Below are 144,179 nucleotides of genomic sequence, written 5' to 3'. Positions count from 1 at the left end.
GTGTTGTACACTTGGTTTTTGCTATTAATTCAAATATCTGAAAGCATAGACCAGGGATGGGCAACCTTTTTCTACGTAAGGGCCGCATTTCAAAACTTTTGAAGTGACGCGGGCCGCACACAAGAGAAAAGAGGGGGGAACTGTCGGTAAATCACAATTCTTTATTCATATATAATTATAAATTAGCATAGGTATACTTAATATAGCTTCTGGCACCGATCTAAACGTAATATATCGGAAATATTTGGTTAAATATCAGTCACTGCTAGTTTTAAATTAGTTTCGATGTGTCTGTTAGCCGGTTTCTTGTTTTAATTTTTACTAAATTCATTGCGAAAAAACTTTTCACAAATATAAGTTGTAGAAAATAACGTTTGAATTTTTGTCGAATATCTCATTAAGCTGGGAAATTGATATATTTATTCATACTTTATGCCACGCGGGCCGCAAAAAATATTACTGCGGGCCGCATGCGGGCCGCGGGTTGCTCATCCCTGGCATAGACCGTAGTTCAGAAATTTCAGTATATGCTTCGTAGATTGGTTCTATGTTAGTCAAGACTAATATTTTTATGGGAAATCGAGATATGTTCTAAGTTTTTGATACGAAATGAACAAAAATGAAATTTTATTCTTTATCTTTGCTTGTGAAGTCATAGTGCAAAATAGATATTTCCATCTTGTTGAGTGCTTAAGATGAAAGTAGCAGCATGATAATATCAAAATAACTCATATAAGTCTAAACATTAATTTTAGCAATAAAAATACTTAATTTTAAATAAAATACAGAATATTTTAAAATACCATGCAGAATTGAAACAGTGCCTTAAAACAAAATTTTGTCACATTTTTCTAACTATGTTAAATTGAATTTATGCAATCCAAATACAATGTAAATCAAGGGCTCTTATATCATGAGTCAATAATGTTAATTTTTTTTTAGAGAGCGACATGTCTTCCTCCAATATTCTTGTTTGTAATTGACACATGTACTGATGATGATGAGTTAAATGCATTAAAGGTTAGTAAATTGTCTTGATATTAATATTTATTTTATTAAAATATCTAATATTTAAAGAAATAGTAGTTGTGATATTAATTAATAATAAAATTTTTCAGTAAAAAAGTGAAAAATTATATTTTAGGAATCTCTCCAAATGTCTCTCTCATTATTGCCACCAAATGCATTAATTGGATTAATTACATTTGGAAGGATGGTTCAAGTTCATGAACTAGGATGCGAAGGTTGTTCAAAAAGTTATGTTTTTAGAGGCACCAAAGATCTAACAGCTAAACAGATTCAGGTATTTTTTAATTGATATATTTTATCATAAATAACTATACAAAAAATTTATTTCAGGAGTTCAAAATTCTTATCTTAGGAAACATTTTTAGTTACATTCTCACCATCTTCATGTTTACTAAACTTAAAAAATACACCTAAAGTTTTGTGAAATGTTATGTTCTTGGTTAATTGTTGCATTAAGTGTGAAATTATACATAAAATAAAGCAGAGATAATGATAATGTAAGAAAAGAATATGAATGTTATGAAATATTGCATATATTGAATGCGATGCTAAATGGAAGCTTTAAAATATTAAAGTGTAGAGAGACAAAAAATGCCAAAATGCATATCCTTTCTATATGAAAGAATACATATTGAGTAAATCCCAAGAAAAACTATTACATAAGTTTTAGTAAACATACACAAGAAGAGAAAAAGGAAGTAATGAAAAAACAGTCATCTTTAGCTTGCTTAGTTTATAAATAAAGAGATTGAGTAATTTACTAGAAAAGAGGTTCTTTTTTAGAATAAACATTTTTAGGTTAATAATTCAAATAACATTTATTGGCATATTGGACTAATTCTTAAAGTAAAATAAATTACCGTATTTACTCACATATAAGACGACCTCGCATATAGGATGAAGTGTGACTTTAAAGATCAAAATAAAGAAAATTAGATTTATTAATATAATTCTAATTTTATTTTGTTTAATCACAGGTAAAATATCAAATGAATGTAAATTCACACATTGTCCTGCAAAAATTACTAGCATTTTAAATTTCAAGGAAAGATCTTGTAAAATCAACATAATTTGTTCATGTAAAACTTTTTTTGCCAATTTTTAACAGTTGAATCCACTCTCTGTCAATTACACTTATGAGTTTCTCTGAATTCTGATTTCCAAATAATCATCTGTTTTCACATGGGAATGGATTAAAACTTATATTGGGCTCCCATGTGATTTTGGAATTTCAATCTGGAATTCAATTCAAAAGCTTTGCTTTTCCTGTTTCTATTCATCTTTACTCCTGACAGTATACAAGAACAATTCAAATGACCCAGATAAAATACTGTGTTTAAATACAAGAAGGTAAGCATCTGGTAAAAAATGCAAATACAAGGTTCATAAAAATTATTTGCAAAAATGCAAAGAATCTTTTGCTTGTGCATATGAGATGATTTAGGAATTTGAAGCTGTAATAAATGAATCAAAACCTCATCTTATATCCTATAAATACGGTACAGTTTGAAATAATACAGTCTTATAAGTCTTAATAACAACTAATTATTATTATTATACATGAAATAACATTTAGGTTAACATACTTAAATTTATTACTAACTCAAGAAATGAAGTAAAATCAAATTAGAGTGAACAACATTTTACAAGGTGTTTATGTATATTTTTACTATAGGTAACTTTCAGTTGAACTTTTCTAAGAAAACAGTTTTTTCTCATAATGTATCATAAATTTTTATTATAAATTTCTTTTAATTTATCTGCATAAACAAGCCAAATTTTGAGGTGACTTTTCTGTAATGAAGGTACATGAAAAACGAAAGGACTTTAGCAGACTGTTGCCAGTCACTCAAATTAAAGATGATTGATATGTATGCGGTGCCCTTCTATACAATATCACAGAGTATAAAATTTTTGAAGATGTGGGGAGGCTTTGGATTTGCTTCACCTAAGGGAATGTTGTTAGGAATCTTTATGTCCATTACCAGCACTTCAGAAAACTTATCATACTTCTTATCATTTTCTGGCAACTTCAGTGACTTAATTATTTTTAAAAAACTTCAATTTGTATTTATTTAATCAGTTTTTCACATTACACAAGTGACTTGATCAGCTTTTTTTAAAAGTTTTTTTCTTGATGTAATGGGCATAATATAAGGCCTAAGTACTTAACGGACACTTTTTGTGAACTAAAAGTGTACCATTCGCTTCTGTAGTTGTAAATAGAAGCAAATATAACATTTTAAGTTACTGTTTGTTTTCATCCCATGGGTGTAGAGCTGAGAAGAAACATCAAGTAAGAAGAGAAAGTGAGGAATTTGGTTACTTCATTGTTAAGGAGTTTAAGATTAATGATATGGCCTCATAAGCTGTGTTAAAAAATTAATGTTATTGGCATTATATAATCATTTATACAGAGAGCTGTTCCTGTTTGTTTCAAATTATGGTAACTGACTAATAACATTAACTGGAGTAAGTATAAAACTACAGTTGGAGGAAGTTTATTGTCTATAAGATTAAAAAGCCATTATAAAACAAAAAAAAAATGTATGAATTGAAGATTTCTTGATTATAATTATTAATTTATAATTCATCCAGTATTGTTTGTCTATGACCAACTTTAATAAAAACTACCATAATGCCAATTAAATTGTATTACAAGCAAATAACAATTAGAATGATTAACATTAAAAGTACTTGTTAAAATTGATAGTAAGCAATAATTATCAGTTATTGTTATCAGCCACATTTTTCCAGCATGAAAAGCAAGCTTAATAAAATTTATTTACATAAAGCTAACCATAACCAAATTCTGATTACAAAAAGCATACTTTTTTGACATGAATACATCTTTAAATTTGCTTCTGTAGTGGGAAGCAATTCAGAAAACTGATAACAAAATCAGGGGATACAGTTTGGCATTGCAGCTACATATCTATTACCTACATCCAAAATTTAATTATACCACTCGATAGTTAAAGGATCAAAGAATTCATTATGTTGAGTGGGGACTGTGACGCATTGTGCACAGTGGAGGAGGAAGCTCCGCCATTTTGGGGTCGTTTCACTGCGTCGCATACTTTCCGTTTAGTATACATTTTGACTTGGAGAAGCTATGACGCTCGTTTGAGTTTCCATTTTACAGCTCTTATCAATATTTATCGATTGCGTACACAAAACATTAGTGTGGAATAGTTATGGTGAATATATATGGTGTTAAAGTTAAAAATTAAGAAAACTTAATACAATGTTGGCCTATACTCATTGAAAAGCCAAATCAAAATATAGAAATCAGTATACGATTGGAAAGGGCTTTTCAAGAACAATCCAGTGATGCCCATAAAACACCATATGCTAGAGTGAAGCAGTGCCGGGAACATAAAACCATCATTAAGATTACCGTATTTTATGGACTATAAGACGCACTTTTTTCTTCGAAAAATTGCCTCCAAAATTCAGCTGCGTCTTATAGTCCGTAGCGTCTTATAGGTATTTTTTTTAAAAAATTGCTTTAAAATTAAGGTGCATCTTATAGTCCATAAAATACGGTATACCCGAATACAAACCAGATCTCACTACACCCATCATGATCGCCGGAGACTTTAATGTTAATGTCTCACAAGATCGCTTATTGCCCGACTTCATGCTCGGCGAGTTTAATTTGTCTTATATTGAAACTCCTCCAACAATGCTAGGCAATACCTGCATTGATTTAATGTTCACCAGAAATCTTGATGTATCCTGTATGCCATTTGTATTGTACTTTTCGTATCACAGACCTATCATTAATAAAATTATAACACACTAATTATTTGTTTACTTGATTTCTTTCCTGAACCCGACGAAAGGAAAATGTTGCCATCATAAATAAAACGTGGAGATCCGAAGGACTTCTTACTGTTAAGGAATGATTGTGGCTACACACCATATTTCCAATATATATTTTGTATAAATTTATATTACTTTAAAATTGTATATTCCCTGTTTCCCTTCTTTCGTTCCTATTTGTCTATTCTTCCTGGAATGTTCTTGTTTAACCCTCTTTCGTTGGTATGTGGATGACTAATCCTTTAGAACAAAAGAGTGGAATGCAACCCCGAGGGCGAGAAGTCAGACACGTGGCTCATTCTGGAGCGGGAACCCGAGGAGGTTAGATGATGAAATTTGGTCTCTCTAGTGTGTTTCAGCTTCATATGTTAGAGACGAGAACTTTGGAAAGAGAGAAAAGAATTGATTGTGAAGAATAGAAAATGTTATCAGCCCTTCAAACTGATTTTAAGAGAGTGATAGAAGTGAAACCATTCGTCGGCCCAGTAAGAAATCTCATTCCACGATATCATTGCAACTAGAACTTTGCACCAGGTTGTGGGTAATCTCTTTTCTGTCCCCTACTCTTATTCTTCAATTTTTCTAATTAATCTTCTTAGTTTACTAGTTATAATTAGTCATAAGCACCTAGCTGTAAGTTATGTATAATTTTTAAACGATTAGACAATTAATTCAGGTAGAGGTCGTTGTACGGAATTTTTGTTGGAAATCGATCTTGTACCATTTTTCATGTGATTACGTGTACATATTATTTGGTGGGAGAGGCGTTAGTTGGCATCCTCAAAGAATCCTGTATTGCATAGAGCGAAATAATAAATTTTATTTTATCTTTATTCCTTTGTTTACGTATCGCACTCATTCTCTTCACAACATATATATAATATGCTCAAAGAAGATATTACTCGTTAACCTACACGTATTCACGTAAAACACACGGCTGTGTCGGGGACACAGCCACACCCCATTTTTTTGTAGTGTATTTTAGCTTGTTTTTTGGGATCTGCTAACTTTGACAACATTATTTCTGATTACAATAAGCAGAGTCTATTGTATAAAGTAAATAGTAATGAATTACTTTTTAGGAAATGTTGGGAATTGGAAAATATCACCATCAGCAACCAATTCAGCAACAGCCACGTGGACCTGGAGGACAACCCGTGCCACCTGCTAATAGGTAAATTTGTTTTTTTTTTGTTCGTTTACATTTTTCTTCTGAAATTTTTAAAATTTATATGTAAATTCATTAGGTTTTTGCAACCTGTTCATAAATGTGATATGAGTTTGACAGATTTGCTTGGAGAATTACAGAGAGATCCTTGGCCTGTAGCATCTGGTAAACGTCCACTGAGATCAACAGGTGTAGCACTATCAATTGCTGTTGGATTGCTAGAGGTTAGCAAAATTAATATTTAATATAATATTACATAATGAAATTTTTATTATTTATAATAAATATAATTTTAGTGTACCTATCCAAATACTGGAGCACGAATTATGTTATTCGTTGGTGGACCATGTACTCAAGGACCAGGAATGGTTGTTGGAGATGAGCTAAAACAAACAATTCGTTCTCATCATGATATTGAAAAGGATAATTGTAAATTTATGAAAAAAGCCATTAAAGTAAATTTTATTATATTACAAAATTAAATATTATAAAGTTTTTTTTTTATGTGAAAAATGTTTAATATTCTTATTTAGCATTTTGAAAGTCTTGCTAGCAGAGCTTCTTCTTCAGGACATATTATTGATATCTATTCTTGTGCTCTTGATCAAACTGGTTTGCATGAAATGAAGTTTTGTCCAAACTTTACTGGGTAAGATTCAAAATAAAATTAAACATTTAGGCTTTTAGACTATATAATATTTTCAGAATATATCAATAATAGTACATACATATATATATATATTATATATATATGTGTGTATGTGCTATGTAGAATTTTCACAGTCAAAATCATCTAGTAATTACTAAAAATATGCTCGTAAGCAAGTTTTTAAACTTTATAGAAAAGTTTTATAATAATATTGATATATTTAAGTAATACACTCAAACCTGTTTTTGTGCGGTCTGTTTTTGTGCGATTTGTTTTGTGTGATTTTTTGTGCGCGGTATGTGAATTTCAATCAAATTGGTAAACTGCACAAAAATAATTGCACAAAACATGTTGCACATATAAAAAATCGCACCAAAAAAGACCGCTCAAAAACAGGTTTGAGTGTAACTTATGTAGTTAATCATTTCTAGAAGTTTTATATAATTGTTTTTTTTTTTTTTTAATTGTTTGAAAATGTATTTCAAATGTTTTTTAAAATTTGTAAAAGCTTTACTAATACATTTGAAATTAATTGGTGTTCAGGAACTCTTATCAACTTGTTAATTATTTTAATTGACAAATTGATTTAATAAAAATAAACAGAATGCCAAGGTTTTGAGGAAATAATTTAAAAAGAGAAACTTTTTTCAGAATTATATAACAAATTAAATTGAATAATATATTTCTGGATGAAAAATAAATTAAATAATAGTGACATAAATTTTAGAAAAATTAAAATATCCTTTATTTCTTTTAACTATTTTACAGTGGTCATATTGTGATGGGTGATTCATTTAATTCGACGTTGTTTAAACAAACATTTCAACGTGTTTTTGCAACAGATTTGAAAGGAGAATTTAAAATGGCTTTTAATGCAATTTTGGAAGTAAAGGTATTTTTTTTTAGTTATTTATATTATAAATATTTTACAGATAAAAGTAATCTTTCACTTTGTAATAATAATTTTATAAAATTATCATTTCAAAACAGACATCTCGTGAACTAAAAGTTTCTGGAGCAATTGGTTCTTGTATATCAATGAATGTAAAGAGCAACAGTGTATCTGATACAGAACTGGGTGTAGGTGGAACATGTCAATGGAAATTCTGTGGTATTAATCCCAGCACGACATTAGCTCTTTTCTTTGAAGTTGTTAATCAGGTATCTATTAACTTAATTGTAATATATTTTCATAGCATTTTCATAGTATACATAATTTTAAAGATATTTTTGAGGCATTCACCTGTCAATCTTGTTTTACAATTAGAATAGAACATGATAAAAACTTTTTCATAAAATCATAAAATCTTTTATTTGATTTTTAATATTCAACTCTTTCAATGCCTAATACAATTTCTCTGTAGTTAACTTGATAAAAAAAAAAATTAAATTTTAAATAGCAACAATTAATTGTATGACATCTAATAAAAATTTTTAATTATTATTTATTCAATAAAACTTACTAGAATCACTCAATTAAATTTGTAAAGCCTCAGTCACTCAGCCAGAATCTTAACTAATTTAATACTATTAGTAAATTTTTAGAGGTAAGACATGAAATATTTCTTAACTGTTCTAAAGTTATTTAACAACTTTTAACACTTAACTGTGCTGGTCCAGTTGACCTAGTTCCTTACCTGTGTGCTGACTGATTTAAGCAATTTTACAGTATATTCTACTGAAAATAAAAAACGATTGATTAAAGCTAGGTAAAAAGTAAAAGCAGTTTCTGATATTGGAAACATTTAACTGTACAATACTCAATTTTGATGCGTGTGGGCTTTATTTTTATGTATTATGTTTAATGTTATTTGGACTTGCTTTGGAGATAAAGATACAATGAAAAAAAAATTATAAACTGCAGTATAGCTTTAAAATTCGTATTTTTATGTATGAAATATATAGTATATTGATGAAGTTATTCATAATAATGATGTACTGTATCAATATTATTATTAGACTTTTTTCTGACTGTAGCTGTTTTTTGTAATTGAGTTGGTTTGGCAAATGTACAGTACATGAGATGGCATTAGCACTATCAGAAATATAGGAATTCAACTTTTGTATTGATAATATCTAAAAAGTATATAAATTATGTAATATCATATAAACTATACAGATTTAAAATAACAACAAAATTACGTGGCTTATTTGTATTTTGTTTCAATCTCAGTTAGGCCTAAATCACAATCATGACATTTTCGTCAGATAAATCAATATAATTGGCACTATGTTTGTTGATTTTTTTTTTATTAATAAATTCAAACAATTATTAGTTAGAACACTAATTCCCCATATCTAAACTTAACTCATATAAAAAAAATAAAACGACTCGATATTTGCTTGCAAAATATGGCAACGAAATTCCGAATCAGACGATGATTGTGGTTGGACAAAATTGCTTATATTTTAAATTTCTGAGTAAATAGTACCCACTATTTATTCAGAAATCTTCAAAAACAGACACCCTAAAATACACAAAGAAATCGTATTTTTATTGTTTAAAATGTAATGTTATGTTTTGAAGCTAGAAATAACGGATATAGCGAGAAATGTAATATTACATTTTTCATTTTTTGCGAAGGAATGCGGAAAATGTAATATTAGGTTTCTAGCACGGTAAATGTTAAAACACCACCTTCAATAAATTATATTTTTTAATGGCAATGCAAAACCATTGGTGATATTGAAAATGTGGGCTAGATACATATTTAGCTATTTGAATTTTGGCAAACCAACTTGGTTCTATTATATCCAAAACCTCATCTATTTCATGAAAAGCATTAGTTTCTTAGTGAAATAGATGAGATTTTGGATGTAATAGAACCAAGTCGGTTTGCCAAGATTCAAGATGTCAAGAATATTTTGACAAATTGCTAAATGTCTATCTAGCCCAAATGTTAAACTTTTTGCATGGAGAGGAGTTAGATGACCATACTTAAAACATGTTTTATTAAATACAATGTAAAAAATGTAAGAAGGAGCTTCTTAATAATTAAATTGATATTTAAATTTACTACACTCAAACCTGTTTTTATGCAGTGAATAGGGACCACATAAAAAAAGTCTCATGTAGAAAATAACTCAAAACCGTACAAAATAACTAGGAATTGCTTTTTTAACTCCTTGGGCCTTTTTCTGCAATCCCTAATGGGGGAAAAAATCCTCTAAGAATTTTATTTTTTATATTAATTAATTATTTCCACTTAAATATGTATCTAACATTAAAAAAATTTGCTGGGAAATAATTCCCACGAAATAAACACCCTCCCAAAAAGTGGTTTTACAGAAGTGGTTTTATTTGATAAATATAGCTGCAGGAAGTGTTATTCTTTCATTTAACAAGGCGTAAAATTTCACACCTGCAGTCTACCATAATATTTCTGATTTTTATGCTATTAAAATACGAGGGGACCAAAAAAAAGGTATGAGAAAAAAATTTTACTGAATAAAAAATGAAAAAACCTGCTGATGTCATAGAAAAAATCAAATAGAGTTTTAAAAAATTTTACAGAAGTCAATTATGTTTCAATTTGATTGAAATTTTCATATACCGCAGAAAAACAAATCGCACAAAAACAGGTTTGAGTGTATAATTATTATTCATTCAACATTTATACAGTTATCACACAGGCATTAATTATGTATAAATACCACTATATTTGCAAGTGCTTTTGATGTGCTATATATATACAGTAGACCCCCCCTATAACACTGGTTCATATAACACAGATTTGTATAACATGACGAAAAAATTGCAATTGTGTTTGTATAATACACTAAAAGAGACTCATATAACACTGTAAAACATCATCGCTGACTCGTGTCCCAACAGGATTGGTCGAATCTGGACCAATAGCGGATATTGTACAAACCGTTGAGTTTAAACGAGCACTGGACCTACTAAAAAACATTTATTATTCAATGGCCATAAAAATTATATTTTTATTAATGATGTCTCCAAAGTTAAGTTATTTTTCTACGAAAAACTTGCTGATCAGGAAACACGCGCCCACCGTTCGATGAGCTGCTCCGCAACGAAAACAAGCTCAAGCAATGGCGTCGTCGAACGGTGCACACTCGGTAAGTAGTCCTACAATTTTTTGTTTATAGCATAGTTTATATGGATTATTCCCAAAAAATTATGCATGATTTGGAAATGTTGAGTCAAATTAGTCTAGAATTGATTAATTTTATGGAAGAAAACCTTTCAAACAGCCATAGCCCTTAAACTGCACACGTGCTGGGCTGTGATTGGCTCATGTATTTAAGTGACTCATACAACATGGAATTTATATAACACGGAACATATCTACCGTGTTATGGGGGGTCTACTGTAAATTGCTGTCCCCAGACAGACACAATTGCAAATAAAATTTTTCAAACAAAAGATTTTGAATTATAACTAATGGCATTAGTCCTTTATAACAAACTAAACTTAGAACAACTAAACGTAAAGAATTTAAATTGACACGTGTGGTGACAATGCGCATGCGCCATAATGTGTTGAATAGGTGCCGAGAAGGAGCTAGAGACAATGTTTTAATCTTTTATAGAAGCTGACCCACGTAGCAGGCAACTCAAGCATAGGGGAGTTGCACAGATTTAGTAAAATGGTAAGGAGAGATTCCCAAACATACACCAGGCTCCTCTGATCGCGATATCTGAGCATAATGACATGATCCCACCGCAGGGTGTGTTGGTGTTGTAACACCATCCTTGTTAGTTCAGTGTCACACCTGCCTGCCCCAATGGAATGTTGGTGTTCGGAGATGCAGCAAGATAACATTCTGGTTGTCGCTCCTATGTAGTGGGTGTGAATACCAGATGTCATGTTTTCCAATGAGATAGAGTATATCCCAGACTTCTCTAGTATAGAAGTAGCATCCCTGTCATTGCATAGTAGCCTTCTGAGATTTGGTCACGGAGTGACCAGCAGAAATAGTGTGTGTTGTCTAAAAATACAGCAAATGTGGGCATTTATACAATTATAATTATTATATTTCAGAGTAGATAACTAATTGCAGTAATTGTAAATAAGTGAAAAATGAGCTTAAAATGGGATAATTTTAGTGAATTTTGCTATGAATTTATCCACTTAAGTCCATTGTCCCAGAGGGCAGTATTACCCACTCTGAAAGCAAGATTGGTCTCCCATCATTAATTTAATTATATAGTAATAGCTATTTTTTGAAGAATAAATTTAGCATGAATGTGTAAACAGTACCATTTTTCTTCTTTAGAATTCTACATTTTTGCCTATTCTGCATATCAGTATTCACAAATAAGTTTTTTTGTAATCTAAAATATTAATATTTTGTCAAACTCTATTCATAATTATATAAACAAAATTTTAAGAAATTCATAATCATTATCATATGAAAAATATTATATAGTATTTGAAGGAACTTCTGAATGCACAGAATAAATAACAATTGTTAACTTTTAAAACTCAATTTATTTTCTTTCATTGATAAGATAAAATCGTTTTTCTTCCATTTTCTTTCATTCTACAGGATAAAAATTTTATAGTTTGAATATTTTATCTTAAAATTCACTGCTCATTCAAAGAAAGAAAAATCCTAGAATGAAATATCATGTATTTCTCTTCAGGAATTTTTTACAAAGATTATATATTCATTTATAGACTACAGTGGAACCTCGCTTAATGAGCACCTCACACAACGAGTATTTCGCATAACAAGCAAAACAAATTGTAAAAATTTGCCTCGCTTAACGAGTGATGAGAGATGAAGTCCCGAATTATGCACATGTGGCATGCTCCATCAGTCTGTGTTTAGCACGCCTTCTGCTAGCATCTTAGTGTCGCTTATGATCACATATTTTTCCAAACTTGTGTTCACACATATTACTTATAAACATCAACAACCATAGCCCGTTATATAATAAATACGCCAAACGATATGCCAAATTCTTGGTCGTTAAATTTAATGACCGATTCCAAATTAAATTTTAGAAATGTCTGAATTAAAAATGAACTATTTATAATCATTAAATTTAATACGAGATGGAAACATAGCTTCCTACGGCTAGTCAAATTAATTAATTTCTAATATTTAATTATAGCATTTACATGACCCAAGAATTTGGCATATCATTTGGAGTGTTTATAAAACATATTAGCTGTGATTTTTTTTAGATAAACACTTACTCGAAAACCTTTTAAACGTGCAGCCAAATTTATTAACTACAAACATTTTCAGTCTTGTTAAAAGACCTTTCTCAAGAAAAATATTGCAAAATTCGAAGACTTAGTACGAATACGAAAATGAAAAAGCTTTAGAACGTTTTTGAATGATATTCTGTTGCAAAATTAATTGCGTCATCTTAATAAATAGCTAATATTACAATATGCGCGCAAAATAGAGAAAAAAAAAATAAAGAAAAGAAAGAAAAAATAAGAATAAAAAATAAAAATAATGGTAAACATCGGAATTAGAGTGAAAAAATATACAAAACAAAGATTCTTGAAATATAACGTATAACCAAGTGAAGGCCTATATAAAGTAATAAGGTTAAAAGCCTTTGCGCTGTCTGTTTTAAAGAAGATTGTATTCTGTACTTTCGGTTTCTTCCATTTACATGGGTTTAAATTAAGCTTGAACGCCAAGCCTCAGAAACTTTAGTGGACTCCCGGAAGTTGATGGAGAGACCTTTATGGTTTGCTGTACAGATCTGCCATGCCTCTGCATAGTGGTGGTGCCTAATGTCCCAAACTACTTGTAAAAGCCTGGCTTGGTTCCATTCTGCTTTGACCTCTTGGGGGTCGGCCAACACGTAGGTGGCCAGCACTGTTCATGGTTGTTCACTTCTTACGTTTCTTTGGTGTTCTGCTATCCTGTCCTTGATAGATCTTCCTGTGGCTCCAATTTATTTTGTCACTGTGTGTCCGTAATGGGGATTTCATAGACCCTAGTGTTTCTGTCAGCCTTGTCTTTATCAGATCTTAAGAGCTGGTAGATGGTAGGGTTCCTTTTAAATACGATTCTTTTGTTTGTGGCTTTTCCGATACGTCTAAAGATGTTACACGGTGATGCCCTATATTCCATTGCCTTAAACCCCTCAGTAACGGGTGGAATACTTTTTGTGCGGATTGTCTTGCTTTGGCGGATAATTGCGTTAATATTAACCCTGTAATTCTTGGCTAATTTTTATATATAATTCAGCTCATCTATTCTGTCCTTGGTGGTGTTACAATGCAAATAGGCTCTTTTGATGAGTGCACGGAAGGCTGCGAGTTTATATGCAGGGGGGTCGTGGAAGATCCAGGGAATAAATATAGGGTTGTAGGTGGGTTTCCTATACACCTTAGTACAGAAGTGTCCTTGGTTGTCAATTTGTATGGATAGGTCCAAGAAATGTATCATCTTATCATTTTCTTGCTCGAGTTCTATTTCTAGGCCGAATCTGTTATCATTTATGTCCTTAATAAAGTGCTGTATGTTGGGTATAGCTTTCCAGAATATAACTATGTCGTCCATGTATTGAGCGTACGTTAGCATTTGCTTTTTGTATTTAGGCAACACTGCATTCTCTAGTGTTGTTAGTAGCATCTCACATAGTGAACCAGCAAGTGGGCTGCCTATGGCTACTTCTTTTTGTTGCATGTAAGTAATGCCTTTGAAGTTAAATATCGATGAAAAAACAGTGAGGTGTGCTAAACTCTAAGATATGTTTTCTTTTCTTTTCTGGGGACTTGATCTTGCTAAATAGGATATCCGTTAGATGACAGAAGCATGGCTCCAGTTTAACGGACAGGTATAGCGCTTTCAAGTCTAACACCATCATATATTTAACTTCATGAGTGAAAACATTTGAAGTTAATAAATTTGGCTGCACGTTTAAAAGGTTTTCGAGTAAGTGTTTATCTATTGAGTAATATGCAGTCTCGGAAGAATTGTGAGTTTTTTTTGTTTCTGCAAATCGAATTCTCATTCCAGGATGGTTCATTCACGCTAGAAGAAAAGATGATGATGATTCAAACTCCTTAACAGTGTATATTATACAATTTTTTTAAATAAACGTTATACATAAAGCATTTGAGCATTTTTTTGGCATAGAACACATTATCATATTTTACATTAATTTCTATGGGAAAAATTGTTTTGCTTAACGAGTGTTTTGCATTACGAGTAAGGCTCTGGAACAAATTATGCTCGTTAAGCGAGATTCCACTGTATTAATGTTCAAAAAGTTAATCTAGCCAAAAACTAAAAATTGCTAGTTATTTAATTTCAAGCTTTTATTCTTTGTTTTGTCTTAAATTAATATATTTAAATAGCATACCTAGATATAAAAAAAAATTCTGGAATATTACTATCAATCTTAGTAAGACAAGATGCAAAAATGTAGAAACCAACTTTAAATTACTGGAAATTAGACTTAATATGAAAATTATCACCTTTAATTGTCCAGCACAAATGTTTTAACAAAAATAAAAACGTTTTCGATCGTTTTCAACGGTCATCTTCAGTTACAACTCAAATTAAAAAAAAACGATAAAATAGAATTAAATACGAAAATAATAAAATGCGCATGCGCAACTATAAATATATCGCGTATGATGCCTAATATACAGAATAAATGAATAAAATTATGTAAGCAAAAATACGTGGCCGCATCTCTTGTATGTTGTTATTGTTTATCTTTATAAAACGATTTCCATGCGGTTGATAAAGAATCCGCGTCTCTATGATTGATACATCCTGTTTTTTCTTGGGCTTTATATATTTCTAGCTTTTCTAGATGTTTGATTGTATGTCTATTGTTCGTCGGCTTGATGACGGAAGCTTGGTCCCACAATACCTCAATATCTTGTTGCTTGGCGTATGAAGCTAGAACCGTACTGTCCAGATTCTTATTAATCGAGTACTGGTGTTCTTTGATTCTTTGCTCTAAGTGCCGTAAAGTAGCTCCCACATAAACAATATCCAAATTAAATCGTTGGTCCTTTATTGGTATGGAGTAAACCCCTGTTAAAGAGTTCCGATCTTCTCTCTTCTTGTCATTCCTTAACAATTTGTAAACTGTCGGATTACGTCGGTAAACGATACGTATATTATTGGCCCTAGCAATTTCGTTTATCATCTTGTTCAAGAAGGGATAATAATTGATTACCATCTTCTGTTTACCGTTATCTGCGGGAGAGTGATTACTTCGATTCTGGAACGTTGTGATAAGTTTTTCTACTATATTTCTCTGGTAACCTTGTTGTGTTGCTATTTCGAGTATGTAATCCTATCTTTAACACATATGTTGTGTGCTATATTGAGGATTACATACTCGAAATAGCAACACAACAAGGTTACCAGAGAAATATAGTAGAAAAACTTATCACAACGTTCCAGAATCGAAGTACAGTCAAACCTGTTTTTATGCGGGGGATAGGGACCGCATTAAAAAAAACGCATAAAAAAAAATCTCACGAAACTTCATGAATGGCTGTAAATAATAGTTTTCGCGACACAATTAAAAAATATTTTTTTTATGCGGTCAACAGGGACCGCATAAAAAAAGTCTCACATAGAAAATAACTCAAAACCGTACGAAATAGAATTTATTGACAAAAGATGTCAGCACTTGACTGCATCGTCTGGTCTATCGTCTGTTTTACATATTTTTGTCCAGGTGGTGTTTTGTTGACTTAAAAAGTAAATTATTTCATTTTTCGCATATTCATGCAATAATATTACTATAATATGTGCATTTATGCTATAATAAGTTTATTTAGCTATAATAAGTCAACGTAAGACATGACGAATCGCACGAGACTAGTCGCCAACTATACCGCACAAATTAAAAATTCGCATTAAAAAAATCGCACAAATAAAAATCGCAGATAAAAAGAGCGCATAAAAACAGGTTTGAATCTAGTAATCACTCTCCCGCAGATAACGGTAAACAGAAGATGGTAATCAATTATTATCCCTTCTTGAACAAGATGATAAACGAAATTGCTAGGGCCAATAATATACGTATCGTTTACCGACGTAATCCGACAGTTTACAAATTGTTAAGGAATGACAAGAAGAGAGAAGATCGGAACTCTTTAACAGGGGTTTACTCCATACCAATAAAGGACCAACGATTTAATTTGGATATTGTTTATGTGGGAGCTACTTTACGGCACTTAGAGCAAAGAATCAAAGAACACCAGTACTCGATTAATAAGAATCTGGACAGTACGGTTCTAGCTTCATACGCCAAGCAACAAGATATTGAGGTATTGTGGGACCAAGCTTCCGTCATCAAGCCGACGAACAATAGACATACAATCAAACATCTAGAAAAGCTAGAAATATATAAAGCCCAAGAAAAAACAGGATGTATCAATCATAGAGACGCGGATTCTTTATCAACCGCATGGAAATCGTTTTATAAAGATAAACAATAACAACATACAAGAGATGCGGCCACGTATTTTTGCTTACATAATTTTATTCATTTATTCTGTATATTAGGCATCATACGCGATATATTTATAGTTGCGCATGCGCATTTTATTATTTTCGTATTTAATTCTATTTTATCGTTTTTTTTTAATTTGAGTTGTAACTGAAGATGACCGTTGAAAACGATCGAAAACGTTTTTATTTTTGTTAAAACATTTGTGCTGGACAATTAAAGGTGATAATTTTCATATTAAGATGCAAAAATGTCTATTTTGTAGTATAATTGTTATTGAAATAATTAAATTTGAAAATTTTCAAAACATATTAAATACTAGGATGAAAAAATTACTGAAATCGACATTAAATATGCGTTTCATCGCACATACTTTCGAAGAACCTATAGTCGTCGTCGTCAGGTGAATACGGAAATTTGATAAGAACAAACAGAAATATTCTGACAAAGAAACAGAATGCAAATAATTCAAATTAAAACTTTTGACAACACCGTTAAGAACAAGCAACAAATATTCAAATGTGTTTGAAATTGAACGAGCAGTAAGTTACATAATATGCAAAGCGGCACATGCGTGAATCTAGGCACACATTATGAGTGTAACGGAGGATAACGTTAGTTGTTTAACCGCTTATACAGCGTGATCCATATACTGGGCAGGATGAGGGTAGGGGTGTTGCATGCATCTAAGGTTGTTGTAAGAAGGGACTCCCATATAAAAACAAGTTTTCGATTTTTGCAGCTCTTGAGCATACTTGTTTGTGACCATAGTGGGTTGTAACCCTGCTCAAGAACCTTTTTTGTAAGTTCTGTAGTGTGCCTTTCCTTAACAATATCCTCTTAGTGTTCCACAAGGTGGCTAGCTAGCATTCTTGTTGTGTCCCCAATGTACTTTGTGTTTACTCCCATTGCAAGACTCTCCAGTGGTACAGCATAGACCCTCCGACTTGTCAAAAGTAGAGAACTTGTCCTGATCATTGCAAATGAGCTTGCATAGATCTGGAAGTGGGATAGTGGCAGGACAAGGTAACCTTGTGACCTTGTGCACTATCCCACTATCTACAGCAAATTTGTATAGAAAGGGGTCCAAGGTATGGCAATGATGTTTGGACCACAGAAATTTCCTTCTTATTGTATAGCATGGTGCTTGGAAATAGGAATTTTTTTTACCATAGTAAGCATATGCGTGAATTTAGCATGTGAAAAACCAGCAGTGCATACTGCCAAACTAATGTTATCTAATTCAATATTAACTTGCATTTGTGGTGATGATAGTAAGAAGGCTTTTTTGATGAGGGTGGCAATGGCATCATTTACATATCGTGAAGGCTGGAAAGCCTCTGCTGGGTTAATATGTGGTGCCATATTAGATTTGTAGTGAACCAAGAACTGTGGTCTTTCAGGAGATTTGTATATGTACAAATCTAAGAATGTTATTGCTGCATCATTTTCTTTCTCCCAAGTAAAGTTGATGGAAGGATATATACTTGAGAGTTGCTGCATGAAGGTAAAAAATGTTTCATCTATCTTCCCAAGCTATAGATATCATCAATGTAACGCAAATACAGCCGCGGGTAGTGGATGGAAGTGGGGAATTGAACATTCTGTACTCAGTTTCTCTCATAATCTATTTACAAAAGCAGGGAGTCCCTATTTCCCCCTTTATCTGCTATATTAGTGGAATTCATTTTCTGATTGAATTGGAAATAATTATGCTCAGTGACAAAGGTCAGCACATCACGTATATCAAGTACTTGTTGGATATTAAAGCTTTTTTTTTAGAAGCAGAGAATTGGCAAGCATTACAGCTTCAAACAGCACTGAAGAATATAATGATATTACATTTAGTTTGTAGAAGGTGTAGGAGTCTGGCTGTGAGGCACCAATGCTTGAAGAGATGGTGGATTTAGCAATTACAGACAAGGGAGTAACATAGGGAGAATCTGGAATTAATGCGCATAGGAATTTAGCAAGCGCTTTTTCTAAAGAGTGAGTAGGATGAGATCTTTTTTTTACAAGAGGATGTGATAGCCAGTTTGTCTTATGCATTTTTGGTTCAAAGAACAACCTAGGACATGCAACATTGGAGAGAGGCTCAAGGAAACACCTGGTAGTGCTATGATTCTCCTTGCTTTCCGTACGATCATTGGTGTAGGGTCTTCACTCATCATCGAGGAATGCAATTGCACAAGAAACTCATTGGCCCTGAGGAGAAAATCATTTTCTCTGCACAGTACAGACTTCTTGTCTTTGTTGGAGACTAAAAGCCTCAAGTTGGCCCTGGTGAGAAAGTGCATTACTGTCCGGTAGTCCACATGACCATTGGGCTTGCCAGATTGTTGTTTTGCTGTAAGCTTTATGATTACTGACAGTTCCATTTGCAGATATGTAGTGGATGCCTGGCAAGATTTGAGTGCTACTAATGTGGCCAAAATCAACTGGGAAAGGTTGGTGTTAGTAGGTGGAATATACTTAGGTCCCTGTTGCAGGATTTTATGCACTGTGGCATGCGCATTTTCATCCATATACAGTAAAGCGTCGATAACTGGAACCAATTGAGGACTGGGGTCGTTCCAAGTAGTGATTTTTTCCAATTTCCGATTATGTACGAAAAAATATATTAACCTGTCCGATGTTCAAATTTTTCTTTGTTGCGTATCGCTTCCTGTTAAATTTTTCTCCGTTGCGTGTCGCTTCGTGTTGAATTTTCGTCGATTTTAAGCCTAACAAAAATTTTTATAATAATCATCGAGGCTATCGTATCGTTAAAAATTATTTCTTTATTTTGTACAAACAAAATAAATATATTGAAGAATATAAAAAACATGAAAATTATACTTTAGAAGTAAATTTAGTATCAAAAACGTTCGATTCATCACGACACAGTCCGACTGAAAATCGTTCCAGTTTCCGGCCATTTCAATTACCGACGTTCCACTTTTCGACGCTCTACTGTAATTACAATATGGGATATTCACCTCTACCTTGCTCTGTTTACACAACAAATGTACTAACCACTGGAGCTTGCTGTTCAATTTCTTTTGTAGAACCTGGGTAGAACTGGATGCTATGGTCTGTATTTTACCCAACTGTTCATAGAGTAAAGTTGAATCACAAAGTGTAAACTGAAGATGCATTGTATAGAGCTTGAGTTCTGCCTCTGCAAGGTACTTTGGTTTGTTCCTAATCAGCTTTGCAAGGAGAGATTTTTCCACATTCGGAAGAAACCTTTGTAGACACGGTGAAAAGGCCTTATACTTAAGAGAAATACTCTTAGGTATAACCTTTTGCATTCTGCAACTTAACAGAAAATGCAGTTGAGCAAGTAGTTTCTGCCACTGTTTCTTTAGTTTCAGCATGCTGAAACGATCAGAACAAGTTCTCTACTTTTGAGAAGTTGGGGGGGGTCTATGCTGTACCACTGGAGAGTCTTGCAATGGGAGTAAACACAAAGTACATTGGGGACACAACAAGAATGCTAGCTAGCCACCTTGTGGAACACTAAGAGGATATTGTGAAGGGAAGGCACAATACAGAACTTACAAAAAAGGTTCTTGAGCAGGGTTACAACCCACTATGGTCACAAACAAGTATGCTCAAGAGCTGCAAAAATCGAAAACTTGTTTTTATATGGGAGTCCCTTCTTACTACAACCTTAGATGCATGCAACACCCCTACCCTCAACCTGCCCAGCATATGGGTCACACTGTATAAGCGGTTAAACAACTAACGTTATCCTCCGTTACACTCATAATGTGTGCCTAGATCCACGCATGTGCCGCTTTGCATATTATGTAACTTACTGCTCATTCAATTTCGAACACATTTGAATATTTGTTGCTTGTTCTTAACGGTGTTGTCAAAAGTTTTAATTTGAATTATTTGCATTCTGTTTTTTCGTCAGAATATTTCTGTTTGTTCTTATTAAATTTCCGTATTTGCCTGACGACGACGACTATAGGTTCGTCGGAAGTACTTGCAATAAAAAATGCATATTTAACGCCAATGTCAGTGATTTCTTTGTCCTACTATACAGTATTTGGCATGAATATCAACCCATTGAATGTGTTAAATATTTTTAGAAGTATTAATTTGAAAATATTTCTTTAATTATTGACTTATTAATTAACTAATAAAATTAGTAGGAACAACTTTATAAGTACTTTTAATAAATTATGAATATTTTCTGATTGCAAAAGTTTCATTTAAGTGCTAAGTTTATCTATAATAATAATGTCAAATTGCTTAAACATTCTGTTTGATTTTTCTAATTTTATATTATTAATAATTATTTTTATTTAATTATTAGCATAATGCACCAATTCCTCAAGGAGGCAGAGGATGTATTCAATTCATAACACAGTATCAACATCCAAGTGGACAAAAAAGAGTAAGAGTTACAACATTATCCAGAAAGTAAGTTATTCTTAAATGAAAATTTTGAAATAAAATTTGGAATAGGCCTTTAATTGTATTTAAATCAAATACATTTTATTATAGCTGGGCAGATGCTACTGCTAATTTGCACCAAATAGCTGCTAGTTTTGATCAAGAAGCCGGTGCCGTTTTAATGGCACGTTTAGCATGCTTTCGTGCCGAATCTGAAGACGGAGTAGATATATTACGTTGGCTCGATCGTATGCTCATTAGATTGGTAAGTAATTTTGTCAAATACATTATTTTATAATTTAATTTTATAATAACTTTATTATTTTGTGAAATAAAAATACATAATTTTTTCAATCTAGTGTCAGAGATTTGGTGATTATAATAAAGATGATCCAAACTCATTCAGATTTTCTGAGAACTTTTCACTCTATCCACAGTTTATGTTTCATCTCAGACGATCACAGTTTTTACAGGTCTTTAATAATAGTCCTGATGAAACATCTTATTACAGGTATTAAAATTTCATAAAATTTGATATTTATTTTTTATATTTTTCATAAATTTATTAATGAAAGACTAGTTGATATTGGCTAATTTCACTGTAAATTTTGTTAATAAAATTAGAATAACTTAAAAACAAAAAAAATTATACTTTAAATATTTTTCAATATATTCATTTTGTTTGTACAAAATAAAGAAATAATTCCTAATGATACAATAGCCACGATTATTATCATAAAAATTTTCGTTAGACTTAAAATTGTTGAAAATTCAACGCGAAATAATTACAATAATGTTGGCAAAATTTAAATAATTCAATTTTTCCTTAATAAAATTAGATTATGTAGAAAATTTTATAGTGATACTTGATAATTTAAAATAAGTTTAATTCAAAAGAGATGAAATCTTATTATGTATAGTTTGTTTATTTTAGTTTATTATGATTGTTATTATGTATATTAGTATGTTATTTTGACAAAAAACTGGAACAAAATTTAAAATTTGTCAACAATTAGTTATATAAAAATTGAACAAAAATAGTCATTACAGTTGTTAAAATAGCTTTTTAACGCTTGTGATTTAATAAACAAAAATAAATATGTGTGATTGAACAAAAGCATTTAAACAAATACAGTAAAGCATCAATTATCCGTACGCCGATCGACCAAAACGTCGGTTAACCGAAAGCGTTCCATTCGGACCGTGTCGGGACGTGTGTCGTGCCAAACGAACTGTTTTTGATACTAGATTAATTTCTAAAGTATCATTTTTTTTGTTTTTATATTTTTCAATATATTTATTTTGTACAAAATAAAGAAATAATTTCTAACGATACAATAGCACGATTATTATTATAGAAATTTTCATTAGGCTTAACATTGACGAAAATTTGATGCAAAGCGACTTGCGACGGAAAAAAATTTCAACACGGGATATATTAATATACTATTATTGGGATATGTATGGGATATACATTATTAATATAGTACATACTAATATACTATATTAATAATGTATTTTTTGCACATAATCGATTTTCCGAACAACCCCAGTCCCCAATTGATTCGGATAATCGATGCTCTACTGCAGTGATTCTCAAAGTGGGGGTCGCAACCCCCAAGGGGGTCGTGAAAAATATTTGGGGGGGTCGCTGAAAAATTGATGCAGATCAATTTTTTTCAAATATTTTATAAATTTACTATGGATTCATGTTTAGAAATAATAGAAATAAAAAGTATATAAAATAATTTTTACTTAATAAATTGCACATATAAATAATAAAAACAATATAAATATTTAAATACGAGCCTAACCCCCTCCCTCCGGGATGTTTTTCGACACATACTCATTCTTCGGGGTCCTTTGAAATTTTAAGTGCAGAAGGGGGGTCGCGGTCCAAAAAGTTTGAGAAACACTGCTCTACTGTACTTAAATACTTTATTAATTTCATAGAATTAAAATGAATTTTTTTGATATGTATATATTATATTTATTGTATGACAGACTAATATGGTTGATTATACTAGTTCTTGAGTCAGTTCACTTATCATATCCTGTGAAAACAAATTACTAAGAACAGCAAAATTAGAAGGAAAAAAAATCAGTTGGAAGATAACTTTTAAGAAGAATTTTTAAAACTGTAGAAAAACAGTTCTTAGAAAGAGGCATCAAAATTTACTAAACTGGTAAATGACCACATAATACAAATTTGAAATTTTTTTCTATAGATTACATGTGAATAATTGCACTTGAACAAAAAGAAATGAGAGAACAAACTTAACTATTTTTAATATTTGTATATTAAAAATAGTTAAGTTTGTTTTAGTTTAGTGTAAATAAAATTTTAAATTGTAGCTAATGATATAATTTAACTTTATATTCACATTTGATTTGATAATATCAATATTTGAATATTCAATTCTAAAACAATCAAAATTAGATATTTTACAAAATTTAGAACATATAACATGTTTGTGCCTCTGGTGATGGGCTTGTCAGCCTGAAAGTACTTGGGTTTGAAATTTGTGTGATCAAGCAGTAAAGGTCTCATTTGTAGATTGATATTTTAGTTTTTTTTATTTTTCAGTTTATATCAATTTGTAAAATTAGAGAGAAGTATAACTGATTTATAAGTATTTCATTAATTGTATTCCACTATAAACATTGGATATAATGAAGTTCTGAAAGAAGTTTTAAAATGAAAATATTTTTTACTGTCTGCAACTAAAGAAATTATACATTTTAAAATAAAGATATTTTTAACTAAACAGCTGTATAGCATACTGCAAAACCACAAGAGCTTGCTTCTCCAAGCTCTTGCGTATCAGGTTACAAATAATTATCAAGTTGTAAATAATATCAAATTTTGTGTTAAGTTCTTGTTATGTTTTTACTGTAAACAGATTTAAATTTTGCATAATTTTTTAAAGTAAATTTTTATTTAAATAAAATAAGTTTTGTAAAATTACTAATTATAAATATTTTCATTTTTTAATTGAAATATATATTTAATTTAGACATCTTTTAATGAGGGAAGATTTAACACAATCTCTGATTATGATTCAACCAATTTTGTATGCATATTCTTTTAATGGACCTCCAGAAGTAAGTTAATTTATAGTTTAAATAAACAGCATATTTTAAAGATAAATATATTTATTTAAAATAAAAATTGTATGATGTATTACTTTCTTTTAGCCTGTTTTGCTAGACACTAGTAGCATACAACCTGATCGTATTTTATTGATGGATACATTCTTTCATATTGTTATTTTTCATGGTGAAGTAAGTATACAAAAATAAATGTTATTTATTTAATTACATAGTTCTTATTAGCTTGTTTTATATAATTTTTTTTAATTATACATAATTTTTTTTATTAATGTATAAAATTTTGTATTTTATTATTTTACATTATTTAACTAAAAGTATGACTTTACATATCCATCTTGGGAATTAAATCCATCTTGAAGATGGAATTGTAGATTCTGAAAATGTTAATCCAGTATAAAGGCTTTTTCTGATTCCCATAAATGTGTAAAGTGATACTTTTAGTTAGTTGTAAACTGTGGAGTTTATATACAATTTAATTGAATTGAATTTTATTTGTAAATGATTTTACTTTTTAAAAAATATATTATATTATATTTTCTTGTGTATTTATTATAAATTTTCAAAAAGCTGTTTTTTGTGGTAAAAGAAATTAATTTTATTTTAAATTTTTAAATTATCAGCCACTCAATTATTCACATTAATTCTGAGAAAGATGTTTTCAGAATGTTCTAAAATGTTGATATTTTTCATTATGACCAAAAATATATTTGTCAAACTTTTTTTAATTCAGAAGCAAATTGAAACCTTTGAGCTTAAGTCATAGCCACAGAAGTTACTTTTAATGCATATTTGGAAAAATAAGACATTTTTAATTTTTAATTAAATAACAGAGTATAGCTAGCCAGTATTTTAATGAGAGCACAGAGCGTTATGCTAGTTTCTTACAGACTGACTGCTGTTTTCCATTTATGTATAATGTAGTGACAAGTCATGGTGTTGACTTAAATAAATCTTCTGATAATCTATTCCTTTCTCTGTATATTTTTAACATAAAAATATCAAAAAGTATTTATTATACAAATAAGAAGTATCAAACATTGAACATATTTTCAAATCAAAATTTCACAAATTTGATTATTATGTTGTTGAGAACAAAAGTTGACTGTCAGTTAATGTACAGGAGAATACTAACAACAATGACACAAACTATCTATTAAGGCACAAAAAACTACTCAAACACCTTGTAAACATGCAGCCAAATTTATTAACTTTGAACGTTTTCGGTCTCTCCGTCAACTTTTTGGAATCTACCAGAGCAGTGTTTCCCAAAGTGTGGTACGCGTACCCCAGGGGTACGGGAAGAGTTTAGTGGGGGTACACGCTGCACCGTGCTTCGGCTGTTCCTGGTGCAACAAGCAGTTTACTTTTTTTCGATTACGAACATAGAAAAATAATAAAAAACTTCGTTACTTCTTAGCGGTTTCGCCGGGTGCTGTGATTCTGTGTATTTCTCCACCTTATGGCCAAGACAACAGTGTCACACAAAAACCTCCAGTATCTACACATTGAATTGTTACAATGTGCGCGTGTGTATTTTTAGCTTTTGTGCGATTTTTCTAACAGGAAAGGTTTGTTATGTGCTTTAGTATTAATAAAAAGCTAAAATTGCCGAATAAACCAATTTTTCTGTAGCTAGTTACTACAACTAACAATTCTTAGCAGAGACTTACTTTGACAGTGCTTCTAGAAAGACGAAAATAAGACCTAAAGTTCATATCACTATATCTAGGAACAATATTTTCCACATAGTCTTCTATTTTGGCTTTTTCGATTTTTCAATTGCAGCAGCATATAGAAATGGAATATCCTCGTTATCTTTGGTTTTTGATTTAAAGTATATGCAATTTTTTTGACGAGGGGTACTCGGCATTAAGAAAATTATACAAAGGGTACACAGATGTCAAAAGTTTGGGAAACACTGTACTAGAGTATCTGCAGCATGGCGTTCGAGCTTAATTTAAACCCCAATGAACGGAAGAAACGGAAACTACAGAATACGCTCCTCGTTAATACTACTCAAAGGCTATTACTATATATGCCTCTTAACTCCTCTGTAGTATTTGCAGATTTTTTCTCACACTGTTCACAATGTTGTATTGTTATTTTTATTTCTGTTGTAGTTTTATGTTTTTTGTTTTATTGTTGCGCTCATATTTTATTTTTCATTTTTCCGCTCATATTTTAATCTTTTCATCCGCACGTAATTCTGCAACCGAACACCGTTCAAAAACGTTCGAAAAGCCTATTTGTTTATGCTTTCATACTAAGTGTTCGAATTTCACAGTGTTGTTCTCGAGAAAGATCGTTCAACATAACCGAAAACATTTGAAGCTAATAAATTTGGCTGCATGTTTACAAGGTGCTTGAGTAGTTTTTTGTGTTTTGAACATTATGCAGTCTCGGAAGAATTATCTATTAAGGTTTGGCAAGATGTGGCCTGCAGGCTGCCAGTTGAACAACCCCGACTAAAACTATTGAGATAACTTTTATCTTTTATCCAAAATAATGCTATACACATTTTAATTTATAATGTCATATGTTAAATTGTATTTTAATATACATAAATTTTAATAATATTCATTATGATATTTCTGAAGACAAAAAACAATTGTAAAGGAGATGAGAAAGCAGCTTGATCAGAATAAATCAAATTCCTATTGTATTCAGATCATTTCCAGCTTAGAATTAATATCAACCAGACCCCAACTTTCTATTTTATTTAATCAGAATTACTTAGAAAATGATTCTTTTATACTTTATAGAGTAAAATAGTTTATTCCAAAATTTCTATTTTCACTTTAATTATTATTTTGTTAATTGTAATCTGAGCATTTGATGAAGTTTAGTTAAACATTTGATAGCAAAAACAAATTTTAAAAAGATGATAGAAAGTTGATTATTTATTAATAAATTGAATTCACTGATATACAACCTATAGTATGTTATGAAATAAAAAAAAATCAAGGAAAATTCAGTACATATTAAATAATAATCTGATTTACTTAATATTCTTTAAATAATATGTTGGAAAATACTTTATAGATGTAATATTTATTATTTGTTGTCAATGTCTAAGAGATTAAATTGTGCAGTTGCCAGGTTTGAAATATCATACAGTTTGTAAAATTTCATAAGAGTTAGTTGAATTGAAGAATACTACATTAACATATTAATGTATTTTTTATAATAATAAACTGAATGAAATTCAAATTATGAAGTCAAGAAAGTCATTATACTAATTATGTTTATCACAGCATCCATGTTTCAATGTAGTAAAGATGCTCTAATTCAAAAAATTTCATATATTTACTAAAACAGTAACATTATCATAATTCAATAATATTTGCACAATAAGTGTTAAATAATTACTCTACATTAACCAATTTAAGTGTTTTTAAACTAATAAATAATAGACCTATTTTTTTAATGTTAACTATTCCTTTTTCAAAGAACTAATTAACACTTATCCAGAAAATGTAAAAAAACTAAATGATGATAATATTTTATAAATATATGATGTTTTCTATTGAAATTTTTTTAAATTAGTATATTGAATGTTGATTTATACTATTTTTCCACCGTTAGAATATAGCTCAGTGGAGAAAAATGGGATATCACAATTCTCCCGAACACGAAAATTTCCGCCAACTTCTTCAAGCACCGGTAAGCGACGCACAAGAAATCTTACAAAGCCGTTTTCCAATGCCAAGATATATCGATTGCGATCAGGGAGGTTCACAGGTAATTTAGCCTTTTTATATTTTTTTTCCAATTTCATTTTTGTTTGTTTATCGATACTCGTATTAATATCAAATCATGTTATTTTAGGCTCGTTTTCTGTTATCGAAAGTAAATCCATCTATTACTCATAATAATATGTATAATTGGGCTCAGGTAAGACCTTTTGTTTCTATATTTGTAATATTTATTACTCATCAGAGTTTAAATTAGAAAAAAAAATGTAATATATAGGCATATTTAATGAGTCAATTTTATCTTATCAGATTTATTTATATTTTAATATTTGATTAAAAAATTAGATATAATGTTGCTCTTGTTTGTTTTTAGTATTATTAATATACTGTATACTGCTATAAATTAAAGATCTAATTGACTCATAAATCTATATCAAGTTTACATTTTAAATTAAAAAAAAAAAGCTTATTTTTAGACTAGGATTTTTTTATCTGTATCTAGTTTTTATTTTCTGCATAATTAATATGTATAATTGATTTTCATTATATCTAATTAAAATTATCAATAAAATAGTGAAGGGAAAATAGTGATATGGAAGAATTTTTTGATTTTAAATATAATCATAGTTTATATATATATATTCTCCCCTGTGGGCACTAAGAGGATTTTTTTCAGGTCCACCATGGATTCAACCAGACCCACAATGAGGTGGCTGGGTGGTGTAGGATGAGACCCGACATATCTGGAACAGACCATTCTCCGAAAAATTCATAAGGTCTCCCAGAGTCGGACGACTCCTTAACCACTTCGGCCATTTAGCCCACTGTAGTATATTTTAGAGCACATTAGTTTAAAATAGTTTAAAGTATACAGGTATATTCACTAAATACATATTAAATATTATAATTAGTAAATATTGAATATTATTGTATCTTATATTTCAGTATAAGATGAATATTATAAATTTGGATAACTTATGAATATATCAGTTTATTTAAGTTTTGTTGCACTAATTATTTATTTTTCTAGCAGATTTCCAAACTGTAATATTTTAACTTAATGTGTGTTAATGCCTCATATCATGCTTTTCAACTGTAAAGATCAAAATTATTTTTAAATAGTAGAAGACTTGATAAAATTTTTATTAAAACTAACAAAAATAAATGTGTCTAAAACCACAAAATTAAATTTGGTAGATGTGGGAAAATTTCAGATTAAGTGTATATTTTTATCAGGATTAATCTTTTTATATTAATTAATTTTTTTGCTAATTTACTTTTAATATATACATCATAACTAAAAATAGACAAATTTTTCATTTATTCAATAACAGTTTTAATATATTCAATCTATTCAATAGTATATATTAAAATTAATAGATACCAAGAGGAATTTTTAAAATAAATCAGCAATGATTATTAAGATCAAAAATAAATTGTTTTATACACTAAAACTGAAACAGACATTTTTCTTTTATATCTGTTTACATAAATCAGCACTTTCTAACATACATCTAAAATTATTTTAGTAAGATGATGAAGGAACTGTAAATAAAAGGATATAGTATGGTAACATAATACCTTCAAGTAATAACAGTTTATGGATAGTCTTGAAAATAGAAAATTTACAAATGTATTTATAGTAATACGATATTAAGTACAAACATTATCGAGCACTATTAATATTTTGAAACTACGGATATATTTACGGGCCGTAAAAATTCTTTCGCCGTCGGCATTCGTATAGTCCGACACATAAACCGTCGATTTACGTAAAAGTCGTATTCGTTCGTTCTCGTGCAAAATTCCAAAAATTTGTAAAACGAACATTTTATAAAATTCGAGTTCCTCGAATAAAGATATAAGATATACTTTTAGCAATTTAAATTTCAAAAGGAGTATTTTCTTAGGATGTTCATTAATCTCTTGCTAACCCAAAGGTACTTAGAGGAGATGAGGCATCTAATGGAATCTACTTTAAACTTGTTTCAGATCTTAATTCTTAAATGAGGCATGATACACTTCTGTTCTCCAAATAACAGCATTATAATTAATTTAGTTTTAAAATATATCATTTAATTTTTTTTAAATATCTTGCTTTATTATTATTTTCATATATTAACAAGATTTTGTAAAGATTTTTTAATAATAATTTTTAGTTATCAATTTTTTTAAATGAATACATCCAATGGATTTAACTGTTATTTTATAGAAATGATTTTTTTCCCATTAAAATATTTTGTTCAATGTTGTTTCTTTTTTGTTTTTTTCATTCTTCCCTAAACTTTATATACTGGAATGGCATATCAGCAAGTACAGCCTAATCCAACGGTATTTATTATTTGTTTTGTTAGCATTGGTGATGGGAAAGGGGACTACCTACGAAAACTTTCGACTTTAATTTAAAAATATTTATTTATGATCAAAGTTAATTATTTATAGTAAGTTAGCATTTATACCAGTTTTGTTACTTAAGGAAAATTGTTTGTTTCAGGAGGGTGCTTGCGCTCCGGTTTTAACGGACGACGTAAGTCTTCAAGTATTTATGGATCATCTGAAAAAGTTAGCAGTTTCGAGTTCCGCTTAGAAAATAATTTGCGACAAACGATTACCGCATTTCGTATTTCCGCGACCGTCGTCGTCGTCGGAATCTTTTATTCCCGCACCGACTCCCAAGTATATATAATACTAAATAATTACTTCGAGTAATTATTTCGACGGGTCCTAGATTTAAGAAAAAAAAATGCATTTGACCTCGTTGCATTCATTTTAATTATCGAGAAATATATTTTCATTTGTATAATCTTTATAAATATTGTGAAGTACTGTTAAAGCAGAGGGTATAGCTAATTATAATAATAAAGTTTGTTTTAAATAAATTGTACATTTTTCAATATAGTTCACTGGAAAATAATTAATTTTAATCTACTAGTTATATTAGAAAGAATTATGAAGAATGTTAAGAAAAAATATAAATTGTATAATACAGATTTTAACACATGAAATATCTCTAATATATATATATTAGTCTCAATATTGAGAAGCCTTTCTAAATAAATTTATAATTTTATTATTAAAAATATTAAGAAATATTTGATTATTTAAGACTATTTTTTTGTGTATTGTAGTTTATTTATCAAAAAAATATAGATATTTAAATTTTAAATATTTTTCTTTATTAATGGCTTTACAAGAAAGTATTTTTAATACATTTTAAAAAATAACAACAATAAATATACTTGTTTGACATTGTTTAATGATAATTTTATAGCATCTCTCTATTAATGGATTAATTTATAATGAGTTAGAATAAATAAATTTATTGTGTCGTTGGGGATGTTTATGATTTGAAGGCAGAACATTGAAAATATAATGAATTAACAAGAGCAAATGGCAATGAAAGAACACTCATTTCCTCGCAGATGGTGTTCTGTCGAGAGAGATAATCGCTATCAAAAGATTTCACTTCAAAGAAAGTAACTTTATACCAGCATTTTGTTATCAATTCGCTCATTATAAATCTCAATATGTACAGATATTAGAACTATTGAGTAATGACGCATGTTGTTTCCCCGCTTTGTATGAATAATTAATCTTTCGGTTCGATTTCAATTTGTATCAAGGTTTGTTGTTATAAAAATCTGCACCATTCTGTTTCGATTGAACGAATTCACGTTTTTGACATGTGGGCAATCGAATGACGCAATGTCTTCGTCACTTCCGTTTCCGTCTTTCCAATCTGCTAACTTCCGGCCGCCAGATACGTTTCCGAAGCGGAAGCAGTGGTTTTTTTTAGACGTTTGTAAAGAGGAAAGAATACAACTGATGAGATTCAGTCAAACGAGACTTGGATAACAAATGATACACGGAATTTTATTGCCTTCTGGCGTCAGTGTCAAGTGAACGTTTATTAAAGACTTGGATAGAGTTAAAGTTCCGCCGCCCCTTTATTTTTTACTCGTTACTTTGTCCCTCTCGCATGTTACAACTATAAATTTTATTAAGAATACGTGTAGCAGAATAAAAAACAAGAAGACAAAAGATCCTTTTATTGTCAGCGAGATGAAATAATTTTTTTCTGCCGTCCGAAAATCACGGACGTTCGCATTTAAGTTTTACGATGCTAGTCACGTGTCAGTCACACGACAACTCGAGACTGACGTCACTTCACGTAACAGGACCGCATCTAACAAAAGCCGGGAAACTTATTGGCTATAAATTTCGTTTTAAGTGATCTTTATTGTCGTTGCAAATGTAATCGGTTGTAATTTTAGCAACTACAATTAAATCATCTTCAATAAACTGGCTAGTCACGTGACCGGCCAGAGGAAAGGAAATTCGCTATATGTTCGATTTATGGAAATGTCCCTATCTTTTTTCGCTCCCTTTTTCTAGCTTTAGAGCATGAAGATGTAAAATTATAGGTTTGCTTCCGTCAGATTGTCACAGCCACTCGATATGGTTAACGGATAGAGAACAATACTTAATAAGGGGATAATTACGCTAATTACTTCGTGCAACAACCAGATAGATACGGAAGTAGAAGGTGACGCTGTCGGCATGCTCGTTAGGTGATGATACCCACGTGTGTCTCATTATTATTTTTAATAATGAAACTTCGGTATCAACAGCCGCCCCACTAAACTCCAGTTAACCTGTCCAAATCAATTCATTACTAATTGCAGTCCATTTATACCTTATTAAGTATAAATTAACTGTTGGACTACTTTTTAAATTAAGCCATTAAATCATTTCTAAATAATACATAGAGATTTTACTTCAAAATGCCTCTACTAATTATAATTGACAGAAATCTTAAGAACTGTGACGTAACGCGGTATACCACTATTACGTAAGCGGCTCTTGGGTGACGTTTATTGAAAATTACACATTGCATTTCAACGGCTCGTTTTCTTAACGCCGATAATTACAATTAATCGATTTTGAAAGCGATCTCGAGATCAAAATAAGGACGTCTCTTCTGTACTTAATTGAGAATGGCCAACCCGATCCGGCTCGTGCAGATTACCGACTCGAAAGGATCACGGTTTTATTTTTCATTTCCGAGAACGTAACATTAGTTTGATTTTAAATAAATAAGCTAATTTATTATCGAATTAATTTTATGCGTTTGATGTAAAAAGTATACGCGTAAACTACAGGAAAAAAATTATTTTACCCATTTATGAAGATTATTTTTCCGTCGCATTCTTCTACGTAAAATCCATCATTTGAAAGAGAAAAAAGTCATTAAGTTTAGCGACGCGTCCCAATGGCACCCTTTCTGGCATCCATTTAGAGGCACAGATTAATATCAGTTTATTTCATATTCAAAAGATGCTATTTGTATCGCGTATTGTTATCTTAAGAAACACAATTCCTTCCTATTAGCATAAGGTTTCCATCAGAGTGACACATTAGCATTAGGAGGGGAGAAAAAATAGCGGAAATCTTTTTTACCGATGGAATTTTTTTATCCCGTTTCCGACACGGACACCTCTTAATGATCTACGTTCATTATTACAAAACTAGGTGGCGCTTTTCTCCGTCGGTGGCCGCCATTAGAGGCAGACGACTTCCGACTCTGTTAATTTATGGAAATAGCAAAATATTATTTACTTACGCATGAGGCACTAATGACTAGAGACTGGTCTGTCTTCCTGTAGTGTTAAATGGAGCATCCTTCCTGACGCTCACTTTTAACCCTTCCATTGAAATCATTCGTCAAACGGGCATTTGCTTCCGTTACCATAGGAACAATGAGAAATGCAGGAAGCCACTTTTAATCTTTGTTCTCTGCACACGACTATTAATGGCTGACGTCACGACTCTTAAGAAATTCAGACCCGCTGTTTTATTATTTTCTACTTTTTCTTATTGTAATAACGTCGTTTATACGGCGAAACTTATTTATATATAAATGGAGTTGGACGACAAAAATCTTTATTGTACCGAAATATATCGATATTTATTAATAACGATAAAAGTTCGGATCCATTGTTTCCGTAAGTTTTTATAGAAATAAAATTTTTCAACGTTGTTTTTTTAATACTGTAATAACATTTTAGTAAATTGTGGAAATCTATACCGAAACAGTTTAGGCACCAGTCTACCGCTCCGGAAGATCCGGGATCGAAAGGCGATGAGCAACTCCGAGAATTTACACGTATATCGGGTCCCGGTCTCTCACTGTTTTGGGCCCGGCCTCTTCTACCGTGGGTCTGCAATAGAAGTCCTCTTAGGGCTCGGGACAGAACGAACAGAACAAATATAGTAAAACCTCCAATTTGCACCGGCAAAAGTGCTCATTACGAGGGGTGTCTGCGTTGGAGGAGTGGTCTTTCATAGGAGTTGTACCGTATATAATAAATTAAAAAGAAATTATTCAAAGAGTAATAATTTTCTATTTGATAAATGAATGATGCTATTTTTATGTTTTGAATAAAACAAAACTTCAGTCCACTTTTTATCGGAAGCTTTGTTATATAAAATAATGTAAACATTTGTCGAAATACTGTACTTTGTACATAAGGATTACTTTAGTTCAAAATTAAAATCAAATTTTATCGCTTCCTGTTTCTTTCAAAACTAAGAAAATATCTTAAACAGCTTCTAGTCCACTTATTATTAAATCGTTGTTTTACCCGTTATTAAACTGCAATACCGGTGGCGCATAATTTCTAAGGGCAAAGAGGACAATTGCCCGAAGTCCCCCCCTAATTCAAGTTTGTCTAGGCCCCGCGAAGCTATTTGTGTAATACTGAGGAGTAATAAACAGTAAAACAAGAAAAATTATATTATTTAAAGAAACTTTTATTCCGATAATATATAAATATTCAGAAGCCGAAATACTGTATTATTATTTAGATTAATATAATTAAATAACTTAAATTTGTAAGAGGTGGTTTAAGTTCAAAATTGCCTTCTGTTTAACGGAACGTTCCGAGGAAGGGTTACAACAATAGTGACCCCGTAACGCATAAACATTTTGTACCCTACACGATACTTTAATAGTAAATAAAAAGACCCGGTTTAATTGCAGTCTTAAGTCTCCACCCGTTTGAATATCGGAATAAAAAACACTAAAATTTGTAATCCGGGAAATCGGTGTTTTATTTATTATTATTATTTCCGATCCTTCGTATTATTTAGATTGTTTTCGCGTGTTATCAATATTACCAAGTCACGCGGTCCATCCGAATTTTACCAATAACGAGAGCGAAATATAACTTGAATTATCAAAAATGTATTTCGAGTATTTTCTTTTGTTTTTCGACGGATTACGTCCGAATTTTCGAAGCAAAAAAGGCACTCGTAATCGAAGCCGAGTAAACAACGTTCTGAAGTCTTCTTTCGCGTGACAATGTTTTGTAGATAAAGTAAATTAGAATGCTTTAGGCAGATTTTCCATTTAACAGACGATTTACCCGATTATTACGGATCTCGTTCGAAGTTACGGCGGAAGATTAATAACGGAAATGATGTCAGATAATGACATCACACGCTTCCATTGAAGAATTAGCGCCTCGGTAGCTACGGTCTACAATTTAAAAATTCGACACAGTCGTAATTAGTGTCAAAACTTTTGATAATTGAGTTATCAACCCTTTCGAATTTGTATCGGGCACGGCTCAAATTTCAAAGCGAATGTACGCGGCAGCTGTCGAGAGTTCGGCGCACCAATTAAAATATCGGTCAAAGATTGAAAAAATTTATTTATAATATAAATTTTAAACAAAATAAGAATGCGGCGAATACAAAAAAGGTTAGAATTACAAAAAACGTATGTACAAAAAATAGAAAAAAGGTACAAAATAACTAATATATCACGTTAGTAGCTTTGACTACAAAAACATCGATATCACAACGTGGTACGAGATCAATAGTGAAATATATAATATATAATTGTATATTTTTTCCATCGTTTCCGGATGCAAAAATTCGCTTATGTACAAATACGTCTTCAAAAAGAAAACAAAAATACTGAATTCCTTTATATAAATACTAGCTTGCTCCGAGTTGGCGTAAATATTGTTTCGTCTCTCAATATTATATAATAATCGACTAGGTAAGAGAAGAGCAATACTGTCACATCAATTTTCAAGCGTGAGGTAATTGGGTGTGACTTTATCTCTATTGGTTGAGCAAAAGTCCAACAGGAAATTTCTTTGGCATGCTACTTGGCTACTCCCGGGGGTCACGTGTCACTCTGCGAGTAAGATCGCGAACGTCGCGATCTAGTTTGGAAGAGAAGCTGTAAAAGAAAAACAGAATGGTTAGATATTTAAACGAAAACGGGGGTTTGCGAAGTAAACACGGAACGAGAGTTTTGTTTCCGCCCTCCCGACCACCTGGTCCTTAGGGACAGGTGCGGGAAAACCGTGGGAACAGATGATACAATAACCCCTCCCCACGCTAACACCTGATCTTAAAGCGTTTATACATACATACACACGTACGCGTAGAGATAACAGTAGTTTTTAAAGTCTGCCACCGTCTGTAATTAAAAGACCACCTCGCGATACTTACACTTAATCCCGAAGCCGATCTCATCGATCTTTCGAAGTCGTTGCTAAGTCTTCTCAGTCTCCGACCAACTTCTACTATATTAGACGTATCCAAGCTACCGACAGGAAGAGATACAGAAGCCGATCTTGCACGTTCCACGTGACCAGACCTACTGCCATTGTGTTGCACAACATCTGGTAATGGAGCACGGACGGGCGCTAACCTGGGTTCGTCATCGACTGAAAGAAAAAGGAGGAAAAATAAACAAATAAAGATAAACCGTCAAATACGGCCTATTTATTTCGTTAGGATGCAAATAAAGTCAAAATGCAGACAAACGCATTTGTTTTCGCATTAACCTTTCCCAGCTGCAGGCGCTAGATGACCCCGCCGACCTCCAAAGGAACATTACCCATCAGCCCCGGTTGTGTCCTTGAAAATATATCAACGACAGATTTATCAAAACAGAAAGGCCCGAACAAAAACTAATACCTGCCACTCGGACCGTGCAGGTGAAGACTAGCGTTTTGCGCATCGTTTAATAAACAAAAAACAATTACGAAGAGCGACAAAATGTAGGTCAAGTACTTTCGTAAAATGGCGCAGTCTAAATTTCCGGGGTTAATACTGGCGACAGCTGGAACACACGACTGGCAAAGTACAAAATCTGGATGAGTCAGACATCTTGACTTGATCTTTTTGGCAAACTTCCAGCTTACGGCGTGTTTCGTCTACCTGGCATGGCCATCGTCTGCCGTTTTAATAACCCCTAGCGACTCGGACTGAATTTTAATGAACCGCGGAGTGCAGATGTCGAATCGAACGTGCTCCGAATAATTTCCGACGGCCGAGACTCGACAGGTGAACGGTACCCACTTGTTACGCCGGAGAGTAATAACAGGGACCGACTCGACAGATTTGTCATTGTCGTCGCGTGTTTTTAAGTGTCCAGACCAAACCTCTTACCTGTGTCCCGATCTCGGTCGGGGCATGTTTGTGTAGAAACGTGTCTCATAACCCTAACCAGTCCGGTGTTTAAAATCTGCGGGCAGGATAATCTTCTAAACGGCGAATGAGTTATAGAATATCCTAATCTGGGTGTAGAGTTACTCAGAAGCATCTGTCGACCTGGAAACGGTATGGGTATGGGCGAACTGGTCGAGTGCCCTGTGATGCGGCTTCGAAAATCCTCATCACTGTCGTCTTCGGAGGGAGAATGAAGATTAAACATGTCATCGGGTTCACTACAACTGTCCTCTTCTTCGAAGTTAAACATGGAATTTGGCCCGGAGGTACTCGACGGCGACGGTTCGTATCCACTATCGGCTTCGTTCGGAGGTGCCGAAGTTGTCGAAGTGCTGGGAAACGGGTCCAAACCGCAGTATTCCATCATCTGTCGGCGATAAAGACTTTATTAATAACGCGCGGAGATTATTACGGCTAAAAATAATCACTACCGTTCGAGTCACGTGTCCGGACTAACCGCGATTACAGCGAATATTTCGAAAAAATTCAATTATAGAAGAGAAATATAAATATAGATGTATAAACAGTAAAAGTCGAAGACACCAGCAGCAGATAAAAGGCAAAAGTTGACTGGTGTATGATGCAACAGCTTAAACGGGTCACGGTCGAAACTGATTGATATCGCCGAGATTACTACAAAACCAGATTAAATAACAACCGTTTAACGTTAACAATAGCTAATTAGCTGTATTATTATTACGCAAAATCATTCCCTAAACGACACTTACAACAGCGATATCCGTCTTAATGACATCCGATATAAACAATACGCCACCTATAACGAAAGCGACTGGAAAATAATTATTTTTAAAAAATTTAAAAATTTAAATTAAAACGATCGGTAAACACCCAACACGTTTTTATTTATTATTATTGATAATAATATTATATTATAAACAAACGAGAATTCTTTCCGCGAATATTAACACCGTTCCAACTACATCCTCTCCTTAGAAGTGTGACGTCAGGGATTATATCCTGTTTTTTTTGCGCATTTATTTTCGAATAAATTTAAGATAAGGATAAAACGTTTGGTGGTTAAATAAAACAACGAAAATCGCTATCTGACAGCTCTGTGTGTGTGTGTAAGACGATAGATCTGCATCGTACCAGCAGCACAGTTATAGGTCCATTGTAAATAGGGGGTCATTGACAAGACGCATCCAGGCCCGGATAGGGGTGGCCTTGGAGAGCGGCGTCGTCGCCTGCAGGCAAGTAAGACCCTGCAGAATAATCACCTCGCTTCTTGTAAGACAAGTTCTGCTAGAAACTTTTACTTTTAATTTATTCCTTCGCTAGAAAATACTTCGCTAAACGCTAGCATTAAAAAATGGACGTGTCGAAACACGTTGGACGGCGAACGGCGTTAATTATACAATTACAAGGTGTTTACGGCGTTTTAAAGGATGGAGTAAAGCGGAAGCGACTTACCGATCAGTGACTAGTCGAACGTCTTGTCGAGAAGAGTTGGAGGATGTATTTGGTCATCCGAACTGTAGAATCACTTTGCCGCCACACCACAAGTCTGTATAAGCATGGGTTTGTTGTCATCGGTGACGTGGCGCCGTCTACCAATCCAGGCGTAGTTTTTGATGACGTCTGTTTAGAAAACCAATAAGACGGTCAATTACCGTGACGCCACTAAAATAGACTAATGGAACGTCTCGAAAGACGACACTTTCACTTCTGACCAATCGGAATTGGGTTAGGGGGAAAGAAATCATGTACGAACTTGTTTGCTGCAGATAAGCACGATTTTGTGCGAATTGTTAAAAAATACAACAAATTTCATATCGTTCGATTTTAACTTTTTATATATTTAATATGATTTTCACAGTATTATTATTATTAGTATTAGTATTTAAATTCGTCAATTTAAATCGAGTTTAAAATACCGATTATATAATGTTTAATTAATAATGAATCCGTTTACGTATAAAACAGGAAGATTTACTTTTTGACGTGGATAAAATTCTCATTTAGTTTTGTTTTGTACGTGAATAAAGCTTATTTTAAACAATAAAAACAACTTTTTTTCCTTTGTTTACGCGAATTTAGAATTGTAAAAAATGATAAATATTAACCGTAAACTCATTAAATATCACCCAGAAACCACCTATAAATCGTTTCTCGAGTTTTTATAAATGGAAAACAAGTTGGTTAATGATAAGTTATGTTACTGTCAGTAGTTAGTAGAAGGCCTGTTTATAGTAGACTATTCTGATGTTTTACTTGGATAAGGCCAAAATTTCACGGCAACACCACAGATTTTTACTAAACATATTATATTTTAACAGTTATATACAAATGGCTAGAAAGGCTGGTTATAAGGTGGCATGTTCAGGTATCGTATATAAAAATGTTTCATTTAAATGGCAGTAATGCGCATTCCGTTGGCTTTTAGATGACAAATTTCTTTAAAGCAGAGTCCGTTGGGCGAGTATCTACTCATAGATCATCTCTCAATAGAACTAATGTCTCTTTTCTGTAAAATGCTGTTTAAAAGCATCGACTTGATTTATGTTTTGAGAGGAAGTGAAACGGGGAGATTTGATCCATTAAAGTCAAACAGGAGTCTCTATAAATTTATGGATTGTTGAAAGCCATCTCTGAATTTTTAATAATTCGGTTTCGATGAAAATACTAACAACAGAGAAAGATTGTTTTGATGCATTAATGTGTCCACAGTAACCGAATAAATTACCAATGACAGTTTGATTGCCAACTATTCTTTCTTTTATCTGTCGACGATATGTCGTGGACAGGCATTCCTAGAGTTATTACGTGTTTCGGTAACAGATATTATTACTTGTTAAGGACATTAGTAGTTTTATTATATATAAATTCCAATAAATTGTATAGCGGTTGGGAATTTTATAGTCGGAGTATTTCTATAGCTTAATTGCTCTTCGGATCCGAACCGAGAGTTGTAAAAGTAGCTTATTAAGATATATTAAACAGATTGGTTTCGATACAGTTCTAAGTAATTATTATAAGCATTTTTAGGAATGATATATTAATTATAAACAAAGTTGACGCATTTTTTATTAGGAAAATTAAAATTTGAGGAAAATATTATATAATTTTCGCAGCTTTATGGGTAATATTATATATATAGAGAGAGAAGAATAAAATCTTAATGCGTTTATTTGCATAGATAAATGTTGGCAATTGAGAAACTATAGACAGTTTAAGCCATAATAGCTACCGTTCCATATGTATTAGGAAACAAAATACAACGAATGACAAATTACGAGTGAACTTTCCCTATCGACTTTTTACAATAGATACGAGTGCAGAACACGACTCTCCACTTTAATAGCTAGGAAAACGTTGCATCACCGTGACACGTCTTTTCCCTTAACGTCGTCGACTACGGAACTTTATAACCAATTGATTCTTGTAAACGCCTCCAACTGGTTTTGATAGATCCGAAGCTAAAGGACGTTCGAGTATGACTCACTAAATCACCTGGACACACCTGACACGATAAAATGATGAAAAGAAACTGAATTGTCCGCCCCACTTAACAGAGATGTAACTGTCAGAGGAACCGGTGAAAAATCACCAAATGTTCATTCTGTTTTTATTTAAAGTGGTTGTTCTATTTGGTTTCTGAAGAGAACTCATTTATCTGCTACGAGCTGAAGTGAATAGAGTTCAGTCGGACGAACATCTGACAAATATCTTGCAATTTCGGTTCTACCATGCAATTTCGTATAGTATATTCGGCAATTTGCAAACGGAATATCGGCTATTTTGTGATTGTTAATCGGTTTACTTTTAAGCTAAAATGATAATTGACCGCGGATTTACAATAGAATTATTATCCGCTCATCGTTATGTAAAGAAAAAAGTCCAAAGTTTGCTCTCGTTTTCCCTCTTAATTATATCTTTTAAATAAGTGATTCGATCGCATTAATTTTGACATTATAATAACACTTATCGTCTTCTCTATATCTTTTTCCTTTTTCTCTTTCTTTTCATACAATGCCCGTAAATCCCTATTAGTAGGCCCGTGTTTGTTTATTTTCTCGGCCCATTAACTTCATATTAAGAGATTTAAAAGTAATCTATTGATAACAAATCATTAATACCTACTTGAAATAATTTATAGAATTATATAAACGAGAAACCTCCCTCTATAAACACGAAGACGGTTAAAATAAAACGTTAGGCCACAGACTATTTTTCTGTCGTAAATCTCTGTTTAATTTATCTTAATTCTACGACAGTTGTTGAATTCGTGTCGTATCTTCTCGTCTATTAAAATGAACGATAGCATAATATTAATATATACCAATGTAGAATGCAAACTTTAGTCGTGCTTCAACTATATTTTAGCAAATATACAATAATTTAGACTTATCTTCAGATAATATACTCCAATAAATAACCGATTATCTCCATTAAGAATCGACCTTAAGTCTATTATTTATTAGTCTGATCCTAAGACAAACAAGTAATGACTTAGTTAAATTAGTCTAATCTAAAATTTTGATATAATTGCTCGTTATTCCTCTATTCGATAATTGCGTTTTAAATCTACAAATAATAATTTTGCTGAAATTTATTATTATCTGTTGCTTCCAGCTATTTATCGATCCCCTTAACAGATGTTAATGCCGTACGGGCTAATTTCGGGTATAATTTAAAATTTATTATTATTTTTTTTTACGTCTAATTTCAATGATTAGAAACGAAATGCAATATTTCCATTTAATTAACATCAATTTTTGCTACACGCCCCATTTATAATTGAAAAAAGTATTGTTTACACGATCAAAGTAAACATCCTGAATATGCAAATTTCGAGTCTACTTTAAAGCTCTAACTCTTTGTTTCCTAGGCGAATGCAATTTTAAAACGTAGGATAGACTTTTATTCCACCCTGAAGTTTGTTCGAGAGAACATAGTTATATATCATTATATTCAATATTTTGACATTGTTATCTGCATTAATTAAATTAAAACCGATAAAATACGAGCCATTTTCCTACTAAATTTGAATGTAATCAGTGTACAGCAAATGAGTTGACCGTCCTTAATTACTACATCCGAAGAGTAACATTGGTAGACCACATAAGCGTGGCCCTTTATATATTGACATTGCCCGTCTGAATTATGTCCATAATGCACGATTGAGTGACATAATTCACTCAGTACCGACCGGGAGGTGAGAGGGGAGGAAAAACATATATCCGGCCATATAATAAATTTAATTAATGTTAACCATTTTTGGTTTAACTGGACAAATGAGGATTTGCTGCCGGTGACGTCAACGACAAAATAGATTAAGTTCCGAGTGTCGTATCCCTCTTTTTTGGACACTAATAAGTGGCAAAACTTTACGAAAGGCCTCTGGTGTACTTAGTCGGCTACTTGGATTTTATTCGCCGACTGCGGGCAATCATTTTGTGTTTTACTCCGGGCTAGTATTTAATTTAGTAAATTTGTATGCTTATTTTTTATATTAATATTTAAATCTTTATCGAAAAATTGAAAAAAAAAAAGAATTCGAAGAATTTACTTTTAAATACAAAGTACTCGGTACCGTAAATAATTGTAAAGCTCTTTAAATCAATTATATATTAATGTTACTTTTATTTACTTCTATCTAACTGATCATCGGCTCGATCGGTAGTCCGCCAACTACGGTTCGAACACTCCTAATATAGGCATTCACCCGAACAAATCTTCAGTATTATTTCGTTTTAATATCAAAATAAACGAAAAAGTCTACGTTATCGATTGAAAATGTATAACAACAACAACAATAATAAATTTATAATCTTAAAGCAAAGCATCTATTTGCGGATCGCATCGAAAACAGCGCGCCGAAAATCAAACAATACAATCGGGAAAGATAAGTAGAAACAAAGATAATTTCCAAGTATTGAGTAATCTGACATTATTGACACGATATAGTTTAGTCTAATGTGACCTATGTGAACTGTCATTTGGTGACGTCCTAGGGCAGGTGTCTGGTGTACCGCAGCACCGAACAGGTCAAATAACTGTTAGGTAGACTTATTCGACCGCAATGAATGGTGCAGGTGCCGATCTGATTACTCGATTACACAGAACTCACCAGATGGAAAGTGATACACGCATTGTTCATTCAATTAACTAAGAGCAACAATTGTTTAATCTTCTTACACCGCTCTTATCTTATAAGCCCCAGTAATTAATAAGAAGATTTATACATATATATCTAATTTATTTTAAAAATGTAATCTTGGTTTCAAAATGAGGTAAACCAAGCTGACTCAACAGACCAAATTAAAAATTTATGATCCCATTGAAAAACTTTAAATAGAGGATTTAAAAATAATTTTAAACGATAATAAACTCGAATTAGATAACAATAATTTTCAAATTGATTATCAATGCGGTTTTTCCCGTATCGTCAAGTATACTTCGATGGGATAATCCATGAAAGGGTTGCAGTAATTCAGCGGGTAATAACCAATAAGGGTCTGAAAGGACACGTGTTGTACCCTACCATTCCAAAATGTCTAACGTGGAAATTAATCATCCGAATCGACCACATTAATTGTCCGAAGTTTGATTTAAATCACCGGCAATTTTTTCATTAAACATTTTCTACTTGTCGACCAAGAACGACGTACGTTTTCGAGGACCGTAATTTCAAATTTTGTAAAAATCTTTTCTTCCTTCCATTAAATAATTCTCGATTAAATTTATTTACGTAATGTTAATTTAATAATAAAAGATTACAAACAAATATTATTAGGCCTATTGTTATTATTATTAAATTTTAATTAGTTATTTTTCATATTAATTTAACAGGTAAATAATTTATAAAACTTAAAGTATTTGCGTATAAAAAAATGAAGCTTCGTAATCGAATTTAAATTTTATTCTCATTTAATTTTACTCTTTCGTATTAAAGATAAAAGAATGAAATACGACGGTAGATTTAAGAAATTAGCTATTTATCTCACGTTAAATCTTTAAATATTTTTGAAAATTGTTTATTTATTAAATAACGCGTTTAAATCAGTGGGAAAATGTGGGTATTCGAATTGTTAAGTTATATACATATGTAAATTGGACGAATGAATTATCTACGTCGACGACCGACGTATTTCACTCCGGAACGTCTCTTCTGGTCTATTGCGAAATTCGTTTATTTTAAGCATCGTTTCCACACGTTTTCGAGATAAAACTAGCGATGATGGACTCTTTTCTACTCCCTTTGTCCAATATGAATCACCAATTACGTTTCGTCCGTTTGTTTTTGCTTAACCCGTAATTCGTTAAAACCGTATTAGTTTTATTTATAATATTAATTTGTAATATTTGTAATATTATAAATTACTAATTTCTCGGAGGCCGAAGGTGTTTGAGTAATAATTTTATTTATAATTTTTTGTTAATTTTCTTTTACTATTAATATTTCTTTCTACACAGTTTTTAATTTAAGAATACTCTGAAAATATCCAATAATATTTTTATTTCGTACAATTGTCGACTTGGTCGTTACGTTAAAGAAATCATAAATTATAAAACTAGACCTACGCACCTCATTAACTTATTTAATCGAAAGATTTCTCTCCTCCGAAGAAGACTTATTTATACGTTTTTATACGCGGATCTTAAATTCGAGTGGGTCCGCGCGACGTAACGGATGGACATCCTTTTCATTTTATTATAAAATTAAAATTTAAAATTGGCACGCAATTTCTTTTTATAGTATATTGTCTGGCTCTTATATAATTTGTATACATTTCGTCCGAATTTTTTAAATTTCAGAAACTGTCGATCGAAACAATTACAATTGGCATAAAAGTTGGATTACGCGATTACCCGACGAGTCCGGATACACCGATCGTAATTCGCGGGGCCGATTTGCGCCTAAGTCAAACCGCGGGCCTCCCGGCGTTACGAGTCTACGGCTTAGGCGTCACATTTTTATGTTTATTATTATTTAATGGGGAAAAGGGCCCGTTATACGTTAATATTTAGGACCACGTGTCTAAAACGACCGTGATAAACCGAGATAATTTATTTTAAAAAATTGCTTAAAAAACACACGTCTTACGAAAAAATCGGGTTTTTGAGGTATAACTTTTGGAGAATATCTATCGTCCTGGCGCAGTTTAATTTTGGACCTTTATCTACTAAAATTTTAATATATTTTATATATTAAAGGCCTAAAATGTAGCCTATATTCTTGTTTTTTTATTTTTAATAAACACATTTTAATTCCAAAACTTTAAATATCTGAATCGATTACACAAAAATGTTTAATAAATTTTCTAAAATCAATCTCAAATTGTACAAAATAATATATCTTCCGTTTGTAAATTTTTACGGATACGTTATATTCAAATTATTAAGTCCGAAGAATAAATAATTTAACAACGCGGACTACGTAATAAAACGATTAAACCAAAAGTTATAAGTAATTGATTATTTATATAAATTTCGAGTGATTTTCCAATAAAAAAAAGCTATTATTTCGTCTAATTTATCCGAAAATTCAAATAGAACTACGGGCCTAAGCGAAGCAAAAAAGGCTTCGTATTAGAATACTTTTTTCGGAAAGAATTAATTTAGTTATAAAGAATTATATATTTAAATAATTCCTAACACTTCTATATTATGTTTTCGCTTTGTTTTAGAAAGAATACGCTAGATTACGCGACTTATTTTCAATAATATTAATCATTTTACGACTATTTAAGCCAATAAAATATATATTTATTAATAATTTAATTTAATGCCGACAAAAACTTAATTTATTTAATCTTTTAATATTAATAAATACTTTTATTATAGAAATTTAAGAATGGTTTATAGTAAAATTTTACATTTTTATTTGTTCTAAACTTATACGAAATGATTTTGTTAGAAGGATAAAACGTGCGCGGAGGGCGAGTTGCCTTTTTAAATATAGAATCAATCGGCGATATTTTTACACCGGCAATAATAATATTTCTTTTATTATCGCATTGGTAAAATTTGCACGAAATACTATTCTGGCCGTCGTTATTGTTTTTTCCTTTCTTCCGTCTCGTTTCCCGTTTGATTTTTCTTACGGAACAACTTTTAACAACAAAACTTTCTTAGTCAAAATATTTTGCACGCTTCCCGCAATCAACTTTCTGTTTATTTATCGTACGCCGTAAGCCGGATTACATTTCTTTACGTTTCCAAAAAATACTATAATTTTATTATTGCATAGTAGCGAGTTTGTTATATACTTCATTTCTATGTTTAGTTCCTATTTATTGCGCGAATTTAATCTTCGGCGCCGGGTTCCATTCTAAATTTTCTAGCGCAAAACTTTTTCATTATTACTCGGTCGGCATTTATCCGCGCCTCGAATAACATCGTATTCGGCATTTATTAAAGACGAAATATCGTATCGAGTTTTATAAACTACGGTAATTTCACATACGTTTATATTAAACGTTCCGAGTAAGCGAATCCGGCCTTTAGTAACCATCGATATCGAAGAATTGTTTTGTTTTTTTTTTAAAAAGAAAGTCTACAAAAAATAATATAAAGTGTAATATATATTAAAAATAGATAAATATATTAAAAGTATATTTCGTTTTATATTAGGGTAAATTATTGAAATGTATCGAAAATCCGAGTCGAGTCGCGGATGTCGAATGATTCGGCGACTAATAAAAATATATTAAAAAATGATTATCACTTTTTAAAATTTTTTAATTTAATTTACTTAATTAATTTAATATCCCTTTATTAAGAATTAATTAAAAATAAGGAAAAATTGTAAACCGAATACTCGAGATCGGACATTCGTTTCTATTCGTTTACTTAAAATTTTTATATTTAAATAATTTTTAAACGTTTAATTCAAATTCTCAATTAACAGATTCGTAATGGATCTTTCGGTCTTAATATTATATACAATCAAATACTTTCGATTCTTTAATTGCCGTTATTTTACTTAGAGATATTCCTAAACTTAATCTAGAATATTTTGTTACGTATTTATTTTACAATATTTCAAATGCAAGATATAAATTACCCGTTTAACCGCTTCTATAAACTCCATTCGTCTATTTTTTATAATTCATTAAATGTTTCCAAAATTATCATAGGCATTCGTTCCATCATAATACTGTACAATTTGACGTCATTCTTACAGTTTACTCGGGAGAAAATGTGACAATAACGTCATTTTGACGTAGAATCTAGCGAGAATCTGGAAATTCGCTTTTGAATTTCTAGATTCTTGCTAAACTGTAAGTAATTACGGCGAAGATAGAATAAATTAACGATACTATCTACCAGTTTTGTCACAAATAAAATTAGACGTTAATCAATTTTAAATTATTAAAATTTTCGAGGAAAAAATACAGAAAATCTCATTATTTTGTACATAAAAATTTTTAAAATTTAATTTTGAATGTTACGATTATTTTAAATTACAATTTTAATTTTAAATAAAAAATAAAATAAAATATTTACACGACGGAGCACAAAAATATATCGATGTTTATAATTTTATTATAAATTTCAGATAAGCCCTATCGATTTAACAATTAGACGGAATTGACCGAATAAAATTGATTTATTTAAATAGTAATCGTTCCTCTAACGAAGATGCAACGAATTAAATTTCGGCAGTTTCCCGGTGAATAGCGATTCATTCTATTTACTCGACCGTCTCGTTCTACGCAGGCGAATTTTTTTACTTCTCGATTTAAAACAACTAGAAATGCCGCCGAGCTACTACCTCGGAAAAATAAATAAAAGCGACTAAGAAAAATTCCCCGAACGAATCTCTACGGTCGGTGATTTCGATGGCATACAATGACCCGACGAAATACGCTACGACTCGAAAAGAAATGCCGGGATTTTACAAATGACATTTCTAAAAATTGCTTTACCAATCGTTCTTAAGCCATTCTAAAACAATTATTAATATTACGTCTATTTTTATAGTAATTTCGGCTAATTAAAAAAGAAATTCGAACGAGTTTATCGGAGTATCAAAAACTTACGAATAGGTTATAAAACAACGCGAACAAAGATTCGTCCATGCGTGAATATTTATCAACTGCGACGAAAAAACGTGGCAGGATAGACAAACTGCCCAATTAACCTCGTAAATGTGGCGTTATGAATCGCGGAGAGACGACGACGACCTTTTCTGCGACTACGAAACAAAATATTTAACAGAATCTATCGCGGAATTACGGTGTGTTACGTCTATAACCTCGTGCGTGGTGTACTGTACACGCGCTATAACGCCAAGCCTAGGTCTATATATATATATATAAGGCCATTAGGCGACTGTCGTTTTTTCTAAAGTATTATCTCCGGACAATCTTTTAACCCTTGCAGAATCATAATAGGTCCGTTCGCAATTGTCATTAACTTTTCGTGATCGGTCGGCCTTAACCCGTGCGTGTCGGGTCCCCGGCCACCTGCCCGATCCGAAATGATTTTTTGCATGCAATCTTATCCGCTGTGATGGATCGTAAAATGATCGACTTTCTTTAAATAATGCGCTTTATTTTTTAAATAAATTCGATTTAAAGTAAATACAACGCGCGAAAAATTTACTTCGTATTCGTTTATACAGAAAATTGTTTTAAGATATTTTAAAAGTTTTAATAGGTAAATTTTTTTATTTTAATCATTTTTAAGTTCGGGATTAGGATCGAAGCCTCGTCGATTTAAAGAATATCCGTTATTTAAGCAAAGAATTACTGTAAAAAGCATTTTAAATATAAAATATCTGACGTAAGTAAAGCATTTCGTCGGTGGAGATTATTTGAATTATGATGTCATACTGTAAAGGTTAGACTGGTACAGTTCTCGAAATGAGTCATAGATGACTTGCCTGCATCCCCCGACGTCAGACACTCTCGTCGAGATATAGAAATATCTAAATTAATTTCACATTTATAAAATAATTCGCGGCTTTCGATAAAATAATATACCTATTAAAATAAATACGACGCGATATACGAATAACTTTAAAGTGTATTTATAGTCGACGGAGGTTACTTTTTGCATCGTATTCACCCCCCGGCGAATATAAATAGATACACCGTATTTATACGTAAAATAAAATAAGTAATTCATTCTATTCAAAATCATCGAAATGTCCCGAACGACGATACGCGATTACGGTTCGGGAAGAGATCGACAGTTTATTTTAGCGTACGTGTCGTAACTGTTCCGCCGGCACTCGACTGTGACGTCACGTAAACGATTTCGATTCGATAGCATTCGTTTTTATTACCGTCATTGTATTTCGAACGCGGGTGGAAATAATTATATAAATCGCCGGCCCGAAAATAAGCCGTAATCGGACGGGAATCGGAGTTCGACGTCTCCAAAAATTGATGACGAAATCGGTCCACCTGTCTCGTCCCGAACTGCACGGCGTCAGTCTAATGAATGACTTAAGTGAGTTCTGCACGTGGTAGATAACGTCCGGTCTAACGGGCACTATTAGTTAATATATATTTGTACAGTATTAATTAATATCGATGCGCGTAACGGCGACTATCGATACGGTAGGCGATCGACGAAGGAAGACGATTTGTCATTAAGTTGTCCGACGATTACGATCACTCGGAACGGGACGGTAGGAAAGGATTGATTCTAATTTATAAGATAACTCGGGGCAATCCGTCTTCTAGCGTCAGATATTGCCGAGAACGAAACTAAATGGGAACATTAACTTTATCTCTAAAAGTTAGCTATACGCGAGTGTCTATCCCTTCCCTACAAAAAATACTCCTCTCCATCTTAAGGGTCGAACAAACGTCGAAATATATTCGAGATAAACTTCTAAAAGTGCAGAATTATTCAAATTTATTTGTAATAATTCTAGGATTTTCTTCCGAGCGATGCGAATAATATATATATATGATTATTATTTGTAAAGAAGCCATCGACAGAAATTTTAAAGTGGGGGACGAGTCGATAAAACGGAAAAATTTACAATTTTATCGAACATTAAAGCGACTTTTACCATTCGTTAATAACTTTTAAAAGCGAAAGAACAAAGTTTTTGCATTCTGTTACCGCGAAACTCGTTTATTTTAATCTTTAGGGGAGAGAGTGAAGAAGACATCGCGTTAATTTCGATTATATAAAAGAAAAAAAATGCGGGGCGAGTTAAAAAAGCGAAGTAAAGTACCTGCTCTCGTCCGACGTCTTTAAGGTGTGGCGCCGAAATGTCGTCTGCCGATTGTAAACAGTTCGTCTGCTAAATGAACTTCGGTAGTTACAGGTGAATAGGAACGAAAAAAGTTCCCTCCTTACAATGGACCGTGTTGTTTTAAACATCCCCCCTTGTTTTATAAACAGCATCCACGCGTGTCAAATATCGCAAACGATATAATTACCCACCAGGTTATAATCGCTATAAAGAAAAAAATATCACCAAATTGATTTTTTAACACCAACTCCAATAGTTTTAAAGAAATTTTATAAGTCTTTGCACTAATTAACGCCGGTGTATATTTTTTTAAATCGCATTATTTATTTCCTCGTGTTTATACGTAACTTTCTTGTCGGCAAAAAGAAATTAAAACTGGAATATTTATTAAAGAAAAATTTTAATAAAAACACTTACTCGATTAAACCAGTTTTCTTATAATGGTGCTGCCATCTGTTGATGGGATCAATTTTCGTTCTTCCCGCGTGACGTTTTTATTTACATCAGTGTTTTGAAAAATGCCAAGTAAAGGAAACCCGAATACATTATACACACTTTAAAGATATTTATAAATTATAAAAGGTTCCGGAATTTTAGGGAATATATTATGCACCGTATCTATCGGGTTCGACGTAAGCAGTTTTTGCCAATTCGTAAAATACCATCTTTACGACGTATAAACGTGCGGTAGATCTATGCCCCGAAGATGTTAAATGCTAAGGGACCGTGTACAATTTTTAAAGTTATTTTTGGTTCCTCGTGTAGCTACGACGACGTATTTTCGCAACCTCCTTCCTCTCTTCCTCTACGAGTAATTCGTGGAGGGCCCTTAAACATTGTTTTCTATTCTCGATCTAGGTCTATCTACCGTTGTTTCTAAACCGGATCTCTGTAAATATGTATATACATTAATATTCTGTATTATTATTATTGTTATCGGATCATTGAAATTGTCGAGTTTATCGAATCTTTTTTATTTATAGTCTTTGGTCTCAAAGTATAACTATAGAAAACTATAGTTATACTTGAAGTTATCGTCAGATGTTTATTCTATATCGAATATTAAAACAGCCTTAAATAGTAGAAATAAGCAATTTTTGAGACGATTTTTCAAAACTTGTAACTTAATTGATATTTTTTTCTTTACTCTTTCTGCCCCGGGGCACTAAGAGGCCTCTTCTTTTTTAGCAAACCCGTTACGGGTTCGGACGGGCCCAAAGTGGGGCCCGATAATTTAATCGACGTTATCAAAAAACATCGAGTCCTAATATGTCTGGTTGGAAATGTGGATGGAAAGAGGGTATGAAGCATCTACATCTATTCCTCATTAAATTTGCATCGGAACGATCGCGATCGAGTTCTGTTCGGTTCTTATTTTCTTTCTTGTTCTCGATATATTCCGGTGTATCTAAATCTAGTTTGTCGTATTCGTAACCTTTTCGAGTGAGGAACAAATCGGGAGTGATGACCACGATTCTTCCGTGTTCCTTCATTCTCGAAAAGGCATCTTCTGGTTCGAATGCTAAATTCAATCCCGAATCTTTCATGCGGTTTCGATACAGTCTGTCGAAGCTTTCGTTTTGTTCCGGGGAAAAGTAATTCTTCCAATCGCCGATAATTCCTGATAAATATTATCAAATTTTAATTTGTATGAAATTTTACACGTACCGTACTTTCCTTTATTAAAAAAACAAACACCTTTTCTCATAAATTTCGATTGAGTCATGTCGAAGAGATCGTGTATGGGAAGTACTTCTCTGTTTACCATGGCATTGGTCTTCATTTTTTCAAAAGTACAATGTTCCGAGATTCTTTGGATGGCTTCGGAAGAGATCGGGCACCCTACGAAGTTCGATATTCGAGATATCATCTCGGGCAAATCCTTCGAAAGGGTTTTTAGTTAAAAGTGTGTTAACGCATTTGAAAATTCCGAAATTTTCAAGTTTTATATATAAATGAATCTCTTACTATTTTTAATTCTTCGAAAGTAATAAATAGAACTTTATCCGGATGAGATAAGTAAAATTCCCAATAGGACAGCACGTGATCGAACCAGGAACCGTATACAACTGTTAATAAGAAGACGAAATTGTTAAGGTCCGAATTAGTCCGCGTTGATGTAATTTAATGTAATTACTACTATTTTAAGTTATTCGATTATAAAAGAAGTCGAGGCGTTTCTTCGGAAGCAGAAGAAATACTACTTACGATGTCCTTTCATGTAATACGATAGAAATTTTTCCCAAGATCCTCGAAAGTTTCCTAAAAACGTGCTCATTTTATGGTGATGATAATAAGATACCGCGTTATCTTTCGGGTTCCGAGCTACGTATATGATCTACGAATCGAAATTATGCCGTTATTCAAACATTAAGAAACATTCCGAACATTTATTATTTATTTATTTACGTTTAATCGATAATTAGAAGATGCGCGGATTAATCGGAACACTTACTTTACATTTAGGTCTTCTTAACTGTTTCGGAAGCGAATGAAAGGGAAGGTGAGTGGCCATTAATCGCGGCGATTTCATGTTTTTGAGATGACGTAAGTGACCAAACACCCGTCCGACTTCCAAGTGTTCCACTCGAAAATTAAGTAGAGTGTTTTCGACCTTCTCGACGTCTCCATTATTGTATATCAGAGACAATATCTCTTCGGTCCACGTGGTACCTAAACGAGATACGAAGTTGTTTACGAATTAATCTTAGGCAAATCGGCTAATAGAAAAGATCAATTTTAAATTTACCTGATTTAGGATAAGTGACGATAAAAACATCGTCCGACCTTATTTCGAAATTTTCTAAACTTTCTAATATGGTCGGCGGCACTAAATAGCCTTGCAACCAAATTCCTTTGAATAATTGCGCCTTTGGAATATTAGACAAATACTCGTCCAAATCGGCATCTCCCGACGTCGTTACGTTCGAATACGGAACGACTTTATCGCTGTTTTCTCCCTTATTCGAGAAATTCGTTATCAACGTTCCTACCGGAGTGTTGTAAAGGAACCTAAGAGACAGCATATCTGCACGGAAAGCGTAGGCTTTGCATTATCACTTTAAAAATAAATCAATAAATACGTTTAGTCAAATTCAAAAGCCGAATTGTTTATCGAACGAAATTAAAGTTATAGCAACTAACCGAAAAATCGAAACCGTTCTATGTCGGCTCTATCGAATAAAACTGTTTTCCTCATTACTATTCTTTTTTTACTAACTTACTGTAATAAAACGAAAACAAAAATAACTTTTTTTTGGCAGTTTTTGTAACGAAATATTTCATTTAAAAATGTTTACGAGATTAATTTAATATATTATCGAATGTTAGTTACGAAAAAATTGACGTATTTACGCACGGACGAACCGTAGAACGACGGCCACCGACGGAAACGTAAAACGGTCGTTGTTTGCAGTTATTTCGCACGCATTTCGAGAAGAAATGTTCTCGAAAAAACGGTCGATTAGACGCGGCCTTTGCTGGAAATTCGATTATAAAAAACTTTACACATTATTCGAAAATAAAGATTCCAATATTTCGGAGTTAAAAGTACAAATATCAAAATGAATACTGTACTCGAAAAATGTTAGTGTAAATCTAATGCGTGTGTATATAACCCATACGGGACGATTGTAAACATTATTAAATTTTGTAATTAGTTTTATACAAATATAATATAAATTTAAAATGACGTATAACGAAAACACCGATTTCGCCGTAAAATAAATCTGATAAGGCATTGTCCCGTAAACCAGATCTGAAATTGGAAAATAAAATGAAAGAAAAACTAAACGATACAAAGCGGAGATAAAAAGATAATAGGAGTAGTCGGCCAGCGAGAGAAAGAACGAGTCAAAACGGAAACGAACAAAAGGCGACTCCGTAAGAACCATTCTAGGAATCGGGGAAAGGACTTTGACTTACGATCAGAAAGCGGTAGACGATTCGAGGCCCTAGTCGCAATTTTGTTATAAGGCCCTTGGCGTAAAAGTGTTTATTATATATTAAAAAGGCAATAAAATCCTCGAATAATAACAATTTTTTTCTTTGTAATATACATTTTTAAACGTTCAGTAAATTCTTCCGGGCGTGTTATATTTTTGCTACGTAATTTTTGATGCCGTAGTCGCGCCAGGCTCGGGCCTATTGGGTAATCTTCCATCGGAAGAAAGTCGAGTTCTCGATTGCGCTTTCTTACCTTCGCCTTGGATATAATCTGCGTTTTTCTCTCTTAATCTATATAGGCCTACTGCGTGAAAATATATATCGGGATATTCGTGCTTTTTTAAAATGCCAAAATCTTTTATTTGACATTTGTTACGTAAGTTTTTTTTATATTACATTTCTAAAATTTGACTACAAATATTCAGTAATAGTTTATGTTTTCGAAAGTTTACGTATCGCCGAGTCGAATTTTCGTGATAACTAAACCTTTCTCCAAAATCTCACGGAATGTAATTTATACGTTGGGTGAACAAACGGGATACCTGACCAGAAATTATAATCGGTATGCAATTTGACAGACTGTAGGCCTCAATCTCGTATTCGCGACTCTAAGTAAAATGCCTTCGCTCCACCAAATAGCGCTACGGAGTAAAAAGACACTGTTCTTTAAATCGTAGGTCTGGTCTGCCACCCGGTAATCATTCGGGTGTCCGAACTTAAAAGATCGAACCCGAGTTAAGCGTTCCGGCTCTGGCCTCGGCTCTGGCGATACGACCCAATGGGGACCAACCTTCCTTGCCTTCCTCGCTCTCGAATTCCACCCTCTTACAATGTCATACAGTATTGTGTGCAGCCTGTAGACTACACTTAGAGTACTCTACCAGTAAGAGGCCAGCTCTTATAAACGGTCAACGGGATCCCCTCCCCTAGAAAAGGGGGCCTGCCCAGTGCGTCCACCGAGCTTATAGGTCGAAGAGACTACGACATACTGGCAGAGCGCTAGATTCAAAGTACGGTAGGTAGGTCAACCTACGCCTTCGTGCCCGAAGTTGGCCGAACTCCGGTGAGTTGCGATCGGTATACTATGCAAATACTGACTGGACCCACTTCGAGTCCAAGTTCGGACGAGGGGAAGGTAGCCGCTCCTGCGGATGCCCTGGCGGTGACGCCAGGCACTTTGTACTCGACTGTCCTCTGACCGAGGACTTTTGCCGAGGGACCAGGTCGACCGGTCTAAGTCTTCCGAACAAGTACTTCGAACGCTCGCAGCAAATACAGGAAACCTATTGAAACTAAAGGAATTGATGGGAATAGTAATAGGCGATAACCACTAACCATTCCTTGTATTAAGTACGGCTCTTGGAGCAAGATGATGTCAATCTCCCGCTCGTCTACCTCTATCCGAAGCTGGGCAGTTGCAGCCAGACACTTTTCGGAGTTAAATTGCAGTATCCCGCAGCCACGTCTTTCGTCCCTCTAATTGTGTATAAGATTAGGATTGAACGCGAGCTAAGTTTTCTTACTTACTGACCGTAGTCGGTTTTTGCCCGAACTCTTTCGAGTTCCCGTGTGTAACACGGGCAACTGGCACTGGTGCTAGAGTTGTCGGTACCCAGCTGCGGGCCAAACTTTTTATTAGCCTTCGTGCAGTTAACCCTCTGGCTTTAGAGTGCCGGCAGTAGGAAAAAAACACGGTCAAACTGTTCTATATTGAACACGAAGACTCGGTCGGCTGAGATTGCGTGTGGATTAGATCTATCTGATAGAGACTGTCCATTTCCGAGTGTAGAAGTTTGGAAACTAAACTTTTTCTTTTCGTTCTTACTTTTCTTTTGTTGGCACGTTTTACACTCAATAAAAATATTCGTCATTTCATTCGTTACGTTGGAATAGTTTTTGGCGTTTCCATTTTTTATTCTATATTCGCGTCCCTTTCTTTAGCAACACCAGCGTTGAATAACGTGGGATAATTCCTTATCTGGCAAACAGCGTTTTACGGGTTTAACTTTTTAATTTCATTGATCTCGAGAACATCAAATCTTTTCAGTTTTAGATGTCGAAAAGATATCTGCTTCAAAGATTTAGCTTCTTCGATCTCCGTCAAAAGTTTACGATAATTATCTCTTGTCATTTACATCGTAACGGTTCTTTTTAGCTTTCCTAAAGTAAGTAATTTCTTCGCGAAACACACTTTCCACTTTCTCCACGGATTCTCCCCCACATTGTATTATCTCGAATAAACATAATAAACAGTAACCCGTCCCAAAAACGGGTTAAACGGACAATAACCTGCAATCTCGACAAACTTCATCTTTTAACTCTTTTCTCTTTGTGGTCAATAAGAAAACATTTTAAAGCCCATTGTAGGTTTGGCTAAAGCCCTGGTCACACTATGCGACTTCCAGCCGCGCGGGCGACTGCAACCGCGACGGCTGTTCCCGTTAATTGGTAATCCCCCCTCGAAAACCGGCGCGACTGCAACCACAACTAGAAACAAAAAGTTTGTTCTACTGGCGACGGTTGCAAACGCGCATCCAATCAGAAAACGTCTTTGTGCCACGTCATACTTTGTGTTATATATTTGTCAACATATCTTGATTATAACATTTGTATTAACTCAGTTTCAGTACATTTAAATGCTATATTTGATATAAATCAAATCTGAATTTATAAAAGTTATTTGTTAGATTTATTTTAAAAAGTTTGATTACTTTTAATAATATACAATTGAATAAAATAAATGCTTATATAAAAGAAAAAAATATATCGATTATAAATGAATTAAATCATTCAAGCTTTCCTCTAAACAACACTTACCCTCAAATATTCACTTTTATAAGATTGATAAATAGCATCCAAAACTTCTGGGATAATGACTGATATCGAATTATGGGCCACTCTAAATTGATATGCCAAACTACGAAACGTTTCGCCTAAATTATATATAAGTATTGGTATTCATACGGATATATCCCCTATAACCTACGGCATCCGAAAGCCTTAATTCATTCATCAACTGGTGAAAGCACGATTGTTTAGCCCGTTGATTTTCATTTCGTCAAGTTTTAACCCAGCATAAACGTTTTTTCTTATTTTTCTCTTCGTATATTCTCGCCAGCTCTAACAAAATTAGCGCCTTTTTTCTTTTATTCATTCCAGAAAAGGAACTGCTTGCTATTTTAATAAGAAAAGTAGCTAAAATTCCGTAAATACTCTGAAGTAGAACGTAAAAACATCGGTAAACTTACGAAAGTAGATAAAAACAAGCTGCTGTAATTTTATTGGTTTATTATAGGGTCAGGTGTTCCGAGTTGCAACGTCAACGAACAATGTGTGACCACGAGAAGACGCGCGCGACTCGCGCTTGTTGCAGTTGCGGTCGCCTGCGCGGCTGGAAATCGCATAGTGTGACCAGGGCTTAAGACTATAATGAGAGTGGCCGAACGGTGAGAGAAGAAGTCTGGCGTATCCGAGTCAAACCACTCCCCCAAAACTTCCCGCGGTTGCAGGCCAGGATTCGATCCCAGTAAGAACTGGTTTTGACTTGTCAAAAGTGTAAATGCTTCGACATATAATAGCTTTTTTCAGTAATTACTAGATTTTTATTCATATTAGAGTGAATCCTAGATTTAACTACGTTTAGTTAAAACTAGACTTAACGAAGGATCTTTGTTAGAACCGACTTTGTAGTTTCGCCTAATAAAATTGGGTTTTGACGGTAACGCCTACTCTACATACATTGCCTACTCTATAGTATATATACAATATATATTATAGACATACAAATACATATAAACAGTATAGTCTATATAAAACTTATAAACATCCGTCTTCAGAGCAGCGACGCCAAGACGTGTCTTTTTATATTTGACTCCTACAAATACTAAAAATTCATTTATATTGTACTGTTGTTTCACAGGAAATTGTCCTTCGGTTCTATCGCCTTCGTTTTAGTGTGTAACTTATTTTGTAAACTTTGATTATATATATATATATATATATATTCGTCGACAAAATATAGTATATATATAGTATCAATAAAATCGTGATCAAAAACCCAGAATCCTAGCATTAGGGCTACTAGATCTCCTGCCGAAAACATAGGGGGAAAATGATAATAAGGTATGCGGAATCTTTCTCAAATACGCGAAGTACGTTGGATATTACGCAGTAATTATCGACAAATAATAAACTAAAATAGACTACGGATTATTATTGGTCGGTCTCGGATAGAATCGCGATTGCAATCTGGCAACTTTATAGAATATAAAAGATATATTTACACGAATTTTTATACTATAAATCCCACCGCGCGTCTAAAAAGTTTCAAAAAATAAATACAAAACAAAGTAACGTTTTGTGTCGAGAAATATCAAAAAAAATTTTGTGAAAAAAGGAAAACAATCGAAAGCATCGAATCGAAAAAATGGTTTTAAAGTTTATATACAGTCAAACCTGTTTTTATGCGGTGAATAGGGACCGCATAAAAAAAGTCTCACGTAGAAAATAACTCGAAACCGTACGAAATAACTAGGAATTGCTTTTTTAACTCCTCGGGCCTTTTTCTGCAACACCTAATGGGGAAAAAAATCCTCTAAGAATTTTAATTTTTATATTAATTAATTATTTCCACTTAAATACGAATCTAACATTAAAAAGTTAAAAATAATCGTTAAATAATGATTTTATTTGATAAATATAGCTGCAGGAAGTGTTATTTCATTTAACGAGGCGTGAAATTTCGCACCCGCAGTCTAAAGCCGGAGGGGAGCTAACTTACCGCATCTGTTCAAATATAACATAATATTTATGGTTTTTACGCTATTAAAATAAGAGGGGACCGAAATAAACGTACGAAAAAAAATTTTACCAAATAAAAAATGAAAAAACCTGTCGATGTCATAGAAAACAACCAATAGAGTTTTTAAAAATTTTACAGGAGTCAATTATGTTCCAATTTGAAATTTTCATATACCGCACAAAACAAATGGCACAAATAAAAATCGCACAGAAAAAGACCGCACAAAAACAGGTTTGACCGTATTCGTTAAAACGTAGTTAATTGTTCAAGTAAATACAAGAACTACAGGATACGACGAATTACTTATAGCGATAGAACTTCTATATTAAAATAGAAAATCCACGTTAAGCGTGCCGAAGCGGGCACAAACGATCTAGATACGCGGCGCATCGGACACATTCGGTTTTTATTATAAATACTCGAAAGAGAATATTAATATAATGTTTAAGTGACATACTTCAGAAATAATTAAAAATAATGCGACCGCAAAGAAATACGTTCTATTTGTATAAATCTGGCTTTTTGCAAGGCGTTCGATTAATCTTTTGCCTAATTGTTTTTATAATTTACTTAATTTACTAACTTTAATTTTTAAAAGGTGAAAAATATCACCGTATAAGAATATCGAATTCGAATATATAATACCTAAAATACTCGATTTCGTAGTCTAAATAACTCGGTTGGTATTTAAGTAGAATAATAACAATAACGAGAAATTAAAAGATTAACAGCCGTTAAAATTATATTACATATCTGGTAATTCTTCTTAAATGACTTTTTGCATTTATATCGTACACCGTACGTAACGAACGGCTCGGCTTTAATATTTATATATTACACCTAAATGTAATCTTAAATTAAAATAATTTACCTGTAATTTTCACGAGACTTTTCAATTTCCATCGGAAATACACTTTAACGGGCAAATACGAAGTCGGCTTTGGCGTTTTATTAGAAAATCGTGTTCCAAAATGCCGGTACGACGTTAATCGCGTCTCTAAAAGCCGTTAGAGCGTTCGAATTTCAATTTCGATAGCGCCGAATTATCTTTAGATTTTGATCTTTGCACCGAATTTATCGCCTATCGGATAATCGTTAAATTTTGAAACGCCGCGTACTTTATTTACCTCGTGATGTAACGAAGCCTTCAATTAGGAATTTCCGATAAAATTAATTTATAAGATTATTACCGTTCGAAAAACAATACCATGTGTCCTATAAACTAAACGGGCGCCAAGCGCTAAAAATTTTGATTCGTTTCAAGAATCAAAATTTTTACCGCTTGGCGCCCGTTACTTATATATTTATATTTATAATTATAACTAATATAATTATATAATTATATTTCTATTTCCTTTATTCCGAATATTCGCGTTACGAAAGATCGGAAGCCGCGACTATTTTTATTAAGTCGCTTCGATTTTCGAGCGTAGGATCGAATTGACCGGATAATGCGACGCGATTCTACGGATAAGAAGAGAAATCGCTCGGGCCCCACCGGCGGGAGGCTCCGAAACAATCTTTTATAAGAGAATCTTTCCGCCGAGAAAAATGTCCCAAGTCGACTCCGTACGCGGGGCTCCCGATTCAAATTTTCCCGGATCCGGCGGAGCTATAACCCGTCACCGAAGGCGGTCTGCCGACGGGAATGCCGACTCGGAGGACTTCTTAAGGAGAGTCGGCTCTTATTTAGGCGTTAGACGCCCGAAGAAAATCCAGAAATTTCCACGTGGCCGGCCGGTCGATCGGGACCGAAACCCCCGACCGACTATCGTCGTCCGATGGCTTTACCATTAGGCCACCGACCGGCCAAATACGAGCGGGAAAGTCGTCTCCGTTTCGCCACGCCCATTTGTGTCACATTTTGATTACGGGCGCGTAAACTGCTATAAAAAACGCATCGAAAATCTTCCAGAAATGATTTTTTTTAAATTTTCGCGCCGATACTAGAAATTCTCGAGAAAAACACCAGTAACGAACTACGACGTCATTTCCTGTTATCTAGATGTATTTGTTAAAATTTCGCAGTAACGAGAAGCAAACGATTAAAAATATGATTTAAACGAATTTTAATTTATTGACAGTTCTATTCGGCCTATAAATTTGACTTAATTAACATTTAATGGTCGGTGTTAAATTCGCGCGATATTGAATTTTTAACGGGTGAAAAATTGACGTTACTCTTCGTTATAACTTAAGATTTAATAAATATAATATAAATTAATTCTGAAACTATATATAATCTATATAAATGCGGGATGTGCTTAAATTCTTCCGATTTTTCTGATCGTTCTATTTGTCTTTTATTTTTCCGCCCGTCGCGTACGTATAGAAAAACAACCGAGCGAGAAACCTCGGTGTGTTTTTCTATACGTATGGATGTCGATGCGTGTGGGAAGGCAAGATTTTGTTTTCCCTTTTTGAAGTTTAATAACTCCCGCGCTTTTGGTCCAAAATTTCTGAAAATTTGCGGGAGGTTTGTGTATTAGGGAGATCGATGGTTAAAGGTCGAGAGAGTGGGGGGATAGGGGGGTCGAACTTAATAACCGTGTTACTCGTTATTAGAATTTACAATTTTTTACGAAACCCATCCCTACCCCGAAAATTAAGCTTTTCGCCATTTTATAATAATTAAAAATATAAGAAGTTTTTAAAATAAAATTACGGACGGCACCACGGGCAGTTTTAAATGTTGCCGGGAAAGTTAAGCGATTCGTGGCTGTTTTCTTTTTCGGCTCTTCTCTTCTCGTAGACGTTAAAACGGCCACGGTGGGTTCGGACAGGCCTACAACGGGGACGGCCGGATGGTGATAGAACGAAGCCAAACGTACGTTTGGCGAAAAATTCCTCGCTGGGCCGGATTGGATCGCGGCTCCCCCGGAACGGTAGGCCGATACTTTAACTGGCGTCTTATTGGTTTATTTTTCTTTTAATTATTGTTTAAATTACATAGATATGTTTCGAAAAGAAACGAAAACAGATAGGTCTTTATCGTTAATATCAATATTAGAATCCGTGTTTGAGTCGCGACTAATCGTCCTCGCGTGTTATCGGGAGACGGTAAATACGAAACCAAATTTTGAGATAAGATTAAAATTTGCATTCTGTAATATCCGCTGCAGGAATGTTCGAGTAAAATAAATTATTTTACGTTTATCATTTATAATATCGATTCTTTAAGTTATATCGGCCTAACAATTGCATTTTTCCAGCATCCGTTTCCTAAGGGATAATTATTTTATAAGAAAATCCTTTCCCCGTCTCCACATCTTTTCTTTTCAATAGAGTTTTAGAAGTAAAAACGGGATAAAACAAAAAAAATTATAAGAATTGATTTAACAATTTCTCTAAATTCTACGATTTTAAAGAAAAAGTCGAAGAGAAATTAAGCAAAAAATTCAAATGTCGTATAATCCGGATCGAATTCGGGTTATTTTTGGAGGAGTGTATGACAAAAATAGCCGATTCGGGAACCACATTTCGGTCTTTAAAATAACAATAGCCAAGGGTTTAGAAGCTTTTGCAGCCGTCCGACCCCGTGTTTATGGAAGTATTATTTGATTATTTTCCGACTACGAGATATACTTTCCGACTGAAATCACGATCTTGGACTTTTCGAGGGTTGACCCATTCCTCCGAATCCCTATATAACCACCCTTTTACTATATGTAAATATTAAAGGACGGGAGAGCCGAGACGGTTAAGGAATCAGCCTATCTATCCGAACGGTACCCGGATTTAATCCGGCAGTCAAAAAATTCTACAAGTTTTTCGTAGGCGGTCACTACTCGGCCGTCCCCATTGTGGGCCTAATCGAACCCGTAAAGGACCCTCTCGGTGCCCGCAGAGCGAATAGTCAAAAGCAAATATTTAAATCTTAAATAAAACGCATCGATATAAGTACAGCCAAAACACCGTAATTTTCTAGGAATTATCACCTCCGCAAAATAAGGCGCAAACAATTTTCCGATCCATTAGCGAAACGACATCGCGCCTTATTTTGTTTGTACGGAAGGAAACCCGCCGAGGAGGGAAATTTTGTAATTTCCTAAATGCACCTGGAAAAAACAAAATTGTTGATTGTTTGGTGATTACGGCGTCTGTAGATGTAATAATTCCTCGAAAATTACGGTGTTTTGTCTGTTCGTGTATCGATAGCGGAGATACGGAATTAAAGCGTAGTATAGTTTATAGATTATAACCTAATAAAAAAAAACATTTTTTATTTGTTGTGATTGAGTTGAACTTTTTATAAACCGATTATATCCATCATACAATGTGTTAATTTATATACAATGTATATAAATTAAAAAAAAAAACACCGATAAAACGGAAAGAAACGTGGCTCTCGAGTTCTTAAAAGTGTTATTTCTGATATAATTAATAATAATTAAATCTTCGTATCTCGAACATTCTTCGAACATTATCATATCCCGAAACACATCCTTAATTATATCGTTTTGGCTTTTCTGTTGTTTTACGTACATATAGGACTTCGGAAAATTGTATATTTAATAATTATATATCACTTATCTAGAACAAAGTCAATCGCAAACCGACGGTTTACGCCGCGTTGATCTACTTCCCTCTCTTTTCGCCCTACGGTCACTAAGATAGCTTTTTTATTATTAAATCCGTGGCGAGTTCGGCCGGGCCCGCCAGGTGGCGGGGCCTGGCATATTCGGACGGACCACCTCCTCGAAAAAATTTCCGCCATTTTTTGACCGTCCGGACAATCTCGGTTATCCGGCCGATCCCCACGAGGAATATAGAAAAAGGCTCTCTTAGTGTAGAAGGAGCTTTTTTCGGTTATAATAGGCATATTATACGGAGTTTTGTTTACATCCCGTATTAAGCAATAGTCTGACGTCAGACAGATAAAAACAAGTGGTATTATAAAAGCTATTTGTAAACTGTAAATAAATGAAATATGTAATTCCGTTTCATTAGTTCTTCTAAAATGTTATAACTATTTACTATTTAATTTATTAAACCGTAGAAAAATTATACGAAGCTCCAATACGGTCTTTCAAATTAATAAAAGAGCCATTTTGTTATATTGTTCGATAATTTACAATGTATGATCTTTTTCAAATCAACGTTTTTAACTTATTTTATGACGTAGTCGAGTAATTAGCAAATAGTAAGGTCCGTAATGTTTTACGAAAATGCTACAAACGAGAAAAGGAAACGAAAGCCGCGCGTAAAGAAACGCGGTAGTGTTTCGCAATGGACGCGAAACGCTGAATTATATCTTTATTTGGAAACGAAGAATGACGTCATTAGCTATATTTAGATCTTTAATTTCGCTTTAGAATAACAAAATAATCCCTAAATAACGGCTATTTTTTAACGTTCCCGTCACTGTCCGTTATTCGGCGGTTTGACTGCACCAAACAACACGGTGAAATTACGGAGTAATATCGATAAAATTATGAAATTTCGTAATAAATTCTCGTCTCGTATTTGGTACTCGATTTGGAAATTAGAATACTTTTTCTATCTCATCCACACGTGGGTATTAGTAATAATATAATCACGTCGTACGGAATCGAGATCGATTACGTCTTAATCTCGCTCCTTGGCAGTTTATCGCAATATTAAAATTAAAAAAAACTCAATCGTTTATATATTTGATTATTGCGTATAAAATCGGCCGAGTTTTTATTTATTGCATTTACGTAATTTATTAGGTATTTCGTTTACGTTCTATATCATCTATTTTAACCGAAGAACTTTCGATACACGCTTGTCACGTGATAATTATTTCCTTTTGTAAATGAACGTGTCGATTTAAATATATCGCTTAATTTTTATTACCGTATAAGGACATAAATATTCGTATTTTCAATATTTTTTCGTGGTTAAATGTACGATTGTTGGTAATAAACGGCAAATAACGCGTCTTTCAAACTCCGAAACTCGTACCTATTTGTAGATCTCGTCGCTAGGTACGATTTCCATCGATTTTATGGCTTTTTATTTAGTGACGATTTCGGTGGTGGTAAACCGAGGTTTCGGTGTATTTAAAACGTTCTCTTCTTATCGACGACAGTAACTAATATACGATGGAATTTTAATCTCTATTACGCCACGGAGATTATTCGCGTTAGCTATTTTAATATATACGGGGTGTCCCAGAAGTTTTCGTACAAAGGTAAAATGTAACTTTATTCACAAAACATTAAAATGTCGGCATCGACGGAGTAAGGCGACGGAACGGGCGGGTGATCTGCCAATGGGGTAACTTCTAGCAGGACTTCCCGCGTAGAAACTGGATTGTGATTAGGCGAAGAAAATCCAGAAGATTGCACGGTGGCCATCCCTTCGGTCGGGCACCGACCCACGACCGACCGTCGGTTTTCGATGGTTTTATTTATCCGGCCACCGGTGGGCTCGATTTGCGTCAATATATGGAGACTTTTGGGACACCCAGTACAATTTAATTTAAACGAACTTATATTGTTTAAATTCTTTTATTAATACGGTAATTGATCTACCCTTATCTAAGTTCAAAGATCTTATTCCGTATTCTAAAATTGGATTCAAAATTGAATATCACTTCAGTTAACTAACCGATAAACATAATCGAAATGGTTCTGACGTGAATCTTTATCGAATTAACTCTATTACAGAAATTTATCTTCCTTAAATTTCTGTAATAGAGTTAAACATTTTTACTGGTTATATTGCTCTAATTTTCTACTTTACAGGGTGACAATAATTAACCCGTACAAGTTTTTTGTATCGTAAATTTATTAAAGAAATGAAAATTAGCAAAACAACAGCATATAACAGTGACAATACTTTACGTATTAATCAGATATTCAGCCAGTTTCAAAGTGGCCTCCTTTTGCTTTGATGCAGAGCCCCAAACGCGTTTTGAAATTCTCAGCGATGGGCCGCGCTCTTCTGGAGACAGTTTGTCTCACTCCCAGCGCAAGGATTGCTTCAGCGACTCCAAACTTTCACGGCGCTTAGAACAGGCCCTGGCCTCCAAAATGGACCACACACTGTAGTCCATTGGGTTCAGATTCGGCGAGTATGTTGGCCATTCCGCAGACAAGATGAAATCGGGAAAATGAGCCTTGCACACTCCTGAGTCTTCTTCGCTCTGTGTGTCGGCGCCGAGTCCTGCTGAAACGTCCATTTCGCACTGCCAAAATGCTGCTGAGCCCACAGAAGTACCACAGCCTCGAGAATGTCACGGTGGTACACATCTTGATTGATTTTGGCCCCTTGATCGACGAAAACAAGGGGTGTCTTGCCGCTCGCACAAATTCCGCCCCAAACCATGACTGACATTGGATTTTGTGATGTTCGATGACGGCTGAGCATCCAGGAGTCCCCGCGGACCAGTTCCTGTCGTTTTTATGGTTGTACGGAGAAAAGCTTCTCGTCTGTGAAGAGAATGGACTCCCATTGTCGACCTGCGGCCCGACGCTTGAGTCAACGGGATCTTTGGAGTCTCACGCACTTGTTTTCATCGGTGAGGAGCTGAACCTTTTGGAACTTGTAGGGCTTGAGTACGAGTTCCTTTTTCGCCATTAAACGCACCGATTCGCGATTGATTCTGATCTCACGAGCAATTTTTCTCATGGAGACCTTCGCATATCAGTCAACTCGCTTTGTGATGATCTTGCGGTTCCTAGACGTGTTGACAGTGCACTTTCTTCCACGTCCGGGACGGTCACCATTGTGGCCGAGCTCCTTGAATCGCCGAACTGCATCTGAGACTGTCATTTTTGGAACACCGAGCAGACGAACAATTTCACATTGATGCTTTCCTTGCCGGAATAGCTTCAAAATTGCACAACATTTGTTCGACACCATTAAAAAAATAAAGAACTAACCCTTATTACATCGAAAGTACATCTACACGGGCAGGAAATCATGGAGAATTAAACAATAGTATGTAAATTGGTGACAGTAAAAAAGTTCAGGTGCAGCATTGCTACAAACTTTGTACGGGTTAATTATTGTCACCCTGTATAATTAAGGGTGTTCTATTGTTACGCTAATAAGATATTTGAAAAAATTATAATCTATATATATAATCGAGACGAGTTGATGATAATAATAATAATAATAATAATCAGCGCAGAGTCCAAACGGTTAGGAGTTGAAAGTTGAAATTTGGTACGCAGTTAGGGTACAGTACGTCACGGGAACGCACACTAAGAGGAGATTTTTCGAAATTTCTCCCACGGGGGAGAGGGACAGGAATAAGGCTCAACACTTCCATCAACAATGGAAGTGTTACGTAACAATGAAAGTGTCTAGTAACAATGGAAGTGTCTAGTAAAAATGGAAGTGTCAACAATGAAGCGCTACGTAACAATGGAATTGTTAAGAGAAAGTGACGTGCAAGACGCAGATGCAGTTTTTTTTCGTTTTTGCGGGAAATCGAACATATTTTTAGACCCATCTAAAAATGCTCTAATTAGTCCGGAAACAGGGGGACCCAATTCTTGCATTCTGCGAAAACGGGTAAGGTTGACTATAACGTAATAATCTTATTCTTCACAATCGTTAATTTTGCCCGAGCAACGCCGGGCCTACTTGCTAGTATTCAAATAAATCTCTAAATCTTTTTCTAAATTTATAAATTTTCAACTAAATAATAATTCTGTTAAATCACCTTGTACCGTACGTGGAAATTAGAATCTAGATCTGGTACGATCGAGTTTTTCGGCCCACAGGTGGCCGAGTGGACGAAACCACCGAACACCGACGGTGGGGTCGGTCGAGTGAAAATTTCCGGGTTTCTTCGCGTTAGTAAGGAGCAAAAGGAATCCTCCGTAATCCCCAGTCCCGTACAAGATTTCGAAGGCCCTGCCTGGAATTGTATTACGGTGGTTATCTCTCGTCTTCGAGAGACGATACTACGTCGCAACAAGGTGGCCGCGCCGTCTCCTCGTAACGAAGGATTCGGATAAGCGAAGATATAAATAAATAATACGACACTATACGTATAGACCTAAATATGTATGTACTATTTTCAACGAACCTACGGTGCATTAGATTAACGAACAATTATTATTTGTTGGATTATAATCGAATGTACTCGATCATACACCACACAAAGCGATACAGAGATAACAGAAATTAGAAAAGACTGTATACGGTATTTCAATTTTTATTTCTATCAAAACACAAGTACGAGCGAATTGCTCTTATCCGTTAAAAGTAACGAGCAGATAAGAAGTAGGACGAGGTTTACTCGGCGTAACGAAATCACGAAGGATTGCCTTTTATAATATAACACAGTATATTAAAAACAAATTCGGAATTACTAAATCGGAAAGTTTCGTCTAAATTTTGAATTTTAATATTAAAAAATAAAATATGTAAAGTAACATCATTACGTTCGCGTGTACAGACATAAATTACACAAAATTTAATTGAAAATAAGCTTGTTTTATTCTTATTAATCCCCTTTGGAGACTAATAAAGGCTTTTTCCACATCTTCAAAAAATAGGTTAATGTTTAAACAAACAAAAGTCGTTAGATTATAATAGTCTGTTTTTATTTCGTATAATTTAAAATCAATGAATGACTACAGGATTCACTAATTAAAAATCTTAAATTTAGATTTGATTTAATAAAGGTTAAAATATTTCGTATAATAATTAATAAAATTTGTCGATGCTTTTAAATAAATATTTTAGGACAGTAATTCTTAACTTAGGCGAGAGAGGTACAAAGGGGATACGGAGATGTTAAGGTATCTCCTCCAGTGTTTCGCAATTGCTTTCTCATTAGATAAAAATTCTAATTTGGATAAGGATAGGAGGTTTATACATTCACTTCGCTTTTAGGAGAGAATACAAAGATTAATAATCTGTGTTTAAGGATAGCGATTTTATAAAAATGCAGTAACCCATCGAATCGTACATCATTTTATAATCGTTTCTTCTGTCGGTTTACGTTTTATTTCGGTCGTTCTTAATTTAAATAACGATGTTTCGGCACGCAGTTTTAATTATTTGTCGAATTTTATAACAGCAACTACGCACTAAAATCACGACCGTCCTTGAACTCGTACCGCTATATTTTGACCCGGTTAGAGTTTAAATTTAATCGGGTCAAAATTTAATTTCAACCTTCAAACGAAACCACACCCTAAAAAGTCAAATTTTTCTTCCATTAAATATTAACCTAAATCGTAATTAGACGAGAATGTGGATAAAACAATTTCTTAATTAAATTTTATACCAGATAAATAGTTATTACGTATAAGGTATTTTATCTTTTACTTTAAATATTCATTCGATACAGTTATAATTATAATTATATTGATAGATTGTCAAAGGTATTATGTCATCGATCATTAGCGCACCGTAGTAAATTAATTACGTCAGATTTTTATCGCCAACTATTCGTCATTTAAACTATTCGATATTATATATATATATACATATGAGTATTATTCGCATTAGCCATATTCTGTTTTTAAAACTTAAAGAGTTAAACTAATTCGTAATTTCAAAGCTGATTACGTAAGAAGTCGTCTATTAATTATTTTCTTAATTAATAGACTGCTCCTTATGAATATATATATAAGTCTACAGATACAGGGAGAGAAAGGGTCACAAAATGTACATAATTGTATACAACACTTATTGGAAAAATGGAATGGTCTACGAAATTGGAGAATATTACGGTTTTTGAACAAAAATACAGTCGAACCTCCGAACGGTGTACACTGACGGAACATAAAATGTTGCCATTGTTTGGAGGTTGTTTCGGACGCGTTTCAAAAAGAAACGTTCCCGAAAACATGGCCTTCGTTTTCGAGTGCCAGTTGTTGGAGATTCGACTATACCTATTTACGTATATATTATTTACTGCAATTGATATTGTTTAATATTTTTTGTATCGATAAAATAACAATATGTTCTCCGGACCATTAATTTTCACTAAAAATTTAAAATGGATAACTTGGACTTCTTGTTTTGTTCTACGTTATCTCAATAGGAATTTTCAGAACTCTGACGTTTAGTACAAACTAATAGAAATTCGACAGTTAGGCATTTTAAAGCGAAATCGCGATAAAGCGACGTAAAGCCGAAGCAGATATGAAATAAAAATTCTCATTTTACAGGTACAACTTCGTCCCACTTAACGACTAAGTTATTTTAGTAAATCAAAAATATCCCCATGATTATAAATAATAAATAAATCTGTATATATATATATATATATATATATATATATATTTCTATTTTTATGTAATTATTATGATAAATATAATAAAAATCTAAAGTTCGGGTTTGATATTTGTAAACACGTAATCTAGTGGTTCCCAATCCTCGTGCCGCGCCACACCAGTGTATCGCGAGAGTGACTCGGGTTGTCTCGGAAATATTAAATATTTTTAATATTTTCAATAACTTCTTTCTAAAATTTCGTTTATCTTTCATCTTTTTACCGCCTCCCGACCGCAGGGAGAATGAATTATTCGCTATAATATCGATCGTTGCAAAATGCGGCATTATCGTACCTTCCTCACAAAAGTTGTATGCCTCTACGCGTATGCCGCCGTGCCGATTCTTCGGAGCTTCTACGAACATCGTGGCTTACCAGCTTAAACACCACCACTTCCCATTGTCGTCCGTCCGTTTTTCCTTCGTCTCGAGAACGAAGTTACGTAGACGAAAGCCGAGACCACATAAGAAAACTTTAGGCCCACTAAGCCCCGATTGAAACTGTAATTAATGGACGGCTCCCTAAGAGGGATTTTTAAAATTGGCCGGGCAACGACGAGTGCGACTGGGTGGTGAGGGACGAAATCGAGCCGCCCGACGTATCCCGGACAGATCGATCTCGAAATATGGTGAGTGATGGGATTTTCGACGCACCGGATTCCATCCCGGGTCTCTCGGAACGGTAGGCTAATGCCTTACTCGTCCCGGCCGTCTTTATTTAAACAATTTAGTACGCGATGTTGGGTGACAATATGTAACTTATATAAAAACAGATCGTCTCGACGAAAGTGAGATATATTATCGAACTCGACGCGTTTCGGGTAATAATTTCTTCAAACTCAAAACGCGGGTCTTGGGAGCGGCGAGGTTTCTTATCCAAAACGTTATCGCTTCGGCCATCCCGCTCCCAATAGACGTTTGTACGAGATATTTATAAATTTCATGGGAAAACATTCATCTAATATTCGTATAAATTAATTGATAAAAGGTAGTTGCTCGGAGAACTTTTGGAAGCGCATCACGCTTCTATAGAACCGAACCAGATTCGTAGGGCCAGACTAAATCCTTATTCTCGATAGTTTCTTTTTATTATAAGTTACGGAAGGAAGAGAAATGAAAAATAATGATCATTTTATAACAAAAACTATTTTTAAATATGTTTTTATTGAATTTTGTAAAAATCAGATATTTGGTGCTTTACAATGCTCTTTACATACAAAATGAAGAACCGTATCCCGACCCGTAATATCCATAATAATTTATGAGTTTGTGAACGGGATTCGAACCTCGTCACTCGCGATAGAAGACTAACACTATCGCGGGCCATCCGATTGTTACGACGCATCGCGGTTCTTAAACAGTGACGCGTAATCCTACGAGCGAAAAGAGCAATTGTCCGGAGCCCCGACAATAGGGGATTCCAAACCAATCTTTTATAAACTTATTACCGTACTAAGAATATCGAAATTTAAATTTGGGTTTCCTAGATTGTCAGTGTGGCGCAGGGGCGGGGTCACTGGCACAGCGTTAAAAACGAACGGGATACGGGAAAATCCCCCAAAATTCCCGAGACGAAACGTTTGAAGTCAACAGTATACAGAGAAGTCAACTGTAATTCAAATTTTCCCGGAGTTTCGCGAATCTATAACGCGCCGCTGTTAAATCGTATGCGAGAAAGATATACGCCATTCTGTAAATTAAACTATTTGTTTATCAAATGATCTCGTAACCTTGAAAATTCGTTGTTTAGTAACTGTCTTTGATATTTGAAATGTAAAAAAATACAAGATATATAATCCGATGAATTATGCAAGATGTATGTTTCGATTGTCGCGTCGATACGTTTATTATTAAAGAAAAAATTATCTTTCATATTTCATATAAATCACTATTTTAACGAATGAATTAAAATTCAAGCTCTACAGCTTTGTTAAATATGCGAGCCCGCGACGAAATCGGGCAGCGTAAATCAAAGATGGAAAACGGAGGTCCGAGTTATCTATAGATAACTCCAATCGGCGTATGGCGATATTTTAAAAATATCACCGTATTGCAGCTTGGTCGAAATCAGAATACGTCACGACGACAAAATATGGATTCGGTTAGGTCCACAAAGGCCGCGCGGTCGAGGGACGGAGGCCGACGTATCCCAACATTTCCTGGGATTTTGCCCACCCATACCGATTCGATCTTCATCCCCGATGCGGTAGGCCGCAGCCTTTACTGCCGGTCCATCCAGCCTAATTTTGATATTAGATAAGAATAACATTATCACGTCGATACCGATGCTATTAAAAACCATTGGAATTTTATTATACAACTACTTTATCGATTAGATTATTGAATGGCACTTACGATTCGTATTTCTATCGGGTTTCTATATCGCGTCTTAACAACGCGATCATTTCTCTTCATTGTCGTTAACTTTTATATTATTCAAATAGAAAACGATCGTCTTTGATGAAAAACCATATTCAAAGTTTTGTTACTCCGCACACCAGACCACACCGGATATCTCCGCAAGTACGCGATAAAACTTCGTAATAATATTCAATCGAACTAAAATACAAAAATCTCAAAACTTGGCAACTAGACTTTCGAAACAATTCGATTACATTCATAATTAGGTTAGAAATATTTAAATAAGTAATAGATTATAATGAATTTAATATATTTAAAAGTTTTCTCTAAAATCCAATTTTTCAAACCATAGAAATAATCAATTAGGTAAGCAATCCCGAAAAGATTTACCACGGGAAACCGGTCTCCGTTTAGGTGTTAAGAGGAGGCGGTGGCGAAAAGTAAAAATATATCGCGGTACGCGACGGGTCCAGGCATTGACTAGGTGGACTTTTTTGCGGGTAATTTTTTTTTTTTTTGTAACTCTTTCCGCCCAGTGGGCTCTATGAGGGCCTCTTATAGCGAGTCCATCGTGGGTTCGGCCAGGCCCACAATGGGGCGGCCGGGTGGTTATGGGACGGGGACCGACATATCCGGACGGACCACCCCCCGAAAAATTCCCGGAGATTTTTCGAACCGTCCGGATTCGATCCCGGGTCCCCCAGGGCGGCAGGCTGCTAACCTCGACCGCTCGACCATCCGGCCGCTTTTTTCTTTTTGCGGGTACTGTTAGCGTACGAATTTATTACAAGCCTACTTACTTGTCGCGCGAATAAACTATTAGAATGTTTTCAAAAGATTTTAAAATCATTTCTTCAACATTAAAGGGGTCTACGAACGCGATTAACGGACGGCAGAAGTTTACAAAAACTACGTCATTATACGCAATAAGAAGGGGGGGGGTCCCCCCCAAAAGTGACGGGTAAACGGCGCAAGTAACGGCCCCTTACTGCCCGCACGGCAGAAAGACAAATAAAGAAAAAACGCTACTTAAGTAAGTAAAATTATCAAAAAGTATCGATGTATTTATTTAAAGTCAAAATGCACATAATTTTTGGAAAATAATTATACGGTTTAATTTACTAAAAAAACAAATTACGAGTTTAAATTTGTATTTATAAATTTGGAAAATAAAATACTTTCATTTATTAAAATAACGTATATAATGTTTTAAAATAATTAGTGCAGAAATTTCGATGTCTATGATTGTTGACATATGGCGAACGACGTCGCGGTTGGCGAAGGAAGAATGTCGTACCGGTTAACCTTCGCGGCTTTCAGTCCGGCTGCGGGTAAAGGCTGCGAGTAGAACGGTGACATGGAATCTGACGCCGAGGTAAGTTTTCCACTCTTTTATTCCACTCGGCCATTTACTGCGTACGACGAGCCTTTCTTAAAACGTAAATTATCTGTCTGCCGTAGCGACGTTAATAATATTGCCCTCGAGAGCTTTTGATTTCGCATTAGATTCGTGCGAGAGCGTACAAAACAATATGTTGAACGCGAGAGCGGCCTAATAAACCACAATATGCCAGTTTAAAACACTTATTAGGTTAATGTTAGCCTAGGTGTCGAGATGGCGGTAATTTATTAGAATAGGTTAGGTTAGGGTAGAACGTGCGAGCCCGCCGTTCTCCGTCTTCCGATTGCTGGATGGGAGACGAGCCGCCATCTCGATACCTAGGCTGACATTAACCTAATATTACATTCGCCATAATTTTATTCTCAATTAATAAACTTTTTATTGTATTTAAGGAAACACTCTTTACCGTGGACGACAATCATCCTCCTTATAGCAATCAAAATATAATAAATAATAACGTCCGTTAATTGATATTTGAAGTAATTCTTGAAAAAATTATACGTTATGTTAGTATTTTTGGTATTAAAACCGAAGATGGTGTCGGGCTTCCCGGCTTTACGTGACGACACCGTTTAAAAAATTCGAAGGAAAAAAAGATTAATTTACTCTTTATATATATAAATTTCGCAACTCAAATTATAATTTTGTTCGTTCTGTTAATTCTGCTTATTTGCAATGATCGAGATGGTCGAAATCAAATAATAGTAATTATTTAATAGTTTTAGCCATAATTACGTATTAGCAGTCTTAAATATTGTAAATTTTGATTCGACGTAAATATATAGCTTTAAATATTAATGTCTTTCAATTTTTAGAAATGTGATTTAAATTATGAATATAAGTGGAAAATAAATAATGTTCATCCTTTTGTTTATATTATTAGTAAATAATAATTTTATTTTCTATGTTAATAAGTGTTTGTTATCACCTTCGTGAAAATAGACGAAACTAGCGTAGATAGAAAGAAACCCGTACGAGGAATAATTTTGGCGAACGGATTGGCCGGTCGATCCGGTTTTTAATTCTCTCGAGACGAAATATTGCGAGGTACCCTCGTTAGGTGTAGTGTCGTTTTCTGTTAAAATTTGCGTTCTTCGATTCGAGTCTGCGAAAGAATTTGTATTTCTTTCGAATTGTATCTTGTGATAAAAATATTTTTGATATAATAAACGTCATCTAAAACACGACGAATAAATATAAAATCCTACTTCGGAAATGTAAAATGTTGTTTACTACGTACGCGTCTCTTCTCCCCGGTGCATTAAACGATTGTATTAATAATTTACCGAATAATAAAATGTTCCGGTTTAGTAATTGCTTGCAAATGTTGAAACGAGATTAGTTTTTAAATGCAAAGAATTATAATAATTCGAGTTAACTATTTGTCGTTGTTAGGATTCTCGATTTCTTATAAAAAAAAATATGTATTACAAAAATTCCAGGTATATTTTTAATAATTGAGATTATTATTAAAAGTATTTAAGAAGTCAAAAATAGATTTCGATATTTTATAATTGCCGTATTTATTAGAAATCGAAGCCTTTGACTCGTAGACGAAATGTCGAGAATTATTTTCGAACGTGGGCTATTTTGATTTTTTGGCAGACTTCTTTAATTCGAGGAATTTGTCGTTCGGCTATTTCTTAAAATTATTAAAAATCGGCGTCTCTAATCCGACGTACGTACGGTACTTTCGTTCGATAATTAATTAATTTTGCATAAAAATGTATGGAAGTAGTTAAATAATTTTCTATGCAATATTTTTCGATAAGAAAAACAGAATAATCAAAAATAATGTGAAATAATTTCTCTTATGTGTTTGATATATAGTATTATTTTCTGCTGTATCAATTACTGAAAAACAATAATTATACAAGAAAGTAATTTTTATTTTATATAAAATATTTTAACCCTGTATCGTGTATTGATTTAATGGAATAACTTTAAATTATATATTAGATAAATTTTTTGGTCTCTCTCTGTCTAGTTCCTTAAATCTTCTAGATTTTAAAATTTCACATTTTAATTAAAAGAAAATAAAGATATCTTTGAAATAATCTTTATAGAATACTTTAAAAGAATTTTTTTTCTTTTGTTTGCTATATTTGTTAATTTTGAGAAACTTAATTTAAAATACGGGTTTTTCTTTTTTGGTCGGAAAATTTCGGTCGAAATTATCGTGGCAATTTGCTCGTCGTGTTGTCGTCGAGAAATATCGTTTTAAAATTAGCAATTTTGTAAATAATCGTTAAAGTAAGAAATGATTTTGCGCCCTATTTATTCTGTCTGTTTTCTACAAACAAAATCATTTATAATTAAATTATTTTCTTGTTTTTAGCATAATGGAATTTGTAACGAAAACGGGGAGTATTTATATTCTATGGAAATTTTGAAAACGATAGATTTAGAAAAAGGAAAAGCTAAATTTAATCCGCCTCTGACGATATTAAATCCGGGAGAAAATTTGAAAATGAGGCCGCTTTCTATAGGTGATTACGATAAAGGTGAGGCGATAATTGTTTTAATTATTTATTACCGTTAAATCGATCGTCGGTAAAGTCGAAGAAAAAATACGCGACCTAGACCCCGTAACCTACTTAGTAAAAATGTAACGAGTTAAACGGCATTCCCGATCGGGAATCGCTTCTTAAACGTTCGTATTTTCTTATTTTAAAATATTTATAAATATATTAAATAGATACCGAGTATATCAAAATCTTTGTTATTGTATTTTAATGTTTTACAGGCTTTATTTATTTACTGTCGCAGTTAACAAAAGTTGGGAATGTATCCCACGAAGACTTTTTACGTAAGTGTCTTTTGAAGATATTATAGACTAAAAAGATTAGCTACGGAAACAATAATGTAGACTTCTGATTTTAATAATAATACTTTTCTAAAGTTTAAATCGGGCTAACATTAGAAACGTTAAACTTTATAATATATATATATATATATATATTATTATAAAGGTTTTACTTTATTTATATATATATATATATATCTTTGAACAACACTCACTGATGAGAACATTGACATACAGGCTGTTGTTTCAAAGTTGTTTTGTATGCTTTTCTAAAAAAATGCGTACAAAAAAAGGCTGTTGTCGAGACTATATGTATATTATATTTTATCGTAATCCTAATACGTATTTGTTTAAAACTACTAAAATACAAATTCTTATAATTTATCTGTTTACTAATTTTTACAGGGAGATTCTTTTCAATGAAAGGTTGTCCAGATTCTTATTATGTGACGGTTATAGAAGATATTAAAAAGAACAGAATTGTTGGGTCGGCAACATTATTTGTCGAAAAGAAATTCATTAGACAAACGGGATTGGTGAGTTTTTCGTAGGAATTTTTTTTAAAAGGTTATAAAATTCTTTAACTTTGTGAAACTTTTATTTATTTACAAAATCTTTAATGCTATTTTGCTTCTTGAATATATTTTGTAACCTTACGTTAAACAGATTTATATACACGTGGTTACAGTTTTTGAATTTAATTCTAAAATATAACTTTTTTCTAGAGAGGACGTTTAGAAGATGTTGTAGTTAGCAATGAATATAGGGGGAAGCAACTAGGAAAATTGTGAGCATTTTTATTTATATTGAAAAAAATTGATTTCTTTTGATAAATTTTCAGTAATGAAATTCTTTTACAAAATTAATGTATAAATAATAATCAAAGTATAAATCCAGTGTGTAAATAGTATGCCTGCCTAGAGAAAGATTGATTTAATTTGATTAACTAATTCACAATATCAGCACGTAGTATATAGCTGGCACAACAGTACTTAATATAAGGACCTAACTCGCAATTGGCCAGCATTTGAGAGATGATTAATGATACACTGAAGTGAATTTGTGTCCAATCTCCCATAATGATATGTTGATACCTTACTACAAGGTACAAAGCTGTTTGACCTATAGTAAAGAAAGAAATCAAGATTCTGGTAAAATATAGGATCTGCTAATTGGAATTTGTATCTACATTAAAATATTCTAACCACTCATTAAGTTACAAAGCTTATTTTGTCTTTTAAATGGATTCTTTAATTTTTAATCTGTAACTTTACTAAATAAAATATTTAGCAAATTATATAGAAGATGGATTCGGATTCGGTCGGGAATAAAAATACTTTTTCTTATCCGAACCCGAGATTGGGGAGCGGATCGAACGTGTCGGATCGGATCGCTATAGAAATCTTTAGAATCCGATTCGGACTCGAATAGGTCTGTCAAAGAGCAGCAGAAATCCTTAGCATCTAGCTGATGTAAATGTGCCATACACGGTGCATCACTTGATAAAGCTGATTTATGCTGCTGGAGATCATTTTAAGTGACTTCTGTTTTTTAAGTTATACTGCTGTTTTTATATAAGTCAAAATACTGAGTCAGAGTAGCATATCCATGGAAAGCACCAAAGGATCTGAGTCTCTCAACTAGAAACTTCACTTAATAAGCTAAAAAGAACTATGTAGTATAAATTTAATCTTTAAAATAAAAGAAAAGAAAAAATGTATGACATCTCAGAATAAGAAAAATAACATAAACAAAAATGAAATATTCAATAAATTCCTGCTAAGCATCAACCCAAAACAAAATGTGCACAAGATTTTAAGAGTCAAGTTTATCCAGATAAAATGTTTTTCAAGACCTTATCACAGTTTCGGATCCCAATTCCGAGTCGGGGATCCCGAGCCGAGATGATAAGTCTTTAAAAATTCTTTTGTGAACATCAATCCAAAAGCAAACACTTAGTGTTTTTGGATTAATGTTCTATTTTGAGCAGAGTTGTTAGTATCACAACAATTTTACAATTCCTGCTAACATTCAGTTTACTTTAAAATAAAATTATACATGTATATAATACATTAATTTGAATATATGTAAGCAGAACCCACTATAACATTTCTGAGTGTATCAATATCAATAAGTCAGACCATGCAGAATTGTTGCTGATGCTAAAAAAGTATATTGGAGACAGTTGGATGACATCTGTATTTCTCAGTCTAACAAATTTTACAAATACTTGTTTTTTGTGATAGTCATCTTAAATTTTATCTTTGGTGCTTTCAAAAATTGCAGCTACTAATTTAAAGTGAAATTTATTAAATTATCTTTTTAACAAACTGGTATTTTAACCTACTTTACCATATTATACATTTTTGTGCTTATAGTTTATAACTAAGATTTATACTTTGAGCCATTTAATTAGTATATAGTAAATGGGTACACAGCAACTGGGCAATAGAAACTTAAAAATTTTTGCATGCTTAGCAAGCATATGATTTTGCAGATATTATTTATTTATTTATTTTTTGTAAATATTGGTAAAATATAGACAAATATAAATATAGACTTATATTTATATTAAGACTTATGAGGTACGAGTTATAAGTTATGAACTATGAGTTAAGTTATTTCCAACTTAGGAAAAGGAAATACCATCGTTAATAATTTTGTAAGAACAGTTAACAAATCACATCAAAGAAAAGCAGTTCTTCAAAAACAAATTCTTCCAAAGAACTTTTATACTTTTTTTAATGTAATTGTTGTCCATTTTTACTTATATTTATTAATTTTAGTAGTGGATATCAACTTGTTCTTGGAGACTTTTCTATTTACTTGTAAAGTAAATAAATAAATAAATAAATAAATATGGTTTATAATCTGTATAAATATGTTAATTAAAAAACCGTTCTTTTAACTCGTAAATTTAAATAATAATTTTTAAGAAATATTTAAATTTACTGGGTAGTAAATCAATAGAAAAGAATGGTGATGTTTATAAAGAAACAAAAACAGTTTGTATTTTGTCTATTGTTCATCTGTTATTTTGTGGTCCAGATGTCTGGCACCCAGTTAGCAGTAGCCCAGTTGACAGTGTCCCTGGTAAATTTATGAATCTTGAATAATAATTACAATTAATACTTCCAATTTAATTAAAGCAAGTTTATGTAAATAAAAAATTAGAATGTTTAAAATACTTAAACACCACGAGTGTAAATACTCAATTTTCTCCGACTTCGAAGTAGTCGACACGAGACAAATGGTAATCCTCAGACAATAATACTTTTACTAAACAATCATCACCAAACAATCATACTTTTACTAAACAATCATCACCAAACAATCATACTTTTACTAAACAATCATCACCATGATTGTTTAATAAAAGTATTATTGTCTGAGGATTACCATTTGTCTGGTGTCAACTACTTTGAAGTCGGAGAAAATTGAGTACAGTAGAGAGTTGTTAATCCGAACGATTTTCAGTCGGACTGTGTCGTGCCGAATCGAACATTTTTGAACCTAGATTTACTTCTAAAGTATAATTTTCATGTTTTTATATTCTTCAATATATTTATTTTGTTTGTACAAAATAAAGAAATAATTTTTAACGATACAATAGCCTCGATTATTATTATTATTATAAAAATTTTCGTTAGGCTTAAAATTGACAAAAATTCAACACAAAGCGACACACAACAGAGAAAAATTTGAACATCGGACAGGTTGATATATTTTTTCGTACATAATCGGTTATCCGAACAAATCACTAATCCAAACAACCCGCCCCCAATTGATTTGGATTAACGACTCTCTACTGTATTTACACTCGTGGTGTTTAAGTATTTTAAACATTCTAATTTTTTATTGATTCTAATAACTGATCCCATTGTTTTATTTATTTTTAATATATTCAAGTTTATGTAAATGTAAAAAAAAAATTACGAAAGTATGCTGGATAAGTTTTTTGCACAGAATTAGGTTCAGAAAGAACTTTAACTAAATTTGTATTTCCTTAGAGTTTCGATAATAGGATATCTTTAATTATTAAATTTTTATTATAAATAATTACACACTAATATTACTTTTTAGAAAAGACTTTGCCTCTTGGTGACCACAGGACATGTCTTCCATAACTATGAATTTGGCCAGGTTCATGATGAGATACTTGGTTAGTGAAGAATGAACCTGGCATATCTAGGTCAGGTTTACTTACCCCTGAACGTTCAAGCAATTCTAACTCAAACTTAATACCCAGAATGGCAGGCTGACACTTTTAGTGTCTTGGTCATCTGGCTATCAGAATTAATTCTGTAATATACAAGGTTTTTGTTATACCTTGATCTAGAATATTTTACTTCTTCAAAAACTGGTTGTATGGAATAAAAACACATACAAATATACCCAAAACCAGTAAAAGGAATATGAACAAAAACATTCATATCAGTAAATAATTTTATTCCTTCTGTTGGTTTTGGGTGTGTGTTTGTTTGTTTGTTTGTGTGTTTTCACCTTGATCTAGGTTATTAAATATCAAAAATTTTATTTAAAATAACAAAGATCATTTAATTAGATATTCCAGAAATTAATCCAAGTCTTTAATGAAGTTTATAATTATTGAATTGCTTTTTCTACTATTGAAAAAATCTATCTGTAATCCAATATAGAAAGTTGCATGTTACAAATCAAAATTAGCTGAAATTTTAATTTCATTTGAATATTTTCAGCTTATCTTAAGACTAGCATTGACTTCTAATCATTTGCCAATTTTACCCTATAATTACAGACTCTTAGACAAGGGGGAAAATCACCAAAAGTGTCTTTATAGGACATGAAAAATTCTTTATGCATGAGACTTTTAATAATAATTCTGAAACCAGACATTTCTATTTATGTGGATTGCTATGCAGAAAATAGTTGATAAGTGTCCAGTGTTTTTTTCCTTCTCTATACAGTCTCGCCAAACTAACAGCATGTTCTATAAATCATAAAAGCGAAGAATTCCATATATAACATAGATCCGAAAATGATTCTTTTCAAAATTATAGCAAGCTATGGTTTTTGACATCTGTTTTAAAATGTTCTTTAATATGACGAACCCTTACTCTAACTCGGAAATAGCAAAGATTCACATGTATGGTTGAACCGAAGACAATACACATGAAAATGTATGCCATTTTTCAGTTAGAGTAATGGTTCGTCGTATTAACACTTTCTAGTCCAATATCGTACGACGCACGTTCAATTTTGTACTCCCCTCGAGGTCCATCGACGTATGCCTTACATTTCTTTATTTATCATTGTTTTAAACATGTTTTCTCATAATTTCTATGTTCGTAGAGTTTTGGATTGATAATATAATGCCTAGCTTTGTATGTTGACAGAAAATAAATTGAAAATTATAAGTTAGTTATTTAGTACTTTTTAAAAATATTAAAATAACTAATAATAATAACTAAAATATTTACATAAATATCTAGTTTATATTAATAATTATCATTTAATTAAATTAATTAAGTAGAAGTTATATTAAATATACTGTAGGATAAAACAATTTACGTTAATGTAATAATAAATGTAAGAAAAGTGGCAACATGACTGATATTCAGACAAACAAAGAATTAAAAACAGTAAATTACAATTAAAATGTATGATAGTTTTCGTGTACTAATACTTACATTTGACAAAAAGTAAATATTTTATTATCTGATTAAACAAAAATTACATTTAAAAACATAATAAATTATGTATGTGGTTTGATTTATTTTCTACTAGCAGATAGGCCCAGCGTTACTTGGGCATAAGTAACGATAGTGAAGATTAAGATTATTACGTTATAGTCAACCTTACCCGTTTTCACAGAATGCAAGAATTGGGTCTTCCTGTTTCCAGACTAATTAGAGAATTTTTAGATATGTCTAAAAATAAGTTCTATTTCCTGCAAAAATGAAAAAACTGCATCTGTGTCTTGCACATCACTTTCTCTTAACACTTCCATTGTTGATGGAAGCGTTAAGCCATAATCCTGTCCTTCTCCCCCGTGGGGAAGAATTTCGAAAATCCCTTCTTAGTGTGCGTTCTCGTGACGTACCCTGACTGTGTACCAAATTTCAACTTTCAACTCCTAACTGTTTGGGCTCTGCACCTATTATTATTATTATTATTGTGTTGGGTTAAGTGAGAGATACTCGGTTAACACCGGTGGCTGTGTACTATGCCGGACCAAAGTCAAGGCATAGTAATCAAAACAGAAATTAAAGAAGTGTATCAGTGTGTGTGTCTGTATTCAGGAATTTTCTCACAATATGACATGTATTCAATATAGCGGCCTTCTGTAGTGTGATGTATATGTTTCTATTCAATTGTAATGTGCCCAGGCTTTTGTGTAGTGTGTGTGGTATGACACCTGTAGAGGAGAGAACAACAGGTACAATAAGCACCCTATCCATCCTCCACAGATGCCTTATTTCCTGGCAGAGTTCTGTGTACTTGCTAATTTTTTCAGCACATGCGTTTTGTATATTGTGAGTGTTTGGAATGGATATGTCTATAATGTATGTGATTTTATTGTGTTTGTCAATGAGTGTGATGTCTGGTCTGTTGTGGTAAATTGTTTTATCTGTGATTATGGCTCTGTCGTAGTACATTTTGTGCGTGTTGTTTTCCAATACTGTCTGCGGAATGTATTTGTAGTATGGTTCGTGGATGTCTACTAATTTGTGTTTCTTTGCAAGCTCTTGGTGTATTATATTTGCTACTTGATTATGTCTGTGTAGATAATCTGTCTGTGCCAAGAGCTTGCAACCAGAGGTGATGTGTTGTATAGTTTCTGGCATGATGTGACATTTTCTGCATGTGTCATTTGTGAGTGTTGTATCTTTGAGTATGTGTTTTCTGTAGTTTTTAGTATTTATGACCTGATCCTGTATGGCGATCATGAATCCGATAATAATAATAATCATCAACTCGTCTCGATTATATATATATAGATGAAGCATTAAGCATAACTACTCTGACGAAACTAAATCTCAATTGGACATATTGTCATAAATTTTTGTCGGGTGCTAGAAAGCATCCGATAGAATAAAAATAACATCATTCAATCAAATTAAATCACAAACTTTTCAAACGATGCAAATACGAAAAAACCGAAACTTTTCTCATTTTAATTTGTTTACATGAAATTTAAACCGTCTAAAATCCAAACTATATCAACAAATCCTTACATAACATGATCAAATTAAACAGAAAAAACAATCTTTAACACAGTTTAATAATGAAAACCAGGAAGTCGTTTATTTTCAAATAGCGTGATTGTATAAATATGGTGAAACTCGGCACACAGAAGTAGCGTGTGGCAGAAAGGTCAGACCAGAAAGCGTTAAAGAACACTTAAAATGTCACTTGAAAACATAACTTCAAAACCATTGCTTGCCATTAATTTGTATTACATAGACATTTTAAAATTGCTATAATTTTGAAAGGAAGCATTTTCAGACCTATGTTTATATGGAATTTTTCATTTTTATGACCAATAGAATATGCTGTTGGTATTTTTGAAAGGTCTTACCAAATTTTGTGTGATAACTCCTCAGAAAACTTTAGATAGTTCTTTTTAGAAGCTGAGTGATTGATTTTCAAACTTGTAGGCTGTCATTGACATTTAACATTGTTTGTTATTATTATTATTCTAAGATTTACTAATTATTATATATTCATTCTTTTGTTAGACAGGTTATAAACTTTACAAAGTCATTTTTATGAATAGTCACTCAATCTTGTTGAACAAGGTATAGTTCCATACAGGAAAAGGATATGAGTGATCAATTTATGACACCACTGTGACCATAGGGCCGGTATCTCTTTGATACCGTGTCAGGATGACACCACTGTATCCTTAGATTGATACAGAAAATCAATTGCGCGAGCGGTTACGTATGGGTTAGACCCGGAATGAAGCAAGTGGAGAGGATGACGGAAAGAACGCACAGAGAGATTTATATATAAAAATATATCCGTTTAATTTTTCTTATTTGTCTAACTAGATACAAACGATTACTTTACAGAAGATGATAAGATACATGACGCACGATCCGTGAACATAAATTCTACACGGATTAGAGAGAGAGAGAGCTTACAATTATTCGCGGGTAGGATAAATACCTTAAGATATGTAGTCGGACGTCGATGTAATAATCGATGATATCCTTATAGACCGTTGTAGGCGTTCGGACTAAGAATAGATGATCTTGTAGTAGATCGTCGGTAATGACTCTGTCCAACAACAGATGATAATTGTTCAGATAGGAAGTGTAACGACGACAGTTCGGCGTGAATATAGGTGATGAGGGAGGATCGGCGGTGACGGGTAACTATCCTTTTGAGCGCGCACACACGGTTAGTAACAACTTCTTCGTCTTACTCATCGTACTCCCTTTTTATATGGGGAGGGAGTTTGCAGGCCCTTCTTTGATTTCGTCAGAAGAGATGATCTTCTTGGACCAATAAAGTTATCGGTGACGTAGTCGTGTCACCGAAATTTGACTCGTCTTAACAAGGAACTCAACTCGTGGGAATCGAGTTTAGACCACTCTTATCAGAAAGTTTTATCAGTTGATTTCCCGCGTAACTAACCCTTTTTGGTCTACTTCGTTCCGTTTTGTATAAAATGTAGAGTTTGTATAAAATATAGTTAAAAGATTATAAAGGACATAAAGATGATAAAGTTCGCAATATAGAGATCCCGATCGTCACAAATGTATATTGTTGGATATTATCAACTGTAAAGTTATTTTCTATTTTTAAATTTTTTTAAGTTTATATAATAATAAAATAGTTATCAATTAATATTTAAAAAAAAACAATATGATAAAGTTGTCATTTGGCATCCATTTTGTATTTTTGACGCATGAAATTTAGGACATTCCATTTCACTTATTACATAATTACGTCTACAATGACCTGCTAATGGAAATCTTATAATATAATCGAGATGGGTTGATATTGATGATAATAAGTGCAGAGCCCAAACGGTTAGGAGTCGAAAGTTGAAATTTGGTACACGGTTAGGGTACGTCACGAGAAAGTACACTAAGAAGGAATTTTTCGAAATTCCCACCGCGGTGGGTGGGAGAGAGAGGATTAAGGATTACCCCGAAGAACTCGGCTTCTACCGTACTATTTTAGATGTCTTTTTTGCATTTATGCGGGGAATCAAACACATTTTTAGACCCTTCTAAAAATTCTCGACGATATTTAGCGTTCCGTCGTAAATAAAGTCGACACGGGGAGTGCACGTGCGTAAGTTTGCTTTATTCGAACTCGTCTTAATGTTCGATTTTATGTTTGAATTTATATTTTTGAATGATTCGGGAAGATCCGGCTTATTTTTCGAATTTAGTAAACCCGAAGAACCCGGAAGGGATTACAAAACCATTTGTTATTCGTCGCTTAGTGGTACTACGCACCGGTTAGCGATTGCCGTGAATCTTAATTATCGTTATCCCGGTGTGGTAAGCAGATATCTAAAAATTTTCTAATTAGTCTCGAAAGAGGGGGACCTAATTCTTGCACTAGGCGAAAACGGGTAAGATCGGCTATAATCTAATAATCTCGATCTTTGCCGTCGTCACTTTTTGTCCGAGCGATGCCGGGCTCGTCCGCCGGTACGTATATATTTTAACGTTCGAAACGGGACCTTTTGGAATCGTGTACTAGTAAGGGTCATTCTTTCAATATCCCCTGGTGTTGCGTGGTATACGGTGGTAAGGATTATGCAAAAGTTTTATTTCTGTTCTACTGATTTTTCTGCAGGGTATAAGCTAGTGTGGGCTAACTGTAGAAAAGTATTGTACAGTACATCTAGTTGGAATATTTTTGAAGTTATAAATTGCAAATCAGTTTCTATATAAAATTAACTATGTTATTTATTTGTCATAAGATAGGAATCATTACTACTTGACGAAACTGCCAATTTGACTCTAAGTAATTATGGAAAGAATAAATATATAAAGTGATTTTTATAATTAGAAAAATTTTAATAAACCCTAATTTGATATTCTAACAATAATTTGGTAAAATTTCATTAATCTGAAACTTAAATTTGCTGTACAGATGGAAACATTTTGCACATAAATAAAATAGATATTGGATATATTTAGATTCTATTGAGAAATTTCTTGAATAATATTTATATATGAAAGACTGAAGATTAATCATGAATATTCACTTGTTTTATTGAAAATAATGGAATCTAAAGATATAGGATGAATTGAATGAGTAATAACTAAGTAGTAATCTGAATTTAAATATTAATTCTCATTTAAATTTAAATTAACACTTCCATTATAAGGAAGTCATATTATAAACAGTTAACAATGATACCAATGTTAAAAAGAAAACAACGCCTTTCTTTCAAAAATTCCAGCAACAAACTTATATTATATAATTAGTTTGTTGCTGGAATTTTTGAAAGAAAGGTGTTGTTTTCTTTTTATTATACCAGTTCCAGTAAGTTCATTATTTTTATTTAATACCAATGTTCATTTTGTTGAATATTTAATTACTGTGAGTTGTTTTTAAAATGATCATACTAAAGAAAAGTTAATGGATATTTCTTTGTTAAAAATTGATTATTATTTTATTTATGTCAAAACATAAAGTATAACTTTAAATTCAAACCATTCGTAAGTTTAATATATTAATATCTTATTATTATTTTCCGATAGATTGGTAGAATCGATGCGCCAACTAGCCGAGCGTCTCGGATGCTATAAAGTAACTTTAGATTGCAGAGATCAAATGGTCAAGTTTTATTCCGAACTAGGATTCGCATTGGAACCGGGAAACAGTAACGTCATGACGCTTCGGTTTCGTGAATAAAATCTCGAGAAACCTATGCAATACAAGACTTCGTTTTTTTGTTTTGTTGTTTTATTAAATTTTACTTATTAACTATTGAAGTTTAGTTTGTTTATTTTCTACTGTACATATAATTAATTAATCAAACAACAACAGTTAGAATGAATATTAACTGCCAATAACATAAAACGGAACTTGATACATTTCGTAAGCAAATTCTTCTTTATAATGTTTATCCCAATATAATCCAATATAATCGATTTCTAGATGAAACGATCCGGATATGTCGCCCGCACACGTAATTCCTAACGATGCAATACGATGTAATGGTATTCTAGCTTGTTTATCTTGTATTCTCCCTTTACTTGCAAGTACAAATTTTGAAAAAGGAATCTGTTAAAAGTTAAAATTATTATTAATCTTTGTAGATTAATAATAATTTTATTATTATTAATCTACAAACTTATAAATCTACAAACTATAACTTATAATAAATTAGCTTTATAAATCATTACTTACTTTCACCGTTTGCCAGTAAGGTCCTCCCCTCGTAAATAAAACGTAGTGGTAAATATCGTACCACGTAACGTCGAAATATCCCGCGGTCGAAATGTTTAATAAATAAGAGCGTCCGTCACCTCGAACTCTTAGAACGAGATGCGTAAATAGTTCCCAGTCGAGATGAGTGTCTCGTCTAAAAGATTTCTAATTAACAAAGTTTTTGAAAGATTTAGTTTTGGAGTTATTTTAATTATAAGATAGTTTTAACAATAACTTACTGTAGCTCTAATGGAACGAATATTACAATATCCCGATCGATTAACTCTACCGTCTTTAGGCACTTTATTGCTTAAGACGCCCGAAAATGAGCCACGTCTATTTTTAGTAAGTGTGAAACTGCATTCGCTGAATCCTTCTTCGTTGTCTTTATCGCATGTTAAAATCCATTTGTCTAGATTTTCCTACAAAAAATAAAATTTTGCAAAATTTATTATCAAGTTAAAAACAAGCTTAAATAATCTGTAACAATTTGTCTTTAAGAATGTCATTACATATTACATACATATGCTGCTCATGCTTTTTGGATTAAGAGTAAGCAAAAGGAGACTATAATCTTACAAACTATTTATTCAACAACTTTTTCCAATCTTCCTGTCCAGACACCCTTTGTCCCTCTTTGTTTCTTCTAGTATACTTCCTCACATTTTTTTTCCCTTTCAACACCTTATGTTCTTTCAGATACTCATCCACTTTCCTGACTTTCTTGGCCTTCCCATGTATACTCTCTTCAACACTTCTCCTTTCGTTCTCTCAATGTGGCCAATTTTCTCCCCTTTTCAACCACATTCTCTTTCAGCACTTGTTCATTTCTCACATAGACACTCCTTTTTATGCCACGCAATCCTCTCAAATACTCAGGATTCACATTACATTGTACGTGTGAGATGTCTTCTGCCATATCCATGTTTCACTCCCATCCACAGCCATTCACACCTCTTTGAACATCTTTTTATTCCTTGCAAATCTACTCATTGCACCCACCATCTGAGCTCCAGCATTCATTCTTCTGGCAATTTGACCATCACCATTCCTATCTATCATACTTCCCAAATATACAAATTCATTCACCATCCAGCTCAATCATTCAATCCATTTATTCACCTTTTGTGTTTAAACACAATCACTTTAGTTTTGCTCACATTCACACACCTGCATAGTGTCACCTGCATACAAAAAAATGACACTTGTTCATTTTCAATTCTCATTCCACACACTCGAGTACTCTGGATCTCATGCAGGCATTCACAAAAACATTAAATAACCGTGGAAACAACAGACCCTTGTCTTACATTCTCCTCAACCGTGAACCACTCGGACACTTTGCCATCTACATGTACACGTGCTTTGCTGTTTTCGTACATTGCTCTCACATCTCTAATTAGTTTACCTCTCACTCCATAATCCCTAATTCTCCATAATAAAGTTACTTGCCACAGTTTCTCCCTATTCACTCTATAATATGCTTTCTCTAGATCAACAAACACTGCAAACACTTTTTCATCCACCTTCCTCCACAATCATTTGCAACGTGAAGATCCGGTCCATACACCCCTTCCCTTTCATAAATCCATATTGCACTTTCAACATTTGCTTTGCAGTCAGCTTCTCAACTCTGTCAACCAACTTTTGTGCAAACACTTTTCCAGATCTGCTCAGCACATGGAAGTTCTTGCAGTGTTCTTTCACCCTTTTCCTTGTATACTGGAACAATCACAGCATTTCTCCAATCACATTGCACTGTGCCTTCATCCCAACATAGTTGCAGAGTCATAACATCACATCCATTCTGCCCACATTTTAACATTTCTGCATTCACCATCAAAACCAGAAGATTTGCCCTTTTGCATTCTTCTTATTGTATTCCTAACCTCTCTCAGCTCAACAGGGTCACATCAACCACTATCTTTATTTACCTCAACAGTTTTTCAAAATATTCAAACCACCTATTATACACCTCTCATTCATCCCATAGCAGCTCACTTTGTACTCACTATACACTCTTCATTTGTTTCCAGAACAGTTCTATATTTTCCTCAAATGTCCCTTGTAAATGCTCAGTCCATTCTTCATTCATTCTGTCCTTGTTTTTCTTAATCACTTGTGCAGCTTCTCTTTCTTTGCTCAGTACTCTTCTCACACACACTGCATTCAGTTGGCCCATGTATGAAGCCTTTTTCTCTTTCATTGCTTGCTCAACTCTTTCGTTCCATCATGCAGTTCCTCTCTCAGAGCCTATTTTCGTTACACCAGAAACCTCTTTTTCTGCTTCTATCACACAAGATTTTCCAATGCTTCCAAACCTTCTCCACATCACACAACTCAATATGCTCTCTATACTCATCAGGCACTGTTTTCCTCCTTTTTTCCACCACCCAATCTTCAGTTGCACCCTCTATCACTAAGTAATAGTCCAAGCTACAGTCAGTTTCACTCATAACTCTTGTATCCTCCAATACACCTCTCAATCTATATTCATATGTGACAAAATATAATTTATTATACTACTATGACCTTTCATACAATTTTCCCATGTGTACTGATGAATGGTCTTGTGTAGAAAAAAGGTCTCTTTTCACACAGAATTAACCACTCACTCTCCATTATTGTTCTCCCAGTGATCACCATATAGATCTGTCTCTTCACATTTCTGGTTATAATCACGCATTCCGAGGGTCACACTTATCCAAGACATCCCTTAACATTTCCCAAACTCATCCTTTTCAGCATCCCTAGCAATATTCACTAGGCATATGCAATGACAACAATCACTCTCTGCAACTTCATTTTGAAGTGCACCCACATCATTGTTTTGTTCACTTGCTTGTATTCCTTCATGTATTTTTTCATATGCGCATTCACTAAAACACACTCTTGCACACCAGACCAAATCAACACATTCCTTTCACTTGTCTCACTCATGCAAAGAACATCTAACATACAAAATTTCTTAAGGAATCTTCTTTTTTAAAGACAATACACACAGATATGTCTTTATTCCAATCCAGTCCTTTCAAATGCACGTTTGAGGAATTAGGTCGACTCTGCCGTAAGATTGTTTTCTTTATAGGCTGCTTGTCTGCCTTTAAATGTAAAAGAGTTAACACATCCCTCCGGCAGTGGCACTTTGTATAAAATTAAATAATTACATTTTAAAGTACGACGAGCAGCCTATAAAGAAAGGTCGACTCTGCCGTAAGATTGTTAATTCCTCAAACGTGCATTTGAAAGGGCCGGATTGGAATAAAGACACATTTGTATGTATTGTCTTAAGGAATCTTCTTTTTTAAAGAATTTTTTGTATAATTCAAGTCCTGGCTGTATTTTAAAACATCTAACTTACTTTAAGTCATTTTCCTTATTAATTCATTTACTTTAGCTCTTGGTCCTTTTACATTCCATATACTCAATTGACATTCACTTTCACTTTCTTTTTCTCAGCCTATTCCTGTCCCATTGTTGCCTAGTCGATAGGGAACAATTCTCGAGGTCGGCAGTCCCACCACTCCCTGCCCGTTTTTCTTTTGTCTTCTTTTAACAAGGTAAAATTTTCATATCGTGGGGTGTTACCCCACGCACAACCCCAACCCGGAGGACCGGCGATCCCACCTCAGTCTGGCCTCTATTCTCCGACCCGTTCGACACGGACATCCCCATCGGTAGAAAAGCACCACATCGAGGCGGAGATCTCGGAACGGGTCATTATGCCGACACTTATTATTTTAATAATTTAAATAATACATTGACTATTAATTTTTGTTGTATTATTTCTAAAGTTTTCCAGATTATGCCAGTTGAACTACACTAGCTCGCCTAGTTTGGAAAATATACAGAAAGAATTCTTGCAAGACATATTAACATTAGGTGTTATTCTGTTTGAGAATAAACACAAATTTCCAGCAGACAAATAAACAAATATTTAACGTTTTTGACACAAAATTATTCTCAGAATTTTTTAATATACAGATTTTAAAAGGAAAACTATTTTTAAACAACTTTAAACAAAATTATTTTCAAAATGGGATTTGTAATGAATTTTCATATAATTAGTCATTTTACTAAAAATAAAACAAATTTCTCACAATATATTTGCATCGAAAATAAGTTTATGAAGAAGTCGAAGTTGCCAATCCTAAAAGTGATCTATCTGGCAGATATAAAAATTTTGTTAATAATAGAAAATTAAAATTAATTCAAAAATTATTGGGCAATGAGAACAGCCAACAGTAAAGACTGATACAATCAGATCACTGTTTCAGCCTGAATGCACCAGCATGAAAAAGTATCCACAGCTATACTGACAGTTGCTCAGTACAAAGACAGTACTATATGTTCAGTCACCATATATACATACCAGCAGTAATAAATTTAGAAAAAGAGAACTGGATGTAATAAACTAAAAAGTCAATGGAATAGGGGAAAAAAGTGAAATCTACTCCGCACGCGGCGCTAGTATCGACGAGGTTGTAAACAGACTAAGCGATACGTTGTCGGTTCTACAGTACGATTTGTTAATTCTTTAAACGAAAATCCAATAATTATTTTAAGACTGGGTAATGGCTGATAGAGGTTTTAACATTCAGGAATAACTAATTACTAAAGATGTTGTGGTAAATATACCCACTTTTATGAGAGGAAAAGCACAGCCGAGCAGCAGTTTGTCATCTCGAGACAGAAAAATATCTAGTAAAAGAATACATATTGAACGTATTATAGGAATGGCTCGTACTGTACATATAAAATTTTGAGGCAACACATGCATCCGGCAGTAACCAAACTTGGCAGTGAAATTATATTTATATGTTTTATGTTATGCAATTTTAGACCATGCATTGTTGGCAGAGATTCTTAATTTGTTTCACTGTTAGTCTAGCTCTCTATTAATACCGTATATAATTTTTTTTTCCATTCTAGACCCTAGCCTAATTTAAGTTTTCCATCTATAGTATTTTTAAATTTTTGTCTGTTTATAAATTCTAAGATTAAGAATGTATACTATCATACACAGTAAGGTCTTCATTGTGGAACTTCAATTCAAAGTAATATAGTGGTTTTAAAATTTGTACTATAGTTGAATAAATACTTGTAAGCTAATAAAAGAATTTTAATCTTTAAAACAAAATCTCTTTTTATTATTTAAAAAAATTCACACTATACACCATCTAGAAAAATTTTACATAAACTCAAATTGTAAAATAACAATTAGCTCAATTATTCTATAAACTTAATGTTTATAAAACATTTTTTTTAAAAAAAGAACTGGCTTAATATGCTCATGGAAAAACATAATTAGTGTTTCAATCATGTCTGCAATGAATTTATTATCTCTTGGAATGATACAAACTTTGAAGTCACTTTTTGTGTAAATAAACAGATGAGCAACTTGTCTATTTGTCACTGCTAATTGTCCTTGGATTTGATGAAAATAATCATGATTCCGTTTTAAAGTAATTTTGTCATCAGTACATTCCAAATATGGTATCTTTAGCACATTCACAGGAAGTTTAAAACTGGAGTAAGGACATTTAACTTCTAATATTTTATCATCATCCACTAGCCCATCTGGACTTGCAGCTAAGAATGGGTATTTTGAATGAAGAAACATGCCACATTCTTTCACAGGAGTATTTACAAAAGAATATGTTTCAATTGCTTCTTTTTCATACCTTAAGCCGTGAGAAATTGCCTTACTTTTTATTGGCCTACTTGACAGTAATGAGCCACACAATTTTACTCTGTCTGTTGATTTTAATTTACAAACTTTTCCAAAGTTTGAAGATGTCAAATGCAACAAATGTTCCTTCTTCCAAACTGCACTTTTTCATTGTAATCTGGTCTCTTTTTCCAAATGTTTTATGTACTCCCTACTTGCTTCAGTTACATGTAAAGCACTTAAAAAACATTTCAGACATTGTGCTTTTGCAATAATCATGATCTAATTCTAAAGCCCTCATGTTTGCTGGTTGCCTTAATTGCAATATCGGTATTGCACAACCACTTTGCATGTTCATTGCCAAATTAATAACAAAGTTTGTATAATCAGGGATTGTACTGCCAGATGGTCTGGGGTCAAATTTTATGTCTTCCAATAATTTTCTTTTCATTCCTCTCTTCTTAAATAAATGAAATGGAAGCTCACTAGCCTTAACTGGAGAACCTTTATGTTGGCAGGTAGGCTGATGGAATGTTTGCAGAACCTGTGTGCATGTTTTGTGACACTTATATGTGCCTGTTCTTCCATATTCTTCTATTGCCAATAGTGTTACATATACATGTTTGCAATATGCTTTAGGCCCTTTACCTGCTGTACATTCACATATTACATTTTCTATAACCCCATCATCTGTAATTACTAAATCTGTGTAAATCTGTTCCCCTTGGTTAATTCAGATTTTACATTACCTTTAAAATATAAAAAAATGTTTCTCTTTTGTTCCTCTTATTATTAATAAGAATTCATTAAAATACATCTGCACAGCAGACAGTGGCATTCTTTGATCTGACATCTCCATGTAGGCATCAATTGTCTCTATAGTCAAAACTGGTATTTGTAAACTTGGAGAGAGATCCTTATATTCAGATGAATCAGGAAGTTTGAGTTCAGGAGAGCTATCACAGGATATAGAAAAATTATGAGTTTCCTGATTCCTCTCATGCCAGTAACCTGAAAATTATTGTAAACAAGTTTAATAACTAGTTAACATATGATCACCAATATTTTATTTAGTTTTTTCTGTCTCATTGACAGGAAAGGCAAAAATTATTATTATATATTATATTCTTACCTTAATATATTACATATAATATAAAAATAAACAGTATAAGGTAACTGAACAGTATTGACAAGCACCTAAATATGGCATATATATAGTGTATGCCAGATTTAGTAAAAGAAAATGGGCAAAAATTCACTTGTACAAAAAGTTTATTGGTGAAGAAATTAGTCTTATTGCATTAAATTATTGAAACAAGAAGACTTGTGACCAATAAAAAAGACATTTTGATTATATTTATTTTAAATACTCCGAATATTGTTTTCTCTTGGTAAAAGATTAAGATATATATCTCTTATATTGTCTTAGAACTTCATAGAAAGTAGTTTTGTTTGTATTGATTGTTGTTCTAAATTACAGTGATAACCTATTGGTACAGTTAACATTTCAGATACTGGTATAAATTGGTTATAATATATCAGGCTCAGTACATGACCATATTCCAAAGGAAAAAAAATTTATTTTAATTAAAGTTTTGACCTTATGTATTGGTTAGACAAATGTGAAAGGAATCAATGAGAACTTTACTGATCTTTAAATGTTTTTATAGACGAAAAATGTGCATTTTGTGAAATCTTATTCTTAAAACTTTCATCTACTGGTAAGTTACCTTATCATGTAATAGTTATAATGACTTGAAATTATAAATGTAATAATTAACGATAAAAATATAGATGTAGATTATTTTAACTTACCTTTCTATTAAATCGGCTTTTCTACCAGCTAACTTGGCATTGTACTTTTTTAATTCTTCCTTTAATTGTACCGTTGCTAACCTTCCTAAAAAATATTTTCGTTCTTCCATTATTATAAAGTAAGCTATCCTTCGAACGAAACAGCTTGTTTACAACCGTATCGATATGCGCGACACCTATGTCATGTGATCACTTTTTTCCCCTATTATTTTCGAGTTTGCTTATTCTGATTAACTTAGTTAACTCATAATGTTATTTTAGTAAGTCAATAATTTCTTAATTCTTGATTGGGATAAAAAAAAACTAATTTTTATAAATTTGGTTTCAAGTTTAAAACTGTTTTGTTTATTTATTCAAAGCATAATGAAATAATAATTATTGACAAAATATATAACAACAAAAAAAATAATAAAAACTAAGGGATGGGTTTTATAAAAATTGTAAATGCTAATGATGATTTTAATCATTATTAAGTCCAACCCTACTCAAGATGATGGGACCATCCTCTATCTTCCCATCTCCTCGACCTTTAACCATCAATATTTAATAGCATCAATTCCCTCTGCAAATTTTTCAAAAATTTTTGACAAAAAACACAGGAGTTAAGCTTGAAAGAGGGAGAACAAAATCTTTCCCCCCACCCACAGAAAAACCCTTGACTTTTTTGCATTTCTCAACATTTCAAGGTTCCAAGTCCAAAAATGTAAAAATCATTTTTTGACTTATTGCCATACTTTCCCTCTGTTATATATAACATCCAGAAAAATAAAAAAATGTAAGATCAATTTTTAACAAACTGTAGCTTAATTAAATCTGCCATAAACTCGGTGTATTTATAAGTTAATATTTTGCAGATCCGTATTTGCATTGTATGATATATTAAAAGCTGTCGTCAAAAAATATGCTGCAATTACTTCTATTTGATGAATCGGCAATTTTTGGAATCTTTTATGAAAGATCCCTTAATTTATTATTACTATTTTTATTCTGACTGACAATGTGATTTTATAATAAGACATAATTATTATTAAACCATGACTATGCAATAATTTTCAAATGTGTCCTGGATAAATTAAAGTTCATCAACAGATAAATATTGATGGAAAATATTCTTTGTATTCAGTTTTCATATCACAAATATATATGAGTTATTATATGGATTTACTTTGTTTGGAAAATCTTTTACTTTTAAGAAATATTCATCCTTATTTTTATTACAAAAATTTGTATAAATAGTTTATAGGAGTTTTTATAGAATGTCAGTTAAATGCTTGTTAAAAAAAATATTTTGGTAAATTAGTACTGAAATATATAATAATGCAGATAATTACTATATTTTAGTTCTATTATAATTATGTATTTTTTTTATGTAATAAATAAAGAAAGAATAAAGATCATAATATATACATTATATATATTATAGTAATACAAAACTTGATGATGCTGTATTGTTCTAACATTTATAGATATGTAACTAGAACTTGGACTCAAACTTGTTTGCATATCTATAAACAGAGCCATAGTATATGCATTACTATGGCTCTGTTTACAGATATGTATAGCTTTGCAAGCATTTATGCACTGTGGACTAAAAAAATCCAGCAATGAATTGCATAACTTTCCTAGCTGTTTTGATTTTATTTAGAAAATAACTTTTACATCTTTAATTAGAATAAAATAAAAGATTGCACTACACAATTTTTCTTATGAGATTTTGTTATAAAAACTCTATACTTTTAATTTTTATTGAATGGCAAAAAGCTTAATTTTGAGGCTAGTGATCAGTTTCATAAAAAATTGTAAATAATGATGTTATACATTATCAATAGTAAGCCCAATACCCATTCGAGATATGACATATTATCTCCCTCGACCTTTTGCCACCAAAATTTAATAGCATCAATGTCCTTTATACATAAGCTGTCATGCCAAATTTCTTTTCTTAATCTTTAGCCCATTCTGAGGTATTAAAAAAAGTCAGAAGACTTTTTTGGATTCAGGAGGTCTCAAAACAAGGAGATTTGCAAAAAGCTCAGAGGGTCAAATTTGACACGATTCCAATATTTTACATAACAGCCAGGAAAGTAAAAACTAGTACATTGCCATGGGTCAATATGGCTATGTCTATAAATATGTCAGTTATCTGTTTTATATTATAGCTTAATCAGCTATAAAATATAATAAGCATTTTCCCTCCACCAAATAATGATACATGTAAAAATGTAACACCCTAAGCCAGTGATTTCCAGTTATGTGGAGAGTTTGGTCCCTGTGTATTATACTCTGTGGTATGTACTGTACAATGCTATATGTTTTGTGGTTTTTTTTAATTAATAATATAAATGATTAATATCTTGGAGACATGACAATTCCATAATTTCACAGATAAATTAATAATAAATCCTATTTAATATTTTCTGGTTTTATTCTGATTAGAATAAAACCAGAAAATATTTATAGAACACCCGAAATCCTCTTCGGGTGTTCTATAGGACCCTCTCTAGGACCCTAAAGAGTGGGTCGAAAATGTTAGTGATACGTTCCGAGTTTTTACCTGCAAAGCTATACGAGGTTAGTGAGACGTATTTGTTGTGGTTCATCGTGTTGAACCACTCGAATAGCTGTGCACATCCTCTGTATATTGTACCGGTTAGAATGGAATGGGTTCGTTAGCGGTGACGTAATATCTGGTGTATTTGTCCGACGCAGTCCGTAACCTAACCGAACCTTTGCCGGAAAGATCTTTTTTGTCTCTGGATAGATGGACACTCAGTATACTCAATAAAGAAAACTTTAAATTGTGTGTGGGATTTTTTTAACTCAAAAACTTTCTGGATTTGCAGGTAAACTTATTTCAAGAAAACATCAATATTTCTATAAAATAACATATGAAATTTGGAGATTTTAAAGAAACAAAAAATTTACAGATTGTTTCATACACCTTGGCCAGGCATAGTACTTGCTTGGAACTCTATAAGTTTTATAAAGTTCAAGAGTCACTTTTTGGTAACACACAGAGACATTGCCACATCAATTTGTTCCCTTTACTAAATGAATAGACTGATTCCTGCTGCTGTGCATTTTTACAGCCCAGCCAAATTCACAAAATGAGCTGTATAATCTTGTCTGCACATATACTATATATTGTGCACATGATATGAATATGATTTATACTTTAGAACTATTTCAATTGATTCTCTTTATTATTAAACTTATTATATACTTTTTATACTATTTCAGCATTATAAAGCAGTTAAATAATAAAAATGCTTAAAAACTTTCATGAAGGATCCTTTAATAAAATATTTAATTGTTCTAATTGTTACAAAATAATTTCAAAATGAATATATTTTTTACTTTTTATGGAAATCATTTATATATTTTTAAGTATTCCAAATAATTTCAAAGCATTTTCAAATATTTCTATACTAAAAGAATTTCCAAGTAAAATTCTTCTGCTACTTGGAATATTTAAAACATTCCAACTTAGGTCGAGTAATTTTGTATTTGAAATACTATTCACAGTAGACATCTCGTCAATTCTAACTCAAATAATTCGAATTTCCTCTTAATTCAAACTGGATGCTAGTCCCCATCTGATCCTATTAACTTAATTAAAATTCTCTCATTTAATTCAAACTCGATCGTGCCACCTCCTGTTTATTCGAATCGAGAGCACGTGTTAGTAGATTAACGTCTTCCCATTTTTAAAATTTAAAATTAACAGATTAATTTTAAAGAAATATATTAATACATAAAGATGAAATAAATCAATTTAATAATATTTCAAATCAGTTGGTGCACGATTAAGATGGTTTATGGTCAACCTGTGGCACTTGTTCATCATGGTTTCTCATGAATTTTTTCTTTATTAAAAATCATTTTTGTACTGTATCATCCAGAAATGGTCTCTTAATTTGAATTGTTTAGGCCATCCTTCTGAGTTTGAATTAACAAGAATCTACAAGAATGTATTTGATTTTGCAAATATTGAACTTCAGTACTATATTTAGTATTTGTATTTGAAATACAATTTTTACTTTCCCAACTCTGTTGTAAGGTGCTTTCCATAAATATAAAGGCACAACTTGTTATACAAATAAAAGCTAAAGTAATTATCATATAAGAAAACCAGTTTAATTTTCAGGTAGTTACAACTTGCAAATAAACATACTAAAAAATCATGTAATTATATTGTTTAACAACTTAACAATAAATTAATTTAAATCAAAATTACATATTTTGCTGTCCCAAAAATATAAAAGCAGGTTCAATTTTCTAACAATAGAGGTCATACAGTACTACAATATAACTTCCACGTATTTCAAATGTTTATTTCTGTATTGATGTAAATGAATTGTTTTTCATCGTGGGACCCGCAAAACCCTTAAAGCTGAAATCTTGCCTTTTTCAACATCTGTTAAGACATAAAAATTACAATTGCAAAGAAAATGAATCGTTCTCCAACTGTAATTGACAACTTCATAAAGCTTGGAGACAAATACGGACAAAAGAAATCAACAAGTCAACCTTCGTAGCTTACAAATAGAGGAAAACGTAGTATTTTGAGTGAAATCGAAAGCAACCAAACATCTTTATGAAAATCAAAACCAGAGCTTAATGTATCAAAATCTACAATTGGAAGAGTTGTTAGTACATGTCAGCATCTCATCTATAAGAAGAAACAGCCTGCACCATCACTAATCCCCATCCATGAGCTAAAGTGCTTGCAGTAAGCACGAGAGAAAATGGGATAGACAGACACAAGGAAGCACATCGTACGGAATGACGAGAAGTTTAATCTCGAGATTAAACTACTTCTCGTCGTTCCGTATGATGTTTGGACTTGTTATTGGAATGATTTGAGGAGTGAGGAAGAAATATTTTCAAAATGGCAGCAAGGGAGAAGCTCAGTGATTTCATGGGATGGGTTTAATTGGTTTGGCAAGACAAATATTGCATTCCTCAGTGGCCAAATAAATGCAAATCATTATCAAGACATGCTAAAAAGTTATCTTTAGCCTTGGGCTGATATAATTACTGAAATCATTGATTTTTCCAACAAGATAATTCCCCTATCCACACAACTAAATCAACTTATGAGTGGTTTTCTTAGCTACAGCTGTATATGCTAATGAACCACACTTTCGAGAACCTCTTACCGGTGTTGGATGCAAAACGAAAAAACTTCCTTAACGTTTTCAAACTTGGTAGTTCTTCAGACGGTAAAAAACGAGTGTATTAGGGTAGCTTGGTCCCAACAGGGGGAAATCCCCGGTTCGCCAGTGTAATGAGCCAGAGCTGTATGAATGTTTCCTTTTTGTATGTCATATTTGTCTGCCTTCTGTCTAACGCAAAGGATGGCACTGAGGATGCTAAAACACCAGGAGTATACCACATCCCACTACAAGACGACAGGTTCCACAGAATAGTAACATATATAGGATCCACATACAGATCACTGCAGACCAGGTTAAAGAATCACAAATATGACATACAAAAAGAAAACATTAATACAGCTCTGGCATGTTATGCCAGCAAACTGGGAATTTCCCCCTGTTGGGACCAAGCTACCCTAATACACAGGGTCTTCGACCAGCAGAACGTTAGAAGTTGTAGAGATCTACGAGGTGAACAGGAGTGGAGCTTGCATCAACACAGATGCCATTCATGTACCAAATGCATGGAAATACTATCTTCCTACACCATATTTCCTATATGACGTGCACCAAGGTCGAGCAAGCATAGGTTCATTACACAAATTAATTGTTGTTATGTAAAATAACTCCCACATAAAAATAATCTTTCAATCTGAACATTGTTGAAGTAAGGTGGCATCGGCCCATAATACATTGTAAGCATTTGGTAGAGGTTCTACAATTTTTGATATCATCTTGATGCTCTTGAAAGCAGCAAGCCAATTTTCTAGTTAGTTATAATAATAATGCCGATAGACAGTATTAGTATTTTTCTTAAAGTTTTTGGTGTCGCAAAAAGCAATTCCAAGCCCAAGATTTTTACATTTTTGACTAGGGACCATGAAACATCAAGAAATACAAAAAAATTTGGGTTTTTTTTTTCTGTATGTATGGACATTAGTGTGTGTGGGGGTAGCAAGTTAAGCAACTCATTTCTGGATTTTCTTCTGTATGTATAAATGTTAATGTGTGTGTATGGGGGCATGATTTTGTTGTTCACCCATTTTACTAACCCATGTCTTTTGTTGAAAATTTCTAAAATTTTGCAGGAAGGTTCGTCTATTAGGAGATTAATGCTATTAAATTTTGGTGGTTAAAGGTCAATGGAGTAGGGAAATAAATGGGGGGTCATGTGTTATATCTCAAGTAGGGTCAGACTTAATGACAATTTTACTCATTATTAGCATTTACAATTTTTTATAAAACCCATCCCTACCCTCAAAATGAAGCTTTTTGTCATTTTATAATAATTAAAAATATAAAAAGTTTTCAAAATAAAATATCATAACAGATGGTGCCATCAAAATTCTAAATGTTGCTGTGAAAGTTATGAACTCATTGCTGGATTTTTTATTTTTAAGGCTAAAGAAATCTGAAAGTGGACCCTTTTATTCTGATAAAGTTGAATTTGTTAACATTATGGTTATTGTTATTTAGCTGTTTGAGTTAGTTCGTTTTTCTAACCTGTAAAACATTAGCACCTTATTTGTTAGATTAACATATTGTATTTATCCAAAATGGAGATTGTTTGGTAGCTAAATTAAGGCTGTTTCTTATGGATTGTTCAAAAAGTATTGCATACAATCTGTCTCCTGTATTTTGATGTGTAAGTTGTAAATACATGGAATAAAAAACAGACTTATTAATGTTTATTTTCTTATTCATTTTGGTTAATTTTCCTGTAGGTCTAGGTAGTTTAAGTTAGTCCTAGATTAGGGACTCTTAGCTTGATTTCTGGTTAGGTTCATCCTATGGTAGGTTAGTTTAGTTAGTGAGTAAGTTAATGTTTAAAAATAAAATAAAAAATAAAAAAAATTTGGGGTCTTGCTTGTTTGTCTTTTGTCTATCCGTTTGTCTTGTCTAGTTTGGTGTTGTGTTCGTTTGTTTTTTCATGCTGTCTGTCTAGCTGTTAAGTAGTATTAAGATTCGTGCTCACGTTCAGTTTCATTAGCATTACGTAGTTATAAGTCTTCCTACTAACAGTCACCTGGAACTAACTTCTACACTTAGCTATTTGTTGCGGCACTGAGTCATTGGTATTTGCTACGCTCGGGTTTTCTTTTAGATCCTTTGGGGGCTATGGCCTTGCAGCCTAAAAACTGCACACAAATATCAAACATAGAGGGTACTGTAGCCATACGTACACCATTTGGAGAGATCCTACCTTTCTCTACTATCTAATCTCCTCTCCCGCCTTCTTACCTTCTTTTCTGTCGACCAAAGTCTTTCTTGTATGTATGTAGGTCTAGCATGCAAATAGATGGGATGACAAAACAGACATTAAGAAGTCTATTTTGTTACCATGTTGGTAAACTTAATTTCCGGATGTTAGATCTAGTGTGTGAATATAGGGTAACAAAACAGACTTACTAATATCTGTTTCATTCTCCATTTTTGTAATTTTTCCTTTAGCTTGGTTGTGTAAAAAAATGAGATAACAAAACAGAATCACTAATATCTATTTTGTTATCCATGTTTTTAATTTTCCCAAAAGGTCAAGTATGTAAACACATAGTAAACAAATCAGACAAAATAACTTCTACTGTAATCTGTTTTGTTAATTTTACCTTTAAACCTAGCATGTAAATAGATGGGATAACTAAACAGAATTATTAATGTCTATTTTGTTACCCATTTTGTTACTGAAACCTTTAGGACTAGTTTTATAATTATAAAATTTATCAAAATTATCATCTAATTTTATTACTTTACATTTACCTTGTAAAAAAGTCCCTCAAAAAACTCCAATCTCTCTTTTTTCATTAAATCTACAAACGGAAAGCGTTGTTTCCAAGAGTTTGTGGAGCAAATAGTTTAAATATCTTTGCTTCCATAATCACAGACAATCAATGAAAAGGCCATTACATGTGTGCCATTTGCCCTTGCATCAAGTGGCACACATGCAACAGTAATGAGCAGTATCGTGTCACGCGAATAACAAAACAGAAGAATGCCATATTATTATCATAATATACATCTTTGAATATATAAATACCTGAGTATCAAAAGTCCAAATAATTTTAGTTTCACCAGGAATATAATGTTGAGGATCATCATAAAATTTTTCAATTACTTCATCTTTCCATAATTTAATTTCTTCTTTTAACACTTTCAACCCTTCTTTCAAATAATGCAGCCTACTTTTATCTTGTCGTGAACGACGTCCTTGCCTAATATCTCTTTCCCAAAAATTCCTTGTTGACAGGATCACAACTCCTGGAGTAAATCTTTGTAAAATACTTCTTGAAATCAAACACTTTTGTAATATATTTACAGTTATCATCATAATACTTCTTGAGTAGTATTAACTAAAAGAAATTATTTCTTTAATTATACATTTACTTTTTGATAAAAAGAAAATTCTAAATTATGATTTTTATTACATAAATGTAACATATAACATAACAATTAAATATTATGTAATTATGTTATGTATAACATAATATTTAATTAATGTTATACATAACATAAATATTATTTTTTCCATTGTCAATTTTTTGAATTTGAATATATGTTATTCTATTTTATGGAAGGCCAATGTTCCAATTCTCTCGTTAAATCTGAGGATGGCCTATTCTACGTTAGTTTTCAATAAAACTATCTTGGCAACATAAAAGGTGTGTTATGATAATATTAATAAACCAACAAATGCCTAAATAATTGGGCTTTGTTGGTTTTTTCATTAAATTACTAAAAATTATAATTATTAATTTAGATAAGAGATGGTGCCTAACACTTACCTCTATACCAAATTCATTTTATTTAATTATAGCCATATAATAGCCCAATTATTTAGGCATTTGTTGGTTTATTAATATGAGGGCTGTTCGAAAAGTTCACGGCCTCAAATTGAACAACAAACAAAATAATGTTAAAACTTTTTTATTTTTCAATGTAGTCTCCTTTGTTAGCAATGCACTTATTCCAGCGATGTTCTAGCTTTTTTATGCCATCACAATAGGTCATTTGTCAAGGTGTGCAAAATACTTGTTCACTTCAGAGATGACTTCGTCATTTGAGTGGAATCTCTTTCCAGCCAAGAATTTTTTTAGGTTTGGAAATAGGTGGGTCACTGGGGCCAAATCGGGTGAGTATGGTGGATGTGGAACTAATTGGAAGCGAAGTTCGTTTATCTTTTGTTCGGCGATTCTGGTGGAATGTGCAGGTGCATTATCGTGGTGGAACAGAACCTTTTTCTTCAAGTGTGGTCTTTTCTTCAATTTCTTTCTTCAGTTTTTCCAAAAGTTCACAGTAATAGACAGCATTGATGGTCTTTCCTCCTCTTTCTAGGTAGTCAATAAAGATGATGCCTTTAGCATCCCAAAAAACTGAGGCTATCACTTTCCCCGCTGAACTGTCTTTGCCTTCCTTGGTGGTGGCAAACTGTGGTGTTTCCATTGCTTCGACTGTTCTTTTGTTTCAGGAGTGCAGTAGTGGATCCACATTTCGTCAGTAGTCATAAACCGATGCAAGAAATCCTGTGGGTTTTTCTGGTAGAAGTCCAAACACTCCTTTAACATCAAAGTGCAAACATGTTTTTGCTCGGCGGTCAGCAGACGCAACACCCACCTTGCTGAGACCTTCATCATACCCAAATTTTTGGTTAGAATGTGGTGTACTTGGTTGAGAGAGATGTCTGTTGTCTCAGCTATCTCATGTGTTTTCAAACGGCGATCTGCTAACACCAAATCGTGAACTTTGTCAATATTTTCTTCAGTGACAGCAGTTGACGGCCATCCGCTGCGAAGGTCATCTTCTACACTCTCTCTGCCAGAAGGGCTGTCCATTTTTTCACAGTGGTGTACGAAGGAGCAGACTCTCTCAAAACTTCATCCATGTCAGCTTTGATTTGAGATGGGGTCAAACCCTTTTTCGTCAGGTATTTTATGACTGCATGAGTCTCTGTCTTCTCCATTTTTGACAAAGCACTTGCATACTGACTATCTGCTAAGCTGTCATGGCAAAACTTTTCGACAAATCAAGCAGAAATTGGTATCGTATCTTTAGCAAAGATGGCTGAATTATTTTCACCAAAAATTAAATTGATCACAGCGCTGATATAGGCAAGGCCGCGAACTTTCCAAACAGCCCTCGTATATCATCGGGCTTTGAGATGTATTATTTTTATGATAATATATTTGCTGGTTTAATTTTGAAGGTTTCGTTGGTGTTACGTAACATAACAAATAATAAATTATATTAATAAATTCATTCTTCAAATACATGGTACAATTGCAGATCTGAATAACACTGTTGAACCTTAACAGAGCTGCAGAGAAGCAAAAATGTCAAAGGAATTACAGTAATATTTCGGTTTTCGTCGACTTCTGTTATCGTTGATTTTTCTCACGGAAAATTTGTCTCGGTTTTCGTCGGCGTGCCTATGCGACCTCCTGCTAATTTTGCGAAAATATAGGGTGACTCATGCATTTTCCTGCTCAGTGTGGCATTGTTTCTCGTTGTGTGAGCATTACCCCGCACATCTAGCAAACAATTCCATTGCTTTCCTTTCCTTTTAGCTCCATCATGGAACCAAAGAAAGTTTCCAGAGCCAGCAGTCCTTCAAATGCCATGTTAAACATTCATTTATTCTTTACATTAGTCTTTTATATTTATCTCATATTAATTTCTTATTGTTTTTAGTATTAAACATAATGTTTATGCTCTATAAAATACATTTTGGAGTATCTAGAACAAATTAATTGGATTTACATTGATTCATATGGAAATAATTGCCTGGGTTTTTGTTGGTTTCAGATTTCGTCGATTGTTTTTGGACGGATTATCGACGGAATTCAGTAAACAGTGATACTTTGGTCGATAATCTGTCGACCAAAGTATCACTGTATACCTCTTCATGCAACCCTTTGTGAGATAGAGTCCCCCAAAATCAGTCTACTTCCAAGGCACAATTTGGAGTCATGCTGTGTGCTCTTACTAAGACTATCATGTTTAATTATTTAGCCCTTTGACTGTATCAGCTTTGAATAGCCACTCAACCATTCATGGAGTACTTGATGTTATATATCAGATGTGGCCAAACCACGTCACAATAGGAACCACATACTGCTTATCAGAAATACACAAAAACCACATTCTCTATTGGAATGCCTATTAGAGAACCGCATTCCGTTTATAGTATTTTCACTATAAAATATAATTATCATTATTCCATAGTAAATATCACTGTTACTTTGCTTTACTTCCCTAATCATCATAAAGTACCAGTAATCATTTAGCTCCTTCAACTTTATGAATACGACCTAAACTTTCAGTTGCTCATTTGAGATTAAGTTACAAAATTCACTTACAATTTCTGTTTATATTACACTATGTAATAGTCCGAAAACTTACAAAAATATTAGGTTCTTTTCTGTTAACGAGATGCCGGCCATATAATTTTAATCAGACGTGTGCAATTAGCATTGTCAAATTAGCATTGTGCAAATTAGCATTGTCCATTATGCTCCGCATGAACTATTTAGCTCATGCGACCGCACCGGCTTCGAGTAGCCCACTCGACGTTATATAGCAGAGGTGCAGAGGGCAAGCAAGAGTTCAGGGGAGCCGAAATGTAGGTTTTGCAAAATGCATGGGAGCCGCAGTTCTGTACTGTCTTGGTGGATAGTACGGTAAGGCAGGGAAGGATAGGGTGTCCACCATCCGAGTCGAGAACTTGTTTTAAAAGAATAGATTTGAAATGTCAATTTAATTTATTGCACCAACTTGGAAATAAATTACTAAATATTAAAAAAATATATAAAATTACATATTTTCACAAAACTGTGGAAATAAAATTGTAGAAGTAATAATAAAAAGCAGAAATTAACACTTTCAGCAAGAGCCACACATAACTCAAAAAGAGCCACATTTGCCCACGTCTGTTACGTAGTTTTAAGGGGTGCGAGGCTCGCCCCACTCGGTCAACAAGGCACGAGCAATAGCAAGCACACAACTACGTGCTTCGGTGCAGAATAAGCAGTATATCGACACACGTTAAAAAACAATCTTCGGAGCCGAATATCCTTCAAAAGGCCAACAATTCCGGGCAGTGCAAAACTCCTCATTCACGGCTCGAATCTTACCACGTCGGTCGGCGTCCCATTAACAGAAAAGTACCGAACGGAGGCAGTAGTAACCCGGTTCAAGTTTTCAATCGGTAAAGTTAATGCATTTCTTATTCACGTTATTGGCACCCGTTGCCGTTACAATGCCCGGCGCCACATACCAACATAACGTCTGCAAGCAAGAAGGCAGCAGGTATTGCTACCATTGGGGTTTGACATTCGGAGGCGAACATCTCCCAAAGGGTCACACGGAGAGGTAGGTTCCTTTTACGTTTTTGCCATCACGGGACACCATCCACGGCTCCGTTACGGTCCCGACGGCGTCGTTCGGATCTGCAATCTTACCAAACACACATTCAATATAATTAAAACATTTTTATATTAAACAGAAAATATTAATTTTTGTCGATTTTTCCGACCGATGGCGAGATTATTATTAATCAAATTGAAGACAAGTCTGCCCAAGAGGGACCACCATTTATTTTGCACTCCAGACTAAAAACATACACATATGGCGACAGGCCTTCCTTTTTAGGCTTCATGTCGCCAAAGGTAAAAAAGTCCTTTAAAAAAACACAAATATCCAGTTAAAACTAGGAGTTGGTGACACAGACGTCTTACTCTTCAACCATCCAGCCAGTGGGTGTTTCCGCTTTTTTATCTGCTGGAACAAGCGCTGGAAAATGCAAATTTTAAAGCTGCACCCTGGCGTCGGTATTTTAAAATTTCTTTTTGTCGATTTGATGTGAAAAAGGAAGGCCTGTCGCCATATGTGTATGTTTTTAGTCTGGAGCGCAAAATAAATGGTGGTCCCTCTTGGGCAGACTTGTCTTCAATTTGATTAATAGAAAATATTAATTTAAAAAATTTTAAAGACAATTTAAAGAATTTTGTATTTATATATAATAATAACGGTACTAAAGCAACTCCGAACCAGGAAGTTGGAACCTTATCAGATTTAGGGGGTATAAAGTTTGAGGGGGCCAACTCCCTCATTCAGAATTGCAATTTTACTCACAAATAACATAGGCTCGTTTAAGTAGAAGTCACTTTTACCACGTAATAAATATCGCGACTACATAACTAATAACCCAACTTTAATGTAAACAAACAATCTTTAATAAAAATTTTGTTTAAAGGATTAATTGTTTACCTCTTTCGAGAAAACACGTGAAAAGCTCGTACAGTCGCCATATTTTTTGTAATTCCTCCGATCGTCGTCAGAGGGAGAAGTGACATCGGTAACGTTTTAATAAGCCGTAATCGTCGGAAGGGTTGTATCGTAATTAATTTTTATTAAGAATTTTCTGTTCTGGGAAGAAAATAAGCGAAACGAAATGGGGAATAAGTCTTCCTTGATGCTTCAAGAAGAAGAAATCGCCGAAATTCAACAGGAAACTGGATGTAAGATGATTATATATTTTTTAACCTCGCCCAACCACTATGCTAGTTGCGCTACGATGAATTTGTCTGGAAGTGTTAACACGAATTTTGCCTTGTTAATTCTAACCTTATTTCGCTTAATATTCGGGTCAGCTCCAGTTTTTAGTCGATTTCGTGGAGTTTGCATTATCATTATTTGAAAGCAAAAATTTCTATATTTCATGTAGAACAGCTGTAATTTCAAATGAATTAACATAAGCATATGCATATTGTGTTTTTATTTATTCTTTAATTAAATAATTTTATAATTATTTAATGTTAGTCAGTTATAACACACTGCAGTTTTGCAACATTGACTGAAGCAATGAAATTTATAGATGAATAATCAAAATACAAATATTGGATGAATGTTATTTAATAAATGTATCTGGGGCATAATGCCGTTACGTGAAGTAGTTTTATTTATAGATATAAATAATACTCGGTCGTCTCTCGTGTGGAAGACCTCCTCCGGCGTACCGGGTTAAATTTGAAATGTTACCGTAATTGAATACGTAAGTGGCGAGTTTTGTGGGACTCGTCGCTAAGTCGGCGGCGCGTGACGAGTCCTCTGTGGAGTCGAAACTTGGCATTTGCGTGTTCGGTTATGGAAATGTTATATTTGAATATTTATACTTAACTGTCTAAATATTTGGGTGTGGCGTGTACAATTATTAATTTTTTTATTTTGTAAATTAGATGCTTTTATTTAAAAAGAAACTCCTTTTTTTTTCAATATTATGTGATAAATTTTAAGTAATGAAGACCATTCTAACAAGTTGCAGTCTGTTAATCTTTTTTTAATTCCAGTTAAGGACCGATAGCAGATGATTTGAAGACGAAAACCTTTGTTAAAAAAGGAACGAACTGACGATACACCTTTACAAATAATAAAAAGACAATAAAACTATACATAGATGCCAACCTTCTATTATAGGATCTGACATCACTAAACAGATTGAAACATTGTCTTGCTAAATGTCTTAACAATGGCAGTCAGATTTAAAACTTGTACTTAGTTATAAATGGTTACTTTGGTGATAGTCCTTTGGAAATTGGATGATTGGAGAAGAATTTACATAATTTCACACAAACCCAGGATTATTTACATTTTAAGAGCCGCCGCAAACTAGCACTTTGCGAGGGCAAAATGCTAGCAAATGTGCCCTAGCACAACCGATGACGTCAAAGGCTCCGCCCCTCTCTTCTTGCTCACGTGGTTTTTCCTTTGCTAGAGCAGCAATACGAGAGTACTCTCGCTGTTCACAGAATTCAACAACGAGAGCATTACGCTAGCAAGAGAGAGCAGCGGAAAATGGATGACTACATAAACATGCCACACGTCGAAAAAGAAATAATAGAATTTTATCGATGTACGTAAATTACATGATTAATACATTCAGTATTGAAAAGAAAATGGTATAAACGTTGTATATTAAAATAGTTATTTATAAATAGGCTTAAGCCTAATTAAGCTTAACTAATAGGCATATTTTTCCTATTCTGTTTCAAAGTTCGGAACGAAAACTGACAGATAGGTTCCGTTATAATAACTGACGGAACGAAAACTGACAAGTATAGGTTATAATAAAATCTTTGTTCTATAGCCAATCCACATCTGGATTCCACGTCATGTGGACTAGTTACGCGAGCAAACGTTGTGTAGTTTGCGGCTGCTTCGTGCTCGAGTAGCTTACCTAGCAAAAATAGCCCATAGCATCATGGGAAAAAAGGCGGGGCTTAGGAGCGCAACCGAGAGTACGCTAGCTCTTGCTTCCTGTAGTTTGCGGCGGCTCTAAGTAATGAAGGACATTCAAACAAGTTGCAGTTTTAAGTCCTCTTTTAATTTTGGAATTAAGTAAATTTTTCTTTAGCACCAGATTTCCACTAGGGGATTCTAGCATCAAGTTAAACATCAATTATGACTTTTAGACCTGATCACCGTCAAAACATTTAGTTCTGTTTTAATCTGTTTAGTAGTGCCAGATCCTACAGTAGAAGGTCAGCATCTATGTATAGTTTTTTTTTTTTTTTGTCTTTTTATTGTTTTTAGTGGTGTATTGTTGGGTTTTTTATATTCAAGTCATCTATCAGCCCCTGACTAAAATTAAAAAAGGGTTTAAAAAAGGCTGCAGCTGTTTGAATGGTCTTTATTACTTAAAATGTAAATACTCTTAGATTTGTGTGCAGTCATCTGATAGTTATGGGAACTGTTCAAATGTCTTGATTATATTTATAATCAGTTTTTCCCATGGTCTGAAAGCTATAAAAAAGTTATTTTAAAGCTTTTAGACCAGCAAAACAATTTTTTTCATTAGTTTTATTGATTTTTAATTTTGGTAGATAGTAATTACTATCCTATAACTTTAATAAATGTGTGCCTAAATAAGACTACGCAGGGTTTTTTATGTGATGATTTTGCGCGGACCACGAATTGAGAACCACTCCACGAAGCCACGTCGAGTGTTCTGCAAAAAAATAAATATACAATTAAAAATTGTTGCAAAAGAAAAATCAATACAATGTAAGATAATTTTTGTATGGGAATGTAATTAGCAAATGCCAATGTCGTCATCTACTAGACCGAGTGTGCTCGATTTCAAAAAGGTTTGCTACCCCTGCTTTAAAGCTGATGTATTGTAAGTGTTCTGCAAAAAACATGTCAAAGTTTAGCATCCTGTGGAAAACAACGTAAAAGTTTATTGTTTCCCGACTTCGAAAAGATTGAGAACCATTGTTGTAGAGTATAGATAATTTTTAAGTGATGATACAAGTTGTACTTTGGTTTTTTAGAAATACATTGATTTTTATTTAGCACAAAATTCAATCAACTATAGTGAGTTTGAAAAACCTATCTACAGTGAATGTGACAAAATAAAGGTACCCACATTGCTGTTCAATACTGTTTTGCACAACTCAAAACCAAGAAATGGTGATTCTTTATTTAAACTTAGACTTCCTAATGTTTTTAGTCTAATTAATACAACCATCCTCAGGAAGTCAAATATGAGGAAATAGAATGTTACGACGGAATGAATTCAAAATTTGAAAATTAACTGTTAAAATGTAAACATAAAATAATCAAGAAATAAAACAAAATAAAATGTTGATGATCATCTCTATGCATATTGTCCCATTCTATGTCTTCTTCTATCACAAGAGAGTCTGCATCTCTATAGTTTAGGCAAACTCTTTTTATTTCGTGTTTATAAATCTCTATTTTTTTTTTCCATGAAACCCTGGACTGAGGATGTGATGTAACATATGACTTTAGCATTTTCCTACAGAACTGTTCTCTATGCTTGTAAAGTTAGCTAATACGGTATTCATCTACTGATTGTGTGCATCATATTTGTGTTCATATAACCTTTGTACAAAGTTCCTCTCTGTGTAATGTATGCATGCTGTCATCATATTGGCACTTCTGATCCTGGCAGGTATCATTTATAAACCTGTTTAGTGTGTGTCCAGGATCCCTTATGATCTTGTATATTGTGTTTGTAAATGATTTTAAATGTTGCGTTTCTTGGCCAACTTCTTATATATTAGTGCCATTGTCTTAGAGAATATGAATTTCTTATAATTATCACATTGATGTTGTCTGTTGTGATGGAAAATCTGTCTTCTTTTCGTTATCCTGGTGAGGTTATTTCCATATCCCTTCAAGTTCTGTATTTCTGTGCACAGAAAGGCAATAGTTTGTAAATCTTGTCGGTCATTTAAGTCTGAATGTAAACACAAGTCACTTCTTTCCTTAGAGAATTCTCCTTTTTTGTTCCAAGAAATAATAAAGAATAACTTTATATTGAAAATGACATAACTTCTCAAATATTTCCTTTTATATTTCATATAAACAAAATAAACAACACTACTTTCACATAAAGATTGTGTTCATATTTGAGGACAAATAATAAATCAAATAAAGCAGAAAATAAAATAATTAATAATAATAATAGATAAATATTTGTGAGGTGGTTTTATATATTTGTAGTCTAATTTGAATGGTTACAGTATTTACAAACGATGATCACTATTATATGTACTGTTTAGTTAAATATATGTAATTTATTAAATATGCTTTATCAGCATGTTATATGATGTGTAATTTAATTTCTTATGCTATTTGATAAGATATGGAATGAAATAATTTATCTGTTGTAATTGTGTGAATGTTGCTGATTTTATTGCACACTTTTTAGAAATAATATTAAATTTCTAAAACTTAATTTTTAATTTTTTATTAATAATTTAATATTAAACTTAAGTTAGATTGAAGATTTATTTAGTTTTCTTCCTAAATTATTATAAAAGTTCAAATTTTTAAAATACGGGCTAGAACGGGAACGGGAAACCCGCGGCCTCCCGGCCGCATGCGGCTCGCATTAATATTTTTTGCAGCTCACGTCGCAGAAAATAAGAATAAATATATCAATTTCCCAGCTTAAGGAAGTGTGCAGCAAAAATTAAAATGTTATTTTCTACGACTTACGTACGCGAATAGTTTTTCCGCAACGAATTTAGTAAAAATTAAAACAAGAAACCGGCTAACAGATACGTCGAAACTAATTTAAAACTAGCAGTGACTAATATTTAACCAAATATTTCCGACATATTACGTTTACATCAGTTCCAGAAGCAAAATTAAGTATACCTATGCTAATTTATAATTATATATGAATAAATAATTGTGGTTTACCGGCATTTTTTTTCTCTTTTCTCTTGTATGCGTCAGTTCAAAAGTTTTAAAATGCATCCCTTACATAGAAAATGGTTGCCCATCCCCAAGCTAGAACGTGACCAGTTTGAGCTAACTAATTTTTAACTTGCAAATCTCTGTGCTATTAAAAGAATTGTGATTATGAGAATGATACTTATGATAAGTTTCAAATTAAACTTTCAATGTCCTTCAGGTTTATTTTTACATTGATAATTAGAGAAAAGTATTAAATAATGAGTAGCTTATTTTACTAAATTTATATATGAATCTATAAATAATTTTTAAACATCAATAATTTTTGTTAGGAGTAATTTAAAACTTGTATCTCTTTAAAGTTTAAGTGATCCATTAAATAAAGTTCACTTAATAAATGATTTATAGTCTGAAAAACTTATAAATATTTTTAAATAATAGTTTTATTTACTTGTATATTTTTAAAATTTTGATAAAATATTTTCTTTGAATTTTTTAACTTTGATTATTGACCAAAAACTATGTATCAAAATTATTATTAGAAATTAAGAGATTAAATATTGATTTCTACTAATTAATCAGCATGCATTATTTCTTAGCATTACTTATAAGACAGTGAAAATATATAATTATGATAAAATAATACACGAAATATTAAATTTTCCAGTAGAAATGATACAATAGTTTGCTGAAAGTAAGGCATTGAAATACAAAACTTATAAGATTTAATATTACAAATAAAACCTTACACTGAACAAAAGAGTAATTTTATTTTGATTATTGTTTGCAGTCTTAGTTTAGTATTAATATAAAATAAATTAATAGTTATGCAATTGGAAATATAAATAAATATAAGATGGCAATTAACTGTTGTCTTAACATCTCATTATAATGATATATTTGATATGTAAATATATTATGTAATTGATAAGCATGTCAATTTTTATAACAATGGTAAATGCTAGGGTATGTTGATATATGAACTTGCATTAATGTTAAAAAAATTAAGAAATTAAAAAAAATGCTTATAGTAACATACAGAGAGAAATTCTTTTTCATCACAATTTTCTTAACTACTGTTTTGAAATACTGTAATGCAATTTCTGTCAAGAATTGAGTTGAAGAAAATATTACAAAATATTAGGTTAAAAAAATACTATCTTGATTATCACTAACATATGCTATAATTTAAAATAAATACTGATTTCTTTATGTAATTAAAAATTTTACTTGTAATTAATGCTGCAATGATATATTTTTTTTTATCTATTGTTACCAACAGCATAAAGCTATGTTTATCATTTTATAAACAGTTGTCAAACATATTTTCAACTTTTAAATGAGGATTGGAAGTGGTATTTTTGCCTATTAGAGATGGGAAGTAATTAACTACTAATGTATGTTAATTAAACTACTAAGTTAACTAATCTCAATATAGTTAATTACTAGTTACAATTTATTAATCAAACTATTAGTTAATGTTTAGTTTTAACCTCTCTATTCTATAGCTATTTTCTTTTAATTCACGATACTGTTGCCTTTGAGTAATATATTGTGTTAATATATTAAACAGAGTAAATATATCTTGATTTTTATGAAGATTGATGCAACCTTTGTCAAAGTCAACAAATTTGGTTCATTTTTTTTTACTCATTTTTGAGCAATATAGTGTTTTGAAATTTTAATATTGCCAGTTCATAACAGTCAAACTCAAACAAAAATAACCAATGAGGTTTTGTTATGCTTTGCCATGCACATGTTCAAGAAAATACATGGCTTGCTATTTAAGTATATTTTTACTTTATGTACTTGCTTTCAGCCATTACTTATTATTCTGCTTCTTAAATTTAAATAGTTGGCAGGAATTTTTATGAAAACTAGAAATTTAGAAAGTAATAATGTTAGTTTGTGTGTTACACAACTATCAGTATGTAAAGAATAGGTTTTAAAATACAGCCCTACTCTTTCCAGAAGTGCCACAGTGGAACATCTGTTTTCTTTGTTGTGAAAAGTTTTAACACCTAGACTAGGGGTGGGCAACCCTTGGCACATGTGCCAAACATAGTATGCTAATGACTTTTTCTGGCATGTGACCTAGGACTCTCTTTAAAAATTGAATATCCGACGTCTTTACAAAGTTGTATATTCAACTTAATACAATTTCATTGAGTATCGTGATACAAAATAAAAATGCAATAAACAAACAAACATTATCAACTTTTTTAGTAATAATAAGTAATAGAAAAATGAAACTTCCTGTTTCCAGGACATCTATCTGTGGTATATATTGACTTATCACTTTTATTCCATTCAGTTTAATCATTCACCAGGTAGCCATTATTGTGTTTCATACTTAGCATGATAGAGATTCTACTTGGACAATACTAACTGTGTCTATTTTAGTAGAGATAGGTGGGGTAGTATTCTCTATATAAAAAACTTTTGTCTACTGGTTTTTTTAAACCTTTTGTCAAGGCTCCATTAAACTTGCTTGGAACTTGAACTTCAAATCCTACGACACTCCAGAAAACTCTGTCAAAGTAAAAATGTATGTGACTGACTTATTAAATCCATAGATGAATCCTCCAATCTTCCCTATTTTCCCAAGGTTTATCATCCGTGCTATAGAGAATTCACTTTTGTTAACACAAATGCTATTTTCAAGGAAAAATGATGTATTATGCTGTACAAATTTTATCAGTTTTAAGTATTCTCGTGTATAGCAAAATGACCACAGAATTATCTCCTCCTGTCATCTGTCTCCCCTAAAATAGCCACAGTTAGTATTGACCAAGTACAATCTCTCATTGTGCCAACTATACAGGGTGCATAGGAAAGTCCCTTTAACCAGAAAATTCTTGCGAACAGAGAGCTACAGCTCTGCAAGTGAGGTAACGGTATAGTAAAGCGACTATGCCCGACCTAATGCAAACGACAGCAGCGCCCCTAGTGATGAAATTTGGAAGATAGGCAGTGCAAAACAAAAACGAAAACAGAGCAAACTTTCCAATTAGAAAGTTTTAGAGCATCAATTAATTAGTACGAAACAACATGTGGTTCACACGGCTAAGATAAATTGTCGCCTGTGTACCCAAAAATGTCCGAAAGCGACGCATGCCATTTTGTGTAAATGTTTGAAAGGAATAGACATAGGTATGAAGAAATACGCACAATTTATTGCATAAAATACTTACTGTATTTACTGTATATTACTGTACTTACTGTATATATTTATTGCATAAGTACTTACTAAAGTACTTATGTCAATACAGTTTGATAACATCACACAAAAAACAATGGAAAGGCAAACTGTCACACAGTGATAACAAGTTAATGTCGAGCATGTTTGAAAAGTTTGCCATTGCTCACAATACACGTGAGTAATTCTGCTTGCACGTTTCTCAGCATGAAAGGTGTCACACTATTGCCTCCACGATCGGCAGACCTCACTTCATTGGATTTCTTTCTGTGAAGTTACATAAAAGATCAGGTTTATGCAATTCCACATACAAGTCTGCTGGATCTACGTCGTCATATTACAGATGCTTGCAATAGTGTGACACCTTCCACGCCGAGAAACATGCATGCAGAATTACTCACGTGTATTGTGAGCAATGGCAAACTTTTCAAACATGCTCGACATTAACTTGTTATCACTGTGTGACAGTTTGCCTTTCCATTGTTTTTTGTGTGATGTTATCAAACTGTATTGACATAAGTACTTTAGTAAGTACTTATGCAATAAACATATACAGTAAGTACAGTAATATACAGTAAATACAGTAAGTATTTTATGCAATAAATTGTGCGTATTTCTTCATACCTATGTCTATTCTTTTCAAACATTTACACAAAATGGCATGCGTTGCTTTCGGACATTTTTGGGTACACAGGCGACAATTTATCTTAGCCGTGTGAACCACATGTTGTTTCGTACTAATTAATTGATGCTCTAAAACTTTCTAATTGGAAAGTTTGCTCTGTTTTCGTTTTTGTTTTGCACTGCCTATCTTCCAAATTTCATCACTAGGGGCGCTGCTGTCGTTTGCATTAGGTCGGGCATAGTCGCTTTACTATACCGTTACCTCACTTGCAGAGCTGTAGCTCTCTGTTCGCAAGAATTTTCTGGTTAAAGGGACTTTCCTATGCACCCTGTATAATACAGTATATAATTGGCACAATGAGAGATTGAATTTGGTCAATACCAACTGTGAGATGGCACTCAATACTTAAGACACCATATAATAATATGCTCCCAAAAATTTCAATTGACAAGTGAAAATTCTGCATCACAGATTTGATTATTTTGGCATGCACACTTTTAAAAGGTTGTCCACCCCTGACCATGCAATGCATGCATGACAATGAGGAATGTTGAATGAAAAGCTATCGTCCAACTAAAGCCGAATATTATCGGGCTAGAAATGGCTATAATAATAATAAATTTATAAGACAATTTGGCACTAGAGTTAGGTGTTAGGTGCCATCTCAATAAATTTATTAATTTAATTTAAATAATTTGAGAAATTTGAATTGTTGAATGAAAAATTTGAGAAACTTTTATATTTTTTTCAACTTTTTCTCAGAATACAAGTATTAAATTATAAGAATGAAATGAAAACAGAACTTTATTTTAATTCAATCTAATGTTTTGTGTTCTATTTCCAAGTATTTTAAATGTAGTTAACTAGTAGTTTCTAGAGACTACAAAAACTAAAAGATCTTTAAATTTCAACATTTAGCATTAGATTTTTGGTTTGAAGTGCTAGAATTTTTGTATTCTATTTTTAAATAAACAACATACAATATTTATGTGGTATTGATTTTTAATGTAAAAAAAAGTCAAGTACATTCAAACCTCAATATAATGTACTTTAATACAGACCCAACTTCATTAAGTGCTACAGAAACTTGCCATTAAACTCACGAAGTGCCATCATTTCTCATGTTGTTGTTGGTCACTCACGTAAGAAACTTGCAAGGAAATCTTTCTCATTATTGTTGAATTGGAAAAACACTTCAATAACTATGATGATATCTGAAAATGGTTATATGCATTACATTTTTAAGAGTAATTAATTTTTTCAATAAACTGTAGTCAAGTTTTATATTATTGCTGCATTTGAAACTTAGAAAGTATTAAAATTATTGTAATTTTAAGTTTTATAAGTAATAATATAAAAGTTGACTACAGTTTATTGAAAAAATTAATTACTTTTTAAAAATGTAGTGTGTATAATCATTTTCAGATATCATTGATTTTTTTTGTTTTCCTGCTGCTGTTATGTATAACAGGGGTAAAGTATAGGAATTGGTTAAAAAAGATTTTTCATTTTGGACTCGGGACCCTAAAATGTCAAAATGCAAAAAAATTAGGATGTTAGCGTATGTGAGGTGCATGATTTTCTTCACCCACTTTGAAGCTTAATAACTCTTGTGCCTTTTATTAAAAGTTTCTGAAATTTTGCAGGAAGATTTGTGTATTAGGGGGGTTAATACTATTAAATATTGGTGGTTAAAGGTCAAAGGGGTGGGAAGATAGAGGGAGGTCGTATGTCGTATCTAGAGTAGGTTTGGACTTAATGAAGATTTTACTCGTGTTATCGTTTACAATGTTTTTATAAACTTATATCTATCCTCAAAATTAAACTTTTTGTCATTTTATAGTAATTAATGTATAAAAAGTTTTTAAAATAAAATCTGATAAGATGGTGTCACAAACAATTTTAACTTTAATGCCAGGAAAGTTATGCAGCTTGTTGCTGGATTTTTCAGTTAAGAAGTAAGAGAGAAGAAAAAATATATAATTTCCAAATCTGTTACATATTCCTTATTAATGTAGTTTATACTTGTATATGTTTATAACATGTTAGATATATACATATAGATCCATCATCTTATAAACAATTTGTCAAAACTTTACTTTTGCTATTGATCCAATCACCTCTTTTTGTATTTGATACATTTTAAATATTACATCATTAATCTAATTAATAATAATCTCCATTTCTATTCTTTGAAATCATGGTTATGAAAATGACTTTATTATACACTCAAACCTGTTTTTGTGCGGTCTTTTTTGTGCAATTTTTTACTTGTGCGAGTTGTTTTGTGCGATTTTTTTGTGTGCGGTATATGAATTTCAATCAAATTGGTATCCTGCACAAAAATAATTGCACAAAACACATTGCACATATAAAAAATCGCACAAAAAAAGACCGCACAAAAACAGGTTTGAGTGTAATGTTTACAAATATATAATATAAAGTAATTTAGAAGCAAAATAGCTTAAAATTTGAATAGTTTAGTAAGAATGAGCAAGTTTAATTTTCATAACCAATTAAATAATAACTGAAATAGTATTAAATATGAAATATTTTTGTCGTTATTAAAAAGAAATGATAGTACTTCAAACACATTATTAAGTGTTAGAAATTTTATCAAGACAGTGATTCTGTGGCAAGTAAAAAGTTACAACTGACTATGTATACAGGAATCGGAATTGTTGATTTTTGGGAGTAAATTTCTCCACCCCTTAATATCTCATTCAAAAAATAATTATTTTCTTAGGGTGTAAAATTTCAGATTTTTTTTCTATAAATGGGTTGTTGAAATATAAGCAATTGAAAATTGCAAAAGTCACCAAAAAACCATATTTTTTGATTAAATTAAATTTTCGATCATAGAAATAATTTTGGGTCAGTTCAAAATCCTTTAATATTGCAGCTAGAGACAGATGGTTAACAACTTTAAAACTGACAACATGATATTAAAAAATACATACAATATACAATTGATGCCAACCTTTTCTTGGATTTGACGTCAACGACACGGCATTAAAATTCTTCACAATATCACTCGGGTACAAATCAGTTGTATTTATAAACATCTGCAAGCCTCTGGTGGAAAACTAGGAAATCGTCGTAATTAGCATATCTGTATGAATAACAAAGTTTCAAGGATAAATTTTTTGATTTAATCAAATTTTTAATATCATATTGTCAGTTTTAAAATTGTTAACCATCTGTCTCTAGCTAGAATATTAAAAAAGGATTTTGAACTGACCCAAAATTATTTGTATGGTCAAAAATTTGATTTTCTTTTTCTCCTTTTCTTAATCCATTACTGCATATGCACTTAGAGAGAAAACTATTGGGTCTAGAAAGCTAAAATTTTAATCTTAAGCCTCCCTCAATATCAGTAAGGTGCTTGTGAAACTTCCAGGTTAATTGGTCAAAGTTCACAGGGTTCCCCCATAGAGCTGTTGTACTTTTATTGCTTAATTTTATGCTTATAAGGATAAAATTGCATTTAAATTAATGATTTTTATTCAGACTTTTTATAACAATTTTAACAAACAGCATATTGAGAGCATTTGGTCGGTTGCCGTTGCCGAGCACCGACCGAACTGTATATCATTGTTTTAGGTATATCTTGATGTAATAACACAATCATTAGCCAAAAAAAGTTGATATCCAAACAAAAGCATCTGTGATGTGAAAAAATTAGGCCAAGTAAAAATTTATGACAATTTAGATTAGTCAAATTTTTTTTGTAGGACTTTTACTTTTGTAAAGATAAGCATGGATGGCACTTTAAAGTGGTACCCACAAGATTTTTACTAGTGTTATTATTTACTACATTTCACTTTCAAGTACCAAGCTTATCTTTATCAAGAAACATTCCTAAGAAAAAAATTTGACAGTAATCTAAATTGTCATAATTTTTTACTTGGCCCAATTTTTTTACATCTCAAATGTTTTTGTTTGGATTTATGAATTTTAGAAATAGATCAATTATTTATTAATGATAAACTAACATGGATTTAATATTATGTGAGGTTGATAATTTGTTTTTATAGTTAATTTTGCAAGAGCATCAATGGTATTTTTTGCTTTTTTATTATGTTAGATTGATTTATCTTAATGTAAAGTACATTTGATAGCAGTAGTGTAATGAAAATCAAAAATATTAATATATTCTTGCAAAATAAACTATAAAAGAAACTTTTGGATTCAAAGAGAATGAAACAAAAGTTTTTTCCTGTAATGTGTGTATTTCCTTGTAGGAAAAAAATTTTTATTTGTTCTTTAATTATGGGAGTTTTATCATCATTGGAACCAAATAATACCAGAAATTTCTATAAGGCTTGTTACCATTTCATACATTTTCAAAAGAATATAGCTATTTAATGAAACTAAAGTTCAATTAATGAATGCAGCATACATGTGGTAATCCTCAAGATTTTCAAACCTAAATTTTATGTAACATTTGAAATTTTTAAATATAAAAACCTTTGGGAACACTGCATGTATCCTACATTTGTTTCAAATATTACTGAGAGCCTAAATTGGTCCAAATAAAGGTCCAAAAATGTTTCTCTATTAATTAAACTTTTATTTCCTTAAATAACTGCTTTCTTCATAATAATAATGAATAATACTTATACTATGCCTTAACACATTAAACATTTAATTAAATTTGTATTAATTAAATAAGAATATATTTATTATAGTCAGAAACAATAATGTTTTCACATTGTTAGAGTAAAATAATAATAATAAAAAGAAATAGTTTTAGTAACATAATTGGCAATATTTCATTAATTAATTTTTTTTTTTTGTATCGGGCTATAATTTATATATTACAGTGATTTTATTAGTTTTTGATAAATGTTTAATGAACACAACTTAATTATTTAATATATAGCTTTTGAGTTAATTTAACATTGGTTAATGTAATCATTTAGCAAAATAGATTACACAATTCAATTCCTTTTGTTCTGCAAAGACTAAATGACTACTTCATGTTTATTACAACATATCCAATTAGCCTATATAAATTACATTATTTTAAAAATGAGTTTCAGAAAAATTATTAACATTTATTCTGAAAATTTGTATAAAAAGTTCAAAAAATAAACTGCTTTCTTTTGTGTTATTTATTTTGATAATTATATATTGTTGGAATAAATGTTTAATTGAAATATCAGCTGTTTTATAACCTATAGCAGTTTGTATTACAAAGTTAATTGTTAGACATTTGTTACATTCATATAGCATATTGTTTAGCGATTATCCAGAAATTTATAAATTAATTTGCTAATTAGTTAAATTAAAATATTGTTATTATATATATTATGTCATTTTAAACTACATTATTATATTCATGATATTCTTACTGTAAATCCTTCTCTGTATTAAAAAACTGTTGTCAAAAAATATTTAAAAAAATTTTAAATATAATTTACCTTTATTTAAAACATTATATATGAAGGAAATAATAATATATTTTATCTGAATTTACTTCATTTTATTTTTGCTATTCGTGTGTTCTCAATAGCAATAAAGAATGACAGATATAATGACCAAGTAAATTTTACAATTTATACTTTTATTAAATGTCAATAACTGATGATAAAATGTTTATATCAATGAAAACAAAATTAAATGATGGTAATGAACTATTTATTTCATCTAAGTCAACATAGTTTGTAGTTTATTCAAGCCAGCAATAGAAAGATTCAGATAATCAGTACTGGTTTTGTTAACATAGTAGAATTTTTCTACAGGCCTATAAGAACTTTATAGCTATAATGAGGAATGCAGGAGAAAAATAAAAATATGTTTCAAATTTTTAAACTTTTTGCTTTTGGAAAACCTCTAAAATTTTAAATTTTTTGATTTTCATACTGTTGTTCTAACTTTGAACTACACTATTATGCATGTTGTAGCACTTTGTACTTAATTATGTACAATACACAAAACAAGGCTACATACAAAAAAACTTATATGGTGCGATTGTACGAGTAAAACATAGAGGCAGGAACACGAGCATCTAGAGTGAGGTCAACGGGTCGGGTTGCCAGTTTGTTAAGTTCGGGGTCCTCCCGGTAGCAACTTTTGGATTTAGGACCAAAGCTGTTGCCACACGTGTGTTCAGATAACTTTCTTAAATAATTTAGTTTTTAACTAATTCCAATGACTTGTAAAAATTTAAAAATAATAATTTGAATTTTTATCATTAAATTTATTCTGTGTTATGTATAATTTAAAGTGTAAAGTACTTGCATTAAATAAGAATTATTAATATTATGATGACATGTTATGCAAGCTTCTTTTTATTAATGTAGTATTGACTTTCAAATTAGTTAAATTATTTAGGATGACAAAATAACAGCATCTAGATAGGCCTATATAAGAAATTTTGAAAAAAAAAATTTTCTAAGTTTTTCACCATTAGTTAAATTCACTGTGACAAATATTATAAAATTGATTTTTAATTTTTTAATTCATATAGTAATGAAGATAGTGTTTTAATATTTATAAAATGCTATGAAGAAAAATTCCAACAGAATATACTTTTTTTTTTTAGTATTTTAAAGTGTAAAAATATTATTGCTGAATTAAATAAAAAAATAACTTTTAAAAGTTCAATAAAAAGTTGTTTAATCATAGGTTTTTTTGTACATGATTGTTTCTTACATCTACCATGTTTAACGGGCATCATCATTAGTCTGGTGATGACTGTTGAACATGGATGAAAATATTTGCTTTTTTATAATTTCTTGCTGAATCTTGGTTATTTATGCAGTGTTTACTAATGTATATCCTGTTTTGAGAAGTTAAATTTTAATTAACGCTTCTCCCACACCGGGTTGTATAAACAAAAAAATTAAATACCTTCTAAAACCGATAACCGGTGCGAACTATTGCCCAACGTACTCGATCGTTTAAATTACGGAACACGTTCCATTTATTTATGCTGTTCGATTATCAAGTCCAGAATTGGCCTGAGGAAGAGCCCAGGAGGGGCAGCGAAAATGTTCGCCATTTCGAAAAATAGTTCGCACCGGTTATCGGTTTTAGAAGGTATTTAATTTTTTTGTTTAAATTTTAATATTTTAGAAGTTACAAATATTAAAAATAAACAACTACTCAAATGCAACGTCTTTGAAGAACAGGTACTGTACTTTTGTGATTTAAAGAATACTTATTACCATGTATTGGGATAGAAAACAAGCAAATATAACTTATTTTCTTAATATGGTAGAACCTCGATTATCCGGACTAATTGGGGACGAAGGTAGTCCGGATAAGGAAAAATCCGGATAATCGAAAAATAATACTGTACTGTATTTAAATCGTAATCAAATTTTCAAGAAACAAACGTTTGTTTTGAATTTGGACTACTGACCAGCACTAACACTGCCTATTGTTTAAAGGCCCTCTGGTGACACAAGAAGACGGATTTTATAAAATAAAAAGCAGTTGAAACTGTCAAATTTTTATTCGTAAAAATGCAAACTATATATCATTTTATGACGAGTAAAATTTTTTCGTCGTGTTCGCAGCTTTTAAGTAATGCATAAACCTTCGAGGCGCGAGGCCGTAGGCATTGGCCCACGTCGCCCGTGCCTTATACCGCCCTTGGCCATAGAAATGATGTAATTTGAATATAAATTATTTATAAATATGTATGTCAAGTTATATATTTATTACGACGCAAAATGTATTAAAAAGTTTAGGACCACTGTGCCGGGTGAGACATTGTTGGGACAAAAAAAGTTATGCATTCCATCACATGCATAAACAGTGTCACAATCGCAAAGTGCGAATCAGCAAATTTGTAAAATTTTTGTTTATTTTGAACAATCTGGATAATCGAGGTTCTACTGTATTTGACTTTAACTCAAAACTGGAATGGATAATTATAGCTATTGATATAAAAATATGTAAAACAAGCATGGAAAAGTCAAACTTAGAGTACACTAATCTATTTATTAAAAAGTTACACATGCAACAGAATATAATATTAGGTTATTGAGTTGAATGTATTAATATCAATAGTTGCTATTTGAAAAGTAATAATTTTCAGTGCAGTTATTTTATTTTATATATAATAAAATTTTAAGTTTTTAATATGACAATGGTGATAACCGAACACAGATAATCATTATTATGGAAATTTATAAGATTAAAGTATTCATGGGTATAGCATTAAAATCATTTATAATGTAATTAATCAAATTCTCCTTCATCCTTAAATTAAAATTACAAAATTTGAAAATAATTTATCACGATAGTTACCAATTATTTTAACCAAAATCTTTAGTATTTATTCCATTATAAAAGTTTTTTTATTTTTAGAGTTCAGAAGTTTTCTTAAAAAAAACTTTATTTTCTTTTATATATAGTTTCACCAAGTCAGATTGAAAGATTGTATAGCCGATTTACAAATTTAGACAAAGGAGATAATGGTACATTAAGGTAAGAAAATATTTTATTTTGGATAACATTTTATACTGTGTTTTAATTTTATCAAATAAATTTTCATAAGCAATAAAGTTAATGATATGTTATTTTATTAATTATACATACATACATACATAACATATATATATATATATATATATATATATATATAATATTATATAATACAGGGTGGGCCAACGAAACGAAACGGCAGAATTATTGTGTTTGTCCAAGCAAATCGCTCGGACAGGTCAATTTTATTCTCAAGGGGGACATCTTTTCAAATAAAGTTTTTGCAATTCTGAATACAACAGACGACGACAAAATTTTAAAAACTCATTTATTTTTTTATTAACTAAACAAATATTTATTTCAAATGAAGTAACAAACATAAGAAAGAGTTATCAAGTATTCAATAAATGTTCGAATTGAGCACCACTAGCCTCCATACAATAATACAAGTTGTACTCAAAACGGTTTCTTACACTTCAGAAAGTTTTGGGTGTTATTTGACAACACTCGTCTATAATTCTTTGTCGTAATTCTTCGAGAGATCCTGGTTTGGTTGCATAGATCTTACTTTTTAAATGTCCCCAAAGAAAAAATCAAGAGGAATAAGATCTGGGGATCTAGCCAGCCATTCTAAGGGACCTCTACGTCCAATCCAATGCCCAGAAAAAGTCGTGTTCAAAAACTCTAACTGGTCTTGCATAATGGGGGCCTCCATCTTGTTGGAAAGTAAGGCGTCTTCTAAGTATTGGTCGTCATGTTCGACAATATCAACAAGTAATGGATGTACAGTACAGTACAACACTTTCAAGTAAATCTAAAGAACTTTCTCCTGTTTGATTACCATCTAGGAAAATGGGGCCATGTAGTCGATCTCCAAAGATTCCGGCCCACACATTTAGCCTCTGCAGAGTTTGGCTTTGAACTTCGTGAAATATGCTTGGGTTGTTATCTGACCAATATTGACAATTGTGACGATTAACCATTGAGTTTAAAAAAAACTATTATTAATTTTTTTCCTTGCATATACAGTCTAGCTTAAAAGATTTTTTTTATGTTTGTTAATAGTTTGTGTTAGTTTTCCGAAATAAATGTTTGTTTAGTTAATAAAAAAAATAAATGAGTTTTTAAAATTTTTTTGTTGTCTGTTGTATTTAGAATCGCAAAAACTTGCAAAAGATGTCCCCCTTGAGAATAAAATCGACCTGTCCGAGCAATTTGCTTGGATCAACACGATAACTCTGCCATTTCGTTTTTGTTGGCCCACCCTGTATATTAAATCATTACTGTTAAATTAAATCATATTCTAATTTAATTGTTAAATTAGAATTTATTTTAAAAATAGGAAAGTTATATTTTGATTTATTAATTTATGTTAATTCTTAATCTGGTGCTCACAGCCACTGCAACACTCCTTGTTATCATCACTTAACTGTTTGCTTGTGATCAATGTCTCTTCCAGGACTCTCCTCTTTTCCATTATCAAAAATTAGCAGCCTGACAAATGATTTTGTTGTATCTTTCTCAGTATTTTCTTTTGATTTCATTAAATTTATTTACATATATTGCAGATATGACTTACTAACCTTCTATAACTTTGCAGTTACTACTTAAAAACGTAACACAAACGTTTTCGACCCATTTCTAGGGTCGTCTTCAGGTGTTTTATAAGTTTTTCTGGTGCGACTCTGATTTTTAACCGTTTAGGTCTCCAATGCTTTTATCTTCGGAATTTTTTAAAATTTCAAAATTCGAATCTCCAAGTGATGTGTGCCTGTGCCAGTTGTTATAGCGTTGCATCATAAATAGCCTGCCATGCTGTTGATAGTTGTTTTTCTTCTTTAAAATTGATTGACAGGCCTTTGCTGTCCGCTTTAAAAATTTCTAATGTCACCAGATTTCGTAGTTGGTTTATATGTCGGGTTTGTCGAATCATTGTTGCTTGTTGTAGGTTAGGGATAACGCCGTTTTCGTTGGAATATATTGCTAAGGCGATATTGCCTTTATTTTTTTTCAATGTCCGTTTTGTGCTCAGAGATGCGTTGTTTCGGCGATCTTTTTGTCGATCTGACATATACAAGGTCCCTATCGAATTTTTTATCTTTTAACGGGATTTTATATACTCTTGGTGTTCTTTCGATTTCGACCCGATCTTTCCCGTTTCTCAACATGGCGAATGTATCTGGCTTACGTCTGTAGGCTATTTTTGCATTAGTGTAAACTCCAATTTCTTGATATAGGGACTGCATAAGGCATTCGTATGTTATAGCTATACAGTAGGGCGATGCATCTTGTCGTGGATCCTTTCCCGGGATCTCATTCAATTGGTCTTTGAGCTGGTTTCGTTGGTTATCGGCCATTCTATATATTAGGCCTTTAATGTAGCTGTGACTCTCAGCAATTTCTGCTATTTTCCTTATTTTCCTCCATTGATCTTGTTCTTTGCTACAGTGTGTGTAGGCTCTTCCAATAAGCACTCTAAAAGCTGCCATTTTGTAGTTGTATGGGTCATTCGAGTCAGCTGGGATATATATCGGGATAACACTTGGTTTTTGATATATTTTTGTGTCATATCCGCTACTATTGAATGTTATACTAAAATCCAAAAAATGAGCCTCCTTATTGCTTATTTGTTCCAGTTCAATCATAAGGCTATACAGGTTGCAATTCATGCATCTTATAAATTCTTTGATGATTGGCTTCGTCTTCCATATGATGCATATGTCATCGATGTATTGCTTATATACTTTAATATTGGAAAGGAACTTGGGGATGACCTTGGCTTCCAGGAGGCATACTACAATTTCATCCAAGTCCCCGATAGCAGGCTACCCATAGTTACCCCTTTTTTCTGAAGAAACATCTTCCCCATTTAGTTGTAAACATGATGAATAACATAGTATATGCAATAGTTCTAGTATTTGTATTTGGCCTGCATTGGCTTATGACTAAGATGGCAAACAATTTTGCAAACCACAAAAACAGGGCTCTAGTTTAACTGATGGGTATAGTGCCTTAAAATCTGAAATGGTGATCCAGAATTCTTCAGATGGTTCACAGTTCCAGATGGCTTCAATTACTTGTGTGGAATTGAAAATTGCAAACTGATAGCCTTCTAGCAGCAGTTCCCAACCCAGGGTATGCAATAGGTTGTTTAGGGGTACAGAAAAAAGTTAGTTATTATGGCAGAAAAAATAATATATGTATCACAAATTAATAGTATTATAAAAATATTAAGTAAAAATGTTCCTTGCAACAATCACAAACTTTATTATACATTTCAAAATGCAAAAATAGAAATAAAAACTTATGCTGCTGATTGTACAATGCAACAGATCAATAAATGTTGCGCAGTTGCGCAGTCGGTCAATAGTAGTGAGGATACCATTATGCGTGATTAGTGATTATGCTACAGACTTTTGATGGTGGAGTGTGTTACCATTATTTTTATTATCTCGCAACAATATTCCCATGTATTGTTTGAAAAAAATATTTTTTTGTTTATAAAAATTATTTTTTATTAGCGAGGTTGAAGCTGAAGTTTTAAACACGAAAACATGTACGTTGGGCATTCAGCGCCACTTTCCTGTAAGCCTAGAAGTTTGACAATGGCATTTGGAATGTCAAGCATGATTCTACTGACTTTCCAAAACACCATTGTCAAACTTCTAGGCTTACAGGAAAGCGGCACTGAATGCCCAACGTACACGTTTTCGTGTTTAAAACTTCAGCTTCAACCTCACTATTGTTAGCAAGGAAAAGGACATAGCTAGTTTCTCCAGATTTTCTCTACAAGCAGTAATTTTTTTTATTATTTATTCAGTATTTTTATTAATTTTTTATTGACAAGACTGTCTTGTTTATAAAATCGTACTGCCTGCTGTGTTACCAACTTAGAGGTATGAAGGAGTACATGTCAGAAGTTGCAATTTGGCACAGAGTATTAGGTGCCCAAATCATGCACACACAAAAAAAACCAGACTTGTAGGTACTTAGGGGACTGAGAACAAAGTCAAAATAAAATTGAAAATGGCAACACCCTCTACAAACAGGCAGTGTGAGATTTGTGCATATGTTGCTCGTTGGGAAGTTGGAAATGTGAATGTTGCAAAATCGAATTTTGACAAATGAATCTTTGAAAAAAATCCATTTACCTGTCCCGTGTTATTCCCCACATATCTCTGGTTGCCACATGCTGACCTTGACTAATTGACCTGAGATATCTTGTTTCAGCATCGGAACATTTTTCAAAGCAGACGGCGCTAGTTGTTAAAATTTTATATTAAAACTAACTTCTGAAATATAATTTGTTTTCATTTTACATTTATTAATATACTAGCAGGTAGGCTCGGCGTTGCTCAGGCAAAAGTAACAATAGCGAAGATTGAGATTATTACGTTATAGTCACAAAAGAAAAAGAGTAATTTCATCAATAAATTAAGTATTTCTAAAGAAAGGTTGAATTTGAAAATCGAATGTTCTGATATTGTTCGATTTTCACGACGTGTTCTGATTTTATCGTTCGATTTTCATCGAATGTTCTAAAGAAAAACCAAACTAATCTGTTTAAATTTGAAAACCGAATGTGTTCTAACATATTACTCCTTCTCTTTTTTCTTTTTTTTTCCAGAGCCCATAAATCTTGCACGTCGCTTTCTCTTGTTCTCCATTGTTACTTAACACTTTGGTACTTAAATCTGGTACCCTAACTGTGTACCAAATTTCAACTTTCAACTCCTAACCGTTTTAGCAAATATTAAGATTTTTACGTTATAGTCAACCTTACTCGTTTTCACCGAATGCAAGAATTGGGTCCTCTCTGTTTCCAGACTAATTACAGAATTTTTAGATAGGTCTAAAAATATGTTTGATTTCCTGCAAAAACGAAAAATACTGCATCTGCGTCTTGCACGTTGCTTTCTCTTAACACTTCCATTGTTACGTAACACTTCCATCAATGATGGAAGTGTTAAGACTTAATCCTGTCTCTCTCCCCCGTGGGGAGAAATTTCGAAAAATTCCATCTTAGTGTGCGTTCTCGTGACGTACCCTAACTGTGCACCAAATTTCAACTTTTAACCCCTTACTGTTTGGGCTCTGCGCTTATCATCATCATCATCATCATCATCATCATCATCAGCTCGTCTTGATTATATATATATATATATAATAAAAAAAAATAATAATAATAAAAAATTTGGACTATATGATAGCCACGATTATTTTTTTCAAAAATGGGAAATTTTCGTTAGGCTTTGACAAAAATCCAACCCGGGTGACACGTAACCGAGAGAAATTTCGAAATAGGATAAGTTAATTTCACTTTTGATTTATCATTAGATATGGATAAGTGGTTGGAACAAGGAACAAAAAAACAGCTAACACATAATATGGAAAGGGTTCAATTGGCAAAATACCTCTCAAGACAACAGCACTTTGGATCTAAACACTGGAAAAGTCCAGAAAACAGAGAAAAACAGAAAGTACTGCAATGAATATATTAAATATGGATTTACTTATATAGGAAATGAAAAATGTCCTAAACCACAATGTGTAGTATGTAGAGATATTTTATCTAATGACTGCATGAAACCTTCCTTGTAAGGAACTGAGTCCGAACGTTATTTTTATTTTATTATTATTTCCGTTTTTATTATCATTTGTTTGGGGCTTATGTTTATTTAGGACGAAGGTTCCCCACCACTCTCTTGTTAGTAATGAAAAATGAAGAAAAAACAACTCACGGAGAAATAAGCGCCATAGGAAACATCTTGCGCACTTGCGCTGCCCGGCGGAAGTAACAGTCCGCAGAAAAAAAATGGGGGGGAGTCCCCACAATCACTAGTAGAGAAATACTTGATAAACCGTCTTAAACATCCCAGAAAATTATGATAAATATTTTGTAAACGGTTTATAAGCTTTGTCGGAAACTTAAAGCTGCCAGAACAAAGTTAATGTTAGCAACTAAGTATGTAAATAAGAGGAGTAACCCAGCTCAAGTGTGACGTCACCTCACAGTATAAAACCCGTACGTTAACCGAAGAAGGAGAGGTGATTTCCAAATCGAGGCGACTGTGAGAGCGAGGTTAATTCGAAAGCGAAGTATTTTCTGATAGAAGTCCAGATTGATAATTGGACGATCCAAGGTGCTAAAGAGGAGTTTGATTGACGATATCGAAAGGATTGAGGAAATAGTTTTCTTCGTATAGTGAGGTGACGGATAGACGTTTAATTAGTAAGAGATTTTGTTCATAGTTGCTAAGTATTTGATTTGTCGAATTTCAAAGGGGAATTACTATTAAGTTAAGCTAAGTTTATTGTCGGGTTGACTTGTTGATTTTCGTTAATAAATTTTGTTTGGAATTATTGATATTTGTACGTAGTACGTTCTAGTTGCTAATTAAATATATTTGAACTTTTGATCTGACTTGATATTTGTTGTTATTATTACTAATTTTTCGGTGCACGCTTAAAAGCCCAGGCCTGGCAAACTAATCTCGAATCCGCGTAAAGTACCCGTTAGGTTAACGGAAGTTTCACCGACCGTAATTATAGTCGGTTTCCTAAGCTACAAAAAAAAAAAATAGTACTTTACATCCTTACTCTTACAACGTTTACAAACAAAACATCCCAATTATAAAAACAAGGAACATAATTTTTTTAAACGCTTGGAGCAAAATATGAGTAAATCAAGTTTGAAGTCCTACATCCTGTCATCTAAAAAAAATCTCAAATGCCATTGAAGCTAGTTACCGTATTAGTTACCATATTGCTAAATGTGGCAAAAATCATACCATAGCTGAAAATTTGATTCTTCCTTGTATAAAACATGCTGTTTGCTATATGCTCAGAGAAGACCAAGTACCTAAAATGAACAACATTCCTCTTTCAAACAATACAATATCTCAAAGAATTCAGGATATGTCTGATGACGTTGAAATGACAATAATAAGCCAAATTAAAAATAGTAAATTTTTGGCTATTCAAGTTGATGAAAGCACAGATGTTGCCAATTTTGCTATTTTGCTTGTTATAGCAAGAAATTTGGTCGATAACGAAATTGAAGAAAACCTATTACTTTGTCATTCTTTGTCAGAACGCACAAGAGGTGAAGATATTTTTAATGTTATCGATTTTTACATCAAAGAAAAGGGGAGTGATTGGTCTAACTGCTGTGGATTATATACCGATGGTGCCAAGTCTATGTCAGGTATTTACTCCAGTCTTTGCAGTCATGTAATGAAAGTAGCCTCAAATGTAAATTGGAACCATTGCTGCATCCATAGACAAAATTTAGCTTCTAAAAGCCTTCCTTGTGAATTGAAACTTGTTTTTGATGAAGCTGTCCAAGTGGTTAATTTTATAAAATCGAGGTCCACAGACTCAAGAATTTTCAAAGCTCTATGTGACGACATGATGAGTCTTTATTCTACATTGCTCCTTCATACAGAAGTGAGATGGCTATCCTGTGGAAAAGTTCTTACCAGACTATTTGAGCTTAGGCATGAGGTACAAGTTTTTTTGAAACAATCCTTTCAAGCTCTCATTCAAATTTCATGACGATAAATGGCTTCAGGCTCTTGCATATTTATCAGATATTTTTCTGCATATAAATAAGTTAAATTTGGCACTCCAAGATAAAACAACTTTATTTAGTTTGTCTGACAAAATTGAATCTAATTAAAAAATTTGATTTTTGGAAGTCATGTATTAAAAATAGTCAACTTGAAGTATTTGAAAGATTGCACAGTTTCTTATCTGAAAACAAATTACGATTTTCTCTGGAATTAAATTAAAAAATAATTGAATATTTACAAGGATTAAAATCAGATTTCCAGAAATACTTTCTAAAACCCGACAACACAAACTATTGGATTCTAAATCCATTTGAAGAGGAATACTTTCAGGTAGCTAAATTGTCAAGTAAGGAAAAAGAGAATTTGATCGAAATTTCAACAGATTCGATTTTAAAATGCCAATTTAAATCAAAATGTCTTTTTAACTTTTGGGCAGACATTAACGAAGAATTTGAACTACTTTCTGATAAAGCACTTCAGTTTTTGTTGCCATTTACAAGTAGTGTGCTTGTGGAAAGAGCTTTTTTTTCTATCTATATATTAAAAATACGTATCGCAATAAGCTGAAGGCAGTTCCAGATTTGAGATTATACCTCGCATCAGTTGAACTTGACATAAAAAAATTATGTGAGAAAAAACAAGGACAAGGCTCACATTGAACTCTTTTAATACGAAATTAAATACTTTTAAGTTAGTTTTTTGTGCAATTTTATTTTTATTATAATTTTTATATTTGTATTGTAAATGTATTGATTTTTACATGTATGAACATAAATATATTTTCTTTATCAACATTATAAATTAGCTTTTTTTTTAAATTTAAAGTTACAGCATGTAAAATTAACAATATGGTTACTCACTAAATTTCTTAAATGAGGGGTACAATCTAGAGAAATGAGATGTCACGGGGTACGCTAATGAAAAAAGGTTGGGAACCGCTGTTCTAGGTGTTAGCCAGGAGCATGTGGATCTTCTGTTCTATTTTTCTGGAGGGTGCATTGGCTTTGTCTAAGATAGGTCTTAATTCCATCCCTTGTTTTGGCATAGGCAAATAATCTGTGGACTGCTGGTGAGGCTATTGTTGCATTGCCTAGTCCTAACTTCCTAGCCAGTTGAGTGTGTGTAAATCTATGTAGCAAAGAATGCTGTAGCAAAGAACAACACCAATGGAGGAAAATAAGGAAAATAGCAGAAATTGCTGAGAGTCACAGCTACATTAAAGGCCTAATATATAGAATGGCCGATAACCAACGAAACCAGCTCAAAGACCGATTGAATGGGATCCCGGGAAAGGATCCACGACAAGATGCATCGCCCTACCGTATAGCAATAACATACGAATGCCTTATGCAGTCCCTATATCAAGAAATTGGAGCTTACACTAATGCAAAAATAGCCTACAGACGTAAGCCAGATACATTCGCCATGTTGAGAAACGAGAAAGATCGGGTCGAAATCAAAAGAATACCAGGAGTATATAAAATCCCGTTAAAAGATAAAAAATTTGATAGGGACCTCGTATATGTCAGATCGACAAAAAGAGCGCCGAAACAACGCCTCTCCGAGCACAAAACAGATATTGAAAAAAAATAAAGACAATATTGCCTTAGCAATATATTCCAACGAAAACGGCGTTATCCCTAACCTACAACAAGCAACAATGATTCGACAAACCCGACATATAAACCAACTACGAAATCTGGTGACATTAGAAATTTTTAAAGCGGACAGCAAAGGCCTGTCAATCAATTTTAAAGAAGAAAAACAACTATCAACAGCATGGCAGGCTATTTATGATGCAACGCTATAACAACTGGCACAGGCACACATCACTTGGAGATTCGAATTTTGAAATTTTAAAAAATTCCGAAGATAAAAGCATTGGAGACCTAAACGGTTAAAAATCAGAGTCGCACCAGAAAAACTTATAAAACACCTGAAGACGACCCTAGAAATGGGTCGAAAACGTTTGTGTTACGTTTTTAAGTAGTAACTGCAAAGCTATACAAGGTTAGTAAGTCGTATCTGTAATTATTACTTTGTTTGCTAGATGGATTCGATTACGTATATTGATTGATGATAATTTCCTATAAACATTAGAAATTTACAAAATTTCTTTTCAAAATCAAGTATCTCACTAAGAAGTATTAAATATGTGTGTTTAAAACCTACATGTTTCAATATGTTTAATCAAAATTATATAAGTACTTAAAGGTTCAGCTTGATAAAAAAAAATGTATGTAGCATAGGTTATATGTAGACATTTTGCAACTCGTAAAAATGTGTCAAAAGATGCTTGCTTAGAGAAGTAAGAATACTTGCTTTTGATTATAAATTTTCAATAATTAGTATAAAAAAATCAGTTTCTGTTTCTTTAGAATTAATTTTAGTAATGACAAAAATCTATTTGATTATAAAACGGATTCAAAACAATGTTAAATATTTTTGTAAATTAATCAGAAGAAACAAATTTTTTAATTAAATTAAAAATTCTTAAAATTTTAAAGGCTAATTAATAATTTCAGAATATATACATATACATAAAATAAATTTTACCAAATTTGATAAGATACCTTCACAGACTTTTATATTAAAAAAATTCTTAAATTTTATTGATTTTAAGTATATTAAAATATTATATAAAATATATAAATAAGTAATGATATACTGTATGTGTGTGTGAGTATTTTTTTATTTATTAATTACAACAGCCATAATCATATGGTAAAATATATACGCGTAATCAGACTTATTGAGATATACGTATAATTAATATTAAAAAATTGTTTTTAGTCGAGAAGATTTTCTTCGCATTCCAGAATTAGCAATTAATCCCTTAGGAGATCGTATTGTTCATGCCTTTTTTTCTGAAGCTTACGATGACGACCGTATAAATTTCCGGCAGTTTATGAGAGTGTTATCCAAATTTCGTCCGATTAAAAAAAATAAAGAAAATAAACTTAACAACCGACTGGAAAAATTGCGATGTAAGTTTCTAGCTGTACTTTCTATATGTGTATATACATATACATGTACGTACAAATATTTAAAATATGTTTATTTTAATTTAAATAGTTGCTTTTAAGATGTATGACCTTGATGATGATAATAAGATTTCAAGAGATGAATTATTAGCTGTTTTACACATGATGGTTGGTGCAAACATTTCTGAAGAGCAGGTAAATTAATGTATAGTATGTCCTTTAGATATATATTTTGTTTTAAATTAGACTAATGATGTTTAAAACTGCAAAGATTTTATTAATAGGTCTAATTATATAATTTTATTAGAGAAATCTGGAATTTCAAATAATGCAGACTAAGTTAAGATGTAATCACTTAAAATGTTTACTTCTATTGCTTAAATTCTTATTAAATAATAAATCTATACATATTCCATTAATTGGTTATTTTATTAATACATATATTGATGAATCTTATGTGATTTCAGTAATAGAATTTGTAAATTCATAAAATTCAATAATTTTCTTCCAATTGGAATAATGCAAGCTTTCACTTTGGAATGACATTCTGAGAAAAAAAAATTTTTTTAGGATTATTATTATTATGTTGGGTTTAGTGGGTTATACTCGGTCGACACTGGTGGCTGTGTATTATGCCGGACCAGAGTCAAAGCATGGTGTGAGACTGTGGATTTTAGAGGGGAATTTTTAAATGAAAGGAAACTCCTTTTTACCGTTGTTCCAAATTGTTGTAAACACCCCCCTAGAAAAACTCCACGGGGTATCGGAGCAGAGGTCTCCTCCAACTTTCAACAGTTAGGTGGGAAAGTTGACACTTAGTTGTTAAGAATTACAAGTCATGGTCAACACGGATTGCTTTCCCACACTAATGCTATAAAAGCAAGAGCTACCGGAAGCTCGGGGCGCATCCGCACGGAAGTTATTTCTGTACTTGTGCCAGTTGATCTCCATGCAAAGGACTCGGATCCCGTCAGAGAAGACATTCGACAGCTGCAGACTCTTCCATACCGTCGGCGTCCACCATACTTAGGTGTATATTGTCCATTCTTGCATAGCGGTATTGTTTGTTAGCACTCTGTGAACTCTCTCTCTCCCCAGAAATGGGATTAGACGTAGCTAACAGCTGCCCTTTGTATAATTTGCATTTAACTTGCACTTAACCACATTTAATTGAGTAGTCTTGTAATGATCTTGTGTGTTAACCTTAGCTAACCAATAAATGTTTTATTTGTTGACCTGTCGATCTCTTTTTCCGGAAAGACTCCTTTCCACGTACCGACACACTTCCCACTCATTTTGCCTTCCTAGCCATATGACGACTCTGAGGTTGGGTTTTACCAGCCCGTGCAGATTAAGTGGTCAGAAGGGATTAACCCCTGGCCCCCTGCTTATCTCACAATAGCAAACAAAACAAAACTAAAATTAAATAAGTGTGTCAGTGTCGGTATTCAGGGATTTCCTAACAATGTGGCATGTATTCAATATAGTGGCCTTCTGAAGTTTGATGTATGTATTTCTATTCAATCGCAATGTTCCTGGCTTTGTGTAGTGTGTATGATATCACACCAGTAGAGGAGAGAACAACAGGTACAATAAGCACTTTAAACATCTTTCACAGATGCCTTATTTCCTGGGTGAGTTCTGCGTACTTGCTAATTTTTTCAGTGCACGTGTTTTGTACATTGTGAGTGTTTGGAATGGATATGTCTATAATGTATGCGATTTTACTGTGTTTCTCAATGAGTGTGATGTCTGGTCTGTTGTGGTAAATTGTTTTATCTGTGGTTATGGCTCTGTCAGAGTACATTTTGTGCGTGTTGTTTTCCAATACTGTCTGTTGAATATATTTGTAGTAGGGTTCATGGATGTCTAATAATTTATGTTTCTTTGCAAGTTCTTGATTGTATTATATTTGCTACTTGATTATGTCTATGTAAATAATCTGTCTGTTGCAACCAGAAATGATGTATTGTATAGTTTCTGGCGTGATGTGTCATTTGTGAGTGTTGTATCTTTGAGTGTGTGTTTTCTGTATTTTTTTAGTATTTATGACCTGATCTTGTATGGCAATCATAAACCCTTCCATTTCCCCAAAGAGGCATCCCCGAGCTAACCAGCTTGACAGTTTTGTCAACAAAACGACCAGGTTGTAGAGATGTCTGCAGTGGAGTGCCTTTTGCACCCACGATTGCTTAATGGTGTCTATGCTTTTTATATGTTGTGTCATGTCCATATATTATTATTATTATTTTATTAAACCTTTATAAGGAGCATACACAGCAAACGGGATATAAATGCTTGATTTCAAACAAAAAAAAACAACAAGTCGAATACTTTCCAAGCGTTTAGGACTGCGTGATATATTTTCGAATGGTGTGTGCAGATCCAAGTAAGGTGGCCTTTTGCAGCTGACAGATGGTGATTTTGTCAATATTTATGGTTTGCAAATGCCGGCCAAGATCTTTCGGCACAGCCCCCAGTGTGCCAGTAATCACTGGGACCACCTGTACTGGTTTATGCCAGAGTCGTTGCAGTTCAATTTTAAGGTCGTGATATCGGCTAAGTTTTTCCTGTTGTTTTTCATCAATTTGGCTGTCACCCAGTATGGAGACATCGATGATCCACACTTTTTCCTTCTCCACAATTGTGAGGTCTGGCATATTATGTTCCAAAAATCAGCCTGAATTCGGAAGTCCCAAAGTATTTTGGCACATTCATTTTCAATTACTTTTTCGGGTTTATGGTCCCACCAATTTTTTCCTACAGGTATATGATAGTTGTGGCACAGATTGCAATGGATCATTTGGGCCACATAATTGTGTATCTGTTTATAGTCTGTCTGTGCAATTTTTTTACAGCAGCTGAGGATATGATCAATAGTTTCATCAGCTTCTTTACACAGTCTACATGTTGGGTCATCAGCTGATTTTTCAATTCTGGTCTTAATTGCATTTCTTCTGATTGCTTGTTCCTGGGCTGCCAAAAGCAGACCTTCTGTTGTTATTATTATTATTATATTATTGTAATTTGTGCCAGATATATTGTAGTAGAAACATATACTCAGATTAAAGTTTTATGTACACAAATTTTGTTTTTAAAAACATTTCTGTGTTTTTCCCCGGGATGTTTTTTGTTAGGTGCCTCACCTGGACAATTTTTCTGGGTGTCCAGTTGATAAACTTTGTTTATGTTTATGTATATACATATATCTCATACACAAAAGGCTGTTTTGTATTCCTCATGTAGTTTATTTCAGATTTTAACAGATTTTTTGATGTTTACTAGAACATATTCAAAATTTAAACAAATGTGTTATTTTGAAAAAATCATTTAGGATTGGATTAGTGGAAAAAAAGCAATGCAACATATGGGACAATCTGTCACCCAAGAGTGCCTCTTGGGAGGACTTTTTATGGGAAACTGATCCCTATTTAGATGTTAGATACAAAGAGAACCCATAAAATGTGCATGGTCAGCCTGTTAGTAAGGTATGAACCCACAACCAACTACCAGTATTCAGTGGCTTTATAAATAAATTAAGGCTACATTTAGTAGAAATTCTAGTTTTATTGGCTCTGACAGTTAAAATGACATGTTAAAACATTTAATAAATCTTCAAAAATGCAATTCTGTTAATTAATAATAATTAAAAAATGTTAACTCGAAGTTCTTTCTAGATCATAGATTTATTGTTATTTCAAACCAGGAACATAATATTCTTTTCCATATATGAAAGATACTTTGCTGTCTGTATGGTCTTCAGTCAATTAGAAATAGTTACATTTGAAGACATTATTATGTATTTAGATCTATCTTGAGTTATATATCTAGATTCAGTTGCTAGAAAAAGAATTACATGTTATTTTTGGAAACACACGAATATATTTAGAAAAAAGTTTTTTTGTTTTGTTATCTCAGTGTAGTTAATAGTAAAAAGCACACTTCCACCAACCTTTTACGGTGCGACGTTAATAGAAAAGATAAGAAAAAGAACTTTTCTTTTAACGTTGCACCGTAAAAGGTCGGCGGAAGTGTGTTTTTGTATTTTCACGGTGTTGTGACGAAGTTTGATAGTTAATAGTTTTGAATTATGTGAAAATCGGGAAGGAAATCCAGATAACATAACTGGACAGATTAGTTATTATAGTTTTGAGAAATTTGGTTATTTTTTCTGTTTGTTGAAAAAAAAGTATTTCTGTGGTCTCTCATTCCAAGCCCTTCACTTATATCAATAACATGGGTCATGTTTACTTTCAAAAACAAAGAAGGATGGAGCATATAGCAGTTCAACCAATCGTCGATAACAAAATTGATTAAAATACAACAATGTTAAATGTCTATCCTTCTCTTTAGTTGTAAGTTTCATTCCTTTAATTCTCTCTTTCTCTCTATTTTTTTAAAATCAATTTAAAGTCTTAGAGAGAACTATTTCTTGCAGAAGCAAACTCACGGTTAGAATAAACAGACTATAGTTTGTAAGAGTTGTGAACATTATAAAACATTTTATATTAATTAAAGTGTACAAGCATTTTATATTAAAGTGTACAAATGACATTATAGGACATTTTATATTAAAGTGTAAAGAGTATTAATATTTCAAATTAAAGTGTTTTAATACTATGCAGAAGCATAATTCTGTTTAAATAACTTTGTACTGTATAAGCAATAAATTTAGCATTCCTTTTCGAAATACCTCCTTACAAACTAACATTATAAACAAATTTAACACTTTATATTATTTTGAAGTAGTAATGAATTTAATTAGTATTCTAAATGAAAAAATTTATAATTCAATTTTACAGCTGTTTCTCTCAAATTTTCTTACAGATCGCTACTTTGGAAGAACACCGGCACAACTCAAAAAAGTGCAATTTTTTGAATACGTCGTAATCGAATGGAAATGTAGTAAATTTTGACGCGTAAAAGTGTCATAAAAGTAACTTGCGTATTTGGCCGCTAGGAAGCAGTTACGCGAGTGTCAAATAAGCGATAAGCGATATTCAGTTAAATCTTCGAATGGGATTTTCTCAAAACTAGTTATTTTGAGTTGTGCCGGTTTTCTTCCAAAGTAGCAATACTATATTGTGCTTTTCGTGTACGAAATACTTTATATTTCAGTTGGCTAGCATTGCAGACAGAACAATCATGGAAGCGGATAAAGACGGCGATCAGGTGATAACTTTCGAAGAGTTCTGTTCGACGTTGGAAAGGACAGACGTCGAAGAAAAAATGAGTATTCGTTTCTTACATTGAATTAAGTTTGGAGTCGGTATTAAACAGTCGCTCGTTTTAAATAAAGAACGTGTACCGTAGCACTTATATCCGTAAATCATAACATCATTATAGCGAACATCTATTATTAGCATAAGATGCAAAAAGGTTTTAAATTTCCTATTCCATTCTTTTTCTTTTAAATTATATTCAGAATGTTATGTTCAAACACAATAAAAATGTATATAGATTTGAAGGCAGAATATAATAATTTTGAGATATTTGTAATTTAAGGAAAGAAATGTAAATACTTTATTGAAATTGTTTAAACGTGTTTAGAAATATTAAATGGAAAACTATTTATAATTTTGAATATATATTTATAATAAAAATAAAACTGTTAAAAAAAATGTTAATGTTATCTACATAAGACAGATTTACTGTGTTTCCACACAAATTGCCTTCACTTTTGTGTACTTTTGTAGAAAATAAATCTATTGAAAGATAGTGTTGTTAATGTTAAGTTTTTGGAATAACAATGATATAAAACTGTCCCATAAATTTTCTAATACTGTATAACATTGTAAAATTATGCTAAACAATTAAATAATTATACTTAAATTTTAGAAAACTAGCAAAATTTATTATTATACATTAAGTGTTGAATTATGTAATATCCAGAGAGTATACTCATATAATTTTCGTGGATATAAATATCATAAAACACGAAATTATAAATATACTGCATAATAGAAGGTGGGGTAAGAATGCGCAATCCATTTATTTAGAGCAGGTACGTCAAACTCATTTAAAAGACGGGCCATGTCACATTTACAAATTTTTTTAAAATTATAATTTGAAGTGAGAATGCAGGAATATAGATAGGGCAATTAAAACATATTATGTAGTTCGGTGAATTCGACTCAACAATATATAATTGCTATAGTATTGCTTTTATTTAAACATTTATTTTATTTAATGAATATGCTGTATTTATAAAACTAAAATTAATTATTTTCACTGGAAACTTGCCAGCGCTATCCTCCTCCTCGTTTTCCAATATCTGGATTCAAAGAGTGAGAAAAATCTGTATTATGGAAGATAAATGTTTATAGGTTAATCTCGATCTGTCGGCCGTTTTATTTAATTTCGGAGCTTCGGGGCCACGAAAAATCTCGTCGGGGCTGCCGGTTCGACACCCCCGGTTTAGAGGTTAACCAAAATCACTTACCAGAAATGTTTTGTGTGATCAGTAGTTGTCACAATGTAAAATGTATGATTTAACTTTTGCAAGGACCCGAATTTTAAAGAAGGTAAGACAAAAATTTTTTGTCGTTCAATGTTACA

At 32.6% G+C, this 144,179-nt stretch overlaps 6 protein-coding genes across 7 annotated transcripts in view; 3 read left to right on the top strand and 3 right to left on the bottom strand.

Annotated features, from left to right (window-relative positions):
- Sec23 (transport protein Sec23) overlaps positions 1-31,176 on the top strand; it is a 36,726-nt gene extending 5,550 nt beyond the window's left edge. The window contains exons 5-21 of one of the 2 annotated variants that reach the window (XM_067271164.1): positions 943-1,020; positions 1,145-1,303; positions 5,940-6,031; positions 6,105-6,249; positions 6,322-6,480; positions 6,559-6,674; positions 7,443-7,566; positions 7,665-7,835; positions 21,409-21,515; positions 21,600-21,753; positions 21,848-21,999; positions 24,506-24,593; positions 24,687-24,773; positions 28,188-28,343; positions 28,431-28,496; positions 30,608-30,628; positions 30,792-31,176. In XM_067271164.1, the coding sequence (XP_067127265.1) occupies positions 943-1,020; positions 1,145-1,303; positions 5,940-6,031; positions 6,105-6,249; positions 6,322-6,480; positions 6,559-6,674; positions 7,443-7,566; positions 7,665-7,835; positions 21,409-21,515; positions 21,600-21,753; positions 21,848-21,999; positions 24,506-24,593; positions 24,687-24,773; positions 28,188-28,343; positions 28,431-28,496; positions 30,608-30,628; positions 30,792-30,884 (1,968 nt within the window). In that variant the 3' untranslated portion in view covers positions 30,885-31,176. The remainder of the gene's footprint in view (positions 1-942; positions 1,021-1,144; positions 1,304-5,939; positions 6,032-6,104; positions 6,250-6,321; positions 6,481-6,558; positions 6,675-7,442; positions 7,567-7,664; positions 7,836-21,408; positions 21,516-21,599; positions 21,754-21,847; positions 22,000-24,505; positions 24,594-24,686; positions 24,774-28,187; positions 28,344-28,430; positions 28,497-30,607; positions 30,629-30,791) is intronic. The other variant, XM_067271165.1, reaches the window with a different exon arrangement.
- A 4,818-nt stretch (positions 31,177-35,994) lies between these two features.
- Positions 35,995-38,617, bottom strand: LOC136975963 (uncharacterized). Its single transcript, XM_067271145.1, has 4 exons — positions 38,560-38,617; positions 37,772-38,198; positions 36,827-37,044; positions 35,995-36,551 (listed from the first exon to the last, which is right to left on the bottom strand). The coding sequence occupies exons 2-4, from the start codon at positions 38,196-38,198 to the stop codon at positions 36,495-36,497; spliced, it is 702 nt and encodes a 233-aa protein (XP_067127246.1). The 5' UTR covers positions 38,560-38,617; the 3' UTR covers positions 35,995-36,494.
- Positions 38,618-52,244: 13,627 nt separating this feature from the next.
- LOC136976037 (sulfotransferase 1B1-like) lies at positions 52,245-54,056 on the bottom strand. The gene is made up of 6 exons (XM_067271229.1): positions 53,767-54,056; positions 53,473-53,690; positions 53,226-53,355; positions 52,986-53,086; positions 52,716-52,899; positions 52,245-52,638 (listed from the first exon to the last, which is right to left on the bottom strand). The coding sequence occupies exons 1-6, from the start codon at positions 54,041-54,043 to the stop codon at positions 52,265-52,267; spliced, it is 1,284 nt and encodes a 427-aa protein (XP_067127330.1). The 5' UTR covers positions 54,044-54,056; the 3' UTR covers positions 52,245-52,264.
- Positions 54,057-74,578: 20,522 nt separating this feature from the next.
- Gnpnat (glucosamine 6-phosphate N-acetyltransferase) lies at positions 74,579-88,495 on the top strand. Its single transcript, XM_067271198.1, has 6 exons — positions 74,579-74,710; positions 77,076-77,241; positions 77,484-77,546; positions 77,949-78,079; positions 78,269-78,330; positions 88,262-88,495. The coding sequence occupies exons 1-6, from the start codon at positions 74,693-74,695 to the stop codon at positions 88,413-88,415; spliced, it is 594 nt and encodes a 197-aa protein (XP_067127299.1). The 5' UTR covers positions 74,579-74,692; the 3' UTR covers positions 88,416-88,495.
- On the bottom strand, positions 88,491-109,973 carry CIA30 (complex I intermediate-associated protein 30). Its single transcript, XM_067271181.1, has 5 exons — positions 109,839-109,973; positions 104,614-104,926; positions 89,174-89,356; positions 88,914-89,099; positions 88,491-88,787 (listed from the first exon to the last, which is right to left on the bottom strand). The coding sequence occupies exons 2-5, from the start codon at positions 104,902-104,904 to the stop codon at positions 88,563-88,565; spliced, it is 885 nt and encodes a 294-aa protein (XP_067127282.1). The 5' UTR covers positions 104,905-104,926; positions 109,839-109,973; the 3' UTR covers positions 88,491-88,562.
- On the top strand, positions 109,951-143,453 carry elm (calcineurin like EF-hand protein 1 elm). The gene is made up of 5 exons (XM_067271199.1): positions 109,951-110,089; positions 126,994-127,066; positions 137,431-137,624; positions 137,713-137,816; positions 142,740-143,453. Exons 1-5 carry the CDS (start codon positions 110,023-110,025, stop codon positions 142,872-142,874), a joined length of 573 nt encoding a protein of 190 aa, XP_067127300.1. The 5' UTR covers positions 109,951-110,022; the 3' UTR covers positions 142,875-143,453.
- Positions 143,454-144,179: the final 726 nt, after the last annotated feature.

This window comes from Centruroides vittatus, unplaced genomic scaffold, assembly GCF_030686945.1.
Source record: "Centruroides vittatus isolate TY-2023 unplaced genomic scaffold, ASM3068694v2 contig_392, whole genome shotgun sequence".
Taxonomy (NCBI): Eukaryota; Metazoa; Arthropoda; class Arachnida; order Scorpiones; family Buthidae; genus Centruroides; species Centruroides vittatus.
This window is presented reverse-complemented; position numbering and strand designations above follow the sequence as displayed.

Coding starts and splice junctions, on each gene's coding strand:
- LOC136976037 (XM_067271229.1), bottom strand. CDS start 54,043: ATGCTGTCTCTTAGGTTCCTTTACAACACTCCGGTAGGAACGTTGATA. Junction 53,087..53,225: donor GTATTACATGAAAGGACATC/GTAAGTAGTATT, acceptor TCTTATTAACAG/TTGTATACGGTTCCTGGTTC. Junction 52,639..52,715: donor ATCGAAATTTATGAGAAAAG/GTGTTTGTTTTT, acceptor AATATTTATCAG/GAATTATCGGCGATTGGAAG.
- CIA30 (XM_067271181.1), bottom strand. CDS start 104,904: ATGATGATAACTGTAAATATATTACAAAAGTGTTTGATTTCAAGAAGT. Junction 89,100..89,173: donor TTCGTTCCATTAGAGCTACA/GTAAGTTATTGT, acceptor TTTGTTAATTAG/AAATCTTTTAGACGAGACAC. Junction 88,788..88,913: donor CTTACTGGCAAACGGTGAAA/GTAAGTAATGAT, acceptor AACTTTTAACAG/ATTCCTTTTTCAAAATTTGT.
- LOC136975963 (XM_067271145.1), bottom strand. CDS start 38,198: ATGATGGAATACTGCGGTTTGGACCCGTTTCCCAGCACTTCGACAACT. Junction 37,045..37,771: donor CGACCGAGATCGGGACACAG/GTAAGAGGTTTG, acceptor TTTTTCTTTCAG/TCGATGACGAACCCAGGTTA. Junction 36,552..36,826: donor GATCGGCTTCGGGATTAAGT/GTAAGTATCGCG, acceptor TTTCTTTTACAG/CTTCTCTTCCAAACTAGATC.
- Gnpnat (XM_067271198.1), top strand. Junction 78,080..78,268: donor TCATTAGACAAACGGGATTG/GTGAGTTTTTCG, acceptor ACTTTTTTCTAG/AGAGGACGTTTAGAAGATGT. Junction 78,331..88,261: donor GGGAAGCAACTAGGAAAATT/GTGAGCATTTTT, acceptor ATTTTCCGATAG/ATTGGTAGAATCGATGCGCC.
- elm (XM_067271199.1), top strand. CDS start 110,023: ATGGGGAATAAGTCTTCCTTGATGCTTCAAGAAGAAGAAATCGCCGAA. Junction 127,067..137,430: donor GGAGATAATGGTACATTAAG/GTAAGAAAATAT, acceptor AATTGTTTTTAG/TCGAGAAGATTTTCTTCGCA. Junction 137,817..142,739: donor CAAACATTTCTGAAGAGCAG/GTAAATTAATGT, acceptor TTTATATTTCAG/TTGGCTAGCATTGCAGACAG.